General features: G+C 42.5%; 8 protein-coding genes across 11 annotated transcripts in view; 3 read left to right on the top strand and 5 right to left on the bottom strand.

Moving 5' to 3' along the window:
* LOC138197496 (lysophosphatidic acid receptor 6-like) overlaps nt 1-243 on the top strand; it is a 2,026-nt gene extending 1,783 nt beyond the window's left edge. Inside the window, exon 1 of the mRNA XM_069148372.1 lies at nt 1-243. This exon is cut by the window's left edge and continues 1,783 nt beyond it. The gene's annotated coding sequence lies outside the window, so the exon portion shown is untranslated.
* A 1,718-nt stretch (nt 244-1,961) lies between these two features.
* Nucleotides 1,962-7,466, bottom strand: itm2ca (integral membrane protein 2Ca). The gene is made up of 6 exons (XM_069147496.1): nt 7,222-7,466; nt 5,440-5,583; nt 5,094-5,282; nt 4,491-4,601; nt 3,349-3,499; nt 1,962-3,145 (listed from the first exon to the last, which is right to left on the bottom strand). The coding sequence occupies exons 1-6, from the start codon at nt 7,312-7,314 to the stop codon at nt 3,054-3,056; spliced, it is 780 nt and encodes a 259-aa protein (XP_069003597.1). The 5' UTR covers nt 7,315-7,466; the 3' UTR covers nt 1,962-3,053.
* A 1,384-nt stretch (nt 7,467-8,850) lies between these two features.
* On the bottom strand, nt 8,851-21,774 carry cab39 (calcium binding protein 39). Its single transcript, XM_069147495.1, has 9 exons — nt 21,520-21,774; nt 18,684-18,839; nt 18,338-18,502; nt 16,818-16,936; nt 14,906-15,074; nt 13,298-13,357; nt 12,549-12,614; nt 11,841-11,984; nt 8,851-11,098 (listed from the first exon to the last, which is right to left on the bottom strand). The coding sequence occupies exons 2-9, from the start codon at nt 18,795-18,797 to the stop codon at nt 10,910-10,912; spliced, it is 1,026 nt and encodes a 341-aa protein (XP_069003596.1). The 5' UTR covers nt 18,798-18,839; nt 21,520-21,774; the 3' UTR covers nt 8,851-10,909.
* A 9,645-nt stretch (nt 21,775-31,419) lies between these two features.
* her8.2 (hairy-related 8.2) lies at nt 31,420-33,168 on the top strand. The gene is made up of 4 exons (XM_069147273.1): nt 31,420-31,565; nt 31,701-31,796; nt 31,884-31,962; nt 32,436-33,168. The coding sequence occupies exons 1-4, from the start codon at nt 31,503-31,505 to the stop codon at nt 32,795-32,797; spliced, it is 600 nt and encodes a 199-aa protein (XP_069003374.1). The 5' UTR covers nt 31,420-31,502; the 3' UTR covers nt 32,798-33,168.
* A 3,527-nt stretch (nt 33,169-36,695) lies between these two features.
* On the top strand, nt 36,696-40,019 carry her13 (hairy-related 13). The gene is made up of 4 exons (XM_069147494.1): nt 36,696-37,020; nt 37,316-37,402; nt 37,520-37,601; nt 38,610-40,019. The coding sequence occupies exons 1-4, from the start codon at nt 36,934-36,936 to the stop codon at nt 39,074-39,076; spliced, it is 723 nt and encodes a 240-aa protein (XP_069003595.1). The 5' UTR covers nt 36,696-36,933; the 3' UTR covers nt 39,077-40,019.
* Nucleotides 40,020-44,165: 4,146 nt separating this feature from the next.
* On the bottom strand, nt 44,166-63,484 carry LOC138197030 (period circadian protein homolog 2-like). 3 transcript variants are annotated; one of them, XM_069147490.1, is made up of 22 exons: nt 63,300-63,484; nt 59,311-59,881; nt 58,234-58,326; nt 57,917-58,071; nt 57,627-57,748; nt 57,211-57,412; nt 55,622-55,673; nt 54,785-54,927; nt 53,989-54,067; nt 53,779-53,885; nt 53,445-53,598; nt 53,224-53,332; nt 52,854-53,139; nt 52,366-52,522; nt 52,147-52,268; nt 51,796-52,002; nt 51,420-51,665; nt 49,460-50,769; nt 49,083-49,278; nt 48,736-48,967; nt 48,434-48,584; nt 44,166-47,219 (listed from the first exon to the last, which is right to left on the bottom strand). In XM_069147490.1, the coding sequence occupies exons 2-22, from the start codon at nt 59,763-59,765 to the stop codon at nt 47,040-47,042; spliced, it is 4,758 nt and encodes a 1,585-aa protein (XP_069003591.1). In that variant the 5' UTR covers nt 59,766-59,881; nt 63,300-63,484; the 3' UTR covers nt 44,166-47,039. The 3 variants fall into 3 exon arrangements, with proteins under 3 accessions (XP_069003591.1, XP_069003592.1, XP_069003593.1); XM_069147491.1 differs by having other exon boundaries at nt 52,177-52,268; XM_069147492.1 differs by lacking the exon at nt 51,796-52,002 and having other exon boundaries at nt 52,177-52,268.
* A 4,110-nt stretch (nt 63,485-67,594) lies between these two features.
* pik3cb (phosphatidylinositol-4,5-bisphosphate 3-kinase, catalytic subunit beta) lies at nt 67,595-122,629 on the bottom strand. Of its 2 annotated transcripts, none has more exons than XM_069147488.1 (24): nt 122,343-122,629; nt 108,996-109,075; nt 95,002-95,197; nt 91,765-91,993; nt 89,581-89,810; nt 86,781-86,960; nt 84,247-84,414; nt 81,278-81,367; nt 80,806-81,060; nt 80,607-80,703; nt 80,337-80,467; nt 79,923-79,973; nt 78,838-79,026; nt 77,751-77,872; nt 77,386-77,529; nt 77,126-77,225; nt 75,768-75,964; nt 75,573-75,682; nt 75,339-75,417; nt 74,121-74,288; nt 73,904-74,027; nt 73,657-73,802; nt 71,502-71,634; nt 67,595-69,316 (listed from the first exon to the last, which is right to left on the bottom strand). In XM_069147488.1, the coding sequence occupies exons 3-24, from the start codon at nt 95,158-95,160 to the stop codon at nt 69,179-69,181; spliced, it is 3,240 nt and encodes a 1,079-aa protein (XP_069003589.1). In that variant the 5' UTR covers nt 95,161-95,197; nt 108,996-109,075; nt 122,343-122,629; the 3' UTR covers nt 67,595-69,178. The 2 variants fall into 2 exon arrangements, with proteins under 2 accessions (XP_069003589.1, XP_069003590.1); XM_069147489.1 differs by lacking the exon at nt 122,343-122,629 and adding an exon at nt 119,266-119,330.
* Nucleotides 122,630-131,615: 8,986 nt separating this feature from the next.
* On the bottom strand, nt 131,616-133,555 carry foxl2a (forkhead box L2a). Its single transcript, XM_069147487.1, has one exon. The coding sequence runs from the start codon at nt 133,352-133,354 to the stop codon at nt 132,434-132,436; it is 921 nt and encodes a 306-aa protein (XP_069003588.1). The 5' UTR covers nt 133,355-133,555; the 3' UTR covers nt 131,616-132,433.
* Between the last annotated feature and the right edge of the window lie 10,322 nt (nt 133,556-143,877).

The following is a 143,877-nucleotide window of genomic DNA, read 5'->3' as shown; positions in this document are numbered from 1 at the left end:
CCAAAACGCCCTGAAGCCCGAAAGATTTGTGTTTTCATGTCAAAAATGTTTTCCACAAAAATGTAAAGCATGCATTTAGATTATTTTGATAAAGAAATGCTTTTAGGTGAGGAAAAAAAGTAAATAACTCCTATTTCAATATATTCATTTTTACATCTTTTTCTAATAATATCCTTTGATTGCTTTACATAATAATACCAGTTGACTCTCCGGTGTATTCCTGTTATAAATCCTTTTATGTGACTCAGTCTTTTGTGTTATTTGTGAGAGAGGAAGCCAACAGCTCGAGTCCCAGGCCACCACCAGATGGACGGGCGTCCCTATAAACCTCCAGCAGACTGTGAGGATCTAGATTACCTCATCTGCAGATTTAAAAGGATCCAGAAGTAATCACTGCAAATGCAATTAGACATTAAGGGGAAGCAGAATTTATACTGGCCTTCATTTCTGGCTGTCTTAATATTAACTCACTATTCCACACACTACCTGTTCAGCTGCAGATGCTGATAGAACATGACACATTTTGTCATCGAATTTAACCATAGAAGCATGAAGAGAGTAAATCCAAAAATAACAGTTATTCTTGGTTTAGTAGAACAGATGGGTATGATGCAAGAGCTCGATACTGATAACATCATAGAAAACAAGTTCAAATTATACTTGATGCAATACTAAAGCGAGAAGCAAACAATTTCACAGCACAAATGATCAGAGGGAGACTGTTGTGTTGACGGACGAGACATATGAGAACAAGCTGTGAAATGAATTTATTAGTTTGTTCAGGTACCTCAAAACAATTAAAAACACTGAAGAAACCTTCTTTCAGAATAATCAAAACTGTGTAGAAGGCGACACAAACAGCTTGTTTCTGTGTGATAACAAATAATCTAAACTTAAAGGTCGATTTACTACTAAAAGTCTTATGTGATGACACCTAAACCAGCTCTTTTTGTTAATGATGATGATGACTGTAATATGTAGTTAAAAGCTCAGGAAAAAAGAAATCACGTGGACCTTGAACAATGATTATCTTTGTTGAATGCATGTTTGATCTTTATCTGCAGGCTCAAGAGGATCCGTTGTTGGCTTTTTTTTTTTTTTTTTTTTAAGTCATAGTACGTGGAGACTTAACAATGTCAGAAAGAAACGAGTTGCTCAAATGAAATGATGCCTTTGAACACAGAGAGAAAAATATAAAGCTGGGTGTGGAAAACTGTTGACCGAAACAATCTTCAACCCCCATCCTCAGTCAAGGTCCACTAATTAGTTTTTTGTGGAGCTCTCGACATGATCTAAAGGTATCTATTAGTTTCCTCAAATGTCATGTTGACTCTTCAGAGTCAGGAGGAGGCCAATTATATCTAACACCCTGCACCATTAATATTCTGCTTTCACATTGACAAAGCTTCATGCTTATGTTGTTCCATTTACTGACAAAGACTGTGAGATGTGGTTGAAAAAGCTATTACATGGCTCATGTGTTTGCCAAATTTGAATAGTTGTTACAATTCTTAAATTGATTATGTGAAACCTAATCCCAATAACCATCATAGCAAACTCAATTGTTATACTTGAATAGCTCATTTAAAAGATGTGGAGGACAAAAAATAAATCACATACTCATATGATTAATGCAGTAAAATGAACCACTTCATTCACTCCCAGCTTCAGCCTTCACTGTGATCACCAGGCTAAGTTGATGCTGGAAAACACAAAATCAAATCTGCTGATGTTACGATGTCCAGCTGGTGGCGCTGCAGGCTCTTATCATGTAGCTGCAAGCACATTTTTCATGGAAATATTTACAATAATCCAAACCTTAATCACATAATGTCATTTACAGCAACTTGTTTGTTGCTCCCAGGTCTAAACATTACATTATAAAAAAAGTTTAACTTCATCTATAAAACATGTCAGCTGCAGCATAATGATCCAGAAGTGAACCATCAACACATACCCGATTCATTTTTACTACTTTATTCAGACAGATTTCATTGGCAGACAAAATATACAGATCAAAGTTGGCCTTGTTTTGCTAACATATCATAGAATATGCTCCCTTTTATTTGTTTTGACTTTAGTCCCGTCTCTGACTGGACTAAGGCTTTAACGTTGTTTTACAAAACATTCTAAGAGTGCCTTTTTTCTCTTATAGATAAACACATGCAAGGAAAACAAAGATTATTGTAAAATGATTCAAAAAAGCAGTAAGGGAAAAAAACAAAACAGCACGTGAAAATAGAAATGATAAAACGAGAGCATCGAAAAGATATATGGATCTTCACATTTCAGTGGTGAAATATATATATATTTTTAAAAAAATACATATATATACACATATATATATGTATTTTTTTTTTTTTTTTTTTTTTAAATGTATGCCCAAAGCAGCCTCGTCTAAGTTCTACTGGTGCTTTGTAACCAGGTGAAAGGCAGAAAGGGGAGCAAGGAAGCGACAGGCAAGCAAGAGGATAAAGATGCAAGCAAGCAACTAGTCATCAGCAGTTACATGTTTACATTACAGAGAACATTAGAAAAAAAAAATAACTGAAATCTGTGGATAGTGTTCGCTCAGGAAAGCAAGACGTCATGCTTTGCACAGATGACTGTGAGGAGAACTAAGAGACACAAAGTTATCTTGAGGGCACCAGGGAAAAAAAAAAAAAAAAAAAAAAACACAAAGTGGAGTCACCTTGACAACACATGGGGAGACAGTTATCTCCCTGACAACAGCAACCATTATACAAATCCCCACAGTGAAAGAGGAGAGGTCTTGAAAGGATCATTTATTATTGGCTTAAGGACTTTGCTACATGGAAAATCCTGTGATAGAACCAACAGCTTCGTCTTGCATCACACATCAGGGTAAATATTACCTGTGGGAAATAGAAAACAGAAAAACAGCCAGGTAATGAAATACAAAATAAATCTTTTACAAAAGGACATGAAACCAAAATCACAAGTAAAGTGCAACTCAGACGTAATCGGATCCACAGGAGGGTGCTACAGTGTAAAGGAGATGTGCCTTTGAGCGGTCGGGACGGCGGTCGTGTTCACGCTTCATCGCAGATAACCGTGTCCACTACAAATGTATTCTCAAAGTGGCGGATGTGGTGGCAGTCCTTCGTCTCACGCTTGTTGATGCCTGTGAGGGAAACGGGGTGAGACACAGAGAAGAGGGGGGGGGGGGGGGATCGCTTTGTTTGGTGCGTGCTGAACTTGAAAACGACATCGCAGTTTAAACAATAAAGCTCCTTCTATCCCCGAAACAAAAAACGAACACGGTGCCACCACCCGTCAGCTCTGAGAGATGTTTCCGTCGACGCTTTAAATCAGCCGGCAACTTACGTCTGCGGGTGACGCGGCGGTTCAGGCGGTACGTGTCCTTCCCGTTGCACAGGCGGTAGATGAAAGGTCCCAGCTGACGCATGTTGTGCACTTTGCCAGTCACCACCATCTCTTCGTGGATGATGTAGGTCTGAGGCAAGTACGTTCCCTTCTGCGAGGTAGAAAGACACAAAAAAAAACAACGAGCTCACCGGGACGTGTTATTTTTCAGCGGGGATAGAAGAAGGGCTGCCGGTCACTCAGCATCTTCACACGCAAACACGTTGACGCGTGGTCACACCGGCGGTAAAGACGAGACACTGCTGCAAAATGAACTCTTCAATGGAAATGTTGCAAATCAGCGGATTTGTTCTGGCGAGTGTAAAGTAAATCTGTGCGTATTTTTTTTTTTTTCAATCGACTTCAACCTTGATGAAATTTGACACGATACGCCCCATCGACCAACGGCAGACCGTCGGGAATAAATGGGAAACGCAGCTTTGTTAGCACGTTAGCTTGGTCCCTTCTGGCGCCGCGGAGACGTACTTTAGACCCAGTTCTGAGGCTGAAGTCTGCGGTGTATACCCAAATCTTATGAATAAACCGAGGGATTGGGTTTTTTTTTTCTTCCCGTTAGTGACCAAGCTGTAGAGCAGCCAAGCGGCAACATCCGGGAGTGAAACATTAAACCAACACAGAAGTGCCAAAAACTGCGGTTCTTTAAATGGTCACTAATTTTTGGATTAGCCGGAGTAAGGCTGAGATAGGCTCGGACAAAATGGCACGGGCCAGAGCCACCTGACACTGAGCTTCAAAACGGTTTTTCAGGACATACATGGGTGACGTCACAGTGGCCATGTCCCTTTTTTTAATATACAGTCTATTGAAACGGCAAGCTACTGGGTTTCTCCCCCTAATTCAATAAATTGTACATGTTGCTGTGCTTCTTTCTGTTGTGACTCGGTCTTCATTCTTAAGACTAGTGCTCAGGTTTGTTTTGTTCCCCTCGTTATACTAACTGCATATATTAGCAAGTCAAACGCGAACATCTGAACCAGTTCACAGCATTTGGTAACAGCGAAAGTTTAAAGCAAAGTCGCTGCTTCAGGAGGGGTTCTTGAATAAATGGAGCCCGTGAAGACACTAGGTTGGAGCCGTGTTACCTTCACGTTGATGAGAAGCTCCCAGAGGTTGCGCGGCGGCATCACAATGGTGGTGTTGAGCTCAATGACGTAGCACTTGTCCAGAGCAATGTCATGGTAGGCGGTTAGTCCCTGGGAAATAAAGCAGCGAAATGTTTAACTCAAAGCGAGTGGTTAGTTGTTGTTGTTGTTGTTTTTTGAGTGTGTGCAAATGTTTCAATTGTCATTGTTTGCTATGAGTTGCAGCCAGCAGGGCTGTAAGAGATGGCCAGGTGGTCTGTGCACCATTTTGGTGTCGACCAACAGAACACGGTAGCATGCTCGCCGTTTGCAACGAGTATAGTTCAGACATTTTCAACACCAATAACTTGACTTTGATACCAGTACCTTTTTTTTTTCAATACCAATTTTATAAAAATACATTTTAAGAAAAATAAAATGACATCACACATCCTGCAGTTTAGAGGGGGGGAGAGTGTAACCCTTGTTTTTTGATTTGGTGCCATGTAGGCTGAATTTAAATTGGAGTTATTTGTTGTAAGGATTTAACCGTGTATTGCATTTTGTGTTCCGTCTTCAACCTGTACATGGAGAAGCTGCGCGTTTGTCTCCGCGTGTGCTCACCCTGTGGAAGTCGTGGATGATATCAGCGGGGTCGCTGCCTCCAAAGTGAGGTACGGGCACAGTGATCTTCTCATAGTTGTCGGCCAAGTAGATGCCAACATTTTCCTCCAGCTCCTGGCGCCCACGCAGCGGAGCGTACACCGAGTCTTCATAGAGCACCCTGCAGTGGAACAGGTTCTCCTCTGGGATCTGCACACACACATCAACACTCGGTTAAAAACACCAGTTCAGCAACAAGTCTGCAGCAAAAAAAACATCCTTTTGACGCAGCAATGATTGGAGTAGAACAAAGTAACGATGCGTCTTTAAAGCGGAGACACACTGTACAGTATAATAAAGGGCTTACATGAGGTATAAAGTAGTAGCGGTAGACGTAAATGGAGGCCAGGACCAGACCAGCCATGAAGACTACCAGGCCGAACGTCAGGCAGCAGAGGCCGTTGAGGGGAGACTTCTTGGGGCGCAGCGGCAGGACCAGCTCCTCCTCATCCTGGAAAACACGCACGCACGTATTAATTCAGAAAAAGGGAACAGAAAAGCATTTCCTGGCAGCTTCAATCCAGCTTACTCATCGTCCCGGTGACGAGCGGCTGAAAATGATCCGAATTCTGCTAAAATAGCAGCTCACATAAAAGGGCTACATTTCCCAGCAGGATTTAGCAGCGCCGAGTCTGGCTGGAGGAAGAGATGACGGACAAGCCTGGTAATGAAAACTTGACTGAGATGATGAGTAATCTTTCCAGACGCCTCCGGTCTCGCAGCCCATCTGTCGGCGTCACACGCGCAACCCGTGTTGGCAGGGTGGCACTACACATAGATAGTATCTGCTCAGCATGTGCTGCCATTTACAATAATAATGACCAGCGGAGAAGTGGCTCTGCGCGTTCTGTGGCTCGACCGCTGAGTGATTCCAGGCAGGTAAAAATGATCTCGTGAAAAGCCGGCTCTGTGAAAACAAACAACAAAAGGATGCAATCCATAGCTGTGAAAAATTTACATTTGTGTGCCGGGGAAATGGCTTTTAGGAGGAAACGTCAAGGAAAATTGATGACGACCCTGTGTGGACATGTCACAAAAAAAAAAAAACAACAACCTTGAAAGCAGGGCTTTTGTTTTATAATATTACCGGAGTGCTGAAAATCAGCAGTGTCTGTGCTATCTAAGCAGAACTTCATGTTTCATGCTGTTCTTTGTGGCAGCGTTCGGTGACAGAGGGCGCATAAGGACAAGGAGACGACCGTGTACGTACACACACACACACACACACACACACACACACACACACACACACACACACACACACACGAGCTCTTTGTGTTCTTCCATCCCACTGAGAGATAGAGGCTCTTTCACACCATCTGAGAGCATGACACCCCATGAGGCCTGTCCGTCTCCTGCTCAGTACATTGGGACGAACACACTTCAAAGTCACACACAAGCAACTGCAGCTTTGTGCAATATTCACTTCACACGGCAGCCTGGTGTCCCGTCTTTATTCCACCGTGGCTCGTCGTCATCGTGGCTCTGCCATGCATCTTCTATAAAAGGGCGACGTCGGGATGCTGCCACGGCAAAGTTCAGGACTTCACCGCTCTCGCCTCCTTTTAGAGCCGTGACAAATAATCTTGCATGCGCTGCCTGCAAACCACAGATGGGTATCTGCCATTTTGCCAGCCAAAGCTCTGCATTTCTTGCATTCTACCTTTATGAAAGCTGGAGGTTTCAAACTGGCACTGAAGGGAAAAAAATCAGCAGAGGCCATATCACTAATAACAACGACCTCAGATTGCTTCTCATTTTTAAAATGCATGGTTATCCACGGTGCAGTCCTGGACAAACAGAATGCTTTGGCACATTCTAGAAACTTGCATCAAGCCTGCAACGAGCGCACTGGCGCAGAGGAAACCATCACAGCAATGACATGTTTGGTTTCCAACCAAATGGCGAAGGGTGCTGTCAAAACCCCCCCACCCCCCCTGGTGTTCAAGAGCGCGCAGGTGCAGGCTGCCCGGCGGAGCGAGCCGGCTGGAGAGCCTGGACACAGCAGGCATCGCCTTACGTAAGTACCGTTTTCACACAACGGTGTTTGCAAAGCATGATAAATAAGAGGAAGCGACGCGTTACCCACCAGCGGATGAGGAATGAGAATTTCGGTCTTGTCGCCATCGCTCTCCTTTTCCACTTTCTGTCCCGTGACAGACTGGAAACTGATCTTCACCATGGTGCGCAGGTCGTCTGTCTGCTGCAGGTGTTTCACTCTTCGTCTGCCAGCGGAAGCCTTTCTCAAACAAATCCTCTCTACTCGTCGACGGGCCGCCCTGTTGTCTGCTCCCACCGCTGGGCTGCTGGGCTGTTTTTGTCTCTATCCACCGGAAGTGTGATGTTTTAGATTTTTTTTTTTTTTTTTTTTTTTTTTTTTGGTGTGTTGGCCCTTAAAGGACCAGTCCGCTGATTTCTGTCTAGTAGACCCTATTAAAACAAAACAAAAACAAAAACAAAATGATTGATATTCACCGTTTCTGCATGCTGGTCATTCAACCACTTAATTATTCTAATAAAGCTGCTTCTATCAGCTATACGAGAACCAAACTGTTTAAACTACTACTGTAGAAACATGGAAGAGGACCTGTCCGATGCAGATATGACAGAGCCATCAGCTGTCTAATTTTATCAGACAATATTGGTCTATTACAGATGTATCAGCGTATATGTTGGTCAATATGTCCTATGATTTTTTTGTTTTGTTTTTTAAATCCAGGAAATGCTTGGACTAAATTGGAAATTGTTTGTTTTTTTATATATAGTTGTTTATATTTACCAAATTCCCAGTGAAGTTTGCTGTTTTAGTGCACTGATGTCAGTGAGGACAATAAACTGTCAAATATCCTGCCTCCATTAGGCTACATATCTTTGTTTCAAGTCTTATATAAAAGCTTATCTATTAATTGAAGCTAAAAAAAAATAATTCAAACATATGAGTCCATTGCTCAAGCATTTATGGGAAACTCAATAGTGGAGTTACTACAGTATGAGTGTATGATGGATGTAAATGAAGAATGTAACGATGCTATTTCATGATCGAAAATCTTAATATGTCAATAATTACATGTAAAAGAAAAATCGAGTTATTTTTGTTTTGGCAGAGTTGAGCTTCCATACATTTAGCAATAACAGGCCTTTTACAATATCCTGAATGTTTTGCTTTGTTTTAACATGATCTTTCCATTGAAATGATTACAGCCGCTGTATTAAAATTAAAATAGGGCGAAGCAGTGTTGGAATATAAATCAGTGCATTTAGTGCTTTGCTTTGTATTCACATTATATTTAGTACTCCGCTACAAGGCTAAAGGGTTTATTGTACTTTACTCTAAAGTTACTTACTTTACAGATTCATATATTTCATACAAAACATAAACTGAGATTTTTGTAGAACAAAGGGATTTTCTAAAATGCTGGTTAGTTCCAGCTTGATAAGATAAAACATCAATTTGATCAAATTCTAAATATTAATTTATTATGTTGTTGTTGGTAAATAGCTATTCTACATGCTTTTCCAATTTTGACTGTTAAGTACCTATATTTTAGGTTATGAATGCATTGCTTTTCTTACAATAGTATTTTTACATTATGATATTGCTGTTTGCTGGAGTAGGCTCTACTTTATATACCAAGATGATGTACAAACGCCGTTGTTGACACACATCTGAGATGAGTTGTGATTTTGGTGCGCAGGAAGAAAATGACCGACAGCAGTGTTTTATTCCAAATGTTGTTTTTTTTCTTTATTTCGAATGTAGGGCCCAGGCCTTTGACACTTCTGAAAGCACCCACACGCTCTATGCTGGAACTGAAGTCAGCGTACAGCCAGGAGTTCAATTTGACATTTCAATGTTGTTAAGTACTCAGAAATAAGAAACAATTCCAGTACAACATCTTTAGTACAGCATCATGCACAGCCAGTGGAGCAACATGCTTGTTCAATGCGCATGGAGGAACGGTGGGCTCTTGAGTAGCGCTGTTGTCTGCACTGAACATCCGCCCGTTTGAATGTTTATGTCCCATTAATCTGCCGTTCACTGCAAATGAGGAGAATCTGTGGTTTCATCAGTTTTGGATGAGGCGATCCAACATGCCCAAAGTACTCTGCTACCCACAATGCTTTACACTCATCATTGTACTGGAATTATAAACCCTCTGAAGTGAAAGGCTCGAATGAGAGGACGAGTGGGGAAGTAAGAATGACAAAATGATGCGGCGAGCTGCTCGGGTCGTAACGAGGTCACCCCTGAAGCACTCACTGTGGGGCCACACAGCACTCCCAGGCCACACGCCAAATGGTGAGAAAAGAGGTGGGGAAAATAAAACAAGTTAATGAAGGATCGGGGGATATCCTCACCGCCCTCGACTCTGGTTGGGTAACGCTGATCGTCCTGCACCTCACCAAGTGCACAAACACGCAGGCTTTAATGTTTCAGTTAACGCTCCGCTGTTCCCTTCCCTCCCCTTCGGCACTGCTCACACCCCTGCGCGTTTGCAGCAGTCTGAGAGATACTCAAAATGTAAATGGAGAATTAAAAAGAGGATTAACAGATCCAGAGCTAATACCGTGACATTCCTCCGCTGTACAAATTGTTAATATCCTATAGGTTAGCTAAATGTGAGCTGGCCCTTTAAGTTATGTACAAAGAAACCCACCAGCAACCATTTCAGCAGTAAAATGAAATGCAAAAACAATGTCACTTAATTTGTTTTGTATTTTTGTGGTTTAGAAAGTAATTTGATTACAATTAACCAAAAACATCATGTTTAAGGTAATATATATATAATATATATTCATATGTCAAGGTTAAACAAAAATCTACAAAGCAAAAAAAAAGAAAAAAAGAAAAGGCATTATGTACACGTTCACCCTGTCCCAAAACACAAGAAAAAGACCCATTTCTCGGGCCTTACCGAATTCACACCTCGCATCGCTCCCTCCTTTCTCCATGTGCTTCGAGTGCCGTGTCGTAACAAAGCACACGGGAGGTAAATGGTTCTGTGTGATGGCATCTGAGAGCTCGTCCCTGGTAAAAACATGAACCACTGTTGCTTTTGTCGGATGAAGGCATAGATAGCGAACTGAAGCGGTTGCTCATGATGTGCATGAATCTTCCAAGTCTGCGGCACTGAACGGGTGCCTGGGCTGAGCTGAGCTGAGCTGAGCTGAGCTGAGCTGAGCCATCGCAGAGCCGGCGTCGGGTACAGCCGTGGATCTGTCACACTTTCAAGGCATGCAGCAAACACACCAATGTTCAACTTGCCTGTACCATTTCAGTCACAAGGTTTTTGCTGACATTCTTGCAGCATGTATGTACGCATGTTTGGGGTTTTTCTGATGTGATACATGTGTGTAAACGTGTCTACTTTTGATGCTTTTTGTGTGTGTGTGTGTGTGTGTGTGTGTGTGTGAGGATGTCTGCCTTACTTTAAATGCACAGACATTTTCCGTCACTATGTTTGATGGACTGTTGCGTCATTATAATATACCTTAAATGTCTCAATGTGCAAGAAAGCAGCAGCAACTATTATTTTCTCTTATTTCTTTTGAAGGAAAAAGACTGAAAAAAGAAAACAAAATATCAAATGTTCTGAGGAGCAGAGGAGCAGGCAACTTCCTGATGAGTTGATATGGTTACGTTTGCTTTTTGTTTCCTCAATTTTTTGTTCAGAAACCAGAACAGCTGCTGCCGATGGGTCCGTTAAGCAGACGTGGTCCGGATGTGGTCCAGACGTGGTCCTGGTGGCTCCTCCCTGCACCTCTGCCCTCTTTTCTCAGGCCTCTTGTGGGGCAGGCCTCTTCAGGTCCTTGATCTGTTTGATCAGGTAAGTCTTTTCGTCGTTGAACTGTTCGTCCTCTGTTCTGTCGTTCTGGAACTTGCTGAGAAACTCGATGAGTTTGGTCTGGTTCTTCAGCAGGATGTCCAGGATGGGCTGCGTCTTGTTGGGGTTGGCCACAAACACCTGGCAGGGAGAGGACAAGAATGTGTATATGTGCAGATGTTGACCACATCTTTGATACAACTACAAGAACATGTGTTCAACTCGGCTTTGGTTTTCTGTAGTTCAACAGTGGTTTTTTTTAACTGAAGCTGAATCCTATTTGAATCTTATTACTTTTCTTTTTAAATCTTTTAAAGCAGTTTGTTGGTTAAATTTGCAAACATTGCAAAAGATGCGTGTTTATATAGAATTATTATATCATCATCGGCCTTAAAAGCGAAGCATCAGTCTGGCTCTGATATGTAAACAAAATACTTGTCCTTCTCCGTCATGAGTGCCCTCCCACAGCATTTTAAAGTACTTTGAAGCAGTTAAGGTACTTCACATTGGGTTTTTTTCCTTTCTATTTCCCTTTACTGGTGCCTCTAATGTCCAAGAGGGAGGCTGGATAATTAGAAAAGAGTGAAAGAGTGAATGAGGGTAATAAACCCGCTTCTTTTACCAACTTGGGACTGGATCCAAAATGAAACCGGCTATCAGAACCTTGTTATTGACCAACATGGGAAAAAATAATAAAGTTGAAAGTCTAGTAAAGTAAATACAGGAGCATGAACTCAGCATTTCTTGTGGCTGTACTATGCTTATGCATGTGGATGTCTCAGCACCTCAGAGAGCAGTTGTCTTATCCTCCCTTTGACTTTCAGCACTTTCTTTTGTTAGAAACACCAAATGGACACAAACCTTCAAATATCTTTAACTTTACCTTAAAAACATGGAAAGCCTCAAACTGGATGTTGCGGCTCTTGTCCCGTAGCAGATTCATCATTAGTTTGAGATTCTCTGGCTTGCTGATGTATTTCGTCATTATGGTGAAATTGTGCCGGTCGAGAAGCAACTCCCCCAATAACTACACAGTTTCAGAGACAGAGAGGAATAAAGATTCATTTCAATAACATAGTTTGAGTCGACAGAGTGTCCCAGTTCATGATTTCCTTTAATGAATGTGATGCAGAATTAGACCCTAAAACTGAATTTGTGTTTCTTAAACGACTATAATTGAATAGATAGAAGTGTTTAACTGTTGAAGTGTTCAATGCAATAATACAAATATATGAAAATAATAATCATAAGGTCATTCAAATATCTGTGGCTCAACGGTGATATCAGGTAATAATTTGGATTACAGATTGTGGCTGCAGAAATAAATGACTTAATATTCATAGTGAAGTCAAATTAGGGTCTAAATGTAAAGTGAAATCATGAAGCATGTGAAGAAAACACGAGATATTAAGAGGTTTTAAAATACTTTTTTATGGTCCCACCACGAGATGGCAGTCTAGACACGGTGATGGGGACGGAGGGATTCAGAGAAACCCAACACTCGTGACTAGACCCCGTCTGTAAATAGCTCTCTGAACTGACTTGCACCACTAAATATGACCTGTTTACTGCCTCAGCCGGGAGTCCTTACCTTCAGGGACTGCCTTTTAGTCACGTAGTTTTCTGAGTGGAGCAGCTTCTCGTATTCAATAAAGAACTAGGGTGAGAGAGAAAGAGCGAGTGAGTGAGGTTGCGTGTGTGTGTGTGTGTGTGTGTGTGTGTGTGTGTGTGTGTGTGTGTGTGTGTGTGTGTGTGCGTGCGTGCGTGCGTGCGCGCGTGTGTTTCTACATGAGTCTAGTAGCGTTTTATTTCACAATCGCATTTGTGTCTTGTATGAAAACAGAGTGACAGGAAAATGGGAGATTTCCCCATCGGAGACTGACAACTGCTTTGTGTCCTCAGTCTGTAAATGATGTCCTAAATGGCTGGTGTGATGTTGGTAGGAAAGACACCGCCAATCTGGCTGTTCAGCATGTTGCCACTGAGAGCTTTAATTGGCATGTCAAAAGAAAATGTTTCTGTTCATCTCAAGTTGTGAGTTATAGAAATGTAAAACGTGTTGAATACTAATAAATTGCCTAAGGTGTACAAACACGGTATATACGGCAAATATTAGTATATATACACAGGAATTAATGAATTTGTTGTTCAATTCATTTACTTTACTATGAACTATAAATGAAAAAAAAGGTAAATGAATACATCTTTCAGCTGCCAATCAATGGTCAGTAGTAAAGAGACATGGCTGCATTTAACACGCATTATAAAGCTCGTCTGTCTCACTGTGGGTGAATCCACTCTCTATGAATTATGAGTGGGTTTGGTTGAGTGAGGACTTACTCTGTCATAATGTTGCTCCAGAAACTCTGCACTCAGTAGCTTGTGTCTCGTGAGGAGGTCCTGGAAACAGACAAAGCCCACGATGTCAATGGTTAATGCCCAGCCCGGTCCCGCTGGTCTCCTTTTACTCACTCTTTACTCGGCACAAGCACAAAGAGGCTAATCCTCAGGAATGGAATTCAACAGAACAAATACAAATCCTCAACCTAAAATTAGAAAGACAAATGTTTTTGGCAGCAGTGTGATTAGCGATAATCCTTTTCAAAGACATAAGACGTCGGGTTTATTGCTGCAACAGCAAAGTAATCTCTTTGTTGGACGGAGTAAAAACTGTAATGTCGTGAGAGAAATCTTCCCTTTAATGGCAAGACAAAAATCTGATTACTAGTATTTTAAAGAAGTGGTGTGAACATTTGTTTGCATGGCACAAGATTTACTTTTGTACAGATTCAAACACTGTAAATGGACTGCACAGTTAGTTCGACTTAAGCATTTTACAGATTTGCCCTTCTTTCATCCATGCATGGTGCCTTCCTGCCCATCAGGAGGAACACAGCTGCCCCGAAACACTGGTTCAACCCGGAGCTCCTCCGACGTCCGAGCAATCAGCACACTGCTGCTAGCGGTGTAAATGCTAACATTAAATATGAAACGTAGCATGACTTTGTGTAGCAAATATGACTTTCTGTTTTGAAAATTAAAGGCAGATTCATGAAGTTGTGCATTTAGGTCCCTAATTTACAACACAACTGTTCTTCTGTCTTTCCCGGCCGAATCTCCAAACCCGTCTTTGTTGACGTGTGCCGTCCTCCACCGGGAAAAACAACGCTACCGGTTTCATTTTGAAGTTAAGCAGTTAGCAACCGTAGAAATGACGACAGCGAGGCGTCTCATCATCAAATGACCTTCGATCTTTCCATAAAATGATGCTGATCTCTTAACGCTGCATTACGTGGTGGCGGCACATAATGTGTTCGTAACGGAAACGGTGCCAACGGAAATGAAATGAGGATCCTTTGTTGTAGAAGCAGTGACTATAAAAGGTTGATCAAATGTGAGCTTTTCCTTGTTTGCAGGAGGCCGCTGTTCACTTCCTGTTTCCAACCACAAGTCAGGGCAGGTTTTTAAGACGGTGTTTACCGTTGCCGTAACGAGGAAGGTTGCATAAAATGACAGGAAGTACTAACTTTAACGCAACATGTTTCAAGTGATCAATTTCAACCGAACCAACAGAGTATTGTTTTTGTACGTCAGCCTGACCAGGAGCAGAAGCATTAGGAAACACTCCTGTGGGTCGGATTTGTCATACGCGTAGGATGACTTGTTCAGGCCGGCACGTACTGGCTGTCTGAGCTGTTAACGTTGTTGTAATGTTATTATACAATGTAAGAAAGCCACCAACAAGCAGCAGCGAGTAGAAAATGAGGACACTCAAACGAGACGTCTTCCCAGCTCATCAGTTTGGTCATTCAGTTACTTCTGAAATGACACGTCGGGATTCCTCTGTAAAGGAGTCGCAGATGCTTCAAAGCATTACTCGCAACAATAATAAAAAATAAAATTTAAAAAAAAAAAAAAAAAAAAAGACGCCTCGAACTGACAACTCACTTTGAAAGTGGCAAATGCGTCCGAGGCGATGTCAAACGTAGACATCTCCACGTATCTGAAGAAGTCGTAGAACTGTTCCGACCACAGAGTGATTTTGGCCAGCGGTTCGTGTCTGATGCACTCCCTCAGCATGATACCGCAGTTCAGGGCGATCTCTGGAGACTCGTACCTGCACAAATACAAAGAGAAGCATTTAGCATTTTGTACACCCACACACACACACTACACACACTACACACACACACGCTACACACACTACACACACACACTACACACACTACACACACACACGCTACACACACTACACACACACACTACACACACACACACGCTCATCTCTTGACAGCAAACAGCATTTCAGAACGGATGGTTTCTTGACACAAGGATCAAGTTTACAGTATCACACACACATCAGTTGTGTTAGTCGGGTCATGAATAAAGGAAACAAACTAATTATTTAGTAAATACAGTATTTCCATAAAAACCCGTTTGTTTTTCATGACACATCTCGTGATGCTTCAAACACCCACGTCGTCTAAAGAGAAGAATCAAGTCAATAGGAGGATAACGATTTCTATCAGTGACACGAGCTGAGTGTGAGGTGCTGTGGTCGGTTATCACTCTGCCTAATCTAAATAAAACAATAGTGCTGTACCCGACTCAGCATTGTCTCAGCTGAATTTTAATGTTTAATAATAAGAGTTGACTATTCATTCTTCTTCTTTTTTTTTATATACACTCTGAGCCAATCAAAAACTCCTCCGCATGCTCTTTTGTCTCCGCATTGCAACAACTCAAACGGATGCAGGGTTCAGTGTGTGCGTGTCAATAAAAGCCCTGAACTTAAAAACAAACGAAAAAAACAACAACGCAATTGCTCAAGGGGTCTTCGGCCGATCACTCAACTCATTGAATTTTAGGGGGCAGCCCTATGACACCGTTTTATTTTTAACTTAACACCTCAATTAGCCGTAATGTAGTTAACACAGAGATTAAAAACAGACTTCAAATGTTTTTGGCTGTTGCGGGAAATCCACCAAAAATCCATCGTTGGATACTTCAGTCATCAGTCAAGAATCATGAGGAGTAGTGATCTGATGGTGTTTACAACAGTGACACAAAGGCAGTCTAGGCTCAAATACTGGTTTAACAAAAAAGGCCAAGACAAAGATCAAATCCTCTGTACCACGCACAGCAAGGGAAATCCCCATTAGTCCAATCACAACGGGACCATACGCACATTTGTAGGTTTTCTCAAAACACTTGTGTGTTACAGATTTTTAAATGCAATCTTTTAGGTTTTACTGAACAAACACAAAGAACGAGAAAAAAAAACCCACTGGTTGTGTAACGTTGTGTCTGTGTGTCATAGCCCAGATGTGGCAGTCTGAGGAGTACATGTGATAAAGTTGCTGCTAGTCTGGAGCATTAAAATGTGAGGACGTGACAGCGGTGCATCCCATCTTGATGCCCTCGTCTGTGATGACTGAGGCTCACCAATGTGCTTTGTTTTTCAGGAAACAGGCATGTGAAAGAGCAGTTGTTGAAAATGACGCTGGCGCAGCCTCATACATCCTCCTCAACACACCCCGGCAGTCTTAGTCACCACTGGCTGTTGTGTTTCAGCGTTTTCCTTCTAACTGAAATAGATACATGTGTGTTTACAATTGCCTTTCCTGTTTTTGTCCCTCTTTTAACAATAGTCATAATTAAACAATTAAATGATCATTGGGACCGTGTGTGTGTATGTGTGTGTATGTATGTGTGTGTATGTGTGTGCGTCTGTCTGTCTGTGTATGTGTGTCTGTGCGTGCGTGTGTGTGTGTGTGTGTGTGTGTGTGTGTGTGTGTGTGTGTGTGTCTGTGCGTGCGTGCGTGCGTGCGTGCGTGCGTGTGTGTGTGTGTGCTCTTACCCTTTAAGCAGCATGAAGAGGATATTCTGCTGGGTGCAGAGGTACTCTACCGTGGGGGTCCGAGTGCCAATCTGACGCCTCAAGATGTTGTTGAAGATCTGAGCCACATCTTTTTTGCCCTGGTGGCAAAAGAAAAAGAAAAACATATAAACAAACATATAGGTTTAATAAAGCAGAATTTCATGCCCACATTAGATCAGCTCTGATGTGGTGTTTTTACTAAAGTTGCCATCATCTCATGACAGATTTGTAAAAACCAGCCAATTAATGTCTTAAAACACTAATGTATGCTGCAACAATAAATTCATTTGAAGTGTTTCAACGTACAGAGAGGAAAGATAGATGTTCTTTTAAGATGCACAAAATAAAGTTTCAAAGAAAGATGTCATCATATACTGACCAAAATTCAGCAGCATGCACTGAATGTGCACAGAACAGTCTCAAACGTTGAATCGCTTACAGTTTTATTTTGCTCTCTTGTGATTTGCAGTTCTTAACCCTCTGAACTCCAAGTAGAAGGATTTTTATTGGTTTTTAAACTCCTGCCACATTTGAACTCAAAGCACCAGCAAGTCCTGCACCTCTATGGAAACAGCACAATCATGGGTAGAGTCGGGATGACGCAATAATGTCTTCTGTGCAATTTAACACGGTTATAATGTCATGAATCATAAAACAAGGAAAAAGATAAGTTTTGCAATTTTTTTTTTTTAAAAAGATCGAATATGTACACACACACACACACACACACGCACGCACACACACACACACACACACACACACACACACACACACACACACACACACACGCGCACACATGTTTTTTTACAGAATCTATATCATGTAAATGATTTATGGAAAAATTTTAAATGAGACGTGTAGAATAAAGTGAATTTAAAGACATCACTATTTTAAGGTTAGATTTGGTTATTTTTCCTGATGTTAGCGTTAGTTTGAAGAAAGATAGAACGATAACTTCTGTTTTCACATTTACTGGCTGTGATCAATTTTGGCATTTTTTTTTTTTTTTTTTTTTTTTAATTATTACTAAAGAAAACATGCCTTTCAAACCCTCTAGCAGGTTTTGGGGTTCAGAGGGTTAATTAGCCTTTTTTTCTTTCCTTTTTTTTTGGACAGGGAGGGAGGATGAGCGAAGGTAAAAGAAGGAGAGATATCACACAACACAATGAGTCATGCTGTGATAGGGTGAGTCAGAGAAGCCTGCAGCAGTAGTTAGCACACAGCACCAGTCTGACATATTGCAGGGACACACCAGTTTGCCCACGTATCAACACTGGCAGGTCTGTTACGAGCAGCTCAATGTTCTCACTTCCAAAGTGTACATTTTCTAAATATATGCAGAACTTTTTGACACCGGACAGATCCTTGCTGTGTATACACAGCTAAGATAAACTAAGAACACAGCGTGTCCTCTTAGTGTTAAATGTTTACCCTTCTATTTCCTCTTCTCTCAGTCTCATTCAGGCAACATTTTTCTACTCTAAGACGAGAAGTCTCACCTCAAAGTCGATGAGCTGCAGGTCTGCTACCAGGGTGCTCAGTAAGCCACTGTTGTAGAGCTCCTGGGCGAGCTGGGCCACCGCTTCTGTCTGGGGCTCTTTTTCGTTCGTCCCATACAGGATCTCCTTCATGGCCACCAGGCTCTTTGACACCTCCTCGGTAGCCTAAACACATGATTATATGTAAGCGCAACGCAGGCACACACGTACAACAAAGCACTCATCACAGTATTTCAAGCTTCAGAAAATGCCCTCAAACTCTTCTTTACCCCAGAAACAGAGCTTGTCATGGAGTAACCTCTGAGGGGAAACATCCCACAGAGAACAAGTGTGAGATTTCCCTCACCTTCTCTGCCTTCTTGTCAGAGATGTCATGCTTCTCGAGCACTGTCATGCTGTCCTTAAGGTTCTTGACGATGTCCGCCGGCGACTTGTGGGACTTGCCAAAGGGGAAAGGCATGGCGGAGCGTTACCACGGGCAACCAGGCAACGGACTGTCCACCTGAGGAAAGAAATGGAAAATAAATCCCATGTTTGTTGACCGGGTGCGACCGGTGTGGTCATCTGGGGGAGAGCTGGTTTGAGGACAGGTTCACTCCAAGTAATGAAAAGCCCCATAAGTTCATGCTGTAAAACAATCTGCAGCAGCAGGCAGTGGAGAAAAGTCACTAAGTACAGTTTATTTACTACAACTTTCAGCTACTTCAACTCTACTTGGGTATTACCATTTGATGTTACTTTACAATCCCACTCCACTACACTTCAGAGGGAAATATTGTTCTTTCTACTCCACTACATTTATTTGACGTCTTTAGTTTAGTTTTTAGTATAGTCGGGGTCACCTTTCAGATGTCTCGGAGTTGTTAACAGCTCCATAAAACAGAGAGTTTTCCCTCTAAACGTCAGCAGGGTAGCTGATCCTGATACCAACGTGTTTGTTAAGCCCCACTGTAGAGTCCATTGCTAGCAGTTAACAGTAATATAGTTACACCAGGCACTTGCAGAAAGGTAAAGTGTGTGTTTTTATATGGTTTGAGTGACGTGTCGGCATCAGAACTTTTTTGCTTCATTGAACAGCGGTACAATATGCTGGTCATTGTCAGTAAATGATTAACCATGCAATGTTTACTATGACATAGGCCTACTTGCACCATGACATCGCCTCAGACCTTTGTATGACCCACTCCCTGTACAGTGACTAACACATTAAACACATTTTTATCAAGTGACAAATTTGAGGTTAACAAACATCTCAAAGCCCAGATGAAGTGAACCGCACGACAAGTGTACGTGTGATGCACCATATCTCACTGCTGCTCTTATTGAACTGCTGGATAACTCTTCTTTAACAAAGACCCTTATCTGCACAACTCCCTGTCCCACCCAACCACCTTACATTCACTGCAGGGTAAAAAGCCAAAGTTTCCTAACCACTCAATAAATAACCATGAGTCCAAGAAAGAAAAAAACATACCAATAAAAACATGTCCGAGTGTCATAACAATAACAATAATTTTAAACAAATATCATCATTAAGCATGCTGTACTTCACTGGTTACAGTAGTCTGCAGATCAGCACGAGTCATTCGGTGACTTAGAGGTACAAATCAAGCACCGGTCTAACAGTATGACACCGACCTGTTGTCCAGCCGGGATCCTTGTAAACTGTGCACACAAGCCCTGGAGCAGTCACACACCTCTTCCTCTTATGTATTGGCAGGGAGTCCACATTTAGAAAGAAATGCTGCGGCCAGGAATATAAACCAGGCTGCAGCCACGTCGGAGGTGCAGTCGAGATATATATATACCTATATATATATATATATACCTATATATACACATATACATTTTGAGTCATGTTTGACTGAGCTGAAATGTAAAACGGGGTTTACAGGGGACCCCAGCACCTGACTTGTTCTTGCTTGCATGTTTATTCACCTATAGAAACACCTCAACTTCACCAGGTGGACAAATCCGCCTCTCCCCCGGTTAATGCTCGTTAAACGTCTCCAGCAGGCAGCAGAACCGGCTCCCCGGTCCTGACCGGCTTCAGCGTCGGTGACGCACGTAGGGAAGGCCAACACATATGTCCGGTTCAAACCCAGCAGGTCACCGCTAACCCCACGAAAACAAGCCGCTGATAATCAGGTCCCGTGTGTGAAGCAAATGTCGGGGCCGATCAATACACGTCAGAGCTGCTGCGGCCCTCACTCCTGCACAACAAAGCCTGCAATACGGAAAGAAAGCCCCAGATCGGTGCGGACTGTCCAGGAGGAGACCAGCCAGAGGGGAGAGACCCTCCAGAGGGGAGACCCTCCAGAGGGGAGAGACCCTCCAGAGAGGAGAGACCCTCCAGAAGAAGAAACAACCCGCGTCGAGGACCCTCAAACATCCAGAGAGTCAGCTGGAGCCGCGACGAGCCCGGTCAGCTAACTCATCCACCGAGTGTCACTCAGCTTGTTTTCTGCTGAACTTAAACGTCGCTGTCTAAAATACTAAAACACTAAACGTGGGAGACGAGCACGAGTTAAAAAAAAATAAAAATAAAAAAGACACCAAACCTACAAGCTCTCCTCCGACAGCGAGCACCGCCCGTCCGTAGCTCACCGTGCCCGGGTTGTGATGGTCTGAACGGATGCTAACGACATGTTTCACTTCCCGACAACAACCAAAGTCTGACAAACACAAGACACCGAAACGCGGAGCAGCGCGTTGCGACCGAGCCTCGTTCAGTCAGACGTGTTTATTTATTTATTATTCATTTATTCCTCATTTATCAGACAGCTGACTTGTTTGCGGGCCAACGTGGCCTGTCGTATTTAAATCACGGTGCCGACACACGGCGGGCCTCGGCCGGCCTCAGTGCTTACAAACCTCTCCCCCCCCGGCTGCTCAAACCTTCATTTTAAGTAGATAAAACTGGAGCAATTAGATTTACAACAAAAAAAAATAAAAATAAATCTCCTTTAATCCCGTGATGTTGGGAACGTTAGTTAGCTACCTTAGCTTAGCGTGATCCGGGCCTGGCAGCGGCTCCTCGCTACTGAAACATGCCCGACTTCATCAAACCTCCCGCAGGCTCGGTCCACCTGAGGAGAGCCGCCCGGATATATACATATATATATATATATACATGTTTGCACATAATTAATTCACAGCGTTAAAATAAAACAGAATAATACCTCGCAAACGGTTTTTCACTTGTTCCTCCCGATTTGTCAAGAAAACAACAACAACAACAACAAAAAAAAGGCAACTCAGGTGCTCCTTGGAACAAAAACTGCTTTGTTTTCGTTGCTCGTCGCCTCCCCGTGTTCGTGCTGTTGTTAATTGTGCCGGTTCCCTCTCTGGTTCCCTCCCTGGTTCCTCCTGGTTCCTCCTGGTTCTTTCTCTGAGCCCGACCGGGAACGTGAGCAGCGCCGCGCTTTGTGACCGCAGCAGCCGCGTCGACCGCCTCCTCTGGCCGTCTGATGTCATGGCAACGGCGGAGGAGGAGGAGGGGGGGGGGCGAAGTCTGCGAGGATGGCAGTTGGCCGCCAGAGGGCGCCCTCACCCCACGGACAGACCAGTGGCTGCGCGTGTTGGGTGTTGCTTGGAGTTGTCTTATCATCATGTACAAACGTACGGAGGCACGAAACCTCAGCGTCCTACTCAAATAAACTGCAAGTATTTGAATCGAGGTTAGGGTTGCGCTAGTTTGCCACATGTCCTGCATGCAGAAGGCTTACAGAAGGTGTGGGTTGCAGCCGTACTGGCTGCCAGAAGCTGCAGGTGACCTGCGGGGCTCCAGTTGACTGATGATAGCTGCAGAGGCCGGAGGGAGCAGGAGACAGCTGGGACTGAGGTCAGTTCATAAAGCCTCTGCCCGGATGCTGGTATTCAGGTCCCCAGAATACCAAAGATAAGCAAAAAATAAAATTAAGTAAAATTACATATTTGGGTTTTTGCTTTGAATTCACTGTGATTTTTTGGGACAATTTGAATTTTACCTTATAGGTAGTAGCTGCACGTAGAAGAGGAGGCTGGGTGGAAGGAACTGAGGAACTGCAGAATACGAGGGGTAGTTGAGGCTGCAGGCGATGGCTGGGGCACAGGCTAAACTTTACATTGGTAATAATTGAAGCTTCTTCAATGCTTAATGTTTACCTGTCTATGAAAAATCTAATGAAGTTGGGACCAGGGGTGGACCGAAACACTAATTTAGGCTGGACATTTTGGGAACACACAGCTTAAAGCTGGCCACTTGTAATTCGGTCTCGCCAGGAGTCATGTTGATGCAAAGTGGAAACAGCCTTTATGTTTAGAAAAAAAAAAAAAACATTTGGGCAGCTTTTTTTTTTTAATCAAATAAGAGAATTTCTACTGTAAATAACATGCAAATCCTTAAACAAATTTTCCAGTACAACAAATATAACTATTGATAAATATTCTAAAAATACAAAGGAGGACATCTTTTTATGTCCTTTTTGCAAGTTTTGGTTAATTTATTAACTTTTAATACATTCATGTTTGAGGAAGCAGCCACAGTCTGAGGATGGATCACCCACTGGGCATGTGCCCCACAGCCCGGACCATCAGGTGCCGGGCACAGCATTTGGTGACGACTTTGGTTAATAAAGAAATGAAGCGTGAGATTTCCTTTGAAAAACATACTCTTGTTTTGCTTTATCACGCAGCATCAACACAACCACCTGTTATACTTGTCTGTCATTTCTTAAAACATGACTACATTAGTCAAATTGCTTCAGAGCCACAAGTAAGCATTGTTTGCTCATATAACCTCTTCACACACTTTCACAGTAAAGTTCTGAATGAACCTGACTGAAGAATTACACTGACTATTTAGATATATTACACTGACACTTAATCCCGGCTGTCAACACACTGGAGTAAGAGAAGGATAAATTCCACTTTTTACAAGGTAAGACATCACCACTTTAACATGTCAAATATTATTTTAATGTCACATTTATGTTTCTCTGGTTATGATAATATTCACATTAAAGTTCATTGTAAATACATAATTTTTTGTCTTGTTTTATCACAAAACAAAAAGCTAACATATCCTTAAATCTTTGGTTCCGAAGACAATTAAACACGCTTTTTTCTGGCTTTCTAATCAGGTATTGTCTGCTTTTGTTGAGAAGCTGCTAACATTATATACCATGGAGGGGAACACAGTTATATTCATGGTCTTATTTGGTAAGTGTGAGGATTTTGTTGACTTGTTTTTTTGTTACTTCATAGGATTTTAACCAAAGATTTAATCTAGATTTACAATGTGCTACTTTAGCAGCTGTGGCCTGATTTATTTTTAGATTGTCAAGTGTGAATGTTTCACTTGTATGAATTAACCATTTCATGCATGAAAACTAATTTACATGTCTATGGCAGGGTTTGAAACATATGCATTTTTCTTTCCTTTTCCATATTGGCCCTGTAAATGTAGTTGGCACATTTTCCTATTTTTACTCTGCACGTCAACATGTTGGATTTGACATTTCGTAAACTGCTCATATGAACAGATTTGATCTGAATAGTTAAGAAGTTTGCCATGTAAACTCTATTGCAGTTACATCAACAATGGTGGTGGCACTGACTGCTGCAGCCCCTCCAGAGTGTTGGCAGGGTCAAACTGGTCCAACGTTTTGCAAACATATGAATACATATGAAAGAGGGGCAATGTATAAAAAGTGGAGGCATTGACTAAAAGCTAGAAAAATAAACAGAAGTCAAGGGAAATGAAGGTTTAAACTCCAAGTGAGGAATATTTATGACGAATACTTTTAAAGCGAAAAATAATTGTGGCAAAATGGGAGTAGATATACACAGTGAGTTGATGGCAGAGGGGTGTCAGGTGGGGCAGATTGGAGAACGGATGGGAACATGAGAAAGGTGTGGAGGCAGGCAGGAGACCAGGGACAGATAGAGAGAGACACATTTACATTTATGTGCAAAATAGTTTAAGAATTAGGAAACCTTAAACTTTAGAAGTACTATGATTTATATATTCACATTAACAAATGACTAGTTTATTGTAAAATGTACTAATGGCAAAGGGGTCGCTCACAGTGATGAATCCAAATATAATTACTGACTGTATTTAGCAGCTAATGAGCCAGACATATTTTTTGCAGCGGATGGAGACACAAAAAGAGCTGTGATCATGTAATTTTAAATGCTATGAACTCGAGTACAGAGCCAACACTAAAAAACAACATGTTGCTGTTCAATTTATAGACTGCACTATATCTGCTGATGTAGCTTTGACAAAGGCTACTCAAATAGAAATGGATAAATGTGAATAGAACAATACATATATGAACTGACAATGCTTCCTTTAACACATATGTTCAGATTACTAACTATTTCATGAAATTCAATATCACTTTCATGACCACAGGACTCTGCATCCTCCCCTCATGCTTTCAAGTTTACCACGTTGTGAAAGATGCCAAGACCTGGTCTGAAGCCCAGAGTTACTGCCGGGAGAAGTACACAGACCTGGTTACCATAGATAGCATGGAGGAAATGGTCAGGCTCAGTCACATATTGTGGGATGAAGATGATGATGATGAATTTTGGATCGGTCTGTATGGTGATTTCAACAACTGGAAGTGGTCTCTGGAAAGGGAGGGATTTTACGACGGAGGCCAGGCTGACTTCAGAATGTGGTACGGTTCTGAGCCCAATATCTACGATGGAACCTTTTCCTGTGCCGAAATAGATAGTACTGGGAGATGGTATGACTCTTGGTGCTACTTCGAACGCCCGTTTGTCTGCTACAATGGTAAGAGAAAAACAACAAGCCAAGCATGTATGATCATTACTGTCACCTTATTTTCATCAAATATACTGTAGTATGGAAACAAGCATCCAAAAGCAATTTCTTTGTTGGAGAGAAATCCGTTTTTTGCTATGTGAAATGTATAATACTGAAAAAAAAATTGGAAATGTCAGTGTGATAGCTTTCTGTCAAACCATAATTTATCTTCATACTGTCACCAGTTCTATTAACTATGTAGGCTCAAGTCTTTAAATGAACCACATATTTGTTCATGTTAACATATGCGTGCATGATTACTTCGTGAACATTTTCATGCACAAAGAACAATAGACCTAGTGTCCAGGTTGTGAAAAGTAAAGCCAAAGAGGAAGTGCAATAGCACTGGGGACCACTGGAGGCTGTCTCCAAAAAGATTCCGGCTCCAATAGGCCCCCAATTCGAGGATCACCGTCTTATCATGAAATACACAGTCACAACATTTTTTTAGTCATTATGGTGTCATTTGCTAAATTCCCTCCTTCTGATCAATGTTCTGGTGATCCTTCTGAAAATAACTCTATAAACAATTAGATATTAGCCCTCCAAGAGCGGTATGTTTGCAGGTGTGTTAAGTTTGATCGACATGCCGAGGGAGCAGTCAGATTTCCAGTATCTAAATCAATTCTGGCTCCATAAAAAACCGAGGTGGTGCCTGGCAAAATGCCATAATGGAGGCTTCGGAGCAGCATTTCACAACCAATGGGTGGATTGCCACCTGATCATGCACGTTCTCTTTTTCAGTACAGAAATTAGACAGCATAGGAGATATCACTGCTTTAATAAGTCACTGTCTACAGTCTGACTGTAAACCCGCTTGGTAGTAGTTAGATTACCTAACCCTTGTGTGAGACAGTTGTACCATAAAAATGACCTCATAAGTCAGGCCATGTTTCATGGTGACATCACCCACTAGTGGCCACAGTAGTAATGGAGAAAAGGAGACGATGAGGTGACATTTGTGGAGCCACAAAGACAACAGAGGAGGTTGGGGTGAAAGAAGAGAGCTGTTCATTTCCAAAACTTTTAAACCGAAAATTAACAGTTCCAAAACCTCAACCGCATCTTTATTATTGCATTATTGTAACCATTACAATAAATGTCTTCTGCTGACCCAAACCCTGATCTTTCCCTAAACTTTACCAAATTGTTTAGTGTAGACTAATTTGGTATACATTACACTCACTAAAAATTAGTACAACACTTTGAGTATACTAGTATGTTACTGTTTAGCTTTAGACACTATTGTTGGACATGTATGTGTGTAGTTTCTTCAGATGCACCATGACTTTTGTTTTAAAGAATTGCCACAGCCTGGATACATCTACGTGAGTACACTCATGAACTGGACCAACGCTCAGAGCTACTGCAGGGAGCGCTACATCGACCTTCCCAGTGTGAGGAACAACTATGAGAATGACGAAATCAGGAAGATAGTAGATAGCTATACATACATCGGCCTGTACAGAGCAGCATGGAAGTGGTCTGATGGCACGCTCATGCACATGACCTCCTTCAGCAACTGGAAATACCGTGAGCCAAAAGAAATCAGACATTCCTGTGTGACTACAACTCACAGTGAATGGAAAACACAACTTTGTAGCAACAAATATGCTTTTGTCTGCAGTGGTGAGTTATAATCTTAAATTCTAAAATATCAAAATACACAAACCCTGCTGATGGATACATAAACAGATCATCTTTATGAAATTACTATCACATTAGGTCCTGTGACGAAGCAAGTGGTGAAGGTGATGCTAACAAAATCAGACTCTTCTGTGGACCTGGAAGAGATGCAGGACGCCATCATTCAGAAGGTACTGCTGCAACTGTGTATCACATTGCTCCCACCAGTCCACCACATTACATTACATTACATTTAGCTGACGCTTTTGTCCAAAGCGACTTACAATAAGTGCATTTCAACCATGAGGGTACAAATTCAGGACATCAACAATCAAGAAAGTACAATTTTCTTCAAGAAAGCCAAACTACAAAGTGCTATCAGTAAGTGTCATTTTAAGCTACTAAAGTTCAACTATTCAATGTAAAGTCAGAAGAGGTGTGTTTTTAGTTTGCGGCGGAAGATGTACAGAGTTTCTTTTGGTACACAAGTACCAATGTTTTGAAACGGATGCAGGCGGCTACTGGTAACCAGTGAAAGGAGTGGAGGAGGAGGAGGAGGAGGAGGAGGAGAAGGAGAAGGAGGAGGAGGAGCGGAGTAGTGGGAGTGAATTTAGGAGGTTAAAGACCAGTCGAGCTGCTGCCTTCTGGATGAGCTGCAGAGGACGAATGGCGCTAACAGGTAGACCTGCCAGGAGGGAGTTACAGTAGTCCAGATGTGAGATGACCAGAACCTGGACCAGAACCTGGACCAGAACCTGGACCAGAACCTGGACCAGAACCTACGCTGCCTTCTGAGTGAGAAGAGGACGTATTCTCCTGATGTTGGTCAGCATGTATCTACAGGAACGCGTCGTTGCAGTGATGTTGGCAGTAAGGGAGAGTTGACTGTCGAGTGTCTCCGAGGTTCCTAGCAGTCAGGGTCGGGGATAACACAGAGTTGTCCAAGGTAGTAGTCAGGTCGAGGGTGGGAGAGTCTTTCCCTGGAAGGAAGAGCAGTTTGGTCTGGTCGAGGTTGATTTTCAGGTGGTGTGAGGACATCCACTGAGAGATGTCAGTCAGACAGGCAGAGATTCGTGCTGCTACCTGTTTAAAAAATTAATTAAATTTTTTTTTTTTTTTTTTAAAACCTGGGGCTGAGATTAGGCACCAAAACTACTTGGTTAGCATGAGGAAAGATTTCTTCAAAGAGATCAACGACACTTTTTACAGAAATGCCCTCCACACGTGTCTTCCTTCTTCAAGCCTAGATATACTGTAGATGCAGGTACAAAACATGACAGAACCATAGTATCCTCTAGTGAACTGACGGGTATAGTACATGCTTTATTTTACATTTTAGACATTCTCTTGCACCCATTGGTAAATGGCTGAATATATTTTTTTTCCCTGATTTGAAGGAAGTTAGCAGCATTGCTCGCTACCACAAAGTCTGTATTAGCAAGTCAAGCAACGTGGCTCCAGGGTTGGCAGTGACAGTCATGACAACTATCACTTAGATTGCCATGAAATTTGGTTTAGGCATTCATGTAAAATATTAGGTGAACATCGTAAAAACAACATCGTGCTCATTATTGTCATTGTGCATCATCTGTGCATAACAGACTCCCAGAACTGCTAGCAATGCTGGTCACTGATGTTGTTTCTGTTGGATGGTGCCACACTCCTACAGTTTCACATCCTACGCTTTATGTTTAAATGTGTCTACTTAGTTCAGCCAGAGACTGAAGGACCAAGGCCTTGGTGAACAAGTCAAACTGAGATGGATAAAGCAGCCTGATGGAAAGATCTTCCATCTGAAGGAAGCAAAGGACAAAGAATAGGCATGGAGGAAAAAAAAAAGCCAAATTCTTTAATAATTTGATTTTTTTTTCAATGTTTTTTTATCAGTTTTGATTAGGTTGTTCACTATTAAGAAAATATGTTTGCCTAAATGTCTCAGGGATCCCTAACCTGGTTTCTTTTGATGAGGGGCAGGGGGTAATGTTTTCTAATGGATTCAAGTGCATTGAATTTAGATTTTTGTTATGGTTTATTGCTGAAATAGTAGCAGGTAGTTATATTTGTGACTTTGAAAATGTTTTAATTTTAGATGTAAGCACATTTAACATTGTTTTACTTGATATTTGTCTTTATCTCCAATGTCACAAAGTTTCTGTTGTTGTTTTTCATATTTCACTGATTATATCTTTCCTTGTCTTATAATGACTGATATAAAGGCTAATTGTGTCTCAATTTTACTGGAATATCAACTCATACATTTTTAAAGATTAATTTGTTCTTTTCAAAAACATGTAATGTGATTTCGGGGAAGGCAAAAATTTTACTCGCAGCATTAATTAATTAATTAATTAATTATTCTGGTTACCTCCAACAGCATGTATCCAGCAACAACTAGTACAATTATATTCTTCTATAATGTATTATGTCACTGCATAACATCAATATAAGACATATTCCTTGCCTTAAATGATTACAAGTTGTTGGCTCTGAAGATGAGTTGAGTTTCCTAAACTCCGGTCAAATCCCGGGTGGGACACGAACAGTGCACCTTCCTGTTGTGAAGCGACAGTGCTAATTTCACATTCCACACTTCAAAAAATTACAACACATCACACCTATGGGCTACAGACCTGAATTTTTTTTCAGAACGTCCTCTGCATTGTGACAAAACTTTGGCCCACTGCAACCTATGGTCAATTCAGAAGTCCGTCACTGTATTTGTTCAAATATGCAAAATCCCTTAACATGTATAACTCCACAAATCTTTATTCAAATGCTACCAAAACTAACACAGACATTATTTGAAAAAGAGATATCATTTTTTAAAGTGGGTTCTGTTTAGCCAAAGGTGAACAACATTTTTATTTCTCCAAAAAGTTAAGCCTCAGGCAGGGCTTAATCCCTTAACCTTCTGGCTGGGAGGTAACGGTGGTAACCACTGCACCACCATGCCACCACCTTCATTACAATACACCTAACATCATCAGAATGATGTGATTTTTTTCACACATGTAATATTTTTCACTGGAGTGACAAGATGGTTGTGAAAGTGTATGACTCCCCGGTGGTGCAGTCTGTAAGTCATCTGCTTTGTAGACCTGAATATCCATGTTTCAAATCCACTGATGGACAACTTGTCAACAATATTGCAACGTGTGCAAGTGGTTTATTTTTGTGTGCTTCTTAGCTTCTATTGCTTGCCATTTGCTCGGACCCCGATTATTGTCGCTTACGGCTATATTGTTCTGAATTGTTTTTTGTTTCTTAACCCCAACCATTTTTGTAATTTCCATGCCTAAACAGTGCTAAGCGTAGCTATCTTACAGTTTGCTGTAGTGGATGGGCGTGTCTATTTCACGTTTTGCCATGATACTGGGTTGAAATTGGGTGACATCCTGCATGTCAGGAAAAAAAAACAATGACAATAAACTGTAACTCGTCAAGGAGTGTTTTCATAGCGTCTTTTCTCCAGCACGTCTTTGGGATCATTGTCAGTATTTTAATGCCAGTAAATCTGAAAGAACACATTTTCCTCATTTCATTTATATAATTTCTCTGTACAGTCATTGCAAAGAGCAGGTGGACATGAACACGATAAACAATGAGCCTTCAGAAGTATTAGTATTATCTGTCTGAGCTCATTTGACTCCAGGTATGTTGGATTTGGTTACACTTGGTTACACCTGGCCATTTGTTGGTCACCTGCTGACGCCTCTTCTTCCTCCTCCCCCTCTTCCTCCTCCCCCTATCCACCCTCTCTGAAGGTTATTACTCTCTTCATGCTGATTAGGTTCGGGTGAATAGCGGCCTTTGTTCGGCACCGTTTCCCACGACCCGGCATTCGCCTGGCAGTCGCGTGGCCCTCAAACATGCCCCCTCTCCTCCCCCCTGCGCGGCCCGCTTTAAGGGACCCAGAGGTGGGGGGAGCATCTGGTCAATCTGACATCTGCTTGCCAACAGTTAACAGCAGATGTCAGACATTTGAAAACACGGATAAATACACGGGGCACGTTTTTTATTTTGCTGAAGTGGACAGAGGTGTGCAGTGCTGTACATTAATACAGGTCCGTCCTGCTGCAGTTAGCTTTTATTAAACATTAAAATAAATAAAAAAAAATAGTGCGCGATATAGTAATCTTTGGGATTTAGGAATGTAAAGCAGTGGCCCAATAGCAGATCAAAATTTGATCCGCACATGGGCACATATATTCTCAGGTGATTTGTCAGTCTATTGTGTCTCCCTGTGAGCTTTGAGAAAATAGGTTTGGCCTTTTTGCAGGTAGTGTAATGTTGCTCTAGAAAAGAATGGGCGAGAGGCTCCCCGGAGTAACGCAATGCAATTGCACACCCTTGTTCATCTCTGGGAGAAGAAGAAACTGCAGTTTTTGTGTTGTTGGGTGGAGGGGTGGGTGGAGGGTAGTGCATGGTTTCAGGCTGGACATCTGTCGTTTGTGAGTTTTCTTTTTTTTTTCTTCTTCTTTTTTTCTAGGCCGGGTCTCTCGGTTATTGAATGGAGCCAGTGACCTGTCAGTCTTGACTGATGGGACCCCGTGTGTGGGAAAATCCCGCAGCCAAAGAGTTGGAGCATTCACATGCTAATTGCGCCCTATAAATAAGAGGGTCGCGCCGCGCCGAGGACCCTAGAGACGCGGAGATTCAGAGGAGAAGCGACAGGAGCGCTCGCACGCCCGAGGAAAACAAAAAAAAAACAACAACATGACTGCTTCATCCATGGCGCACAACGTGGAGAAACACCCCACTGCCAAGGAGGAGAGAAAGGTATTTTACGCTTGGAAATACTCTAGATCAACTTCTAATTTTAGAGTATAGTAAAGGCAGCACACACTTTGTCCTCTGCGCTCCGGCACGGTGACTCTCCGCCTTCAACCGAGCGCTATGTGGTTACTTTTACAGCTCAGAAAGCCGCTCATTGAGAGGAAACGACGGGAGAGGATAAACAATTGTTTGGATCAGCTGAAAGAAACAGTGATCGGAGCGTTCAGGCTAGATGTGAGTATGTGTCCTCCTTACGTGTCTCATCCTCACAAGCCAACAATGGAGGTTGAATAACTTTGAGGGCGCCTCGTCTCTCAACAGCAATCCAAACTGGAGAAGGCCGATATTCTGGAGATGACAGTGAAACATCTGCAGAACATCCAGAGCAGTAATCTCAACGGTAAGTAGCACGTGGGTACTGTGCACTTGTCTTTATGTCATTCATGTGAGGTTCAATGCAAGATGATTGCGGATTGTTGTTTGTTTATTGACCCGTGATACTGGCTCCTATCTGAATCTATTATAGAGTGGATCTTTGGTGGGAAACTGGACATTATAAACTGATAAATGCCTGAGCTTCTTACAGGAAGTAATTGACCTAGTTGGAATTAGACAGCAGGGGGCAGCATTAACACATACAATGTTACACTCCACCTCACAAGTGTCAGAATGTGCTGTAAATTGTCAGAGCAGTGTGTCATTTGGGTGTTAAATGGATTTTCTTAACTGCAGCCTTACTGAGCTGCAAATGCAAAATAATATCAGATGGAATTGGTCAGCTTTTGAATGCAGATTGTGCTGTCACCACCAGAGGCCGCTGTTGATACAGGTAACCTCATTCCTCCTCTCCTCCTGTCACCCCACCCTACTCAGACTCCACACTAGGCCTGGAGGCCCAACAGAAATACAGCACAGGGTACATCCAGTGCATGCACGAGGTCCACAACATGCTCCTCACCTGCGACTGGATGGACAAAACTCTGGGCTCCCGTCTGCTCAACCACCTCCTAAAGTCCCTGCCCAGGTCCACGGATGAGCACCCCCTCGCCCAGCCCACACCCAGACACGACGTCCCTCCTCCGCTCAGCCTTCCGGGCACACCCCTCAGAGGAGAGGCCCTGGCCCCGAGGCAGATCCAAAGAGAGGGGCCCGTCTCCCACGCGGCTGGACGTCAGGAGAGACCGGTCCTCCACAGCTTCCACCTGGGGATGCTGGAGATGTGGAGGCCCTGGTGAACCAGCAGACCAATGATCGTGGTTCTCCATCTTGTTGTGCCATCCTTTGTTATGTATCTTATAGATATGCTGCTCAGAAGACAAAAATGTGGGGCAGTTTTGTTCCAGTGATTATTGTAGGTGTGCTATGATGACTCTATACAGACCTTTTCTCCGTACTTCCCTTTAGAAGTTGACTTCTTGTAGCCTGCATTATAGAAGGCTCTTATTAATTTTTCATGTATTTATTGTATTAACAGCTCTATTTATTTGTTATTATAAGGCATGACTTTGCTTCTTAGACCACTTGCTTGGCCTTGCATAGATTTCTGTCTTCCTCCTTTGCTGTATTAACCTGAACATTAATAATAATAAAACCTATTGTACACTGATTTTATGAGCTTTATGAATGATCTCCTTTATGTTTAGTTGCCCATGTCATTTATGTTTAGCCATTTCTGCCATAGTACAAGGAAAGAAGCGCTCTTGTCATTAAACTGTTCATTTTTAGGGTACTTACTTTTACACTCTTAGTTCCGGGAATAGCAAATGAGGCTTTTTGGCATTTTAAAATGTGATATTATTGTGAAATATGTCAGTTTTTGTTGTTGTCTTGTTTTTACCAGGGCGATAGAGCAAAATGACATATTAGGTCGTTGGATAAACTTTTTAATGGTGAATCAACAGTTTTGAGGACAATCTATAGCTTAATTAAATATTTAATACCATTAAATATATGTTAAATCATATGACTAAAGTTATGTTATAAGTGAAGCAGGTAAAGTTGACAGCAAAACTAATTCTGCATCTTTTTTTAGCTTCTTAGCTTTTTTTTTTTTTATTGATTTAAACTGAAAATACTGAACAATTCAGTCTGGCCTCTAGTTTTCAGCAGCTGGCGGCAGTTTTCAGTGAATAAACTCACTATCTGCAGCGATGCAAGACAAAGTTTGAGCAAGTTGAAGTCCTTGGTACTAGCTAGACCCAGATATTTTATCTCTGTTTTGGTTTCTGTTTTACTGTAGGCCCTTTTGGCGGCAGACATTTTGACTTATAGCGGGTGTAAATAATAACATGAAGGATGACTCCATTCTGTTAAAGTGTCCCAATGAGCATTAGCAGTGTGACAGTGAGCCAGCATGCACAACATACTCTTTTTCACGGAATACATTTGTACTTGTCAAAGCAGGAAGTGACTGGGAGTCAGCATGTACAACACCAGGACGCTGGAACCAGCCCACCGAACAAAAAAACATCCCTGCTGTGAACAAGGACCACGCCAGGAAGTTGAAAGTGAATGGAATAAATGGGATTCAGCCACGATTAGTTTTGTTTTATATACCAGTTCTTTTGCTGCTGGTACCTGTCAAAATATCATCTATGACAATCATGTTGCTGTTTGGTGTCTGTTTGCCTGCTAACACTTATTAAATGATCAGATGTCAGGTGGTTAGCTGTGCCCACATAGTCTTGTGCTGCTTTAATTACAAAGTCACTTCACCCAAATCATTCATTCTTCCTGAACAGGGTCACTCACGGGGGAATGCCGCCTCTCCCAGCTGACATTGTGCGAAGGTGAAGTTTCTGTACCTCACCTTCCTGGTCCTTGATTTAGAATCCAATAAAGCATAAAACACTAAATAAAACCATAAAACACTTTCTGATTCACCTGGCTTGTAAAGCAGCTTCAGTTTTATGTGCTGATGTTGTTAAATAGAACCTGATCAAAGCTGAAGCCTTTTTAAAGGACTTTTCTGATGTCAGAAAGGGAAAAGCACAGGCGCAAATAACAAAATGAATCATGTTACAGCTTACTGAGAAATAGAAACATCATTAAAGTAATTTGCCATGTACATTTTCTTTCATATTTCCATATATATATTTCCAATTAAAACTGCTGACAGTGAAGTGCTTGGATCATCCTGAGGTACCAGGAGAAACATACTGCTTTCAGTTGTTTCAAACTTAATCTTTTGACACTTTCAGCATTACTATATAAATTCCAATCACATGTCATGTACTGGGGTGATGACAGAAAGAGGGAGAGCACCACAAAACCTTTGTCAATAAAGTGGAAGATAAATCAGAAAATGTTTTTTTTTCATGATTTGGGGAGACTAATCAGCTTCTTACCAACATAGTGCAGGAGATTTGAATCATAAACCAATAAATTGTAATTATAAAAATTTGTACTGTGTGTATGTGTTGTCTCAAGGACAATTTCAAAGTTAACCTAAATGAATAGTGAGTAAAAGGTGGCCGTATTGTGCAATTTTTAGGGTTGAGAGAATGACTTTAATTGTTTCATTTATCATCTAGTGACCATCATAATAACAATAAAAAAAAAAAAATTTTAAAAAAGAAGAAAAGTGCAGGGCTTTAAAAAGGGTGTTTGGGGCACTTAATGGTATGAAAGCCACTGTCGGAGTGACTGCCCTGGTACATTTACGTTATAATAAAGATGTTATTCATCACTGGGTTTTGAGAAGCAGAAACCTGCATATGGCCCATTCTTCTGCTATTATTGCCGTTATGATTGACCGCCACATGGAGCGAGGAGGCGGCTCTGAAGAGAGACAGAGAGGGGGACGCCTGGTCCCTCAGCGGAGCTCACCAACAAAAAAGCGAGCCGAGACAGCTGCTCCCTCCACAGTCCACACCATTAAAGCCCTTGCAGAAGGAATCTGGGGGTGGCGAGGTGCCAAAAAACAACAACTCCACTTCAAAGGTCTGCAGCGCTTCCTACAATTGGGAGTTTAGTGGTGCTTTTTTGCGGAAATACTGCGCGATTGCCCGTGCGTAAAAGAGCACCTGAAAATACATCAGTGCATTTACCTGAAAGGTTGCAAAGATGCATGCTGGTTCTTTTTCCAACACACAGAGCTGCACTATTGTGGGGTAATTTGCATGATAATAAGGTGTACAAAACACGTATAATAACGAGGACAGGGGCTCTTATTAGACAAAAACAAATAGACATTGTGCGCAAAGGGCGAAACTAGTGCATCCAAATGCAAGAAAAACTGATATCACAAGCATCTCTAAATTCAGACAGTCCAAATGTTGTCTGAATAATGACAGCATTACATTTAGCATGTTTACACAGACAAGTGGCATACACTGTTGCACAAATGCTGCAAAAATTTTCTAAAATTAAACAGATATTAGGCCTAACTGTCTCACAGCAGAGCACGCAACGTGAGAACGCAGTTGCACACAAATCAGAAGTCACCAAAACAACGGGGAGAACAAACGAGGCGCAGGGCCAACACCTGTCGCTTTCTTTGGAGAAGGGCCCTTAATTCCCCCGGCTGATTCAGTTTAGGCCGAGGGGCCGCCAGCAGCAGCTGCCAACTGAAGGCATCGCGTTACATCCGCCAAACAGCCGGGTAAATCTGCTGAGGCTCGGACATAAAAGCCAGCAGAAAGAAGAATGGGTAGGGCAGAAAACGGGAGAGATTCTGGTTATTGTCACACAGAGACGTAAAATTAGTCAAAAAAACCGGCACGACAAGAATTAAAACTACAAATACACAACACAATTTTTGAATTACGAGGTCACTTATTTAAATTTAGATTATTTCATGCCTTATTTTGAGTAAAAAATAAATGAAAACGTAATATCACGTTTCAAAAATTATAACTTTAATAGCCAAACATTAAATGAACATAAAATCCAGTTAAGGGTATTACTCTAACGACCTTTTCTGCGTCTGCATGCTAATGAAAGTTATCCTACAGCTGGGTGAAAGTGCACGTTGACACTAACAGGAGGGGAAAAACAGAGCGGTCGGCCCCCCTACCCAACAAATTGTCTGATGAGAGCCCGTCCAGCTCCTCGGGGCGCAGACCAGGGCTGACCGCAGACAAAGGGAGTGCGCGCTCATTGGCTCGGCCGTGTGCGCTCTGTTGTCCACCAGCGAGAGCAGCACAGCCCCTATTCACATGTTAATAAGCCCCTATAAATACTAACAACAGCCACTCAGCGCCAGCAGCACGTCTCAGTAGGATTGCACAATAAACGCAGGGCGCCTCGCTTCGCCTGCGAGTTAGTCGATTTATTTTTTTTCTGCCTGCAACCGGTTCCGTTCGCCAGCTGCCCCTCGCGAGGTAAGAGCAGCAGTGGGAGAAGCCCCAGAAGCGGCGATCCGACCAACATGGCCCCCTCGGCTCGGCCCCACAACACCGGACTCGGCATGGAAGAAGATGAGTCCTGCTACGGGATTAAGAAAGCGGACAGAAAGGTTCGCAGTGATTGTGGAACTTCGAGGCAACACTTGGCAATGACGCACTTGACGCGCCGCTTTAACGACGCTGCATCTGCACTGCTTCAGGACAAATGTTTAGCTCGAGAGGAAACCTGATTATTTCCAAGTTAATTACATCCTATATTTATATATATATATATAATCAGAAAGGGATACCTTGTATTTAGGCATTCACTATGCGCGTCCACAGATGGACGCATCTGTCTTTGAATAGTGACTTTTCACTCACTGAAGTGTGATTTGTTTTTTGTTTTTCTCTGTGCTCCTGCAGACCAGGAAACCTCTGGTGGAGAAGAAGAGGCGAGCTCGCATCAATGAGAGTTTGCAGGAGCTGCGGACTTTGCTAGCAGATACAGACGTGAGTATACACAGTGCCTCCGTTCAGCTGGCACTCTGACGTGACGTGGAGGCAGGTCGTGGACCTGGTGGAGCTCACCTGGTGGTTGTTTTTTTTTTGTTTGTTTTTTTCCCCCAGTTTCATTCCAAGATGGAGAACGCAGAGGTGCTGGAGGTGACGGTGAAGAAGGTGGAGGACATATTGAAGAACAGAACACAAGGTCTGTTCAGATTAATTCAGCCCTTACACATCAGAACCAAGATACACATGCAGGACCGTGGAGCAGGGAGTGATCCGTGTCATAAGGGGACCCACATGTTACAATATAGAAGTATAATTCAAGAACATCAGGCATTTATAGTCATTATCATTCTGATAAATTGACAGGTGCTCATTTTCTTGAGCTTGAAAATGAATGTATACTTTAACTGTGAAGCAGCCTTTAAGTAAAAGGCAACATCAAAGCCATACCATAATATTAAAATAACTAAAATCCCATGTGTTATCCAGTTTCATACTGTGAAACTGATATTATCAGAATGTGTTATCCTGCTCTAAATCTCAACTGAAGCGAGCTGACTGCTCCAAGTTTGAAATAAAGAGAAACATGTACTATTGAAAAGAATCGGGGAATAAATGATTCAATTCAAGCTGCAATTCAGAGAAAGATGAGCAGGTTCCAGTTCATTCTGTAACTTTTAAGTCAAAAGTTTTATGTATTCTAAAATACTCAAAAGTTGAAGTCTTCCATTCGAAATTTAACTTGGTAAAAGGACATTATCAATAAAACATATTGTAGTAAAAACACGTATTCTGAAAAACTGTCCATTCCACAGGTTTATATTATAGGTTCTATTTATTATTGGATTATTATTGTTGATGCGTGAACATGTAAGCAGCATTTTGATGTTGCATGTGTATCTGGAGCCATTTTGAATTACTTTGTTGCTTGGGACATCTTCATCTCTAACAATGCATCATATTTTATAAGATAATAATTCAGTTTGTAAGAAAACGTTCACAATTAACTGACTAAAAAGTATCAGTTTCAGCTGTTTAGTACTCCTGGTGAAGAAAAAGACAAATATTTTTGCTGTGAATATAGAGCAGAGGTTGATAGAATGTGAATCCTTGTTTTCTATTATTGTATTGGACCTGGAGCTGTGTGGAGCTCTGGCGCAGTAAGTGACTAAGGTTTAGTCATTTTCATTTGTCTCTCCTTCCACAGAAACAGACACACTGAACCAAGAAGCCAGCGAGAGGTTTGCAGCCGGCTACATCCAGTGCATGCACGAGGTCCACATGTTCGTGTCCAGCTGTCCCGGGATAGACGGCACGGTGGCAGCCGAGCTCCTCAACCATCTTCTGGAGTGCATGCCCCTGAACGAGGACCACCTCCAGGACGTGCTCATGGACCTGATCACGGACACTCCCGGCAGCAACGGCAGCACTTGGCACGGAGGTGACGACGCGCTCTGCACGACTTTGGCTTCTCCCGGAGGGAGGAGCCTGTGCAGCGGCTCGGCCTCGGCCCTCTCCCCGGCCCCCTCCACCACGTCCAGCGAGGACTTGTGCTCTGACCTGGACGAGACCGACAGCGAGCACAACCAGAGCTCGACAGAGGTCATGGAGAACAGGGAGGCCCTGAGCATGCCCACCATAACCTATCCGGAGTCTATGTGGAGACCTTGGTAGGGGACTTGGATGGGGAACAGTTGGGATATGTTGAAGCAGGGATTCCAGGATTTCTTTTATGTGACACGGAAGTCTCCAACTGAAAAAAAAACAAAACAAAAAAACAACTTCACCCAACACCATTTGTGTCTGGATCATTTTTGCACTCATATGACCCTCAAGAATACTCACCGCGAGCATGGATTTTCTTCTGGACCACTGAACGCCCGGCACTGATGTCCAATATTTAGATCTGTTCTATTAATGACAGAAGGAACAAGTTAGCCACCGACTCTTTACACGAGAACAGATCATCACTGTGGATTTTTTTCTTCACACATCTAAATCCAGAAAGTTTAAAGCCTTTCCTCGTTATCCTGGGAAATGTAGGAAATCAGTAAATGAAGCAGCAACTGACAATTCACATTGATGGAACAACATTTGCTAAAAAAAAAAATAAAATAAAAAAACACTCCCGAGGTGCTTTGGATATCACAAAAAAAATGCTCAATGTGTTGAAGGGAGAGTTTTCCTTCATCTCATCGGAGGTTCCCTCCAGCTCGGAGCCACCTTTCACTCTCAGTAGTGACACTCTGGCTTGGAGTCATCTCTTGTGAGTTTGTCTTTACACTTGGAGAAAGAAGCAGCCGTCCCCTTTCAGAACACTTAGAACCCAACAATGGACAGAAAAGGAACAGCTCAAGATGTTCACACTTGTTTTGTCTATAAATTTATAGACTTATAACTCTGTATATTTTGTACGAGGAGAAAAGCTCTTTTTAGAAACCGAGAAGTTTGACAATGCCTCCGATTAATATAAATATTTCTATTGTATTTCAGAAATTTCCGTAGTTTATTGGACATGTAGCCTACTTATGAATGACCACTTTATGAAGTAATGGTGTCTAGAAATGTTTTGCAAGTCTGATGTCTGAATTTGCTGAATAAAATACTGTCACTGGAATGCTTTTTGTCTGACGTGACTCAATGCCCAATAAAAAAACAACCATTGGTCAGTCGATACATTCCCCTTTTATTAGAATATTTCCATTATTATCCACTTTGCATTGTGGGGCGTCAAACTCTTTTCCAACTTATTGATATTTAAATGTACAATGTACAGGAAAACTAGAAGATGATGTACTCAACGTACTCTTTTCTTCTGACTAAAACAGCCTCCCTTCTCAGATCCGACCCGCAGTCCCTTCGCACCTCGAGGACGCGCGACGCGTGTGCGCACATGAAAGAGTCGCACCTCTCCAGCGGGAGTCTTCACACTCCCCACGGTCACAATGACCACGGTAACAGATGTCTGTTAGATCCTGTCTGGACCAGCCATCAGCTCAACCACGGAGACGCACCAGAGCAGCGCGGCCCCTCGTCACAAGTGTAAAAAACAAACAACAACAACAACAAAAAAACGGGAGTAAATAACCGCTTCCCACTCGTGTCCCGTCTTTCAGGACAGGTCAACTTCGACCTGCGTCTAATATTTGGGGCGAAAATCACACGTTGATCATGTCGCTCGTTGTCAGATGAAGCCGGGCTCTCGGCGGAATAAGCTCATTAAACAAAACCCAGGGAGGAGGTGGAGGTGGAGGTGGTGGAGGACCCGAGTGTGAACGTCGGAGGAAACGCATTGAAACGGGAGCAGGACGAGGGACACGGTGATCAAAGCTCATGGCCACCATTTGACGGAGGAGCGTAAAAAAAAAATAAAAAAATAAAAAAAAATCGGCGGAGTTGAAAAGACAGTAAAAGGGGATCCATGTCGGCGCACGTTCTTCAAAGGGACGGGCCGGCTCGCACGCGCACACGCACGCGCGCAGAGCACGGCGCTGTTCCTCGTGACTTTTGACTGACATCGAGACACCAAAAGACATCAGAAGATGGACGGAGCTTAGCTGGTTGAAATTTGGGCTGCATACACACAGTCCTTGAAGATGCATAATATTTGAGAAGTCCTATGTTCAATGGATGTTTTTTGACATTTTGGGAGATAACTTATTGGCTTTACAGGCAGATAAAGACAAACAGACAAAGTTGGCACATTATGGTGCGTTCATGAACCAGGAAGTGGTAAGTTTCGAGCTCCAACTGGGAAAATACACCTTAATGAACTGGAAACATCCAACCAGGGGATCTTATTTGATTGGCTCTGTTTGGTTCATTTAACTTAAAAAAAAAAAAAAAAAAAGTGTTTTCGGGGCCTCTGTTTTACACAAGTAACATGCAGGTGACCTCTGTCCTAAAACAGTCCAGTGGTACTCAGTGAAAAGAAACACTTCAGTGTGGACTTGTACTTTGTATTGTGTTCAACACCTGCAGCTTACTCGCCTCAATTTCAGCGACTTGAAAAATCGGTTGGTAGCCCCTCCCCTTCCGCTACGTCACCAAGATGGCGCCCAATGAGGATGAAAAATTATTCTCATTAATTCTTTTATGCACTCAAAATAGCAAGTTTAAGTACGCAAAAGTATGGGCTAATGAATTAGGTTGTTTAAAACATTTTTAGTTAAAATAAATAAATAAATAAGGAATTTACGATTAAAAGGTAATTTATTCAGACAATCACATTTGTTCCACTTGAATTAAGCAGAGCCTGCTAAGGCAGGCTAGTTATCCTTTAGCATCACTGATTTATCTGGTGTTACTTTTCTCTCTCTACTATAATCAGATTCAGCTTTGGCATTATTTTTGTAATTTCACAAATATTATGTGTGATATTGATTTCTAAAATACAAGAAACAGGAAATTTGCCGCAGGATGTCTAACCAGGAAGACTGCATGATATTTCACTGTCTAGTTTCTTTTGGCTTTGTATCTCCCAGACTACGCAACTTAGTGGCGTAAAAGTCAGTATTTTTCTCTTAACTAAGTAGAATCCAAGCATGAAGCAGAATCACATCTAGAAACTAAAATATTTGGAAATGTTGGCCTTTTAACGCTAAATTTGATTTTTTTTTTTTTTTCCTTTCTTTTCATTCCAGTCATTATAGACAACCTTTATTTCCTAATGTCAGTCAGGCCCTGTTTCAGACATAGTAATTAAATTACAACAATAGTGTATGCTTGCCCATAAACACATTCATCATGGTCATTTTGGAGTGCAGTGTACCTTCTATCCCTGTTGTGTGCATGTTTGAGAGAAAGCAGTTGTGTAAATGTGTGTGTGTGATGATTTTAGAGATGATCAGGTGAATGAAATCACACACCCCTTTCATCGAACACACACCTCAACTGAAATCTGAAATAAAACGTTCACCTACTCTTTTAAGAACAAAATGTCCGTGCTACGAGCTGTTAGTAATGTGAGAAATCAGGCGGCACTTTAACTCACTTCAAAAACATCGAATACGTACTGACCGTGTGTTTGCGTGTACAGAGCAGAGTAAATGTCAAACCGCCGCATGTCACCGCAATCTGCTCACTGAAAACGACAGATGACAGGCTGACCACGTTACCACATTCAGTTTTTAGCGGGGAAAATGTAAATCGCACGTCAGAGTGGACTTGTGAGACCAAACGCATCAGCTGTGGGTTTGTGACTGTGCATATGAATTCCCGGGTTAAAGGTCAATCCAGCGCAACAGTTGGCGTGAGGGGAGATTCAACGGCGGAGGCGAGCACATGGTGCTGAAACAGATCGCCGGGGGACCCCGGCATCCTCCACTGCTTCTCAACTGTCTTTGACTGTGAGAGAACAATCACCTCTTATCGAGCAGCAGCGTATATCATACGTGATGTTTCACTTTTAATTTGTTTCTCAAATTAAAATAAAACTTTGGAGGGACCTGAAATAATAGATTCATTATTTCATTTGCAAGACAATGCGTGTAATTTAACGGGAAAGTTAACCTACAATGTTATATCTGACTGTCAGATAAAAAAAAACAACTATCCTGATGGTGAACTTTGGTGCTGGAGTTTGTATGTTTTAGGACACGAGTCGCACCAGAGACAAAAAGAAAGTTTATCTCGGCAACTGCTGCTTCAACGGAACTATTTCATCCTTAAGTTTACATATGCAGTAAATTAATGGAGGATTTCTTTAACTGTTTTTAAAAAGTTTTTCCAATTTAAGCAGCTGTTCAAAAGACAGATGTGTGATGGCCTGTAGATTTGTCATTTGCCCGGTGATTTAATCCAGAGTAGAAAGAATAAATCAGACAAGTGAGCTTGTCACATGTCTTGTACACGTGTTTATTTCCACATAGTGTACATAGTACATGTGCCCTGTTGATGTTCGTGTGCAAAGAAGACAATTGTTGTATTTGATCCCGACATGATTCTGAATCGCCCGTCGGTGTGAATGCGAGCGTGCGTGGTCTTTGTTTCTGTGTATTTCTGTGTTGGCCTGGCAACCTGTCCAGGGTGGGTGGATGGGTGGATGGGTGGATGGATGGATGGATGGGTGGATGGATGGGTGGATGGGTGGATGGATGGATGGGTGGGTGGATGGATGGATGGATGGATGGATGGATGGATGGGTGGGTGGGTGGATGGATGGATGGATGGATTCTAACATTTTACATTCTAATTCTTTTCAAACTTTTGAAACGGTTTAAGTCCAAAGTTTGCCATGAATTAAAAATGCAGTGGTGGGCGTGTGTCCGTGGGTCTGTTACGATGTTTTAGATGGCTGCACAGACGTAGCAGTATGTATGGGATGAACATGCTACTAAAGCCTGAAGACAAACCGTGTTGACATGCACACACATGTGCAACTTAAGAGACAGATATGTCCATCTGCTATATGTGGGCAACAACAAACTTTAAAAAAAAAAAAAAAAAAAAGTATTTATAAATAATCAGGTACAAAAAGGTACAGAAGAAAATAAATTATTTAATGCTGTAATCATTAAATTCCCAGTGAAGTTTACAGTTTCAAAGTCACCGTCTCCAAGTATCCTGGGTCCATTACATCATAACCCTGTCATCATTTGTGACATAACTTTGTCACAAGTTTGTCAAAACTGTTTTATAACCAGATTGTCAGGATCCATATATACATATATATATATATATATCTATATATATATAAAGATATATATATAGATATATATGGATAGATAGATCTATCTATCTATATGTAGGTAGTAGACAGACAGAGAGAGAGTCATGTGTGAGGGAAGGTAACAACAGTCAGAACAAACAGACAAACAGACGGGTTATATTTCTCTGGTTTTATTACAATATTGTTTCCATGTCTCAAACAACACATCTTCCCACCTACAAAAATGCACAGAGCTGTGCTAGTTCAACATACCGCAGACTCATACGGTGGCAATGAGACAAATTTACATGACCATACATCAACATCATGTGCCTGTACCGTGTGAATGCATTTACAGATCAGGGTGCTTCCAGCAGCCCACCGGTGTGTCTTAAAAAAAAAAAAAAAAAAAGGATTCCCTGTTTGTGAGGCCTTCTGAGAAGAAGTAAGGCTTAAACATGACCCGCTCTCCGCTGCTTTGCACATCACTGCACAAGTGTAGAAATTACATTCTGGCTTTCTGGTCGGTTTCGACACCGGTGAGCGTTGAGGCCCCTTTACAGATTTTGCGCGGAAATAAATAAAAGACAAGACTGCCGTTGGTAAAGGTGAAGACAAGCACCTGCAATCTCTGAGCGTTCATTCATTCATAAAGACAGAAAGCAGAGGGAGTCCGTCAACCTCTGCCGGTCTGAGGCAGAGACCCGTCCCTCCCTGGAATAATCGAGTGTCTGACCGCTCCGTCCATTGCGCTTTGCCCTCGTGCACACACGTTCCATGTTCTGCTTACAGTAACATGACCTGGGATTTCTTAGAGGTAGGGTTCATCCCCAGTCACACTCAAAAACTCTTATCTTCGTCAGATAGATAAAACACACACAATAAGAGAAAAACAAATAGAAAAATAGAACAACAATAATAATACAAAAAAAAAAAAGTTCTGACAAGTTTGACAAGAAATTGAAATAAGTCGGTGAGATGCTCTCGGTCCAGTCTGTGTTACATTCACAAGCCCTTCCCCAACAGTTTCTCTGCTTTAGCACCACAGTTGTTCCCATTTCTCCTTCTGGTCGCCTTAACTACGCCGAGCCAGTGCGGGTCACAGTTTCCGAGAACACTTCATGTCAGACGACGAGGGGCCTGCACGGCCGCCGACCAACTCTCCGACCATTTCCTGCGCAACCCAGCCTCCGCGAGAAGGTTGCCGAGGAAACACGGAGGATCCCCCTTACTTTGCTACACTTGTAATGCTGTTTTCCCACCGCCGGCTGTACGTTTGCTGACCGACAGCTTTCACAGTTCTCATGGAGCCACGCTGCTGCTGCTGCTGCTGCTGCTGCTGCTGCTGCTGCTGCTGCTGCTGCTGCTGCTGCTGCTGCTCACACACACCGGCAGAGACTTCTCATCTCAGTTTTGTGGTGTCAGCCTTTTAAAGGCTGTTAGTTTCTATTTTTTTTTCAATCCAGAAAAATAGATTGTCATGAAAAGAGAAACAATTCTCTGAAAAGGATGAAAGTGCAGACCATGTGATTTCACACGATGTATAAATCCTTAAAATAGAACGCATTTGTTCTAAAAGTGATATTATGTTGTCGAGCTGCACCATATCAAGAGGAGAACATCACTCCGCGCTGTTTTGCAGTGTTCTGCAAAACATATGGATATAAATTTGTCTTCAAAAAAAAAAAGAAAACTTTATATTACTTACAAACACAAATTGAAGGCGTAAAAGAAATTCGAATCCGGAGGATCTTGAGTGTTTTAAACACATTTCTTCTTCAGTGATTTGCTGCCTCGAGTTTGAAGATTGACCTCGCTTTCTGTGCGTCACGGTTTCCCATGCTGACTGTTTTAGACTTAAGAAAATTGGGTTGGCAGTTTCTTCATCTGTGTCTGCGCCCCCGTCTCCGTAGCACCCGTGCTTGCTTTAAGGTCTGACAACACTTGGAGGTTTCATCGTGAAATGGACGAGCTCGCTTCAGTTTTGAAGTGACTTTAAATGTCCTGCAGAGTTAGAACTGTTTGTATATTGTCTTTCAGCTGAACTGATTTGGCTTTAGCGTTTAAAAAAAATAAATCTATTCTAGATACATTATCTACGAGGAAATAAATAAGATACTTTCATGAATAGCTTTTTGTTAAGTATCCGATTGTCACCGTTGAGGAAAGATAAAGTCAGCCTCCAAACACTCAGGTCCGAGGAGAGAAGTACTATAAAACAAATCCTGATACTAAAGTGGGAGGCCCCGCCCATCCCTTTGACCTGGTCTGCATCGTCCAATGAGCACCACCACACAGTTCCTGATGGGAAAACCACAGGGATTCTGGGGTTTGAAGGCGTCGAATAGGACCACGTGCCAAAACAAGAAAACACAAACATCATGTCGGCAGCAGCATATTGTAACAGCAATGCTGGGCTGCTTGTTGAACACAGTCTTAAATAGTTCCATGACAATTATATTGTCAACATAACATCTTTTGAAATCGAATATATTTATAAGGTGTCTGTTAGCCATTAACTTTCTTTTAGAATAAACACTCTGCCTCCGACGAAGAGGAGGGGATATATTTACATACAAAAACGGAATCAGGTCATTTCAGAGACAGAGTGTGTGTGTGTGTGTGTGTGTGTGTGTGTGTGTGTGTGTGTGTGTAACATGGGGTAATGCATGCAAAACCCCCATAAAGCACTGCTGCCCCCTGTGAGGGTGCATACAGAACTGCACTCCAGTGGCAGTCCTACATCCAACACACACACACACATGAACACACCAGCGACACACATCACAACTATCACGCTGGCTCCACAGACCTCTGCTTGTTGTGTGTGTGTGTACCTGTGTGTGTGTGTGTGTGTGTTTGTCAGGATGCTCAGGCACACAGCTGTTTGTCTCACATCCATAATGAGTGCATGTCTGTGAGTCTGCGTCTGCATCATGAGGGTCCATGGCTGGTCGAGTGTGTCCCGCCTGTTGGCCGTGTGTGTGTTCAGGAGCCTGAGTCCGGTTGAGGCTGGGACTCCTGTGATTGGCTCTGGGCGTTCTGGCCCTGCTGGCTCAGCTCCTCGCCCAGCTCACCCATGTCCATGTCTGGCAGGTCCTCCTGAAGGGGCGCCGCCGCCGCCGCCGCCGCCGCCGCCACCGCCACGTCCTCGCAGTACACACACTCCTGAACACATACACATGATGCTGTTAATGACCGTTCCTGCCACACTATGCTGAACGGGCTGTGACCAGTGCATTGATGCCAGGATGATGTCATAGTCAAACCAAAACCCACTATTAGGTACAGCGCCTTACTTTTGAAAGGAAAATCTTGGTAGCATTATTTCAAAATTACTTGATAAAAACGGACTCACAGTAACACAAAAACTCTCCTCTGGAATGAACCAGTCCAACAGTAAGAATGGTTAATAATATCTCCATTAAATCAGAGGTCGCTACATTCAGAAGTTAAAACCAGAACAATCTATAAATCAGTCCCAACATGCAGCCTAAATATTACAGTCAGCTAACACAGAATGATGATGTACAAATGTTTGTTATTTTTTTTGGCACCAAATTTGATTAAAGTGTTTGACCTAATTTTCCACCAATCATTTTGGGGGACGGTCACAACTCCTAAATGGATTGATACATGTAACGAGAGGTCAAAAGATTCACACATTGTAAGAAATAATGTGTGGAATCACAAGCACAGATCAAACACAACAAAACTCTGCCGGAACTGAATCGTCTGAGAGGGAGAGAAACACACCCTTAATGTCCACTACATGATTTTATAGCTGGGTATTATTCAAAAAGTAAAAAAACCAAAAACACAATACTTAATTTATCTGTTCAAGTTTGTTAAAATCTACTTCAAGAGAAAAATAATGACATTACACATGCAGGAGAGAAGGGCCAAGTGTATAGCAGGCTGTTCTCTGTCGCTATATTTAACAGAGGTTCCCTAAATGTCTCACCTGCAAGTTATTACTCAATGTCACAATTAACAGATGTTCCTTAAACGCCTCATGTTGTCAGTAGGTGCCCAAGTAGAGGCCATGTGTGGTAAACGCTGTGGTTCACTGACATTGATGAGATTCACTCCTGCGTAACTGTAGCAGAGGTTTTAAATCAAAAGCGTATTAGTGTGGATTCAGGTATTGAAATTTGGAACCGAATGAGTATCAAAACAATTCAGTCCGTGCCATAATAGTATTGCAATGGTGTGTAAGAGATGTTGAATTGAAAAGTGACAATATTTAGTCTACAATAATAAAGTGCAAAACTAACCCATGTACCTTTAAAGTATTAAGCCTCAAAAAGCATGAAGGAAAATAGAGAAAGTCTGTTGCTGATCTCTGAGATACGCTGTGCCCGTCTGTGTCCGTTCCTCACCTTGACGTTGATAGCGGCAGGTAGACCTCCCCTCCTCATCCAGGGGTGCTCCTCCACCAGCTCTCGTCGCTGGTCCGAGGAAAAGTGAGGCTGGCTCTTCTGCATCTGCCTCAGCCTCTCCTTGTCTTCTCGTAGAACCCTCTGAATGTCCCTGTTTGTCAGGAGACACACCGATTACAGTTTACCAACAAGACTAACACATAACTACACAACAGCTTTTTAACCATAAAATGTGTTCTGTAATGCAAAAAACAAATTCTAATAAATTCTTAAAGTAAATCTGAAGCCAGCTGGTGACTCACCTGGATGGCATCTGATATGTCATCATGACCTTGTCGTCAGCATTGGCCATCAGCAGCCAGAGGGGCTCCTGTCGAACATATTTGATGAAATGCTCTCCCTCCCCTTGAGTCGAGACTTTGGCCTGCGACTTGCCGCCTTCAGAACCTCCTTCGCTCCTCATCTTGGCTTTGGCCTTGGGGTCGTGTTCCAGAGAGTCAACACTGCCGAAGTACTTGCTGGTGTTGCTGCTCCCTATTCACCGTTTAAGAGGGACATGGAAACAGTCAAAACATGTACTCCTTATAGGAAACGCAAGGGTCAATGTGGGGAGAGACTCTTTACTCAAAGCCGGATGTTCCTCACTGACCTGTTCTGCTGCCAGACGCTCCACTAGCTGAGGTGCCACAGCCGTTGTAGCTGGAGCCCGATCGGGAGCCCATGGAGCCAGAGGTGGCTGATCCGGTCCCAGAGTGGGAGTCCTCCTGCTCCTGCAGCAGGACGTCCAGCAGATCGCAGGATGAGGAGTGACCGTCACTGTGAGCTCCATCTCCTGGAGAGTCCAACTGAAACACAAGGAGACGAACCATCAGAGCTGAATCCACACACTTCACTGACGTGTTGCGACACACTTTACGTAGATGTTTTTCTATGTTTGTGAGTGAGTGAGGCTTTTGCAAGACACAACATTGATGCTAAATCAAAGTTACGATGCCAGTTTAGCACTGGCTTTGTTGTGTCTCTCACCTGTCTGAGAATATCAGTCTTGACTGTGCCTCCATTCTTCTCCCCTGCTCCCGACATTGCTGCTGTGCTGCTGCCCGGGCCTCCAGCAGAGGGCGCTCTGCTGTCCTGACGCTCCACGGAGCGCTGCCCTTCCTCCATGCTCAGCAGATTGAGCTGCAGGGGCGAGCTGCAGCGGGACTCGAACAGCGGCGGTGATGTGGCGGGTTCCCGCGCCCCCGAGGCGGGGGTGGAGGATCGTGATGCTGCACCCTCTCGGGGCTCAATGGCGGTGGCTTTGGGAGGCTCGGTAGCGAGGCTGTAGGTGAAGGGTTGAGGTGGATAAGGGGCTTGAGCCACAAACTGAGTCTGCACTGGGAAAGAAGGCTGGGCAGCAAACGGCTGCTGAGTAGTGTAGGCAGTCTGCGGGGGCTGGAATGGCTGCGAGGTGGTGTAGGGGGTCTGAGCGGCCTGGAATGGCTGCGGGGTGGTGTAGGGGGTCTGAGCGGCCTGGAATGGCTGCGAGGTGGTGTAGGGGGTCTGAGCGGCCTGGAATGGCTGCGAGGTGGTGTAGGGGGTCTGAGCGGCCTGGAATGGCTGCGGGGTGGTGTAGGGGGTCTGAGCGGCCTGGAATGGCTGCGGGGTGGTGTAGGGGGTCTGAGCGGCCTGGAAAGGCTGCGGGGTGGTGTAGGGGGTCTGAGCGGCTTGGAATGGCTGCTGGGGGGTAAAGGCAGTCTGCACAGGGAATGGCTGCTGGCTGGTGAAGGGGGGTTGCGTTTGAGTGGTGTAGGCTGGCTGTGGGGGCTGAAAGGGCTGCTGGGTAGCGTATGCAGGTTGCGTCTGGGTCTGATCAGGGAAAAACGTTGGTGGAGGAGCAGCTCCCAGCTGCCCTATCTGACCTAACTGTCCTATTTGGGGGAAGAGGTAATTGGGCAGCACGAGAGCCACCACAGGTGTAACAATGGGTGCAGGAAATGGAGTCGCAGTAGGCGGGGCTTGAGTGCTCTGCCCTTCTCCAAAGCCTGTGGAGTGAGAGGGGTCGGGGTGGCGGGCCTGAACCGGAGCAGCAGGTGTTGGGGGGTAGAGCGGGTATGTAGGCACCATGGTGGGGTAGGAAACATTGAAAGCTGATTGGGAGGCTTCTGATGGGGACCACGAGGTCTGGTTGAGACCCTGGAGGGGGGGCCGGGGTTTGCGGTTAGACACACCACTGTCTGATGAATCAGGATGCTTCATCCGGGGCTTCTTGGACTTCCTGTTGCGGTTGCCCCTCTTAGCAGTCGTCTCTGGTCTGGTGGTGCCCTGTTTGGCAGCACCTCTTGGTCCCGATGACTCTGAGAGGACACATGCAGAAGTCAGGAAGTTGTTTTTGTTGATAGAAACGTATATACTGTTGCTGCGAGTGAACTAGAAACCGCTTTTCAAAAGAGCTCAGACCTGCCAATAATAATGTTAAATATATATTTTGTATACATCTTTTAAGAAATACAGAATGAAGTCTGGTGTGAGTCCTTTAATATAAAGACGAGTTTCAATCTAAAGGAAAACTTTATGTTCTCTGTGTTGGATTTAATTTTATAATTTCTTTTAGCCTCACGCTACACCTGTATACCACACTGTTTTCAGATAATGCAGAAAGACTGTGTTTTCTGTACTTTAAATCATTTCGATCGATACAATTCTGCTGCCTACTGTGGCTGCTCCATTAATATTGTCATTGATTCTAATTTGAGCTTTGAGAGCATGCAAAGATTGCATTTAAACATATTTATATTTTCACAAGACTCATAATTTGCACATTTAAGTCTAAGGTATTAAGAGTTTTATTTACAAGCTGAAGTTGGGTATTATGGCTTCATTGTTCATGTGCAATACAAATTATATCTAAAAGTCTAAAAGTTCATATTTATAGTTGAAAAACTAAAAGCAAATGAATTAAAAGCACTTTAGCATCATGTGGTAACTATCCATAAAACTCGTGTACCTTCAGCTTTGGCCGGACCTCTCTGCTTGTGGAGATATGTGGAATAGTCTTTCTGGAAGGTCCTGGTGTTGCGCAGCTCTCGGCAGCGGTTCAGGAAGGCCTGCTCTTCTTTCTGGGTGTGTGCTGCCAGCACCTGCTTGGTCAGTCCCAGCCTCTTGTAGGCCTCCTTCTCTTGGCTGGGTGGAGACACCGTGCTGATGGGCGGGGCGGGGGCCGCCGGACTCTCTGCAACATCCTCAATTATCTCTGTAGCACAAAGCAACGACATAAACATCAGTCAAACTAGATGAAAATAAACGTAATGCCATCCCAAGTAGGTTTCTCTTTGTGCTTTTCCATCTCTTTTTTTAAAAAGGATTGGACATAAGACACCCACCAGACTCTGGCTGAGGCTTCTTGTCTCCCACGTGGACAATGGTGCTGCTGTAGCTGCACTGTGAGGTGATGGACACCACGCTCTCTGCCTTACTGGGCAGAGTGAGGGGGGCCAGGGGGCCTCCCACCACAGCAGCTGCCCCAGATGGAGGCTTCTTAGGTGCTTTCATGTTTGACAGGCCTGGCTGGGCGTCTAGCATCAAGGGATCTAGATAAGGAGAGGGAGAGCTTCTCTGGTTAGCTTCAAGCCTGGATGATCAGAGTCTATATCAGCAGAACCTAAGAGCCTGAGAGAGATCTAATACCCTTGATGATGTCTGTGTGTGTGAATAGCTGCATGATGTCTACATGCCTGTGTTTATATCCTGAGGCACTTTCATACCGTCTTCTGAGCCCTTATTGTCATCATCGGAGTTGGAGGAGAACTGGTACTTCCTTTTCACTGTGATGGGGACATTACAACTCTCCAGATACCTGAGAGACAACAACAGGTAAAATCAGGGAGTGCACGTTGAGCAACAAGCGATCTTATATCCACCACCGTTCATGAACACAAAACACCGTTCCTCACCTGATGACACTGTCCAGACAGCTGATCTGCTGGTAGGAGCAGACAGACTGGTCTCTGCAGGTTAAATCCTCCATGCTGGCTGCAGTGCCGTCTCTGACCTGCAGATGGGGCGCCGAGTCCTTCAGACGCAACGCTGCGCTCCTCTGAGCTGCCGATGCTGGAGGGACAGCGGGAGGAGAAACACGTGAAGCAGGCAGGTGGGTGAGCACAGAGCATAACACATCTGCTCTCTTTTTGTTCGATTTTTAGTCACTGTTCATCATTTGTAACCACCACACCAAGAATCTTTTCTATCTTTCTTTTTTAGACATTTTGAATGGAGTTCTTTGGAAAAATTGGGCGCGAGTAACATTAACATTCTCCTATATGTGTCCAACCCTTGTGTTGTATTATAGCCCTATATAGCAGGTATACAAGGTAACCCTGCTCCCTGTGATGTAGTTTGACAGCAGAATATCACAGGTTTGGCCGCATGGAACTGAACTCACTGTCAGCGGTCTTCTTCTGCTCAGGTTTGGATGGCGACGGTGAGGGTGAGGGGGAGGAGGAGGAGGAGGACGGGCATGCCTGAGCGTCCTGGTTCTTCAGCATGTGGACTCCCTTACAGATCTCTTGGAAGGTCCTGGGGGGCTTGGTCTTGCCCGTCTCCTCGGCTGTGTTCCCTGCTGTAACGTTGCCGTTGCTGTCACTGGAGGAGCCAATGCTCACCAGTTGCTCATGGGAACCATTGCTGCCATGACTACCATAACCACTGGAGCCCATGTTGTGGACCGGCTGAAAAGAGAGAGGATGTTACAGGAACTGACGAATGCCTTATGCGTGTAAATAAACATCTCAAGTGTGTGTGTATATACATACTTGGAGGAGCAGCCGGTGGATGTGTTCGCTAATTTCCTGGATGTCTGAATCCATAATCTTCCCTCCGTGGAAAGCCGGAGCTGCAAAAACGTCTTCGTTCACAGGAGCCCTGCAACACGCCGACACACCGCTGTCATCTAGCGTGCCCTCAGTGGAACATATTCCAACATACTGATACTGATGCCCCCCCCCAAAAAAATCACCACATTGGGGAAACTCACGTGCGAACTTTGTGCCTGCCGATGACGAAGGAGACCTTGCGGCTCCAGGGATTGACGAAGCTGGACCAGCTGGTGTCGATGGTGACGTACTCCCCGTTTCTCGCACAGAATCGGATCGAGGACTGGTCGAACGGCTGACCGGCGTACTGCAGGACTGTTGGACACAGGAGGTGGAGTGTGTGAGTGAGAGAGACGCAGAGCCGAGCAACATAAACAATTTAATACACAACCCAGATGACCAAATTATTGTTCTGGAGGGAGGCATTTATTTCAACATCTGATAAAACATAACCAGCCTCATCTCTACTTCAGGAATGCAAGTAAGGCTTCTTACTCTTGCGATGTACAGCCAGCATTAAGGGTCGGTCACTTGGGTGCAGATTGAGCAGCACGGGGGTCCCGATCAGGTCCTGAGGGAGGTATCCCAGCAGAGGGACAGCCCTGGTGCAGAAACAACAACAACTGTTACAGACACAGAAGTTCACACACAACACGACAAAGACACTTCTGTCAGGTTTATTATTGGCGGGCTGAGAGACCTCACCTCTCATCCACATCCTGGAACACACAGTTAGGTGTGTGTGTGGTGGTGAAGATTTGCTTGTCAGAAGGGATTCTGGGAGCTGTGGAGAAGGAAGAAAAATACTTGAATTAAAAATGGTATATTTGGCACTTCAGATTAAAAGCATTATTAAACTCATGAGAAATAATGAATCTGTGATAGAATGCAACTAAAACCTAAAACCACCTAAGCTAGAAAAAAATACTAATGATGCCAAATTGCATCACGTTAAGTAATTGGTTCAGGGCTGTTTTTGTGCTGAAATAACAAGGCCCATTATCGCACCAAAATAGGAGCTCAATCTGGTTAAAAATGTGTCATGTAAGTACCTTAATCAGATTAAAGCAGACAAGTATAAAAGTAGTTTAAACCTTTTTGTTTAAAACGAGAAGGCTTACAAACAAGAGCGTTCATAAACCCGTCAAATTAAAAGTTCACCATGATAAAACTCTACTGCTGCTGCAAATGTTCCATAATTTGGACTCAAATATTTTTCTGGAAGGAAACGTTGTTGATGGTTTGAGAGTCTCACTTTCATCTTATTGTCTCTGAATAGTTGATATGAACTTATATTAAAGCTTACCATCTGTGCACCTCCTACAGAGGAAGTGTGTCTGAATAAAGCTGCTGAACAAGCTAATAATGACAGCGCCAAGCCACCGACGAACATCTGTCTTTTTTACTTTTGTTTTTTGCTATGGGGTGAATTATTTACTACTTCAATGACAGTGCAGTGAAACGAACCCTATAAAAAGTGTGTGATGCCGTGTGTGCATACCTTCATATCCGGAGTGCACCCTCTCAGCCAGCAGGAGGCAGCAGAACTGCTCCTCACCCAGCTCAGCGTCCTGGACCTTCATCAGGTAGGGAGTCATCCGGAAGGGATAGTACTGGAGATCCCCTTCACGCTCCTTCCCACCACTGCAACACAAACACACACCGTCTCAAAGAACTGCTTCCTTACTTACTAAAGGGTTTTCAAAATAAAATTCAGTTTGCCGAAATTTATACCATTCTTCCAATAAAATTGCCATCTTGCTTTTACTGTAGGTATAAACTAGTATATGTAATTTTTTTTTGTAATTTTTAATAGAGAAACTCCTCAGTAAACAGGGATAAAAAGGTAGATTGATACGTTCTGTTGTCCATGAGCTTTTTATGGGTTAAACAACAGCTCCTTAAAGCTGGATATCCGTTTTACTGTGGTAATGATGTAACAGAGGGTTTATCTAATCAGAAACACTAATTTTAACCCTTTTAGTTCATTTATTTTCACAATAAGCACCTAATTTTGATTGTCCAAATAAATAAGTAAAAGTGGATCTTGCATAACTTAAAACCACACTAATACGACTACTATAATGATGTGTTGCTAAATTTATGATATATCAGGCCAGTACAACCGCTTCTCATTCAAGCGATATATTATGTAAAGATATAAAATTATATTCCATTTCGAATGACCAATTAAAGTCATGTTTTGTAAATTGTATCTGTAATGCTCCGTCTGGCCACCAGGTGGACAAACAGTCCAAAAGCTCTCAGCTGCCCTGTGCTGACTGGCAGCTTGTTCCAGCAGTAAACTGTAGATCAGAGAGCGGCTGCTGTCACTCACCTGATGCGGCAGAAGAAGGACTTCTCCTGCATGCACTCTGTGGGAGACGACTCTGAATAAAAGACAGGGAGAAGGTGGGATGAATATAGCGCCAAGTGAATTAGCATGACGCCTTCCATCTTGTTTGTTTCTCATCCCACTATCCCAGCTATGCAGCAGAAGTGTGAAGATTCAGAGGAGTAAAAATACAATACAGCTGCTCATCATTTAAAGAGCTGGCATCACATGACTGATAACAGCTCCCAGAGGTCTCAAAATGGGTACTCTATAAACAAATCCTACAATTACTAGTCAAAGAGCCGAGGGATCATCATCACTGCAACACCCTAAAAAATATAGTTCACTAATTTGTAATGTCTCATTTCATTCTTAATGCATGCTTGATGTTAAAAATGATTTGTAAACCTGCACCCCCTCCAGATTCCTGGCCGGTGCTAGTAGTGGTAGTGCCCGTGGGGTGAGAGCATCTACTAGGGGGTTACTGGGTACTACATTTCAGACAGACAGCTTTTAGTCAGTCTGCTTTCTTAGTTTAAGTAGTGAGGAAGTGGAATTCCACATCAAAAAACATTAGAAACTCAGGAAGCTTCGTAGTGTTTAAAATCAGCGTTGAGTTTAGACTAAAGTCAGCACAGATGTGTCACCACCAATGAGTGCCTTGTGTTTCTGTATATATCATACAGATTTTGAATGGTCACAAACTGATTTGTATCAAAAATGTACCCAGGAGGCAAATAAACACCTTTCTGTCACAGTGTCAATAATAACTTTTAATAATAAGCTTCTCTTCTTAGGTAGTAATAACGGAAGGGCTCTTGCACTGGCTTGCATGAAAGCGTGACAGGCGTACCGAACAAACCACGTAGCTCGTCACTGTCCAGACATGTGATTATGTCGTCAGCAAATATGTGACAGGTGCAAGTGAGTGTGCGGGCATTCATTAATGTGTGATTAATCATGTTAATGAAATATGTGCTACATGTGTGTGAGCATGTGTGTGAGCATGTGTGTGCGTGGGTGGGTCATGTGAAGGAAATGGATGCTTATGGTCTGGCTCGTGTGTCACGTGGGTTCTCCATGTGAAGGTTATTTTTTTTTTATACACTTTATGATACACTTTATTAATCCCCAAGGGGAAATGTCTTCACTACAGCAGGGGGGCTCTCAGGGGGGAGCTGCTGCAGCAGGCTGCCACTAGCGCGGCGCCAGATAACCTGACCTGAGGTGCATGTTTTTGGATGATGGGAGGAAGCCGGAGAACCCGGAGAGAACCCACGCAAGCACAGGGAGAACATGCAAACTCCGCACAGAAAGGCCCAGGACCGGATTCGAACCCGGAACCTTTTTGCTGTGAGGTGACAGTGCTAACCACTGCATCACCGTGCCGCCCTAATACATGGCGATGGAGCTCTACCCTCCACGTTCACGGTGCCCCGCCCCGTGTTGGGCCCACTTACAAGAAATCCAACCGTTTTCACTTGTTTTTAACTCATTTTAAGTGAGAAGAAATACAAATTGTACTTAATACATGGGTATATCTTTTTTTTTGGTTTTTACACAGAGTTGATGTGCTCGTGAATGGCCCTTACCTGCTCCGGTGCACATGCTCCATGAGGGCAGGCGGTAGGGCGTGGTGAAGCTGTAGAACACGCTGACATCCTGAGGCGTCAGGAACTCCACAAACTTGGCGTTGTGGAACACTTCCTGGTTGCAGTTCAAGATGGACGACGCCTGCTCCGAGATGTAAACAATCTTCCCCGTGATGAGTGACACGGCGACGGCAAATATATCCTGCAGGTAAATGAAAAAGTACGAACAGGTCGTTTAGTACGTGTGTGGTGGGGCTTTTTACATTTTCCGAAACACTGACAAGATGTTTATGATGTGCATAAATGTGAAAGAAAGGCATTCTAGTTGAAAAAAGATTTCAAGTTTTGAGCAAAGGTTCCGTTGCAGGGATATCATTTAGATTCAGATGGTTTCGGCGCAGCGTGGGCGTACTTACAGTGTTTTTGAGCGTGTATTCCGACGTGATACTGTTGATTTCCTCGATGGTGTAAGATGATACGTCAAAGCCAGGTGGCTGACTGTCATTAGTCATCAGCATCTGGTAGTACTCCTCATTGGCTGCAAAACCGAAGCAGTACGGATCAATGCACACATCAGATCGATAGAAACGCCACCTAATCTTTAGTTGTATCAGTAAAAAGGTCTGTTTATCTCATAAATGTAACGTCGCTCGTACACAATATGAAACGTGTGCAGTAAAACGGTGGCAACAGAAGCGAGTCTTACCTTTCACCTGTTTGACGCATCGCAGAGCGTATTTGAGCGTGTTGACGGTGCTGGACTTGCCCTTGCTCCTCTTTTCCGACGGTAAGTTCATCTTCAGCTCCTTGATGGTCTTCAAGAGCTCTTTCTGGGTCTTAGCTTTGGCTGACTGTTCGCTGCTGCAGTGCGTAAATGAGACAGATACACGTGTGTCAAAATAAGGAGGTCCCACCAGCGCCGTGACACTCTGACAAGACAGATCTCCAACACGGGGAGCAGAGCAAAACATTTTAGTCTCAGTGGGACAGAGCTGCAGCGGGCAGCTTCAGAGGCGTACCAACCTGCAGCCGCTGGTTGAAGGGTTGTCCTGCTCCGAGCTCACCAGACTGAAGGCGTTGGAGCTGCTTGGTGGGGAAGGGCTGTGAGAGTTGGAGCTGCAAGAACAACATGTCGTGTTACTGAAGGTGCACAGAAAACCCAGAACACAGAGCACAACATACAGAAAGACTAAACTTGCAAAGTGAGTCAAGGACTTGGTGTCCAGAATACCACAAACAAACACCATCTGAATCCCCTTTGTAAAAAACTGCTACACACAGATAGAGAGTAGCCAATAAGGTCTCTAGTGACTCGAACATTTCTGTCCCTGGCTCAGGACAGGGAACAAGTTGTTACACTGCTAAATGGAAACAAACCATTATATCTGAACAGGCTTATTTATTTCATTTTCAATAATATTTTAAGAGAATCTCTTTCAGTCTAGCTGTTCCAGGAAGACGGTGTACATAATAATAATCTAATCAAAGTCAGCCTGTGTAAAAGAAGCCCAGAGGGAGTGAAAGAGCATTAATACAACTGTCAGCTAAACAAAGGCTTATCAAAGTGGTTCTTGATAATAATAACTGAAAGCAATATAGGAGAAAGCCAAATAATAACTCATACGTTTAGTTCCCACTTCCTCTCCTCAGGACTTTCTTGTTAAAGAGATGTTCATCTCGATGTTTCATCAATGTTTGATTTAATACAGATTAACTGAAAAGATGGTATTAATTAACGTCGCCCTGATTGACCTTAAGACACCAGCAGAAGAAATCATTTGTTAAAGAACAACACACTTCTTTGAATAATGTTCAGTTCAGTGTTTTTCTTATGTAAGCAATAAGTAGTCATCTTAAATCTTCCTCAAGAGGGATTGGTTTTTTTGGGGGTTACAATACACACTGTTTTCCTCCACCTTCAACAGTCACTACTGAATTGTAACAATGACTGAGGTCACCGTAACTCACGTAAGAGAAAATGGCCCTTTGACTTTAATGAAGTGTACTTCCGTGACCTAGATGGTCCGCTCCCCCATGGTGGTGGTGGGGGGGGAAAAAAACGTACTTTGCCATGATTCAGTTGATCTGATGCGCCCTCACCTCTTGTTGCTTCCGGAGGACTCCATAAGAGCGGAATCCTTTTCATTTCCATTTGAGCTGCCCACAGATTCGTTGCCGTGGGACTCATTGCCGTGCGACTCGTTACCATGAGATTCTGTCCCGCTCCCACTCGAGCCGCTGCCACCCATCTCAACATCCTCGTGTAAAGGTGGGCGTGGTCGCTTCCTGTCGTCACGCGGGGAGCACGGCGAGGCCGAGTGCTCGTGGCTGCTGTCGCTGCCCTCAGAGGCCAGTCCTAAGTCCGGTTCGAGTTCAACCCCATCCCGCCCGCCACAATCCTCGTTGTAACTGCTGGCCATGCAGTGAAGTTGGCTGATGGAGCCGCAGGGAGCGCACTGCTCTTCCTCCATCTGAAAGACGACCCTTTCCCAGTTACGTTCACGCCTGTCCAGGGTTGAGTACCGGTAGTGATTCGGATTGCTATCCTCAGACATGGGACGGTCCAACGGGCAAATTAAAGGAAATTAGGTTACCTTCCACATGACAATGTCATGAAAAGCATAGCACTGGAAAGCAAATGGAGTTGATGCCTCAGGAGTGGGGATGTCGTCTAAAAAAGGAAACGACAACAGGTAAATTACTCATTCGATACAGTGCACTTCAATGGATAGCAGATCAATAGTAAAGAAACCTGGTCCTAAATTAAGAAGTAGTCAGTATGGATTATGACAGACCATCTTATAAAACACAGTAGCCATCACTTTGATATGATCAGCCAGTGTCGCCTCCATCTCAGTGTTTTTAAAAGTCAACCACATAAAAAAAAGGGCAGAGCAGCACAGTTAAAGTGATCGCACATAAAAAAAAAACACATTCACACCAAGGCTGCTGCCATCCATCTTTCAAAAGGTCCACACGGTAAATAGGCCATCGTTTGCCCTTTCCAGGAGGACTGAAGCCCCAGATCAGTGCGATGCAGTTACATTTTTCAAAAGAGATTCCTCACATAAAAGGTGAGTCCACGGAGATGAAAACACGGCTTTGAAGACACAAACAGAAACCTTCACCTCTTCACATTCAGCACTGATACTGATGTTGGAAACACAAACTGCTCTAAAATAATGTTCACTATTTAAGTCTTCTCCTCTCCTCTGCAGACAACTGTTTGCTGGCCTTTCACAAATAAACGGATAAACAGGTCGGACACACAAGAACCAATCTCTGGGGGGGAAAAGGCTCATCATCACAAATAACAGCATTATCGTTAATGCCAAGGACAAAGAGTCACAAACACGTGATATGTGATGATACATTGTCCCAGATCACTTAAGTCTAAATCAAGTAAAGAAAGCCTCATGTAACCTTGTGCAGTGCCACCGAATCAATAAACAATATAAACAAATGTGTATAGTCCCTTAAGTTACACATGGTGCCTATTTCATAACATGATATTGAATAATCAGGCAAGTCATCTTAGATGACCCATGCCAGCTTATAGGTAGTCACAGTATGGTGGTAAGAAGAGCATCCACGCTGTAAATACAGGTGGATTTTCACTTGCTAGTGGAAAACCAATAAGACTGTTGAGAGGATGCAGAGGTTGTAAAAAAAACCCAACTTAATTGTTCTAAAAGAAACCAGATAAAAGTAAAAGAACAACAGTTTTCATTATATGTGCAGCCCCCCTCTCCTCCGACGGGCAGTAGTTGGAGCTATTTATATGTCCATTAAAGCCCAACAGGTTCTGAAGCCAAATCCAAACTATTTCACCGTTTTCCTGCTCTCCAGTATCAGGTTGCAGTTATTTATGTAAGTGAGCACATTCAGCAGCTTGTCTATTCTTAACTCTTTACATAAGCTATTTTACATAACTGATCAAAGTTTATTTCAAAGAAGGTTTTTCATGTTTTAATGTTCTACAAAAAAAAAAAAAAAAAAATCACCACAGCAGACTTTCTAACCACCCACACGTTCATTCACTGCCACTCTACAAGATGACCCACTGAGGCAGCGGCCAGTTCTGAGGGCACTTTCTATTGGCTGCTGCAAGGGACCAATCAGGAGAGAGCACAGAGTTACAACAGGTTAGAATTATGTCAGCCAATCAGAGGACACTCTGGACAGCCTGCAGGTAATAATCAAGTCAGCAGACATTCACACTTATTAGTACCTCATCTTTATATATAAAAAAGAAGCTCCAGCCCCCATGTGTTTCAACCACAACCATATATATCACGTAAAATTATTCACATTAGATTGTTAACGATGCATGAGCCACAAGCTTGTTATCATTCAGATGATTTACTGCATGCAGTACGGTATTAAGGACTTCAGGAGCCAATAATGAATCTGACAAAGTATTTAAAAGAGGAAACAAACATTAACTAAACAATAAACACATTGCTCTCCAAATCTTGTGTAAACAGCTGATAATTGCCTACTTGTGACTGTAATGCAAAACAAACCTGAAATTAAACTGCCAGAGGAAACTTTTGAACAATATCCTGTACCTTTAACTGTCCAACTGCTCTTTAAAGCTGCAAACATGCATGTACTACGTTTACCAGAGACCCCTTCATCCATTAACTTTACAAGAAACACCAGCAGTCAAGATATTCCAAGTGCTGAATTACACAATCCCTTTACCCATCAAAAGAAATCTTAAAACTCTCCGAGATACAGACGCACGCAGGCAAACATGTAACTGTGAAAACCGAGCAGAGGAATGAAGTAATGAAACTGAACTGGCTCTGCTTCCAGCTCAGCCCTGCCTCAACTGGAGCGCCGGTTCAGCCAACACACTAGCACAGATCTCAGGCATTATACAACCCTGCTCCAGTCACATGGATTTAGCCTTGTTTCGTAAAGCCACACGCTTTCACTTGTAGCCGGCTACTCTGAACTGCATTATTTAATAAAATCTGAGACAAAAGAAAAGATATTATTAGTCATACATTTTGACAGGGAAAAAAAAAATTACATTCGTCCAATATTTCTGGAGGAGAATAGAATAACTACAAAGACACTATATATGCCGAGATCATTCATATTTCCAGTCATGTTAAGACCTATTCCAGTGTTTCATTAAAATCACATAATCTGAGTTATAGCACAGTATCTACCACAATTACCACTCTATTTCCAGCAAAACTCCCGGTTACTTTCTGTGTACATGGATGCCACACATTTGTCATAATTAGAAGTCAAAAATCAACTCAAGGGTTCATACGTTTAATGTGATTATCCTGTCGACCTAATGTTCACAGGTGCACTGTGGCCAGGCCGAACACTTTTCTATACGTGTGGTCAGTAGGCCTCTAAGAGGACCTTTAATTGTCTTGAGGTGGAAATTCAACCTACTTGCTTACTATTTCTTACCAATCTTATCACTTATCATGTAGATGCAAATATGTACCGACATAAATCTACATAATATATAGAAATAAAACCTTTTACTCGGGTCACAATTGTAGTAATAACTGTGCTCAACTTGAAAACTTGATAACAGCTACTTTTATCAGTGAATTATAATATTTTATGTATATTACAATTCCCACATAGATACGCTTACATTAAATGAAGGAAATAACATTAAAAAAAAATAAAAAAAAACATTTCTGGGACAGGAACTAACAACCCTTCCCCCCCCTTTAACTCGCATTGACCTGCTATCCAAAATCCACACACACGTTGACCTGCAATCGTGCAGCTGGCTGCACGGTACACTGACACAGTTATGTAAAAGTAGACATATCGGTGGAAAAAACACACCAACAAAACAGCCGCCTCTCGCCCGCGGAGGACACATTTCAGTAACGCTGACATTTCTCCACCAACGTGAACGAAGTCAAAGACTAACCGGCGTTTTTTTTTTTTTGGTTATAAAAGTGCAATAAGTAGAGCAAGCAGGACTTTCACGCATGCGCACATCAATTTTCGTTACGCAATACAAAAAAAAAAAAAAAAAAAAATTCCGCTCGGTTTTTCATCTTTTCTACAACGAGGGAAAAAAATGAAGGCAAACCAACCTGTTACAGTAGATATATTAAAAAAAAAAACAGCCTCCGCGGTTGTCCTCGGCGACAAGCAAAAGAAAAACCGACAAGTGAGGAAAGCATTCAGTTACTGCCTCGACTATTACTCAATGGGAGCCGCCGTTCAGACAGGTTGACACGGTCACCGGGTCCTCCCGGTTTTCTCCGCCACTCGTCCACTACCGAATCGCAGGGCTCGGCGCGCGACCTCGATTCAGACTCCTCCTCTACCGTTTCCTAATTGGTTGGAAGTTACCGGTTTCTATGGAGAATATGACGGAATTGCAATAGCCGAAGCCCATTGGTCCAGAGCGCCGTCCGTCGTTTTATATAAACAAGTCCATCCGCCGCACGTGGATTCCCATGTTGTGCGTGCAGCGTGCGGTGCGGTACCCGGGCAGTTACGACTACCGCTGTGGAGTCCAAACAACTTATCAGGTGCTGAACTTACATAAATGCAAAAAAGCGTGAGGAAGAAACAACCAGGAAACGACGAGACAGACGAGATGTTACAGAATATAAGCATTGGCTCTCACGCTTGTTAGGCAGGCGGAGTAACAAGTACACGTTATTTCGCACATAGCAGCGGAATAATATTTCATAACCTTTGAAGCACACGTCGACATTAATTTTTTAAACTGTGTTAACCCGTCATCGACAGTATCGAAGCGAAGCGGCAGAGTCGATGGTGGTTCGGCTCGTTATATTGTTCAATAGGTACTTGCGTCACATCTGTTACTGCACTTCAGCGGTGCTGCCTGTCTTCCAGACAACATTATGGAGGACTCTTTGTTGCGGGGAAGACGAAATACACATGCAATATACTCCTTAGTAGGTCTTAATGTACAAATGAACTCAATCAAGACATGCAAGTGATGCAAAAAAGATAATTTAATCTCCCATCTATTGATTGCATCATCACCATTAGAAAAGGTGAGTTTGTTCTTATTCCAGACCTTTGTTCAGCGGGCTGCTATCATGAATGGAGCTCTGCATTTTGTGCCAAAGCTTATTCATCACAGATTGCCATGAGTGTCCTGATAGGAGAGCACGCGCCTATTATTTTTATATGCTGGCGTGTTAGCCACAACACCAGATTTCCTCTTCTCTTCTTGAGCCAAGAGCTTCTGTAGAAAAGCTGAGAGCAGAAATGTGGACTCCGAGTTCTGTTAAGTGCCAGTCTCAAGTGGCAGCCACCCCCACTGAGGTGGCACCCACACACCCTGCTGTCTGCCTTGTGAAGCTCAGCGTCCATACACCACAACATGTGAGGGGGGGGGGAAGTCTCTCAAATCCATCCCGTTTCCCAGCCTGCAGTGTAAATTACCTTGTATGTTATCACACTGGCTTGCCATTGCTTGGTATGCTGCATGGCCTTGAGCTTTCTAAGCCGCCCGTGGAAGAGGCGCAGCCCTCTCTCGCATTCATCTGTGGATATGAGCGTGGGTGGATTTGACAATGAAATGACACTGGTTCACGGATCCTTCCCTTCACCATCCTCTCTTTTAACAGCACACACTTCATTATCTGACAGACTCGGAGATCCCACAGGTGGATGGAATTCCCTAAACAGCGAGTCATGATGTGGGTGGCTTTGACTGGTGGCCATGATTATTAGGATTAACTAACCGGAAATCCTTTTACATTTAAATATCCCCACAGTGGGGCTACACATTACACATGAAACAGGTTTTCTTTTTCTGATGTTTGGAGCTCAGTAAACTGAAAAAGTCACACTGAGATTCAAGGGGAAGTCCCTGGATATAACTGGGTGTAATGCACTGGTTGATTATTATAAGAATGCCTATTGGAAGTTTGGGGACTTAAAGATGATACTATTTTGCAGGAAGGAGGTGATGGAGGGTGGAGGAAGGGGACGGGGTTGAATGAAATCGCTATCCAGTGGCATCATGGGAAATGTAGGATCCAGTGTGTCTGGCGTTTATTTCAGATGAGGGTCTAAATGTCTGCTGATTTTTGATCCACCTCTCATAAGCCTGAACAAGAAAGTACACAACAACATTTCTGGACTGTGAATAAGAATAAGAAAAATCCTAAAATGAAAAATTACTTGCTTGAGAACTGTCAAAATTACTTCCAATTTTTACATTGTTTTGAATGCAAGTCCCAAAATTAACTCTTTGAGCATGAATTCTTCTACTGAGGGATCTTATTAATTTCCATCATCCCTCTCCTCAGAGTAAAAATGTAGCTGACACTAACAATAGAAATCAATATTTCATGGGGAGAGTGTAGGTGTGGTCCTTTTCATATAAAAAGACCATTTTTATTTCAGACACAGCATGAAGCTTCAGAAAGGCCAGCATCCATTATGCATAAACCAAGATTGGGGAAGTGGAAGCTAGTGGGAGGGCTTCTTGAGTGCTCTCTCTTTGAGCCCTTGTTGGATGCAACCATCAGTTTAATACAGTGATGTCAGTGGACAAAGGATTAGTGCCGAGAGGGTAACAGATCAGGAAATCATCAGAGATGTAAATACAGAGTATTTAGATCCTTTCACTTTTTGCACACTTCAAATTCTAGTTTCTTCCCAGCAGTCTGCACTCAGTAATCTAGAATTATTTTTTAGCAAAATTATTATAAACCATTAACTGTCAACATTTCCCATTCACAAAAGTATTCCAAGCCTGTTGCACTGAGTTGTGTCTCAGATGTATCTTGTTTGCTTTAATAATAATCCTTTTGATGTGTCTAGAACTTAATTGTAATCCACCTGTGGCAAACTGAATTGACAGGACATGGTTTAGAAAGGCCCGTACTGATCCTCTATGTAGGATCCTGCATGTCAGAAAGCCATGAAGTCCAAAGATTTCCTCTGAAGACTCCCATTATACCTGTGGTGAGGCACTGATCAGGACAAAGGTCTGAAACACTCAGCACTGCTCATCATCCGCTAACACCATCCCTACAGTGAAGCACGGAGGTGGCAGCATCATGGTACAGGGTTCCTTTCAGTAGCAGAGAATGAGAGACTTGCCAGAACAGAGGGAAGGATGAATGCAGCAGCAGAGACAATGCTGAAGTGGCCTCATGACAAGTCTGACCGTCTTTGAGTGGCACAGCCAAAGCTTAGTCTTAAACTCTGAAGTGCATCTACCAGACGCTTCCCAGACAATCTGACGGAGTTTGACAGGATCTGCTAGCAAGAATGAGATACATTTCCCAAATCCTGGTGTGCCAAGCCTGTAGAGACGAACCCGAGAAGACTGCGGAAGAAGATCCTGAATACGTTTTTAATTGACTCTACATACCCATTGAATTATGTTGTCTTACTTTCAGATCATTTGTAGTTGGTATTTCATATCTTATAGATACACCCTGTAAACAGGGCATCTGCCACCGTGTCCTTGCTCCCTATGAACAAGCCTTCTACCAGGTTACTGTATTATGTAACTTCAGTGAAGAGCAACAGTCTTACAGTGAATGATTCACACTGAGCAATGTCTGTAGCTCTGACAGACAGAAATAAACATCAATAAAACACTTTTGTGCAATTCTGACGATAACAAGCCCACACACAAAGGAACTCCATGATGAGCAGGGTGGTATTTACAAAGATCTCCTTATCATCCTCTGATTGTAGTGTAGAGATGGGTCAAAAGATGCAATGCTGACACACATAAAAGACACAGCCAGCCAGCCAGCCAGCCCCCCCCCCCCCCCACACACTCTCTGGCGTTACACAAATTAACAATTTGCACACTACCATCTTCTGACCAAGTCTCCTCTGTTGTCCAGGACATCCTCACTGAACTACAGGCTAACTAACACCATGTGACCTGAAATAACTGACTAAATGGATGAAGCTCTTCTGACTTTAAATCAAAAGTAAAGTTACCTCAGGTCTTTTAAATTTGATCACATGTAATGTTGTGATCTGAGCCCAGGTATGAGTCATTTCCAACTCTTCTGCCTGTACAATCTGATCCTTAAAGGGGAAATCAAAAGGTTTGTGTTTCGCACAAATGGAGCGCACCACAGCAAAGCTGCATTTTGAGTAAAACAGAAAGATGTTGCGCGGAGCCACATCCGGCGTGTCTGTACTATACTATACTGTACGTACTGCTTTGACTTTCCATTTGCCAAAAAGCATTTTTTTTATTTTTTTTTTTCACATATTCTCTTGCAAATATAGCAGGTAGAAATAGGTCTGAGTATATTTGTTGTCTGGAAGTCAATAAAGTCGTCCCATGGTGGTGCCCTGAGTAGGTGCACAGTCGCACAATCCACATCCACAGCAGAACAAGAATACAGAGCAGAGGCGGAAATTCAGCGCGGTGGAAAATAACTTTAATAAAACTCCTATGAAAACAAAAACCAGCAAAACAATAAAAGCCTGTACATTTGACAATATCCAGTGTCTGAGACTTCTGAAGGCCAGTGGTGCGAAATACAGCTGCATCACACAAACCAGCAGACGAGACCGTTATAGGCTTAGGACTGGGCCTAAGGTTTTTACATGATAAGATATGGTTCATATACTCGGATATTGCACGAAAATCAAACACGGATGCAGATGCTGGTCGAGCACCGTATGTCGAAACGAGGAAGTAGCTTTACATCGCAGTGTAATGTCCCTACTGATAAATCCCACCCACTCGGCCCCCAGACTCCGCCCACACTTGCTTGTATACAAACAAATACACTTAAAAAGAGAGCGGCACATATTTGCACATTCAATTTGGGAACAGATCATTAAAAACACAGTACAAACAATAAAATTATTAAACTTTTGCTTTTTGTATTGGTCCTAACGTGTTAAAAGCATCAGTTATTTCTCGGTGAGTTTTTCTTTTGTTGTTGTCACGGTTGCGTTGAGTGGCGCTTTAAAAAAGGATGACAAGTGGGGTAGTGGTAACTCGGAGGCGATGACACTCTGTCCAGTAATGCTTTCGATTTGATAATGCTTAAAGAAACAATGCACATTGTCAACTCCAAATAAAAGAAACAAAAATAAAGAGTTTAGTTTATTAAAAGACGATTTAAGATTTCTCATGTGTCTCTCTAAAAACATTCCAGTGTTCAAGGGTCCAAATGAACTGAGATTCAAACAGTGGACCAAAAGGCTCAGAGCGTCGTCTTCTTCTCTTCTTTCAATGCTATTTCCCTCACAAGTTTTCTTTGTGGAAGTGAAGTAGTCTGGCACATCGACGTCTCTTGATAAATTCTTAAATTGCGAAAAAGAAAACCTCATGAACGATACAATCTTTGCAGCAGTTTTGAGGCACACTTTGAGACAGCGAGTGTTAAGATGCACTTCCTGTGGTGCATTGTTTTAAGACGTGGGGGTCAGATGACTTTCTTGTCTTTTCCGTTCTGCCGTCTCCACACCCCGTCTGTTATCTCCACCCTGCTTCAAACAGTTCATGGGCGTAGTCAAAGTATGCGCTCCCTTCAGAGTCCATTCCAGCCGTGTTTCAAGTGCGTCCCGCTCCGTACGGACAGTTCATCTCTGAGGACGTAGTGTGGGCAGAGTGGGGGCTTCACTTCCCTTCCTTTGGCTCTGTGCTCCATCAGCTGGTGGGCCAGTGCAAAACTTGCAACGACGGTGCCCACCACGATTCCACAGAAATGTCAAGACACCACGAGTTTGGATGTTCAGGAGGCACCGTGCCGGATCGATGCCAGGCGAGGGGGGAAACAGGAAGTAAAGGTGCCGCATAGGTTTACTCTGTATGTACAGTACTTGGAGGTGAATCTGCTTACGTGTCCGATATCTGCTAGATTCCCTTTTTTAAAATCAAGGCGGCTGGCGCCCCGTCTCCTTGGCACATCTCGCCCCTCTCACACACTCCCACATTCCCTCACTGTGACCCCTCGGCCCCCGAAGCCTCTGAGGGGTTGCAGCTGCTCTAGGAGCGGTTGTCTTTAGCCACATTGTGGGCCATCCAGTTGACTTTGGTCGTCCAGCTCTCTCTCAGGGCTTCGTCGAACTTCTGGCGGAACTGCTTCAGCGCTTCATCGTCTGTTTTACCCAGAGCCAGAGAGTCCTGAAGGGGGGAGGAGCGGGAGAGACGAGATGAGTGAGTTACGAGGGAGGAGAAGGAATGAGGAAGCTGATAACACGGACAGATATAAAACCTAAAATAACCACAAGACATTCTTAATGTGTCTCTACAGCATCTCTCGACCTTCATGCTGATACTCGGACATGTTCCACATGGTTGAAGAAAACTTCATTATATTTACACCGTTACAGACAATTTGTATTTGCATGTGCTGATTATTATGTCCACATCACTTCCAGACATTATTTAGTATATTGGTCGTGTGCGAGACAATTTTAGCGGCAGAATATGACATCTGCATCAACTCAAGTGTGTCACCGCTGAGTGATGAAAAGCTGGATCAACAAGGCTATTCAACCCACTAAATATCTATTTAGGGAATGTTAACAATAAGGTTTGTTGTTTAAAAAGAGAAATTTCACATCAGAATCTGACAAACAAGTCACCCACACATGACTTTACTTTGTGACGAATTAACAGATTGTCCAAACAAGGTACGGAGGTAGAGGAGTCATGGTTAGCTTTTGTTTGCACCCACAACCATCGCTGGATGCTAAAGAAACCTGGATTCTCAGGGAGGTTCTAAAAGGAAAAGAAACTTAGATTTTTCCAAGTGGATTTAGGATCGGCTGAGTTTGGTCCGTCATCGATTTACAGCCGTGGAGGACTTTGTTGGTACTCTTCCACAAAAAAGAACCCCACATTTTCTCTCCAATAACTCAAAACTTACAAACCATTATTGTCTGTTAAAAAAAAACAAAAAACAAAAAAAACCGGACTTTTGATTTTCAAATGAAAAGAAGATTTTAAATAAATAAAAATGGCATGCATCAATATGATGGGACCTTTCACCCAATATTGTGTTGCACAACCATCAGAGGCAACAGATGATATGACTTCTGTAGCTCTCAGTGAGACATAGTTTGATCGACTCCAGCTGCCTCAGGTTTGAAGGGTGCCTTCTTCACTCTGCATGTTTCAGCTCTTTCCATAAATCAGGACTTGTAAAAGGCCACTTCAGAATGATCCAAATGTTTTGTTCTTATCCATTGTGTGTTTTGGGTTCATTATCCTGTTGGAGGAGCCGTGACCAGCGACTGAGACGGAGCTTTCCAACACTGGGCAGCACCTTTCGCTCCAGATTGCCTTGACGATCTTGAGATTTCATTGTGCGCTGCACAGATTCAATGACAGATGCAGCAAAGCAGCCCTAAAACCGAACCGAACCTCCTCCGTGTTTCACAGCAGGTATACTGTTCTTTTGTTTGAAAATTCATCTTTTATTCTGTGAACACAGAGCTGATGTGACTCACCAAGAAGCTACAAATTTGTTTCATCTGTCGAAAGGAAGTTTTCCCAGAAGCATTATGGCTCGTTATTTTTTAGGAAATTCTGGTCCGTTTTCTTATTATTTAAAAAAAAAAAATTCATTTCAACAGTGGTATCATCTGCTGTGGAGCCCACTGTGCTCAGAATTGCAGCATGCGTCAATCAGACACCGATGCATCTTGACCTTGGAGTTCAGCTTGTATCAGAATTTTGTCTATTTACACCTTCTGTCCAATCTGGGGTCCATTTTCCTCCAGTGGACACAGTTCGACTACAGTCCCATGGACCTTAAACTAGTTGATTAAATTTGCAACTGTAGTCACAGGAACACAAAGCTGCTTGGAGATGGTTTTCTAGCCTTTACCTTTAACATGTTTGTCTATAATTATATTTCTGACCTTCAGCTCTGTGCTTTGCTTCCTCTGGTCCGTGTTCAGTGTTGTGCACTGAGCAGAAAAACGTGCTTGGTTGTTCTCTGTGTGACTTTTTAAATAATTAAAAAATATTGGCAGATTTATTGATGTGAGAATTTCTTTGGTCCCTAACATTGGTATCTGCAGCAGCCACAGAAATCCTCTTTTAAAACAAAGAAAAAAATGATGAGTAGCTAGATAAATATTATTTTAGTGAATCTGTAAAAAATCCTCCTGAGTGAACTCTCTGAAGAAGAAAGCTTTATCCATAAGTCTAGCTGTAGTCACATGAGGACTGACACAAGTTTGTGTATCTTTTTGAAGTGCAGCCCTGAACAACTATTACAACATATTATTACACTACACACACAATAGTAGAACTACACTTTTTGCTTCACCCTCCCAAATGTCTACGTTGGTATTACCTTTAAGTACTGGATGTCTTTGACGGAGGTGAGCTCAGGCAGTCCAGCAGTCAGCATGAGGGCGAACAGGGTGATGAAGAGGTTGCCATTCTTCCTCAAGATTAAATAGGCCTCCTCACAGTATTGACGGAAACTGCGAGAAAACCAAAGAGACACAAACGCAGTCGGTAATTATTGTCAGAAACACTAGTGTGTCAACAATGATTGTCATGACGTCCACTCGCAGTGCGTCCCTTCATGGAAAGTAAACAACATCCAACAAAAATAATGCCAGCATCTCCAGTATGTACAGTCTGTCCTCAGTGGGAGAGGAGCTTTGTATTGAATGGAAGAATTTCAATTTTCTGCCAAAGCTCATTAATGACTACCGACAGCTGAAAGAAAGATTTGACACATCCATTGGATTCAGGTGAGGAAGGTTACATCATCTTTTTTTTAATAAACAATACTACACAATAACGTTTAATGAAGTCGAGTCATTTCACTGTAGTTCCCACTTCATGATGAAGGCATAAAAAGTAGCGGTAGCTCAGTATGAACCCTTTGATAGCACCTTCGGGCTGCTCTTCACCGACACCCTGCCCTGAAGCTGAGCCGCTGATTATTCTAGCTACCTTGCATGTCCACATGAGGACACCGAGTATTACACAAGCAGGGGACAACTCGAAGATCAACAACCCAGACGTCTCTGCCATCTCGACTTCAGAGTGGCACGGCTTGGACAATAACAACAAAACCACTTCTTAACCACGCTTCATTTCCTGATCTATAGGAGCTTGTAGATGTTGTTTGTAGATGTTTTGTCTCCTTTGGTCCAGTCATGAATGTAGGACGTAACAGTTTACTGTACCACTCGGGTATTTCTACTGTCACTAAAGGATTAGTCTGCTTGTTCCATCACACATCTGTCCTGGGTAAACAACGGACGGATGGCAGCGGTGCTTCATGAAGCCTTTGCGTGCCACACCAGCGCATGCACCATCATCCATCTCAGTCCGGTGTCAACAACAGAGATCTGAAATTATATCTGAGCTTAGCCGTCTTTATCGGTGTATCATAATTTATGTTTGTAGAATAAAGTCAGTTGATCAGAATTATGTGTCATATTTTTGATTTCATTATGTATATTTTTCCCTTGAGGCAGCTCCAGCAGTGCACAGGGTTGTTCTCAAGGATCTACTTTGTTTAAAGTCACCGACAACCACCATTTAATTTATGGATAAACATAAATTAAACAGATTCAACAGCTCAGCACTTCACTGTTTCTAAACAACCTGTAAGACAATGTTATGTTTTACATTTTCTTTCTTAAATTCAGAGTTCAAACAACTGTGTCTGTGACAGTCACACATGCCCTTCTTCAGGTAAGCCATGTGTGATTTTACTTAAATACTCAGTTACTGTACTTCAGCTGAGAACAGTTCTCCGACATGTTCATCAGTGTTTCAGTCTCTACTGCCGCCTGCTGGTGGGAGACGGTACTGCACTGACAATCTTACACCAGCTGTTGTGTTTACGTGATCCTGCATGTCCATACACGTGCCTCTCGTTTCTGTTCAATTCCCTGACAGCCCAGCATCATTCCCTATTTATCCCCTTTTAGCCTTTAAGTCAAGTTGTGTTTATGTTCTGCAACAACAACAAAAAAACAACAACAACAAAAAATGGAAAAACCTTTTGCGTCTTGGACTGTCATTTTCTTTTCTATGACATGAATTAAAAAGTTCATTCAGGTCTTTTATGCTATATGACCAAGTTGAACAGTGAAAATAAAGCTCACCTTGTTTCTGTTTAGAAGGCAGTGCTAACTAATGCTCATCTCAATACCAGAGATGCTGGCGGACAGCGCTTTCTCATCATATTATCATTTTCTTATTCTGGTTTTCTGTTAAGTCGTCAACAGACCCCTTTATAGTCGTCTCACAGACACAAAGATAATGTAATCTTGGAATGCAGAAATTGATCGGTCTAATTGGACGACTCAATAGTAATTTGACTTACAGGTCCTCTAATAGAAACACAATCAACTGTGTAGAATCAACAAAACAGTTCTGACGGCCAGTAGAGGTCTTCATTTGGCTATACCTTAAAAAAAAAATCACGAGACTCCAGCAGGATATAGAGGCTGAGGATAAAAAAACAAAGTAAGACAGACCTGCCAAATTTTTCGGTGTATCCCGTCTTGCCCTGCTGTATGACGTGGATGAAGTCGTGTGTGAGGATAAACGGTACACGCTCCCTCTTGATGCCAAACTTGGACTTGAAGTTGCCCAGGATGTGACCGAAGTCTATGTGGAACAGCTAAGAGAAGAGAAAAAAAACAAAAACGAATCCGTGATCACCGCGCAAACAGAAAACCCAAACAGAGGCTGGAACATTTCTACATATAATGTTTGTCCGACCTGTCCAGTGCTGCGGACCATGATGTTGTCACTGTGCCGGTCTCCGATGCCGAGGACGTAAGTGGCTACACAGTAGCCTGCGCACGACAGAGTGAACTCCTCGATGGCCCGATCGAGGGCATCGCTGCAAACCCACAACACACACAAACAGGTTTTCACTGCACCGCGCCGTCACGTTGACGACGACGACTCATCGAACCACCGGGAGCCATCTTACCCAGAGTTCCTCTCTTTGAGCCAGTTGAGCAGAGCGTCCTTGTTGAACGCTGCCGCGGCTGCGACGTTGCTGCTGGTCAGCTGGATGTTCGCAATCGTGTCTGCCGACGAGACCACCTCAATCAGCCCTGCCCGGTCACCTGTTGCTAGGCAACCGTATGGTACAATTCTGCATGAGAAAGAAGATTTATTATTTTTTTTTTCTTCCAATTTCTAATATTGACATTTCCAAAGGAGAATTGACACTTTTAAAATCAGTAAGCGTGGAAATTATTCTTCACACCGACGGGATTAATACGATATTTCACACAGGCTGCTCTGTTAACACCAGAGCAGCCCGATTTTCAGATGGAAGGAACTCGGAGTGAGTAACACGAGGCGTTAAAGTGATGTCACGCAGACCAGACAGATGATGTCACGTTTTCCTCCTCATTCTTTCTTTCCACAAGATGGCAGCAGGTCTTTATTTTGAGGGATGCCGAGTAGTGTGACCTGAACAAATCCTCCTCCGTATACCTCGTTACAATGTAAGGTCGTGGTCTCACACATCTGACAGCCGTGACCCGGCGCTTAAAGCACACTCAGTTTTTAGCCTCCATTTGCAGCTTGACAGAACTTTAATGGAGACCAAATGCCTCGACGGCGCTTCTTACTCGACTTAAAGGGCGCCGAGTTTAAGTAACTGAGAAAAGCAGTCAGCTGATAAAGGTTACATGCAGTAAAATACACCATATCAGAGTGATTAGGTTACATTGTCCCGTCACTGTGTTCGAACTGTGAACCCATGTCGCTGTAATCTGAAGCACCGCCTGCAAGCTCAACTGTCAAAACAGCCCCCTCCGCTGCTCGGCTCCAGATGTGTCGGCACCGACGGTGGGAGAAAGAGGGTCTGTCAACGTGCGAAAAGTGTGGATTTGATTAAGTTGCAATGCAGATATTCTGTCTGTACGTACGCGAGTGTGTAGGGATAGACATCCAAAGGGTGTTTAAAAAAAATATATATATAAAAAGTGTGTGTGTGTGTGTTGGGGGGGTGGGGTGGGGGGCTTGGAGGTCAAACTTAGCACGGGGTAATTAACGTTTCTCCCCTCCTCTGCTGCACCCCACCGGAGCTTCCCCTTCCCCACAGGGAGCAGGAACAAACACGCCTGACATGTCTGTCAGTTTAACAAGCATCCACACTGGAGAACACACAGATGGGAGGCACAGAAATAGTCACCTGAGGTCGAGATTGGCCTCCTTCCACAGAAGATCCATTAACCTCAAGATCTGTAGGGTCAGCATGTCTTGCCTTAAGTCTAGGGAATGAAAGCGAAAGACGAGAACAAGAAAAGACGCGAGATGGAAATATTAATATAGTTAAAAGGAAAGAAAATTGCATTGCATTGTGAACTTAAACGTTTCTCAACCCCACCCTCCTCTTCCTTTCACATCCTCCCTCTCTGACTCCTACCGTCTCCATTCTTGAAGATGATCCCCAGCGTGTCTCCGCCCAGCAGCTTGTTGTTGTAAACGATCCAGAGTGGCTTCATCTTAGAGTCCATGTACCGACACTTCTCCACACTGACGGGAAAAGTGAGAGGGATGAAACTTGAAGCTATAAGCTTCCCGTCAGAAGATTCTCATATAAATAATCGTGTGGTCTTACTTGATGCCGGACAGCAGGACGTTGGGGTTGAGAGGAGAGTGCAGGTCGGACAGAGTCTCCGAGTAGCCGCTCTGTCTCAGACATGTCATCATGGCCTCCTTGGTCAACATGGCCTCCTTGGTTTTACTCCGAGCGTTCTTGATGGTTCCCAGTTTAATGAGCTCATTGACAGACTTCAGTTTACTCAGGGCTTCCACCTGGGAGAGAAAAAAAAAACAACACAACAATATTTTACTGTTTGTTTAAAAGAAACCAGCCAACAAGTGATGCATTCCTTTTACTGAACACTAAACTCATTCTGCTTAAACAGCAGCATTGTGATCCCATCCAGTGTGTACGTGCTTCAAAACAGGAAAGTGGCAAATAAATGATGAGGAAGTGGAAGGAAGTGTCCCAACGACTGACTGTCAAAACCAACTCCGCAGAGGTCAAAGGTCAGAGGGCAGGATGGGGGACACTGTTTTTGCTGCGAAGGGCCAAAAATACCATAAATCCAGTCGTGTCGGGTTTAACAATAGGCCAGCGCTCTTCTGCAAGGACGCTGCAACTTCCACTTAGGAAGATTCTTGTCATATATTTAACTATATTAAATAATTTTATCTTCACTATAAGTAAATATCAGTTTGTGTGACCTAGCCTCAGACAAATAGCAGAGAAATGATAGATGGAACCAAAATTAAAATGATTCATTTGATTAAATCTCATGAAAAGTTTTGCTAAAATATGGACTTACAGAATGTCACAACAATCTGACCACCTACAATCACACGCAGAAATATTTTCAACAAGCACTTCTGCCTACAGCAGCCAGGAGACATGTTTTTACACTCTAGGAATGACCTATTTTGACTTTAAAAAAAAAAAAATCTAAAGTCCCCCTCAACACAAAACTGTGTTTCTTTTTGTTCCTATAAAGTTTGAGCCTCACTGTGCAGAATGATGTATGTGCAGAATTTCAAACTGGAAGCCTGCTTTCACAATGATCTGCTGAGTTTCTCTGAGCTCGCTGAAAATCCAACCGTGAAAGACAAACCGACAAGCAGGATTTGTGACATCACAATTAGTTTGGAATCCAATCCTGGTGAAATTCAAAACAAGTGTGATGTGGAAACTTAAAAGCCTCCAGTACACGGACACCGAAAAGGGACTTTACAGTGAAGTCTGAGACGACTTGTGTTGTTGTATTGTCATAGTAGTGAATTTTATCTACAATACATCTTAAGACTTTCCAAGACCTTAACGTACCCAGTTGGGGATCTGCTGTAGGAACCTGCATTGATTTATTGTTTAATAATTTGCTTGTGAAATTACATGTGTGCAAAAGACAATAAATAAAACAGATGGGGTGTGTGGCTTACCTGTTTCTTTAGAACCTCAATATGAGGGATGCTGCCTCTGCAATAGGCTTCCAGGATGAGGGAAAACTGGACCGACACAGCTGGCATGTGGATCTCTGACCTGTAGAGGGCAGCAGAGAGGCAGCATGGACAGATTAGAAAGGTTTTCAAAGAAGTGTCAAATGTTACCATTTTCTAGCTTTCCCTTTGTTTTTGAATGTGTAGCTGTTCAGGTGTGCACATGTTCATGTGTATACCGAGACTTAAAGGGCCACACACACCGTAAGTGCCAGAAGAGGAAGTGTCCGATCTTGCGGTTCCCCTGAGCGCGCTCCAGCAGGAAGTGAGTGAGGGCGCAGTCATAGTAGGGCTCATAACGCAACACCTGCACCAACTGTAGCAGGTACTGTGACAGTTCCTCATTGCTGTTGAAGGGAGGAGGAGACAGGAACAGAGAGAGAAGAGTGAGACAATGTTTTCTATTTTCTGGCTAAAATGATCCATTTTCATAATGACATTTAAAATGTCCCGAGAGACAACAGACAGCACTACCAAATGTCAGGCACAGGGAACCGAAGGAAGCAGGAGCAATGGAACGTCATTGCATTTAATAAAACCATAAGTGTGGGTGGAAACACGCGTTTACCTCATATCGCGCAGACAGCGCACGGCGTACTCTCTGACGTACTGGTCGGGGTAGTTGAAGTCCAGAAGCTCCAGAGCGTCTCTGGGACTCAGTTTGGGCCAAATCTGCAGCATTGACTGGAGCTGAGGCACAAACACACACAATACATTTCATCAGTTACACGCGCATGCAGTCCTTGTGTAGCCTGGCAAATTAAATGTTCATTACAAAAGTTTGATTACCCACGGGACCACCCACACTAGAGCTGCAGATTAATCCTGCAGTAATAACAAATGATAGCTGTGGTCACGATTATATTTTCTGTGAATAAATTAAAGTCGATTGGGTGTAAAATATATTTATATTTATTCCACTTCTGTATGGCACTGAAGTGCTTCCAACAGCTCCCGAGTAAAAAGTCTGTCACAGGTCTTTGTTTCAGCTCTAACACAGTTCTGGCTTCTGCGTCTTATTTTGGTTGGATTAAACTTTAAGAAGAAAGTTAATTTCAGGAGAGGAAAGTACATTTTTTTGATCCAACGACATGTTTTTAAAGGCTGATTCTGTGAAATCTGTCGGTGACGGTGGAGTTCTGTCACTATATAATGTTTACTAGTCTGTTGTCAAAGATGCATGTTAAAGCCATTCTGCTAATACTGAACAAAATAACAGCGATCAACTTTTTTACCTAAAGTGCAACATTAACCAACACACAATTGGTAGAGCTGAAACTATACTGAGATAATATCACGTGGAATTTTATGTCCAGGCTATGGCTACAATGTGAATGCATGTAAATATTTATCTTACTTTTTTTTGCAGTTAAATGTTTCACAGTACAGTAAAAACATGGTTTTGGTATGAAGTAATAAAACTAGTGTGCAGTTAAAAAAAAGAAAAAGAAATCATTGAAATTACATAAAATTATCGACTTAAAGAGTCACTTTCTCCCACTAGATATATTTTTGATGAAAAGCTCAAAGACAAACCTGGAGATGCGGGTTTTAATTATAAAAACATAAAAGTACAGGTGTTACAAAGATAACATCACAGCCCCAGTACAACTTGTTTATTTTCAAAGCTTGTAAGAGTGGAGACGCTGGCTAACCTGGGCCATGTCTTCATGTTTGCTCCACTTGACGGAGAGCAGCAGCTTGGGCAGCGACTGGGGGAAATTCTCCAGACAGTCGTGGCGTAGTGTCCAGATCAGATCCTTCTCGTTTTCACACAGCTGAGAGAGCGGGTCGCGCTCCATGATCTCCTTCAGCTCGATGTGGAACTTCTTACCCCCCCGACCCTGAGAGGAATGACGAGGAAGGGAGAAATGGTCACTTGGGATGGGGAGAGGATGAAGAGAGATAAATTAAAAGATGAGGCAGGATATGACAGGAAATGCATGATGACGAGGAGCAGCACTGACGGTAAAGAACCACAAGAGGGCAGGAGTGTATCAAAGTTTCCTAGAATTTCTCACCAACTGCCTTGAACTCAAACCAAGGGCAATTATTGAATTATCTCTGCTAAAAACAAGTTGTGTGCTGTCTGATTCAACAGCGACAAGCAGGATTTAAAGGGCCACAAATGTAAATGTAAACTGGGTCCTGATATGCAAGCTTCTTTTTTTTTTTTATAGATAAATAACAAGCCGAGCTGTTAAGAGCTGGACACCAAGGTGATATACAGTACAAAATAAACACCAACTTTTCGTGATAATCTGTAGTTTCACACACACACATGCAGCTCATATCAAAGGGCTGCGTTTAGGCATGCCCTCGACATAACACAGGATTATGTAACTGGCTGTAACACACCCAGGAGTGTGTTTTTAGCTGAGGGGCACTGAGACAGGAACACGTACCACTAATCTGATTGGAGTCTTTTAGTTTTGCACTTTTGAAGGAGACTTAAACATTTTTGCTGCGACACCCTGCCAAAGTGATAACAATGGGTTTCCAAGGAAACTAGCAATGGGTGCCAGTTTGAGAGGTTATATTTGTGGTGTGTGTCTGTTAAAAGTGTGTGTCTGTGTGTGTGTGTGAAGTAGTAAAACAGTGAGAAATAACGCAGCATGCCAATGTGTTACAGGCCAACATGTGACAATTATGCCACTTTATTTTCAGCCGGTCTGCTCTTGGATGTACTTTGACTAAATGCGATCATTTAAGCGTGTTCTCCGGCTGCACGTGAACTCACGACGGGTACGGAGACACTGGCTCTGGCGATGTCGGCAGCTTTTTCCAATATCTGCAGAAAAAGAAAAAGAAAAAAAAAAAGAAGTGAACTTCCACTCCTACATTACTGCTAGACTGCATTAAGCACACAGAGCACGTTCTGATCCTCTCATGCTAACAGCCACCACTTCATCATAATCACTAGGAATCATTATGAAGAGCACTAAGCCACTGCGATGACAAATTAAACTGCAGTCAGTCTGGATGGGGCCACACTTGATCCATCCAGCTTTCTATGTTCAGATGAACAGTCTGCGTTGACGTGTTTGTACGCATGAGGGCTGACGTGAAGGGTTTCCTCTTGATCTAAGCTTATTGGCATTAAAAAGGCAAACAGGTATGTTTGTAAGAGGACAATGATAGACTGCTGTCTGACCTTGTCAAATGGGGGGAAGATGATGGGGTGCAATGAGTGCTCTGGAAAGTGGATGTGCAGCGCTGTGGCGTTCTCGGTGTACGGGTTGGTCTGAATGGTTCCTATGGGGTTCAGCATCTCTTCAAGTTCATCTGGGTAACACAGATACACACACGGATACACACTGGGTTGGCATGAATTCACTGTATGGTGGAAACCACTGGTGAAGCTCATTTAATCCTAGTTTATTTATTAAATACACATGAAGTATGAGAGTGTTTGTGCGTGTACCAGGAAAGGAAGACCAGCAGTGCAGGATGATGTCTCCAGTCTTGAGCTGCCCTTTGTAGTCAAACACCATGGTGTTGACCCAGGCTATGGGGTAGTGCTGGATCACACAATTCATTATTAGTCAACGTGTATCTGTTTGAAAACTGAAGGTTTTATGATTTTTGTATGACCCAGTCTAAACAGCACAGATCCCACTCACCACTTTCCCTGCCTTGCGGATGGTCTGGTACTTGTTTGTTGGAGCGTTTTTGGTGGACTTCTGCTTCTTGACTTTGTCCATGACGGCATAGATGGCAAAGCAGAGGCGGGTCATGCGTGGCAGGTCGCTGATGGAGATGTCAAACTCCAGCGTGCTGTCTTTCCACGTGTGGTCGGAGCGTCCACTGCTCTCACTGCTCACCGCCGGCTTGCACAGCAGCTCCGTGCCGTGAAAGAGCCCCGCCCTCACCTGGACCTGGGTGGGTGAGAGGGATTGATGGGTGGGTGTGAGTGTGTGTGTGAGAGTGTGTATACAGCATCATTTTTTGGAAACTCTTTTAATCACAGCCTTGTCAAATCTACATAAAAAAAACCCGACATGACATGATTGGTGGAGTTTGAAACCTGCGTGTGTGCAGTGACAAACCACCAGGAACATGAATGAGTGTTTTATAGACAAAGCAAGAGTTTACCTTGGCAGTCTCCTCTGCGTTCACCTTGCTGCCTTTCACAAGGACTATCTTAAATGGGATAGACACGTCCCACACAGACATCTGTACTTGCTGCACAGGAGAAGGGAGAGGAGAAAGAGAGAGATTTGCTGTGAGTGAGCAGTATACGCAGAATGTGCAGTGAAAAATATGTACCTCCGAAACCGCTGCTTCTTCACACCCACCAGTTCCCCGCATGCACACAAACAATATGGGAGGTGAGACAGGTCATTGTGATGTCAAGCCAAGTGGATTTGCGTGGGTCAGCACTCAGCAGTACAAACAGCATCACATGACACACAGAAACTATGAACATGACTAACCAGCACACTTCCTGATGTTTGCTGCCGCTCTCTGTGTGTGGATGTTTGTTTCAGTGTGTTTGAATGCCCATGTGAGTGCGACGGTCTTTGTAATTCATAGTCCCTTATCAGATAAGAGGCTAGATATTTGTCTGCAGGCAGAAACAAGAGCTCCGTGTACGGTACAGTGTCATCACAAAAGCATCCCATCCTTCAGTTCTCTTCTCCCGTTTTGTTTTCAACAATTATCAGCTGAGTGTCAATCCAATAGCAGCTTCCTTTCAGGAAAATAAATCTCACTTCCCTTCACAGATGTCCCACACTTCTACAGCAAGTTTATGACTGTCTGCTTCCTCCAGGCCACTGCTACTGATTTTTATTAGAGGTTATCTTATAGCACTGCTCAAAAATAGTTACAACTTTTTATCAAAGTTACAAAATAAAGCCAAATCAACAAATTAAATGTGATTTAAAAAGGAACAAGAGCACATCTGCATTGCCCTGGTTTCCTCAGGTTATTCATAATATCGCCTGCGGGATTCAATCCCAACACCAGTGGCTCATTCATCTTTGTGTCTAAACATAGATGTTGGAACAAAACCATCAGACGATCTGAGACACGCAGGGCAACAGAAAGTGGGATAAAGTATTCCAAAATGAATTGGTCGTTGTTAAAAGGGACAACACAACAAGGGAAACATGATAGGAATTCTTAATTCCACTTAAAAATCTGGGCAGGTTAATATTTACCACAAAACTCAAGGTGTCACAGAAGTCTAGACAGAAGCTGGCAGAGGTATGAAGAGGAGGTTCTTGGCGTGTTGTGGAAAGAAAAAGGTATGAAATATTTCTAAGTTGATCACAAGAATCACAGGAAAATTAAAATGACCCCATTTTTGATGACAAAAGTACTACGTTTGTGGTGTTATTGATATTTTTTGTTACAATTTTCGGACCATTTCATGACTCAAGAACAAATTGATTAATCAAGAAAAAAAATCAGCAGCTAATCAAGAATGACAGGAATGATTAGTTTCAGCCATCACCAACTATCTGGACTAAATTTGAATGTTTTTGGGGCATTGGAGGGTAACTAGGTGTTTTTTTAGATCTATATATCACTTGGAGAGGCATGCTATTTTAAAAGTATTCTAAATCTTTATTATCATCTTTTCTTGTAAACCTCAGCTCTACATGTTTCTGTCATTTTTACAGCAGGATTGAATTTATCATAAATCACGATACACAATAATTGTGACACTCCTTCCTTGGGCGATATAAAATAACATCACCATATTTTAGGGTACTTCTACAGTAACTATAATCCCGACGATATGACAAAATACTGAAAAGTAATCAAATACTTTTCTTAATTATGAAACCATGCAAATGCAATAAATGTTAAGTTTTATATTGCAGAATAAAAAGTTTACCTTCAAATAATGAGTAAAAACACAGCATCAGATCTCTTGTAACCGAACCTCTTCCACACTAATGAAGCTGCTCCTCTTTGTAGAACCAACTCCTCCACCGCGGAGCCACTTTCAGACGTTTGTTGTCGATATGTGCAAGTTACTCTGGTGTTAATGTTTTAATCACTGTTTTTAAATGTCCTTTTCTTTTGCTTCATGTTTTGATGCTTTTAATGGTTTAATGTGAAGCACTTTGAAGTTCCTTGTTGTTGAAATGTGCTATAAAAATAAACTTTCCTTGCCTTGTGAAACTTCCTCATGACTTCACAAAGTCAGAATATTGCCATTACCACTGTTTGAATTTTATTTTTAAACCATACAAACAATATCAATATTATTGTGATGTTATCATGGAAGCTACAGTCTGTAAAACAACAAAATATGAAGTAACAGAAAATGTTAAATCAACCCACGAAGAACAGTGAGAACAAATTATAAAATAATTGTACATGTGATTATGTTTCATGATGGCTCACACCTGTAATATTCATCAACTTTCCAAACCACCCGTCACCAGGGTATCAAAAGGCTGCATGGCATCAGCCTATTAAAACCGCAGGAGACACGCTAATGAAAGCCAATTAAATTCAACCTGACATTTAAAAAGTGGATGCACACATCGAGCAGTGATGTCCACGTGCACCTGGCAGCGGCGGCGGCAGCAGCGAGGAGCTGCCGATGTTTTCTGACAACATGGCAAATGCTGGCAGGGCACCGTGGGTTTGCTCCGACACACTCGCAACACCGCCTCGTAAAAATACAGGTGGCAGCTGCCAAGTACGCGTTTACTTGGTAAACCTCCACACCTGCTTCACTCCCCGCAGGTGAACCAATCAAACTGGAGCGTCGGCTATTTTGAGCGCCACTCGGTAAACACGGGCAGATATTAGGTAACATTTCCTCATGTGCACCAACGCTCTCAGTTTGGTCCTGGTCATGTCAAATAAGTCACCTTTCAAGTAGGTAAGCGTAACTTACATATATTATCAGTAATGGTATGCGAAACCAATTTCAACTTGAAGATCACTGAAGATCCAAAACAATCAGATGACATGAACTCGTAGCGGTTAGCAGAGCAGTGTTCCTTTGACAACAACATGTGGAATAAACAAAAGCTGCACAACACAGAAGTGACGGCGTGCATTCCTTCATCAGACGTACAGGTTCCTGGACTCACCGTGGGAACCCTTCTCTTGGGAGGTAGCGGTAGAGGTGGGTTGGAGGACTTGCGGCTAACCACAGCGCCGATGGCAGAGATTTCCTTGTCAAACATGGCCGTAACGATGCTGGTGTGGACCAGGGTGAGGTGCGGAGGCTCCTTGACCTGCAGGCATGTGCGGATGTACTGCGCACAAGACAGGAAACAAACAGGTTTTAAGCAATGGGCATATTCAAGCTGTTTATAGTGGAGAAAAAGTCTAAAATCAGCTAAACTAAGGGACTGGTTTAAAGACAGAGGGAAATAAATAAAGCCATAACAAGCCAAATGGATGTGTAATTTGTTAGCAGATTCCAAATTAACAAGCACACAAACTGTTTCATTGTTCATTTAAAGCCTCGTTTCAAAACCGCATCATATAGGTCACCAAACGTAGCCATACAAACTTCAGCTGCACACAGTTAGCTACTCTGGTCTACACACAATAGTGTTTTTGAAGCTGGACGGAAAGAACAATCGGGCTTATTGAATCCATATACTGATAAAATCACTAAATTTGCTATGTTTACATTATGCTGCCAAATATAAATTTTACAACTACAGTATCGCTCTTCTTATGACAACTACTTTTATTGTACGCTTTGAGTGTGTTGCCCATCTGTTTATCATGCGGTTATATATTTCTGAATGTTGAAACCTTCACGTTTTTTTAAGCTTCTCGGTGTGATAAATCTTGTTTATGGCAACTCATTCCAATTACTTCATGTACAACTGAAAACAAGCAAGATGACCAAAATCCTTCAAGTTTACCATTTTGATTGATGGTTCTGAAAAATGTAAAAAAATAATAAATATATATATATATATATATATATATATATAAAAAAAAATCCCTTTTAGAGCTTTAATGTCTGGAGGTTAAAGAGAATGATGTACACACTTTTCTGAGTCCATTTATAGAGTGTAAATATAAAGGACCAGCATCCAGACCGACCTGACCGAGCGACTTTGTGTCGACCTGACACACACATTGTTCTAATGCTGGTTAGTGTCTGAATCATGTGAGACAGCTGAAACAAGTTGATCATAAACATGCATAGTGTAAACATACAATCCACCGTCCACTCCTCGACCAAAAATATTACCGTTACTGTTTTAACTTTCCCTTGTTCCACCTGCCAACGTTGCTTCCTGGTATCATAAAACAGTCACACTAATAACGCACTAAGGGCCTGATTTACTAAAGGTTTGTGCGTGTAAAATCAGGTGTAAACTCCACACCACCCACAAAAAAAATGTCCAAGTAGATTTACTAACGACGTGCAATGAGGATTGTGTCTTTCAAATGTGCAATTATCACACACGTCCATATTGCGTGTTTGCCTGCGTGCATATGTAACATTGGGCTTGAAGGTGCAAAACACTGGGAGGGAACATGCAAATAGAACAATTTATCCCCCGCAATGACATTTACTAAACCTGAAAGCAGAAATAGGACAAGTGATTGTGTGTATTTTAGTACGACAAAGGAACATATTAGTCTGATGCGCAAATCTGGAGAGACGGCTGCTCTCATTGTGGTGAGAAGGAGACGCAGGAAACGAAAGAACACGTAGAGAACGTGGTTTTACACCCGTGGAAACATTTTTGAGATGTCAGAGGGAAATATTATTCAGACATGTCGTTTGTCCAGCGAAGACATGTCTGAGTTATTGAATGAACTGAAAGATGATTGACAGCCAATAACAAGGAGGAGCCATGAAATACCAGCAATTAAAAAACTTCTTTCGACTCAGCATTTTCCTGCCTCTGGGTCGTTCCAGCTGCCTGGATATCCCACCCAGTCCCGTTATTCAGGTGTGCTGTCACAGGTCCTGAATGTGTCCCGCAGAATTCACAGGGAGCTTCATCAGGTTCACGAGCACTCGCGAGACACTGAATGAAAAGTCACCTGCTCATCACAGAAAGATCTGGACCTGCTGATCGGTTGGAGGATCTCATCCACTGTCGCTCCTCTTTTATATGCCGACGTTTTATTATTAAGCCTTTTTTTTCCGCCTTTTTCTTTTTGCCACAGTATTGACTTTCTTGCAAATAATCTCCCATATCGTGTTTTGTTCTTGTTATATTTCAATGGGATCAGATTTCCTTTTTCCTTTTGTGGTCGTTCTGTGTTTTTCATGGCTGGAATCACTTCAACACACGCAAACCCCTCATTTAAATACAGCGATTTGCACCCGATTTCAATGACGCAATTTCTCTCAGTAAATCACCCGCGAAACGGGTGCAAAAAATGTGCAAACTTTTGGAAGGAACATGCAATTTATTTGAGATCTTAGTAAATCAGGCCCTAATAACGCTGTATAAATTTGTCAGACTGAAAACATTTATATAAAACAATAAAAAAAAGTAGATAATAAAAAAGCAGCTAAACTATAGATATATCTGTTGCTGGACATGATATTGACGCAAACAGTGACACATCTAACTCTGTATTGAAGTCTATCAGCCCCTGACAGACACCTAACCAAGTCTAATGTGTAGCCACAGACCTTGTACTGAATCAGAGGATGATCTCCACAGAGGAACTCCAGGCACTGGCTGACCCTCAGCGTATACTGACCCCTCCACACCTCCTCCTCAGGGCCGTGGGTGGTCAGCCACTTCCTCAGAGCCAGCTCCATCAACTCGGCGGGGGTGCATGATAATGACACCTTTAGACTGGCTGAGTCCTGCAACACAAGAAAGGAAAACAGGGACGGAGGTTGATTCAGGTGTTGAATAGGTGGAGGCCTCACTGCTCCATCACATGAGATAGTAAACAGCAAAACATGTTCTCCAGCACATTCTACGTACAATCATACACTATTATACGTTCAAAGAAGTTGAGAACATAAGCTGCGTGCAAGTACACCGAGAGCCATTACAAATTTCTTTGACATGTAAACATACTTGGCCCATAAAGACAACTCTGATTCTTTTGATGAGATTGATGGACGTAAACAGACGGGGCTCAACGCACCTCCAGCAGATCAAAAAGCCTCTGTGACTTTTCCTGCGTGCTAGCAACACACACACACAGTCACAGGGTTCATATAGAAGTGATCATTCATGGCTGAATGAGCTCAGGTTGTGCACTGAAATGGGTTTAAATACATGCGAGTCCTCCACCCATGAAGTAATATGCTCCGAGTGACATTCTGAGGCTCACTGCTTCACGCTATTTATAGCGCCGGGCTGACCTGATACCTGACAATGAATTATCATATCCTGGAGGTTTAATAAAAATGTCAGCTGTTTTATCAAAGAAAAATGGCCACAGCTACATTATGGTTGGGCTGCAGCGCTGACAGTACAAACAGTAGCTATCCACAAAGTACTTCACAACTTTTTTTTAAACTGTGGAAACCTTTTTTTTAATGTTGAAATTAGACACAATTTTGATGCTAATGCATTGACAGAGTAAGTGAACAAGACTGAGGTAATACCCCGAATATCTTAATGACTTCACTGACAGGAAGGTTCACATTAAACCTCGGTCATATTCACTTTTGAACAACAAACCACATCAGCACACTTCCCATCTATAATGTGGCTTATTGTGTAGAAGACTTCCTGCCAGTGTCCACCTGAGTGCCGTGCCACAGATGGCCTGCCTTTGTGTATGTGATTCTGTGATGTTGATCAAAGCTGATATACAGGAGTCTGGAGGGACGTGACCATCTGTTTTATTATTAAATAATATTATTTCGATGACAGAGGCACTGAGAAAAGACGCGGAGAGACAGAGACAGATGGAGGGACACAGTCAAGTGAGTTCAGAGGAGGAGAGGCAAAGCGAGGTCCATTTTAATCAGCGTTTTGGTCCCTTGAGCCGCCATGCTAATGTGTGTGTGTGTGTGTGTGTGTGTGTGTGTGTGTGTGTGTGTGTGTGTGTGTGTGTGTCTGGGAGGATGGCATAATTTCACTGATGGTTTTGACCCACTTAGTGTTTGTCACATGTCTTGCTAGTTGGGCTCAATCACGTGACTTTTGTGGAGCTGCCAACAGTGAGCAGAAACGGAGGCGGGCCACAGTCCATGTGCTGCGCTGGAGGAGTCACATGGCTACTTTTGCAAGTCAAACAAGGTGGTTTTGTCTTCTGCAGTGGTGCAGTAAGTCACACTGTTATTCTGAGCTCATTAGGCATGCAGCCATGTTGAACAAACAACACCTTATGGATTTGACGAATGGGTTTATTATTATATTGTTTTGTGTGTTAGACTTCCGCCAGGTAATTAATTAGGAAAATGACAAAATGAATGTAAACAGTGAATTAAGAAGCCATCAGTCTTTGTTATTGTTAGCTGTCGGCCAGGAATCACCCGTATCGCTCCCAGCATCATGTCATCGATCCAAGTGCCCCATTACGTCACATTAAACAAAACATCGTTAAACAACACAATTATGTGTAACTGAATTCATTTTAAGGGTTCATTGTGTGTGACTGATGCGTTTGCACGAGGCAAATAATAATAATAATCATCATAATAATAATAATCTCTGAGCCCTCAAAGATAATTCAAATTCGAATGATGTGAAACATTTTAGCCCTCAAGGTATATTAATGTTCTTTTCTATTTATTTCTGTCATATGCTATTAAAATGTTACTAATTCAAAACTATTCTTCCCGATATATTATATGCTTAATTATTTACAGGCACACACGCGGAGCTGCTGTCATGGTGGTGACTCTTCTCGGTGGGTACACGGAGGTGTTTCCGTGGACTCATTGACTTCCTGATTTGGTCAGTTTTTCCTTGATTTTTGTGCTTCTAGAGGGTAAACGTTGTTATATGGTTAGTTAGTTGTTGCCATTTTCTGACTTTGTGCTGTAATCTACAAAGACAATACAGTTTGCTGTGTTTCAGTTGGAAACATTTACCCTCATGATTATTTCATCATATTTCACATTAAGTGCCTGTTAGCCGGACGAAAACGCATTTCTCGTGCAACTTGCAACGAAGGGCGGTGAGACACTGATTTTGTGATGTGGTATACGATCGGGAGTCTGCACAGGGGTTTTTATTATGAAAATTGATCAGATTCTCTGTGCTGTTCCTGTGTCCGACTTCCTGCCTCGCTGATCGGCTCTATGCAGCACGACACGGCTTCGATCAAAAATAGACGAGGTTGCTTCTGAAATGCACCGCGGCACGACTGGTGGAAACACGAGCATCGTCTGGAGTGGCCGTGTCGGAGCCGGCGCATGACACAGCCGACCGATAAAACCTTTGGAGCACGTAGGTTCAACAGCTCCCAATTCACCACTTCCATCACCAAGAACTCTAGCAGTTCCAGCGGAGCCTCACCTGGGACTGGTCGAAGTGGATAATGACTTTCAGGTCCGCCGTCTGGTCGTTGACGCCGTCGGTGACGTCTGTTCCCACGGCGGGCTCCAGCTGCGGGGAGAAGCAGGCCTGCAGCCACTCTGTGCACGTCATCATCTGCACTCGCTGCATCTTCTCCTCACTGATACGAAACGTCTTGCTGCGGAAGTCCTTCACCTCCTGGTCGTTTATGGCATCGAGTTCATGGAGACCTGGATATGGTTAGTAAAAGGACAACAGGTATTTCATGATTTAAACAAAGTGGACAGTTTAGATTGCATAAACAGAAATGCTAATTAATAAGCAATTTTGTATGGAAACGTATGAAGTACGGGGAGCTGTCAAGGAGGAAGATTTGAAGGTAATATACATCAGTGCAGAGGCTTTAATACTGATGAAAAATGTACAACCACCCGTGGGACACTTGATGCCCGACACTTCCACCGAGTAGTAATGAATGTGTAAAAGGATGACAAATGATAGCCTCTCATGGGATTAAGGCAGAGCCACCTCATATTCCCACTGCTGCCAAATGCCAGAGGTATAATCTGCTGTTTTCCTGATCACACTTTGCCCTCAACTCTCTGCTGAGCTTTTGTCTGTTTTATTTTTTTATTTATTATTTTTTTTTTATTAAAAGGGCACTGCACAATACTCTCTTGGTAATGAAAACAACACGTTGACATTTACTGCCATTTTACATTCACATGACCCTCAGCATTCAAAGAAAATCTCTGGACCACATTAGCTGTGTGAATGTGGAGGCCCGTTTGTGTGACTGCATTTCTGGAGGGGAAAAAACATGGTTGGCCGTGTGAGCTTGTTAATGTTTGTTAATGCACGAGGTAGGTGTGTGTGTGTGTGTGTGTGTGCGTGTGTTTTTGTGTGTGTGTGTTTTTGTGTGTGCGTGCGTGCGTATGGCTATCCAGACATGCATGTGGGGTTCCTTTTGAAACACCACTTTACTCTGACAAAAGCATTTAAAAGATCATGTCAGAGCAAAGTGGAGCCAGGAGGGAAGAATATCAATATCGTCAGAGTCTCCTTCACTTAGACTCAAGAGAAACCGTCTCCCCCTCTTTGCATTTCTTTATATGAAGAGCTCTGCTGTGACAAAAAAAAACTTCCATGATCTGTGTGTGTGTGTGTGTGTTGTGTGTTGTGGGTGTGCGCATGTGTGTGTTTGCGTGTGTGTGTGTGTGTGTGTGTAATGGAGCGCAACAGAAAAGAGTTGGTTCTTTAGAATTATGTGTTTTATTTGCATGTTTATACAGTACAGGTGTGTTTGCATGCACCTATCACACTTTTTTCACATTAAACTGTAAATAGTTAAGTTTCATCACATGATTCTTCTCATTCACGACTGATCTTCAATTATTTATTTGACAAATCAAATGATAATTCTGTCTTTAAAAGGCTTGAAAATAGTAAAAAAAAAAAAAAAAAAAAAAAAAAGTCCAGTATTATTTCCTATAGCCTCAGGAGATGTGTTTGAATTACTAGTTTGATTTAAACAACAGTCCAAAACACAATGTTACTGTGTTTACTATCGTACATGAGGAAGAAAAGAAAAAATGTTGGAGGTTTTGCTTGATAAATGGCTGAAGCCATTTATCTGTTATCACAGATTCATTTTCAAGTATTCAATCAAGTATTGCTGTTACAGAGATAAATGATTAAGTTAAAGGAGACCAACTTTATCCGCTGTGTCAAATAAGAAAGTAGTTTTAGGTCTTCTGCATTAATAAACATTCTCCTCAGATGACTGGGCTTTTCAGCTCTATTGATATCCCGCCTGCTCCTCTGAAAAGCCTACTCCTCATCAGAGATAATACAAAGTGACATGTGATGGAAGACATGTCAGGAACACGTCTGGTTAATCGTCACACTTCTCTATCAGCCACTGATATCAGGCAGCTGCCCACCAGCCTGAGGTCCGACGGCCGGGGTGAACGTGCTGAGTGGAGGAGCTACCTAGCATCCTGGAGGAGGTTCTACAGGCTTGTTATGTGTTGGGAAAGATTTACTGCCCTACTTACCAACTACTAAGTGCTTCTTTTCATTGGCAATGTCAAACGGGGACAGTAAATGAATCAATCAGGAAGGGAGTAATGCACGCGAGAGCTTGCGTGATAATCTGCGACTTCGGAAGTGATGCGGTCTTACCCTTGCCAATGAGCACGCCGATTTTAGAGTCCAGCAGGCGCTCTGCTCGGCCGCAGTTGCGCGTCACCAGCTTGAGGACCGGCAGGAAAGGGCGGACGTCGCACAGCCGGCGGGTTTCGTCCTCCAGCTCCTCGTGTACGGCCGCCTGGTTGACACACTCGAACATGTGGCTCTCCATTTCGCCCAGGGCCGGAAATAGTGGGAAGGTCTGAGCCTGCTTCCATAAGAGCTGCCAGGGAGAGGAACAAATAAGTTACACTGATGTACTTTTGCTCATACTGGGAGCGTCTCTATTGCCTCCATTCGACCAAATGAAATAAACCCTTTGCCGAACATGTACGACTGGAATAAACGGCATCTTTGTGGTTTGGCTCGATGAAGTGTTTTAAACTCCAGTTTTTTCACGTATTCATACATTGATCATGTATTCACAGTCATTTTCAGAAACTAGATGCTTATGTATTTACATTTAAAGCTTAACCACTGTAATGTGACTCTTATCCCAGTCGAATATGTGCCTGACACAGTGTGTCTTAAGAACAATATGAGCTTTGTGTAAGAGGTCAAAGAGGGGCCACATGAAGAGGGTCCAAAAGCCTTGTAGGCCTTGTTGTTCAGTTCACCAGGTTGTTCTCTGTTGTCACTCAGCCACAAACATTAAAGCCACCGACAGGCGAAGTGAATAACGCTGATTATCTTGTTACTGTGGCACTTTGCAAGAGGTGAAATATATTACACAGCAAGTGAGGAGTGAGTTCTTGAAGCTTTAGGGTCTCACATGGACCCAGTTTCCCATAATCCTCCATTTATCAACAGGCTCATGAGCACACAAAGCTCACTGATGCGTGAAGGGAGCTGAGGCTGACCTGTGTGGTCTGATCCCACAGAAGAAAGAAGAGTCTTCATGCTGGATATGACAGAGTGCCCACGTTGACCCCTGTCCACTACTGAAGCGCCTACAGTGGGCCCGTGAGCATCAGAACTGGACCATGGAGGAATGGGAGAAGGTGTCCTGGTCCGATTAATCACGGTTTCTTTTACATCATGTGGCCAGCTGGGTGTGTGCGCATCGTTTATCAGGGGAAGAGATGGAAGCAGGATGCATTATGGGAAGAAGGAAAGCTGGCAGAGGCAGTGATGCTCTGGACACCGCAAACAATGCTCAGCAATGGTTTGAGGAACATGACAAGCAGTTTAAGGGGCTGACTCGGCCTGTAAAGTGCAAAGATCTCCAGACATTCGAGCATCTGTGGGATGTGCTGGAAGTCCGATTCATGGAGGTCTCACCGCGCAACTTCCAGAACTTAAAGGATCTGCTGCAAACATCTTGATGTCCGATAGCACAGGGCACCTTCAGAGTTCTTGTGGAGTCCATCCCTCGACAGGTCAGTTTTGGCAGCACAAGGCGGACCAACACTATTAGACGGGTGGTTTTAGTGTTGTGGCTGATCAGTGCATGTTCTTGTCTTATTGGTTTGAATTTATGAGATTATGGAACACTGACCAATGAAAGCATCTTTCTTTGTTCTCCATTTCACTATAAAAGTTGTGGACTTGTGTTTTTCCTTTGAGATAGGTGGAAGTTTCCAAATTGTACAAAATATATACATCAACAACCGGTGAGTGTTTCCTGTCATTAAAGTTCTAAGAGTTACAGGCAGTTTAGGCCCTTCAGGCAGGCATATATAAGACTATCTAGTTTGAGATGAGCTGGGTTTGATAAAAACAGCCATGAAGCATCTTCTAAGCTCATACAGGATCATCACTCTGCTGCTGAAGGAGCTGACACAAATAACTTGAGCAGGTCTTTTGGCTTTTGATTTTGAAATGATAAGACCAACAAATTCTGTCATTAGGATGCAACTGTATCATTATGACTCATGAAAACATGACTCAGCTTCAGGGTGAGGCAATCAGGATGTGAGTGTCCACCCACCAGCGCTGGCATGATTCAGGACCCTGTGCGCCCATAGTTTCATCACAGGGCCGGGTGTCAAGTTGTGTGTCTTTGTCTGTGTGTGCAGAGCTACACTGGAGCACGCTGGCAAAATACTCATTTGGTTCCGTCTCCCGACACACTTTTAATTTCTCCAACATTTGTCACACATTTACTTTCATCTCATCTCAACAAGTGACACATGGAAAGAGATTTCAAATTGTGAATTTGTTCCACAAAACTGGATCTCGTCTTAATCATGAATGAAATGCAGTCAGTCATCATCCTTCTCTTCTTGGCCGTTTGATCGCTGATAACGGGTCTGGTTTGAAGCCTGCAAAAGGTCAAAGGATTGTTCTACCCTTTGGCTAAATTAATATCCCTCCCGGTCTCCTCAGATAAAGTCCTTTTTTTCCATTTACAAGAAACGTATCAGAGGCGTCTCAGTCTCGCTGTCTGTCCTCAGTTTTCACTGCTTCTGTAGATATTAAATTCAGAGAATGAAGAGCTATCGTGTGTGTGCGTGCGTGTGTGTATTGCATGCAAACCCACGTGTACATTTAGACCAGTGGGCAGAGGCAGAGACTTCAGTTTCAGGCATGGCATGCCGTGAAAAATAAGTGAAACATTATTGCCAAAAGCAAATATCCGTGAATGTCAGACAAAATGAAATCTGCCCGTGTCTCCGGTCATGTTAGAGGGCGCATAACGTGTTTTTGTAGAAAATGGCACGCAGACATTTTATAACTTGTCATAACTTGTTCAGAAAACTCTCTTCAGGTTTTATTTTATTGTGTGCGCGCACACACACTCTCTCTCGCGCACGCACACGTGCACACATCTGGTCCGTTAGACATTATCCAATGCTTGTTTTGACAGAGGTGATTGTTGCGGCTGGCCGGGTGTTTTTTTGTTGGCGAGTGGCTATCTCACACATGACATCATGGGTGAGAAAGAGGTCAGAGGTCACAGACTTGATGGGATGAGATTTTTAGAATTTAAAATTAAGTACTTTCATTTTTAACAAAGTGTCACAGTGTTAAATGAATCTGAAGTTTTTTTTAAATGATTATTTTACTCTGTGTGAGTGTGTGCTGCAGGTTCTGCTTCTCCTCATTATACCAATAGGCTTAGAGGCATGTGCGAATAACAATCATTTAAACCCTTTACCCTTTAAAGTTAAAACTATATTTTAGAATGCATTGATTATCTGAGGTGTCGCAACAGCAGCTAAAACACGTGGCTTTAAGTAAAACTGTTAGAAGTCCTATTTTAGTCCACACCTCTGCTGCACCACTCACCAGTTTGATGTGTTGAATTGTAGCCTCGTGTGGAACGTCCATCTGGATGTAGATGCCGGTGGGCAGCAGGAAGTCCACAGTGATCTGATCCGGAGCGTGTCCGGCCAGGGGCGAGTGGGCCGCCCACATGTCCAGGAGGTCTGTCATGGCAGGAGGCATGGCACGGGGCACCTAACACCACCTCAACCATAAGGACCTGCAGGCATAAAGGAGTGGAAACATAAATGAAGTGTGAAACAAGATTCATGGTTTTAATCAGAGTACTAAATTGTACAAAGTTTAATGGAAGATAATTTGTTCCCCATGTCTTCAGATAGATTTCCACTTATTAAGTCCTTTTGATGATTGAAGGGTTTAATGGCTGGTTAAGTACGAACCAGCCCTTAAATACTTAATGATACGTAATGATAGCTTCGGGTTACAAAAGTGACAAAATAACAAGTTCAGAACCAATAGAAGAAAAATACCATCATGAGTCATCCATCTGTTTAACATACGATGAACTCAACCAACCTAAACGCAAACACATTATTGGAAATGTGTAATCAGGTGTCAAAGGAGACATTTTAAAGGCTTTTCAAGAATACATGATTTGCACGAGTAAACTGTGTCTGTACATGCTGTATGTTTGAGGGCATTTGCGGTGGTTCAAATCACCCAGCAACATAAAAAAAATAAAAATAAAAAAAGAACACTTTCGCTCGTTAATCGGCATTTCAGTCATATAAACCACCATTGTGCTGCTTGTTTTTACCCCTCATACATTCATTAACAAGAGTGATTCAGTGTCCTGTGAGGGCAGCACTGGGCTGAGTCTGGTGGGAGGCCACTGGCTTTAATTTGGACGAGGGCCAGTGCTCAGAGGAATGCCCACTAAGCAAACGGAACAAAAGTTCAGTCTGCCTTCCCCTCATCTGACAATCTGACACGCACACACAATGACAACACTTATAGATGGATACTCCATTTACGATATCAGTTCTGGTGTCAATACTTTGACTTCAATACCTGCTCCTGAACAGTGCTTTTTTTACATGATCCACATTAAGAAAATGAAAATTACACATTACAGTAGAAATGATACGGTATCATTTGATTTGTCATTTTTCAGTACTCGTGGAAGAATCAAAGTGTGGTATCGAGGCCTCGTGCTAAGCAACGTTGAAAACATGCAATTCAAAGACACAAAACAAACGCTCACCAGCGGACACATGTGCATGTTAACTGTGCTGAGTTCCACAGAGATGCAGTAAGTGGCTTCCCAGCTGCCGGCGTAAAAACAGCCCACAGCCTGGTTTCCATTTGGGCCCGTGCCTCGACCACAGCTGCACCGTCACACACCACTTCCACCTGTATTTCTCTCATTACCTCGTCCTTAAGTGGCCTGGTACATTAACTCTTCCTCTCGGCCACAGGTCCATCTCCATTTAGGCCCGATCCGCCCATTAAAAACGACAGCACTGATTGCCTCTAATGGTCTTTCCCCTCCAAGTTAAGTGCTCGAACAACCAGCGGATGAGCTGCCGTTTTGCCACGTGCCCGAGTGTGGTCCAATATCTGCGGTGCATTTGGAGCCACGATCTCAGCCACTTACCGTTATCAACCATGCAAATGGAAACAATCTTGTGTGTGTTTGTGTTTGTTCTTCAAACTATCTGAACATCCCTCTTAAAGCCACTTTGCAGCTATCACATGCGAAAACAGGTGACAGTCAAAATCCTTTAAACACATCAAACACAGCAACACGCATTAAACCACACAGGAATGTGTGCGTACACACACACACAGAGCATTTACTCCCTGAAACGGACATGCAGACTTTCAGGTGGCAAGGAGAGAATACACTACAACACAAGCAGCCATTCAAATTACCAGCCACAGGGCAGACAATGGCCGACTTGTTACGTCACCAAGGTGCACAGTTACAAACATGAGAAGCCACCTGACACCACGTCTGTCTGAAACACTGACAGCCCTGTGTTATCAGGGATGGATGGATGAGTACGTGTGAAGGCACGTTTATGCATACAAACACTTGTCTTAATAATTATGGGCTTCGACAGTGATGTTTTTTTTTTTTTTTGTAAACAGGAGACAGCTTGAATAGCGTCTCATCCTGCTGCCATGCCGACACACTTGGCGTCTGTCTTTCTCTCACACATAAGCACACGTACTGTACATATACAGGTGAGCCGGGTCACTGAGGATGTGGTGGCAGACAGCCAGAGGTCCGCTGCCAGGTCAGGTTTCAAAAAGGGGGTGGGGTGGGATCAGAGGAGAGCAAGAGGGTTTGCAAGATCAGGAAGAAAAAAAAAAAAAAGAAAAAGAGAGAGAGTTTCATGTGGCAACAAACAGAGGAGCCTGAAGGGATCCATTAGGGGAAGTAAACAATGTATCACTATGTAGCATCTATCCCAAAGCTCCCCAGGCACACTTTGATGACCGTTTTTGTTTGAAGGTGCAGAAATATGATCCCACTTGCATGCATTTTGTCTGCTCTGAGGTAAACTGAGGAGCATTTTTTTTTTTTTTTTTTTTTTAAATGAATTCAAAGCATAAAAAGCAGATTTCTTTTGTAAAACTTTCTTCATTCAGGAAAATTCATTTAAAGTCCTAAATGACTTCCCTGTCACAACCCAAAAAAATACTCTGCCGGGGATGAAGGGAGAACTGTTGTCTATTCACGTCTTTGAATCGTCACGTCCTCTGATCAGATGTCTGCAGATGCACTGGGAGAGGCGTGTGTCGGGAAATCAAAGGAGAGACGAGAGATCAGAGGGGAAATGAACCTGAGACACAAACTGGTTCGGTTGTGCGAGAATAATAAAACCTCTGACATTCAGCACACGACAGCCAAACCAGTCACTAAAATCATACCACAGATGATAAAGACAAAGTTCCTCTGAATCAGTGGCATGTTGTGATGGCTTTCATGCCCAGATGCATTTAACAGTAACACTGGTGTTACTCAGCACTCTCGGTCTAAAGCTCTCTGTCTGACAGCAAGGGGCCTGTGAGGCTCTCAACAATGGAGTGAGTGTGTCCACGCGTATCTGTGTTTGTGAGTGATTGAGGCAGAAAAAAAAAAAAGAGCTTAGATAAATGGTGTGTGTGTGTGTGTGTGTGTGTGTGTGTGTGTGTGTGTGTGTGTGTGTGTGTGTGTGTGAGAGAGAAAGGTTAGGCCTGGTGTTAGGCCTGGTGATTAAGGGTCCTGTGACACGTTCTTCCACGCTGTGCTAAAAATAACATTCACAAAGAGGATCTAAGACCTCTTCACCTCCACAATAACCACTGCACTCCCGTAAATGACTGTGGAGACATACATACAGGCAATACCGACACTGCCTGAGTCAGCGTTCCACTTCTGGGCAAGCAGAGTGTGTGTGTGTGTGTGTGTGTGTGTGTGTGTGTGTGTGTGTGTGTGTGTGTGTGTGTGTACCAAAAGATTACAAAAAAAGAGTCTCATGGCCTTGTCTTGCTCGTATTTCTATGTATAAACATGAACATGCAATTCAATGGACAAACTCAGTGTCTCAGAATCAAACAACTGCTTATATTTACGATCATGATGACATAATTAGTACATAAATTGATCTGTCAATGGACAGGAGTTATTTAAATAGCTAAAGAAGAATCCAAAGACTCTGGTCCCATCTTCTAAACGTGAGGATTTTCTACTTGTAACCTGAATGTTGTCGTGGTTTGGAGAGTTGGTCGGAACAAAAAAAATATATTTAAGGACATCACTTTATAAAATATCTGCAAACTAAATTTTCCAAATTAAACAAGAACCTGATTCATAGAACAAGAAATCATCAAAATAATAAACAATCGTGTTATTGCATAAAATGTATTTTCACAGTTGACACCCGCACCACATATCTTGTTTCAGTTTCAGCAGATAGATGGGACTGTACTTTACCCACACGATCTGGAGACAAAAACCTTTCATGACGAGAGGCAAGCACTCGCACTGGAAGTTAACCCCAGTCAAAGCAGACATTTACAAACAGGAATGCCTTTTATGTTTAATAAAAACCCGGGAAATGACTACCTCATGTAACGCACACAGAGTAATGTACCTGTCAAGAGTGGCTGCCATGAATGAACAGTGGTGATGTACATTGTTTGCTGTGTTCACATTTCGCTGTAAAAACTGTGTTTGTGGAGGTTAACTGAAAAGCTGTTAAGCTCAACGTTATGAGTTTGTCTGGCTGGTATGCAGATAAGCAGTCAGCCGGTGTGTGTGTGTGTGTGTGTGTGTGTGTGTGTGTGTGTGTGTGTGTGTGTGTGTGTGTGTGTGTGTGTGTGTGTGTGTGTGTGTGTGTGTGTGTGTGTGTGTGTGTGTGTGTGTGTGTGTGTGTGTGTGTGTGTGTGTGTCACAGGTCAAGCAGTGTTTACTGTATTTAGGAGTGGATGTAGGAGGTGGCTGTAAACTGCAAACACTCACTCAGGTGTAACGGCCGTTCTAACTCTGACAGTGTTCGAGTCAGCGACGAAACGTTGTTTGAGTCCGAGTTTGTACAATTTAGCTTTAGCCAGCGATCACCGTCACCTGATGTGCACACATTGTTTGGCTATCTGCTAATGTTTTCTTGTTTTTACATTTACTGTATTTTGTAATTTACGCTGTTTGTTCCTTTGATTTTTAGATATTCTTTAGCTTCAGTGCCTCAGTTCCTCCGCAGGGATCAGTTCCATGTGACGTTATAAAACCAAATCCTCACGTTAGTGCTGTTATGGAACACAGATGCATCATGATCGGAAACAGAAAATGTGGAAGTGCTTGGAAACCGAATACGCTGTAAAAATATTCTCTCAGTCGCGGCATAACAACATCCATACTGTATCTGAGAGGAATTGTGCATGTGTGTGTGTGTGTGTGTGTGTGAGTGAGTGAGTGTGTGTGTGAGTGAGTGAGTGAACCAACCACATCCGGGCAGCTAACAGTGCTCCATCCTACTAAGCACCGCCAGTGACACAGCGGTATACACCCACTTCTCTGGCAGGAAGCAATGACACCAGAGAGGAAGTGAGTGACTAGAGGAAAAAGTCCCGAGCAGTCATTCATAAAAAGTTAATGAATGTCGAATCAGAAGCTGGCCTGTTAGTCCTTAATGGCATTTGCTGTGTTGCAGTCAAATCAACGTAATCTTACTCACTGGACCACAAGAAGATAAAATGTCTTGGCATGCCTCGTATACACAATAATGTTTGTTCATGCACGCATACAGTAAAACAAAACGAAAACACAGACACAAATATATATGAAGAGTGTGTCTCTTGGGATAAAAGGGACATTATTTTGTTAAGGATGAACACGAGCACAAAAAAGCAAAGGGTGTGTTCAGACTGATGTTGAGGTGAATTGTACAGTCGGTGGGACTCCACACCAAGTCAATAAAAAGATGAACATTTGTTGTCAAATTTAAGACGCAGACAGTAGAGAAGAATCTATGACAACACAATCACACCTTCATCACAGACAGATCATCTTGTATAAAGGATTGTTATGACGTCTTCACTGAGGCACTTTCTGCTGAGCAAACACAAACTTCCTATTGCATTACAACGAAGATGCTAACTCTTCACTTGCTGTCAAAGTGAAAGTTGCTGCATCACCATTAATCCACCGTGACACTAATTATAATAAAGCTGTAGCGGCATTGTTACATCACAGGCAATACGACGCCACATATAATGAAAGCTACATCTTCTTTCAATAGCATCGTCTGACCATCTCCGGTGACAACTGTGCACTCGCACATCAAACTTCCTCCATCTGTGACATCATGAGGAGCCCCTCAGCCAGAAAGACTGTGACCGGGCAAGTCAGCATCGTGACTGTATCCAGTTTGAGTGACAGCTGGGGGTCTAATATGCGCTGCTTGCCTTCTCTTTGTGCATCAGGAGGACCCGGGCGTCAGCTGAGTGGAGGAGGGATGGAGCAGGACAGACATGCACACCACTGATTTATTTTACAGCAAACGCATAAAGCCTCCCGCAACGCTCACTAACGACACGCCGCATGACACACTGCAGCTGTAAACAGGATGCCCATGCATGTATACATGTTGTAACTGTGACTTCAGTTTGCGTGAATGAGCCGTGACGGTGACACGTAAGACAACAGGCATATTAACAGGCTGCAACTGGCCCATATGTGATACAACTACAGTTTTTCCCTCAAACGTTACTTTAACCATTCTGAATATTATTTGTTATATCGTTCAACACATAAACTGAGATATCATTGCTGCTGCAAAACTGCAATGTCCATAATTGTATTTCATTCATCATATTGACGCAAGTGAAGTAGAAGTGATAAGAGTTGATTTAACAGGAACTGAGATATCTATGGTCACCTTACTGCGATTTCTCTGACAACAATTGTTGATGTTTCATGAGAACTTTTTGGTCACGTCTGAAGTATTTAGTCGGTTCGTCCTACGGTCTGTGTAGTTATGTCACAACAGAGCTGAGCCTCTTACAACGGATGGAGAACACCTGGAGTGACATCACAGACATGTCATGTGAACATGTGTTCGCCCCTTCAGAAAACTGACATGCAAATTAATGAAACGCTGATTCACCACATTTGAAAAGACAACGAGGCAATGTTACATTTTTTTGTTATTATTTTTTTTTTAATTAGTTGCTCGGCGACAGCGCTCTCGAGTTAAACCACTTGAACTCCAAGGATATCATGTCTTAAACTCTCCATGGTGAAAACATGACCTCACAAGTGCAGTATGAGTTTGGACCTGCCTAGAACACACTGCCCACAGTTACCAGTGTGATGCATCAGTGAACTGTGTATTAAACTTCATTAACACCACTGGGATGTCTTGCAGGTTAAGGATGTTGAAGGGTTTTGATTGCAACTGTACATCTACACCTTACCAGTTACAGCAAGCTAAAAACCAATCCTAACCAACGAGTACAACAGCAGGAGTACACGTTACCATCATGTACAGCAGACATGCTCATGGCTGCTATTTTGAGTCAGCCCTTCTGGTCTGTCTAAATCGGCTCCTGCGCTCTTCACTGGTATGTGGTTGAAGTCACAGGTTAACCAAGGACACTGAACTAAAATGATATGTGGTACTTTGACAGAGACAATTGTATGATACACAACATACTGAACTGAACTATTCACCTCGCAAAAATGTATCCTCCTTTAATAATCTACTGGCTCAAGAAGTTTCGTGGATTTCATCCAGCAATGATGTCATTTTTAAGTCCCAGAAGGGTTAAAAATATCCAGCACACCAGAACCAGACCCATCATAAACCTCCTCTACTTCAAACAACAATGTTTTGAAATGTTCCCTGGTGGAAATCCACCCCGACTTCAAACTGCTGTCTGTACTTGCTGTTCAGTAAAAAACTTTTTGGTGTGCGGGCTCAAACTTCTTTAATCTGAATGTTCCTCACATTCGTGTGCGCGCACGCACAATGTTAGTGCTCCACACGCAACATTTAAACATGAGCCGTGAACTACCTGTCAGCAGGATATAATTATGCCTCAGTGTTGCAAGCGATCACTTTGTGACTGTGGTGAATCAGTGATGTAAGCATGTGTTTTTTACTAGAGGAATACAAAGTAAACAGAGAAGGCAAAGAATAAAGGGAGCACAGGGGGAGTCAATGGCAGTACGAGATAATAATCGCTATGGTATTAGTGACCATGGTAACAGGGTTTATTTATCATAAAGGGAATTTATTAGATTATATTTAGAGACATAAAAGTGTTGTCAAATATTGCAAAATGCAAAGTCCAAGTGCAATGATCAACATTGAGATTTCAGACTCACACTGCTGACAATTCAAAAGTAATTTGATACGATGAGCAGATTCGTTGTTTTGCAGATAGTTGGCATATTAAAGATGGATTATGAATTCATGATTTTTAGCCTCCATCTCAGTTAGTGTCAATGTGAGGAGGGGAGTCGGGGTGAGGGAGCAAATCAGATGTGATAGTGTGATGTTCCACAGAGACCGATTCTCTCCACAGACACAAGACAAGTGAGGAGAAGGACACAGGCGACACACACTTAATACAAGCAGCGCTAACATTGATCTCTCCGTAGTCTGAACTTTTCACACCTCTTTAGAGATGAGAATAAAAAAGAGGGGACGGGAGGACGATTCAAGAAGATGCGTGAAAAGATTTCAAGAAGTAAAGCAGATGAGAGACGGGATGAACTTACGGGTGAAGAAATGAATGTGAAGAACAAGCAGATCAATGTAAAGTAGAGTGGCGGGAAGTGATAGAGAGGACGGAAAACAAACCGAGACAGTTATCTGTGATAGACACAGAGAGACAGAGGGAGAAAGAGAGAGAGAGAGAGAGAGAGAGAGAGAGAGACAGAGACAGAGAGACAGAGAGACAGAGAGAGAGAGAAAAATAAGAGAAAAAGACATGGAAATGCAAAATGTGACACAATGTGTGACTGTAGTGGGTGGACGCAACAGGGCCGGGCGTCCACAATAAGCCTCTGTTTTTGGCAAGTGTGTGTGTGTGTGTGTGTGTGTGTGTGTGCCGGCGAGGACAGTCCCGTGCCCTGCACAAACACTGCCCTTGTGTTGCCCTTGCCCTGCCAGCTTGCCCTCACGGACCAACATGCGCACACGCACGCACGCACACACACGCGCGCGCAGACACACACACACACACGCAGAGGAGTTAAAAACAGAGCGTCTGGGTGGGGCGACACAGTCACATGATTGTGGTCCTGTTTTGCTGTGTGAGATCTGCAGCTTTAGGCGGCTTACTCACACCTCCAGCAGCTTCCACACCCCCCCGTTTCACAAGGGTCAGTGCCTCAGCATATGTAAATAAGATGCTATGTTCGGCTCATTAAACTCGATGCTACAGTAAATACGCAGCAGCTTCCCTAACAGACGCGCAGCCGAACATAGCTGATGTTTCCCCAGACCTTTACTGAAAAGCAAAAGACTATGCAAACTCTTTCTCACAACCATACAGGATTATGCAAAGCCAGCTCACACACACACACACACACACACACACACACAGGCATAAGGAAGTCCTGCAGGAAAAATAACTACATATGCAAAGTTTTCCTCACCAATCTGATTCTATGAAACAGGAAGTGAAGAAATTAAATGCAGACATGTCCACGCAGAGGTTTCTCATGACTTTGCCTTTGCTTTTGACAAGGAATTAAACACAGACAAGGCAATTTCCTGTTTCTTCCATAAATATAATTTACGTCATCCAAAGAACAAAAGGTCTATTTGGAATAGCACATTATGGGCTACTTCCTTTAAAAAAAAAAAAAAGGAGTATTTGAATAACTGGAGCAGTGAAGTCTGACCTCCCTCTGCATCCACAGACGACATACACACTGGCTGGAGGTGACAGGGATGGTGCTTCCTGTTTTCATGCCGAGTTTGCTTGTGTACCAACAGCTGTTTTATGAGGGTGACATCAGGATTAGTCTTTGTTCCACTTGACACTACAGCTTTTTTTTTTTTTAAGAACAGAGAAAACTTTCCCTGGAAACTCTGATGAAGAGGAAACAATGAACAGCTATGATTATAGATTGAACATGTGAACACCTTTTATTATTACTTGAGTCAATATTTTTCCACTGAAGACATTAACTGTTCTTATGACGTCTACTTACAGTAGTTACTGGAACTGACCTGTCATATGCACATGTTCATTTGGCTTCTTCTATTTGATCAACAGGCCCAAACACATTTACCTTGGAGCTGCAACTTCTTATATTTTTCCATGACTGATCAATCTACTGAATATTTTCGAGATGAATCACTTACTTTAACTCTATAAAAGTTCCCGGAGCCCAAAGTGAGATTGGAAAATTGCATGTTTTGTCTCACAAACAGTCCAAAACCCAAAAGTTTTCAGCTGGAATTAGATCTTTTTTTTTTGATAGTTCAACATGAAAAAAAAAAAATCCATTAATACAGATGGAATTGTTTCACCTTTATTTTTCTTTGTATACTTTGCATGGGATCATGCTTTATGTTTGGGAACTACACTTGCCATAATGTATAATGCTGTAATGGATTCAATGAGTTCCCTGTAACATAGGACATCAGATAATGACATCCAGGCAACGGAGCGCGACTGTAACAAAAACCTGGTTGTAAGTCAACCACGCAGTATTTTACAGTGTTACACAGGTGTATTAATGATGTCTGAGTTTCATTACGTGTCCCAGTAAGTCATGACGGTGAACTAAAATGCACAAAAGCAGGACCTCCCCTAAATGGAATTAAAATGCATATGCTCACCCTACGATTAAAAGTCTTGATGTCTGCCGTAAATCAGGTGTCTTACACACAGAGGGACATGTGGCAGTGCACAACCGGGCAAAATACTAGAAATACTACAATGTGAAAGATTAGCATTGTGTACATCAATCTGCACATGAGCAGATCTGTGTCCTGCAGAGAAGCAGTCTGTATGTTCAGATTTGACTCGGAGGAGTACGACGTTTGAGGCCCGAAAGGTTTTAAAGTTCTTTAAGTGTGTCTGAGCCACCGCTGCTGCAACTGCATGTGGTAATAAACGGGACAAATCAACAGGAAAGATGGGAATAACTAACCTCCTGCTGATTTTATATCACCTTACATGTGGCTCTCTCCACTGACACCCCCCCCCCCCCACACACACACACACCCCTCTGATTGTTTCAGCTCTATTTCTGTCAGGTGGAATGTTCATTTGTAAATGTTGGCATTATCTTATCCATGATTGTGTGTTTTGAGCAACCCTCTTCAGCACTGCTGCTATTCTGGAGATGGGCATTACCATAATTTACAACCACAACAGAGTCCAACAGAACAGGGAAAACAAGTTGGGCAGAAGAACAACAAAGCTGACGGGGAGGGTGTTTAGGGTCATTGTCAGAAGACACTGCAACAAGATTCTTCAAAAGTGGGACGTTTGAAAATAAATTGATTGGAAGAAAATCCCAGCCTGGCACACAGAGTCCTACAGCCTCCACAGGACCGCAGCCTCTGATTATATTGTGAAACAGTGGAAAGCCTGCACAGAAATGACAAAAATACCACTGAGCTGCTGTGGATGTCGCGGGGATGGCTCCCAGACACACTGCTGATTTTTCAGCTTTGGTCTCCCAGCATCTTGCCAAAGCACCATCTATCTCCCTCATAAACAAAGGGCCACACATTGTGCACTGAATGACACACACGCACACCACGCACACGCAAGCCTGGAAATAGGAAAAACGTTCTGGCTCCGGCCATCATTTTGCTATCGAGGTGACTGAGTTGCCGGGGAACACTTAGCTGCAGTAAATGACACGCTGATGTCCGCCTCTTCAGTTTGCATCCATCCGTCTGAGGCTGCTCGACTCTACTCACACACACACACACACACACACACACACACACACACACACACACACACAGACAGACTGCTCTGCCACCGCAACCCTTCTGTTTAACTACCAATATCGCACACAAGCTTATATTATCCACCAGACGTCAACTATACTGTATTATCTTCTTGCTGTGGAGGGAAAATATAACGTAGCATTCAAGCACACTGCCTTTCTTTACTCTCCATCTATAATTAGTTCACTGCAGCAATACAAGTTCTATTGTCGGGCTGAAAACACAGTCTAGTCTGGATACACACAGCCTCTGTAATACCTCGGTTGGCAAGGTCAGTGCCAGAAAGATAATGGCAACCAAACACGCCCTAAGAATGAGCCCGAGGGCAGGGCTTCCTCAGATTGTGTGGCTGGAAGACTTATTAGGGGACTGATTGATATACTAATACTAAAAGCAAGAAAGAGAAAGCCATTTCTGTGAGGAATAAAAAGTCAGCCCCGACTGACCCTCGTTTGGCTTTTCTGAGAAGCGACGTGATGGTCCTGCATTCTCCCCTCTGCTTGCTCTTTGGTGGGAAGCTCACCGGAGACAGAATGGAGCATGAATAATTGGATGGAGCTATTTTTCCACTTGTGAGTAGGAGTGCAGGACACATGGAGAAAAAACAAGAGCATAGGCGGGAGGCATCGGTATCCATTATTAGTGGTTATTGGCCACCGGTGCTGACTGACAGCCTGGACCGTGGTTATTATGCTGATAGATGTCTGAGCTGCACCTGTACTACCACATTTACTAAGTGCCACGTCTGAAAGGACGAGGAAGTTAACTCCGGTGTTTACTCTGCCAGCACCTGCAGCTGGCACACGTGTCATCAGGAGGAAGAACGCTGAGAAATCTGAGAAATAAAACCGTGCAATCTCTTTGTGCATAAGTCAGGATGCATATGAGGGCTGCAACTAACAATTGTTTTCATTACTGGTGAATCTGCTGATTAGTTCCATCAATCAATTGGCCTATAAAGTGTCATCACAATATTATCCAGCCAACATTTCAAAAATAGTTTAAGACTAAGATTGAAGTGGTTATTACATGTTTTTTTTTAAATCCCTTGAGCTCAGCATGCTTGTAAGGAGCATGAGAGCATGTGCTGAGTGAGGAACAGAGAAAAAGACTAAACAAGCTCTTCCTGCACAGACGAACACGCTGCACTTGGTGACAACCGGGGACGGACTGACAGACTGAGTCAGTGATGCTGAGAGTGCCACGCATCCGCGCTACAGCTGGTACAATTTCACATTACCATTCATCAAATCACCACCAATCAGTCCCTGCAGGAAATCTAAATCTTAAGATCACAGTAATTAATACAAATTCAAACAATCTCCACAATATTTGCGGCAGCACAATTCCTGTAATTTGTCCACATTAAAAGTTACTCAATGGAAGCTCTGCTGAAGCCATTATGATACAAAGTACGTCTCTCCAAACAAAACTTTCTTTATCAACTAAAATAACTCCCCCCCCCCCTCCCCCCATAATGGAAAATGTGGTCTCATCATGAGAATTTTCAAATTGTTGCACTTCTCTGCGTCAGTCCGGTCATACGGTAGTGTTAAATTAATAAATTCCATACAGTCGTAGGATTTTATACTTTGTTTTGTGCATACAGTATGTGCTGAACTCATATTATTTAAAAAGCAGTTAAAGCACTTATTTAACCAGAAGATGTAGCCGCTGTGTTCAATGTTACAGTCACAGAAGCTGCGTCACTTAAAGTAATCACGGTTTTTTTTTTTTTTTTACTTTTAGCCCACCATGGTTCGTCAAGTTAAGATATTTTAATGCTTATTATTACAGGAAGTAGATGTAACTCTTTTCTTTATTAGGTAGTATTTACAAATTATTATCGTTTTACCTCAACTTGCAATTTATGCTGATTTCTGTCATTTTTACCGAAAAAAAACCCCAAACAACAACAACAAAAAAGGCCAAATCAGCTGAAAATTCAAACCTTTTTGATCACAACAATCACGCAAAACTCCCAGAAATCCTGGAGGGTCTGACATGCGCTCCAAAAAAAAAAAGGGGCCTGTAATCAGCTCACTGGGCCATGACAACCTGCAGTAACATCACTGTTATATAAACAGTCTATAGTCCAGCTGAGGGTGGCACAAGGTTCAATGCGTGGCAAGGAAATGACTACCGAGAGCAACAAGAACTCTATTGATTTTACAATGTTGACCAGAGTCAGGAGACACACATCATTTTCACAAAGACACCTGTAGTGAGGCGAGAATAAATAAACACAACACGGGACTTGTTTTGCGTTGCTGTTCTAAGAGGTTCCACAGTGATTTGGCCAATACGGAGGATCTAATACATCATAAAGCCCTCAGCTAAAAGTGGGCTGTGGTGGTGTAACACTGATCTCTGACATAAAAGTGAAGCATGCTGGCTGACTTCCACACATTCCCCGCCTGTCAGGACGAGGCCTACTCTCCCAGATTCCAGCCAAGTCAGCGCTCCATTCCTGCTCTCCCACTTTGACAGAGGAGCACGCACACACTCGCATCGCAGGTAAAGTAGGTCAAGATAATTACAAGATAGAGCATGCTCACACACAGACAGAGGTTTTACCTGCTGTTTCCTGAAATCTCTTATTTCCTGTGCGTCTGGTCCTCGTTGGGGGCGTCAGGGTAACTTCTGAGACACTGCATCTGATGGACGACAGGACAAAACAAAGTGACTGTTAAGGGGAGGGGGCAGACCGCAACGTGTGGCCGATGACTGGCAGCTGCTTCTGCAGTCGTGTTCATACTGTATGGAAGAGGAGGTGGAGAAAGATCAGAGCGATATTAAGAGATTGTAGATACATGGAAAGTGATTTTATGTGATACAGAGAACAGAAAAAGAACAGGACAAGTTCTCAAGGTGAGAAACTCTACACTGAACACGAGTCTGTGGCCCAGCAGCTGCTCTGCTATTCGAGATAAGACGACAAAGTACAGAACGCTCGAAACAGAGTTTGACCCCTATTGACCCCTCTTCACTCTCCTCCGCCTCTTACAATCTCTTCTCTTTGACTGCTTTTTCCACCAGATGTAATCCTTCCTTCTGCTAAAGGTCCTGATAACTGATAATCACCGAGAAGGCATAGCTCCTGTGCCATAATAATGATCTGGGGGGTAGTTTGGTATTTTGGAGAGACCAAGACAATCAAATCCAACAACAACAACAACAAGCAGATGTGTCAGAGCAACAATATTTGAAAATGTTTCACCATCTTTTATTCTGGTTCTCAGTTTTAAAAAGCTAAATTGCTGCTGATATTGACTTCTTCACAGGAGCCCAATGTGCTTGGAAATAAAGTAAAGAATTTGTATGTCTGAGTGGAAGCCATGGACTATATACAAAAATTAAGGTAGGCGGGTCTGAAGAGTGAAACCAATAAAAAGGTTCGTTACCACAGTGCTCCAAAAATCCTCTGGCTCCAAGAGACTATCATTCAAAAAGCAGCAACTTGTCTCTTGAAATACAAAGTCAGAATTTTGTTTTTCACAAGTACCAAAGCTAGAAACACAACTTTTGATCAGAGTTCTGTTGGTCCTTCTGGAAATAATTCCATAATTAAATAGGATATTAGGCCTAAAAGAGAGCTATGTTTGCAGGCAGGTCAGGTTTGATTGACATGCCTGGGGTGCAGTCAGGTTTCCGGTATAAGTGGGCGGGGCATAGTGTCGTTATCGGTTCTCTGTGAGATCCACCACTCACTCCTTTTCAGCTCGTCCAAATATGGTCACTGGTGGCTCCCAAAAACCAAGATGGCGACAATTGGTGAGGTCATGGGAGGTTGCCAGTCGGTGGAAACATAAGGTTTCACGGTGAAGATGATAGTTAACAAGAATAAACATCAAGAAGACAGTCTGAGTAACATTCACAAGGTTTTGAATCCTTTTTGCGCTCAAAAGTCTTAGACGCACTCTTGAGTGGAAACAGGAATTCCCCACAACGAATGCTGCCGTCAAAAAGGTCCTTATCTGAGAAATCGAGCCAAACTGTAAAGAAAAGCCAGTATAAGTTAAAGTAAAATACAACGAGACAATAATTTCTGACTTCATACTCAAATAAGGGTCAATAATAGATCAACATCTTATCATCAGTGTTGTAGGTCCACTCATCAACATGACACCAGCATCAGCAGTGCGTGACATGACCTCTGTGTATGTAGTGTACAGACAGAGTGCCCGCGGCAATCCATAGGCCTCTCCATCTGTACAGTCTGATCCCAGTTCAAAGAGCTGCAACTGTGGAGACCGAGATGTGAACCGAGTGATACGGTAAACAAACATACTGTGGACAAAAAAAAACAACAACACACAGCGAAGGCCGTACACGTTGATGGCACACTCTCTGATTGAGGCCAGTACACTTCCTGTTTTTCCCCAGCGGTTAAGACTCTATCTTGTTTACCAGGGTGTAACACAGAAACAACTGTGGCGAGTGTGTGCGCGAGATGTTTTCTCTACAAGCACAAGGATTTTTCTAACAGGCGAGAAGATAAATTCATAGAAAGAGGCAAAATTCCGGTTCTCCCCAGAAACTGGGTTATGAAAATAATTTGAATACTCTCTCCACACACAGCTACGGTGAAACTAAACATGGTTTCACCAGTTGCAGGAAGTGTGCTATTTAACACACTGATAAAATCTCACACCAGAGACAGTCAATGTTTAACTCCTCGACTCAAAGTATCACATGATCCTCAGCAAGAGTGTGTGCGTTACAGTGATTTTAGGAGAAATTTCCAGAAGAAGGCCGACAGAGGGTTCACTATAGAGCGCTTCAGAGATGACGTTTTGGCTGCGGGGCAAACCCCAAACTTAGCTCAGCCACTGTTGTCTGGAAAGAACGTCTTTGTAACGTCAATGGCTTTTTGAGTTTGTTTTTAAAACGGAGCAGAAAACACTGTGTCCAAGCACAAAGTGTAAAAATCATCTGTGACATCCAACCACAGATATCTAAAAAGATTTCTCTAAACCTGAATTAATCTTTCCTTAAAGCCTTCATTTCCCACTGATGAACAATCAAAATTTGAAGAAAACACACACCAATGTAGTTAATACAACTGAGTTGCCACTGACTGCAGTATTAAGAGTTGTTTGTTGAATCTACTGACCTTCACAGAGGGGCATCGTCAGGGGTGTAGTGCTCTTTGTTTAAATACTGGACCACACTGACGCACATGCACGAGTGCACACATGGCTGCACGGTGAAGTTGTGGCTCCTTTCTAAGGTCGTACACCCACTGCCCCTTGGTCTATTCAACATACAGTGCAACAATATCTATTTGCTATTGCTTGGATTTAATAAAGTCAACAGTATAATGCTATTTTCAGCCATCTGAAGTGTTATTGTCCGATTTCAAACACAACATGTTCCTGTAAATGTTTCAGAATAAAAACCTTGAAGAAATTAAAGGTTTCTGTCGACTAAAATGCTAGAAGGCTTTTAATTTGAAAAGGATACGGCAGGTGTTAAGTTTGTAACAATAGGGCAACGTATTAACTTTAACAGAGCAAAAGTGAACTCACTTGGAGAAAAAAAAAGTAGCAGCGCATCGTTCTGGTACTCTCCGGCAGCACTAAACTTGTGGGCAGCTCAAATCATTTCTGCATCGGCTTCAACGTCAAACCTTGATGAATGAGTCCAACATATAATTATGTATTATTTCTGAGTGTCTTTACATAAAACTAATCATTTTAAAAAAGGTACATAAAACAACTACCCCTCATAGAAGTCAAAAAAGCTAATGCTGTGCTAAAGCATGGAAAATATAGATTTTCTTTTGTATACTTTAACAAGCTCACTTTAAAACAGCAGCAATGAAAATAAGAACGGCAATAAAACTGTAACTGCAAATGAAAAACAACTTAGTCGAGTCAATTCACATTTTGGCATTCACATCACAGTTCCTTTCAAAGCGGCATCATTGTACACAGTAGGGGTGTCATGAGAACTGACACTTGGCTACAAATCAATGCCAAACCCCCAAAACACGATGGTTATGTTTTTCTATGGTCTCATAAGTACTGAAGAAGCCTTTTGAAAACTGAAGCTACTGGACAATAACAACAATATGTGGAATGTCAGTGGCAAGTGAAAGTAAAGCAACACCTCCACTGTGACTTGAAGATAATAAAACACACCATCAGTGAATGGAGTAGTGAGTAAATACGGAGAATACAGGACATGGAGAGATTTTGTGTTCGGGCTGGCAGGATGACAGCATAAACTGAGTCAGGATACAAAAAATGAGCTACTGTAGCTACGAAACTAACTGATGCAGCGGGTGATAGAAAGAGAGGACAGAGGAGAGTACAAGGGCTTTAATATCATAAAGATCATCATCATACATTGTTCAAACATTGTTGAAATATGCACATTTTCAGGCCTCGTCCTAATCCGGGATAAATTATTATAGTCAAAATTTAAAAATATATTTTTTTCCTTATCAATTATAGAAAGAGTGAGTAAGTTACCTTTACTATAAGCAATACGTTTCCAGTAAGAGGTGACAGCTGGTTAAGTCGGCTTCATTTTCTGATTAACGTCTTGGCAGCTGATGATGTCAATTGCACCAGTTTGTTTAAGCGGCTAAACTGGAGTTATTTCAGTAGGATAATAGGCCAGGGAAAACAATTTCCAGCCCAATGCACAGAGTAGTGGTAAGTGAAGTTCGCCTCAAGTGTAACGGTATCTGGTGTGGTTTTCTTGCACAAAAGGAATTAGGCTCCTGTGCGCACACACACACACACACACACACACACACACACACACACACACACACACACACACACACACACACACACACACACACACACACACACACACACACACACACACACACACACACACACACACACACACGGTCCTGGAGGAGTAAACTAATCAAACACACACAAGATTTTCTCCTCTTCAGAGCCTCCCTGCAAATGGTTGTCACTCTTATCATTAGACAAATACCACAGTGAGAGTCTAACTTTGATAGGACTTTCTGTCTCCCCATATAACCACACACACACACACCCTTCCTCTCCTCCACCCATCCTCTGGTCGAGGAATGTGAGGAATGCACAATCCTAAAATGACTGGGGGCTTCATCAGCAGTCTCCCACCATCCCTCACCTTGAGGCACTGACATACATACATCACTCCCTCACACACACACACACACACTTATCTACCAATATGCTATTTTCTCACTGCATGGATCACGTGGGTCAGTCACTCAGGGAGCAGCATGTTTTCACCTTGGGCTATTCTCATAAATATCCTTAATTTCCTGACAACCTTAAGGTCATAAAAGGCCAGAGAGCGTTCCAGTTGTAAACAGGTAGGGTTTGTTTGGGGCCCTGAGGGTTGTGTAATACACAAAATGTCACCGAGGGCCCTCCCTGTCTGACACTACACCATTGTACCTTTTAATGACATAACCTCAGGGTATGTATATAAAATATAATTAAATAAATAAATAGCACATGATGTCAACAGGCTGCTACAAAGAAATGAGAAATATATTTACTGAGAAGGAAAATTGATCTCCGCTATGTTTTATTGTTTTTGTTTTTTACAATACTAGATTAAATGTAAAATAAAGTCGGCTTGAAAAGATACGAAATTAACTTAAAAACATTTTGCTTAGAAAATGATGGTCAGAAATCAAGTCAAGTCAAAAACAATTCAGTTCATGTGTGAAAACATGCAAGAGGAATGCACAAAACACACATTTCACGCACTCCCCAAACCAAGTGTGGTCCGAAGGGCCATTACATTTGACCATGCGTCACCACTGCCTCACCGTAAACAAAAGACCACTGTCTGTCCATTTCTAAAAAACAATACACACCCACTCATTAGCTCAGTGGGATGTTTACAAGCCTCCACCACAGGAAAAAAGACGAGAAACTCACAGACAGATGGGTTTTACAGTCATCAAAGTAAAGTTTTTAAGTATTTCATATGAAGTCTTTCGATCGATGCGTGTCTTTGAGGTGCCTGTGTCTACCCCTGGCCTTTACTCGCTTATTCCGGTGGCCCTTTATTTAGCTACTTGCTTCAATCTCTATTTATAAGCAGCTATTGTGAGGTTGCCCTTAGGTGGGTGGATTGCGAGTGTGTCTCTGCGAGTGTGTGCGTGATCTCAAAAGTTTCCCTGAAATGCTGTAAATCAGTTACCTTGTGAGCGCCAGACTGAGCAAAGGTCCTAGTCAGCTGGGGGGTCCAATCAGAAGAGAGACACACAGACAGACAGACACACACACACACAATGAGTACAATACCATCAGATACACGATGAACTCAGGCTGAGATCAGTCATGTAGTTTCAGAGGAGAAGTGAGAAAGAGATTGAGAGAGAGATAAACGGTCCACACTTGTGCAGTGACATCATGAATACATCAGGACTATGATTATCATCTTACATGCAAGTGTTAAATTCTGTCCGTACTGGATACAAACGGCAGTCAACAAGTTCGGAGACGGTCCCTGTTGAGCGTGAACGGAGCGCAGAGAAGACTTCTTTCTGTTCTCCAAACATTTCACACACAATCCGATGTGCACGTTCTGGTCAAGTTTCAGCTGCATGATGAAATTACAGACGCCACAGAAACGCGTGTAACCGTCCTCCTGCCACGCGTGAGGTCTCGGAAATGTTTGATTGCCCTTTTTATTGACCGAGTTAACCAGACACATTTGACACCTTCCTCAAAGTTTCTTGCAAAGCTGAAAGACATAATTCACCAACTCCCATCTCGTATGTTCACTCGCGCCTACTGTGCACCATCCCAGTCATCTTTCACGCCCCTAAACGGACGCTTATGCAACATGCTTACGATGCCGACGTGTGAGCGCACCTCGTTACGTCAGCGTTTTTCACCATGCGTGTTCACATCAAGACATCACAGTGCTCGACTCGTGCTCACAACAGTGCGTGTGGCAAACCGTGTACGCGTCATCGGCAGTTGCAGACAGGGTGCTGTGAAGAACTGTTGCCATAGAGATGTGAAGCTGTGGTTTCGCCTTCTCAAGTAACCCCCCCCCCCCCCTCCCACACACACACACACCCCTCAGCGTAATCCGGCACTATCTATGCATCAAGGGCCACCGCGGTTACAGTATCAAGCTGACGACGAACAACCACTGCAACCGCGGCTGATGTATCACAGAAGCCTGGTTGTTTATCTGACTGTTTATTAGAGGAGGCTTTAATTCATATCAATATGAAGGAAAATGCTAGATCTACAAGATGAATGGCTAATTCAAGCTTTTTTTGAGTTTATAAATTGGGCAGAAGTGTTCGGCCCAGTCAACAGAACAGCTGTGCGATCTGGTATCAGCATATATTTTGCGATACGCACCGATATGAAAACCTTTCTTAACAGAACATAATGCAGAAAAAGAGTAAATTCAAACTTGTTCAATTTGTAGTGTTTTTTCAACATTTTTGAACTTCCTGTGAAGTTTTCAGTGTACTGATGTCAGTGTGGACAATAAACTGTCGTCAAAGTAGCTCTCGGAGGGAATACCAAATTGGAGAACCCCGGTACTGGTAAAGGCACAGTGGTTTAAATCCCTTTAGCTGTGACAGAATTTTCAAATGTCGCAGCACTGAAGTAGTCTACGTCTGTTGCAACGTGGTTTTGCCACGAGTCCTGTGAATTATGGGACACCAGCTTTTTAAAAACAGACTTAAAAAGTAACAGAACTCTTTGTTCTAAAGTTGTTCAAATAAACGTAAACACAGATTATTTATTTTTTTGTCCATTTAGTCTCCGCTGTGACATCATGAAACATTTCACCTCAAACCAGGCAGCAAGTTCTAGTCAACTGTTTCAGCCATGTTTCTGTCCTGCGTAGCTCATTACAGCAACCGAAGAGTCTGAGAACGGACGATCGAAACCGTCACATCTCAAAGATGCAGAGCGAATGCATCAATTCCGTTGTTCAATTTCAAACAACTATTTTTGTCCCCCAAAATGCTTCATTATTTTCAACAGCTTGACACCAAAAACTGCATTCAGATTCTTTAATACCACGATCAAGATCCTAGACAATGTGCAGTCTGCTATCACAAAATCAATATTATACGAGTGTCCCAGCTATAGATAGCAATATGAAATGTGATATCAGAGACTTGAGTTTACTGTATTGATGCTCCACTCATTAGGAGGTGCTACTAATGCTGTGAGACCATGAAAGTAAACAGCCTGCGAATGCTGTTTGGAAAGAAGACGACCAGAGTCGCTGCGTTTTAATTCCACCTCTGCAGCCGTGTACATGTAACCTCTGAATTTAAATTTAGGTTAAAGAGAGTTCAGGCGTCCTCATGTTTTCATACGGGCAGTGTCCTGTCAGTGCTCGTCTCTGTGGCTAATTAACCAGACTGTAATCAGATGACATTTTTATTCCCCAGCCCGCGAGCGTGTTGTTTTCACTGAACATTTTAGCACGTGTCCAACATGCCTCTCTGACATCTGATCATCCGATTATCACCTCTCTTTGTCTCCTTTTCACTGCCTCACTATCAACCTTTTAAAATGCAAGAAGACACCAAATTCCCACTTTGTCAACATTTAGTTTATATTTCAGGTCTGGTTCTCCAAAGAAAAGCTGCCAGATGTCACGACTTCACACCGGCGTACGACTACGAGAGTCTGGGTCACAGAGCAGCTCATGTACAACTGATCCTCGATGTCATGGTGTTGTTTCAGTGGCAGCTACCGGTGGTTTTCTCTTCATTTCAACCACAACTGGTCTGACTTAAGACAGCAAGTGTAAGTTTGCTTGAAGGAAAACAAATGACTGGAAGGACGCTGTCAAGCCCCGAGTTATTTCATGCGATGTGGGATTGAATATGGCCACGTGTCTTTAACCACATATGAGTGACCACATGTGGTTTGTGTTCATGCAAATCTCTCTCTCTCTCTCTCTCCCGCTAACCCTCTCCCTCCCCTCCTCTCCCACAACCGCTGAGAGTTCTGGGAGAGGAGGTGGACATGGTGGAGGAGTACAAGTACCTGGGTGTGTCCATCGACAACAGACTGAACTGGAAGACCAACATCAACGCTGTCTACAAGAAGGGGATGAGTCGACTCTTTTTCTTGAGGAAACTTCGATCCTTCAATGTGTGCAGCGAGATGTTGGAGATGTTCTACCATCTGTTGTGGCCAGTGAACTGTACTTCGCTGGGGTCTGCTGGGGGAGCAGCATTGGAGCCGGAGACACCAACAGACTTAACAAACTGGTTAAGAAGGCCGGCTCCATCATCGGCTACAAACTGGACAGTCTGGAAAAGGTGGTGGAGAGGAGGACGCTGAACAAACTATTGTCCATATTGGATAATCCTGTCCACCCTCTCCACCACCTGCTGCAGGGACAGCGGAGCACTTTCTCCAAAAGATTCCTCCAGCTCCGCTGTCACAAGGACAGATACAGGAGATCATTCCTGATACAGGAGATCATTCCTGATACAGGAGATCATTCCTGATCCAGGAGATCATTCCTGATCCAGGAGATCATTCCTGATACAGGAGATCATTCCTGCCGACCGCAATAAGACTGTACAATAACTCACCTCTGGCAAAATCCATCACGTAACAATAACACTGTTGACTGTGTTTCTTGGTTTGTTTGTATATAATATATATAGATATATAATGTAATGTACTGTATATACTGTGCATTTTATATTTTATATTTTTACTGCTATTTTATTGCTTTCCTATTATTCTGTTCTATTTTATTCTATTATTATCTTATTGCTTCTGTATGCTGCTATAGCGGAAAAATTTCCCTCAGGGATTAATAAAGTAAGTAACTACCTACCTACCTACCTACCTCCCCCCTTAACCCTCTCCCTCCCTCCCCCCTAACCCTCTCCCTCCCTCTCACTCTCCCCCTCTCTCTCTAACCCTCTCCCCCTCTAACCCTCTCTCTCTCTCTCTCTCTCTCTCTCTCTCTCTCGCTAACCCTCTCCCTCCCTCTCCCTCTAACCCTCTCCCCCATGACATCTCCCTCTAACCCTCTCCCCCTCTCACCCTCTCTCTCTCTCCCTCTCCCTCTAACCCTCTCCCCCATGACATCTCCCTCTAACCCTCTCCTGCTGTCTTCCTTGCATTCCTCGGCAGGTCCCGGCCTGCTGTGCAGCAAAGTGAAGAATTCCAGCAGGCCGCTCTCACCTCACAGTCAGTCACATTTCTCGCTGTGGCAATTTCCATTTCTATGCACAGTCTTTTTCCCCAAATAAGCAGTAAGGCCCAGCTAGCTGAGCTGAACATTCTCTTTCCTTGATCAGCACAGTTAGAAGATGAAATGTGTAAGCATTATATAATGCAACTCTGGTCAGGAAAGCTAGCAGACAAACGGTAAAGAGCCACAGCGCACACACCTACTTAAACACACATGCAAATGAAAGAAAAGAAAAGACAAGACATTTACTGTCTCCTTTACATGCTGCTCTTGGGGAGGATGTTATGCAAGCCTTGCACTGTAACAGGAGTGCTCACATATAGTATAACAGCAGGAAGTGTGAATGAGTGAGAGAGGGTGAGAGGGACAGAGGGAGAGAAGGGAGATAATGGAGATGGCACATTTTCAACACACAGATATTTTACTCCACACAAAGACACCGACAATAGAACATACAATTCAGGTTGTCAAGGTGCATCTCTTAAAAGAAATATCCAGGTCTTTCATGAGTGTTCCTCCAACACATGCACTCCATTTGTATCTATTGTTCCTTCACTGCTCAGTTAGATAATGCCGTCTTTCAGACCTCTAGCTTATAAAGGATTCAAAGATAGCAGGCAAGCAGTGAGAAAGGAACTTCAAAGGTAGGGAACATACTCACCAGGCAAATATCAGCTGGTCAAGGACCATTAGCTCAATATACACAGAGCCTGTTGACACCAACCAAACACACTGCTCGCAATTATTCTCCAGATGAAGCCTTTTCTGATTTGTGATTCACCTCTTCTGAGTCTGAATATTCTGTCTTGCTATAAATCCTCAGATGAAAACAATCTGGTATTGAACAGAATGTCTGACACATACGTACTAGGGCACGTTGGATTTGAAATGAGAGCATGACAAAGAGAGTGAAATGTTGAGCTTTCCCACACTCTACACCCAGTATGGATGGTAACACCCCTTAAATTGAAAGGCAGCACCGTCTCACTTGAAATCCAACTTGGCAGATTCGAGCCAAAACAATGAAAAACAATCACTGTCTAAATACTTGGGAGACCTCAGTGTATCTTTAGTGGGACCATGCTGCTATACGCCTTTACACCCTGATGTTTTGATGTGCACTGATCTAAGCGCTGAAGAGCCACTGAGCACCCCGACAATGCTGTGATAAAATGTGTTATTGTTCTGATTCCCGACACCAAACACTCTGCTGTAATAGCGACCAGCATTCCTGCTTTAAACTCCACCTCCTAATTGCACCGGGCTATTTGTCACGGAGAACAGAAACATACATATTCTCCAGTTACAGCCCACATTTCTCCGTCCCCAAAACATCATCCATTATTCATCATCTACTAACCAGGTAGCTTGATCCTAAACCGCGTTACAAATCTAAAAATGACCTCAATTTACAGCACTAATCGGCTTCGTAAGGCCGATGATACACGACACATGTGTCACCGCAGTTAAAAAACTTTTTTCTTTTTGTGAAACACTTGTTTAGAATTCTGCTTTCATTTGTGCCCAGTTTCTGAGAGAGGCCTGCTCTGGGACTAAATCTGGCTTGGAGTAAATAGCTGCATTGTTGGCTGATGTCTGTAGAGTGACGTCAGATAGCCTTATCAGTGTTCTCTAACTTTACCTCAGAGGGGACCTGACAGCAGACCCGGCCCAGCACGGGGCAGCCACGGCCGCTGCCTGATCAAAACACCGTGAAATGCATCAACTGAGCAGCGATATTTCTCAAAGTGGTGCGCAAAGTAGCCACAAGTATTGACCAACTCTCTTGGGAAATTCCTCTTTCCTTTTGTAACACAGCCCGCCATCTTGCTCTAAGATTCTCCCTCTTATTCTTACTCTGCCTCGATTTGAGTGACCATCAGCTGCGAGCTATACGTCACACCGCAGCTGGAACCGATGCCCACCCGCAACATGTGGGCCTCAGGTGACGTTAGGGGTGAGCAGTTAAGAGAAGGGGGGGAAAAAAAAAAAAAAAAAAAAAAAAGGCCCTCTGTCGTGGTGCTGTAAGGCTACATCACGACAGTGGATAAACTGAAAAGAAAATCTCTGCACACCTGCAGAAATAAGGAAGCTGCAACTCACACACGCTGCCTTACTCCTGAAATATTTACCACAATGTTTTGGTCGTAATAAAAGGTGAAAACATTGTGATAAATGTTACAGCAGTAAGTGAGACTGTGTGTGTGGGACTTCTCCTTGTTTTGGGGAATTAAACATAAAAAATGTCTCAGGGCTAAAACGGATGGAATTTCTATTTTTGGTTGATCTGGAAAATTAAGTCGTATATTTGTAACAAGCAAGGAGCTCTGATTTATGACTTTGCCTGCAATGGTCAGAAATATTACATGGCTAGTGGCCTCAGGAGAAACATCTGTCAGCAGAGCTGCATTTGCTTCTGACATTATCAACACTGACTTGCTGATTACATCCACAGACACAGATTGAGCTCAAACTAAACTCTGATCCTCTCAATCTTTAGCTGTTGTATTGTCAAGCAGGAGGCCCCCCCCCCCCTTTTTTTTTTTTTTTAGGAAAACGGAGCCCTCGTGTATCGACTGGCACTTGCTGAGCACAGACATGCACACACACAATTTCCTTGTACAGATGCTAAGAAAAAGGATTATTGGTTTACTAGAAATGCTAAAACCTGAATTCCAGGAAATTCTGAAGTAGTACCTGAGCTGTGAAGTCACTCTTTATTTGTCAGACTCCATCAGTCAGGCATGTGTAGGCCCATTCCCAGCTCACCTCCAACACCTGAAGTTGATTTGACCAGCTGGGTCAAACATTCTGTCCAAACTAATTGATTAAGTTCTGCTGAGTCAACTCTACCAGTGTTGAACCTTTGGTGGAGTTCAGAATGAATTATAAAAAAATAAATAAAAAAGTTGACTACATTAATTACTGTCCGAAGTTTCACATCCTCTTTATTTGGCTCTGTCGTCTGTTCATTTCCCAACAATAAAATCTGATACTGTCGTCAGTGACGCAGCTCAGAGTCACAATGTACTACTTTTAGTGTTAGAGATCAGTGTGTACTAAAGTTGAGAGAGTGACCCAGGGGTCACTGAAAAAGAAGAAGAGCATCTCCAGCAAAATGACAAGAATTTTGATTTAAAAAAAAATAAATAAATAAAAAAAGTTTTCATTGCTAATTTTTGTCAAAAAAAGGACCATGAAACACATCCTGCAGGACAGATAACCGACAACACACAAGCACTGCGAGCAACAGATCTACCTTGGTCCCTCGTCCTCGTGGGCAGGGCGCACTGAACAAAACTCACTTCACTAATCCAATGAGTTTGACGCCGTCTTGCTCAGAGGCTGAAGTCATCCACCCTTCAAACTAATTGTGAACCTTTAACACATCGACAAGATCCGCTGGAAAGAAAACGCGATGGTAAAATCGCCACATAAAACTCCCTCGCCGTGCCGTCACGGCCCACCGACACGGCATGAGGCTCCACGGCAATAATCGATCACCTTCCTTTTACGTTAATTAGCGGTGAAGGTAATCGCGTACGAGTTAAACGTCCAACTGAAGCGTGGATGGACTCCCCGAAGTTGTGGTGAAGAGGGTTGTGACTTTAATGGTCAAACGAAGCAACAACAACAATTCGTTTGATAGACTGATGTTCGTGACGTCCTCGCCGCACGAGAGAAACGCGCCAGCCGAAAAAGAAGTGCGCTCAACAGAAGGAGCAGGGACTCACTCACCTTTAGGTCCCGGAGGACGACGATCCGGCCGCACGAACCGGCTGAAAGTTAATACCGCTGCTGTGTCGTCTTTCCCCCAGCGGAGTAGTTTCACGTCCAAAGAGCCCGTGTTGGCGGACGACCCTCCGCTCGACAGTCGCTCCACGGTGGACGCAGATCTCGCAGGTGGACGCGGGCGCGCGCTGTGCTTCCTGTTTGTTTCAGAAGGTGAACACCAGCAGCAGCAGCAGCAGCACCACCAGCAGCAGCAGCACCACCAGCACCACCACCAGCGCTGCGTTTCCCTCCGCCAGCTCTCCCTGCGCTCCCCCTCCCGTCAACCGCGATCAAGTCTGAGGGAGGGAGAGAAGAACAGGACATCCGTTTAGAAAGTTCTGGAATAAAAGCCTCATTATAGCAGAGGACCGTTTGCTGCAACTTTTTTTTTTTTTTTTATTAATATGAAAACACCCTGAAGCGACTTTTACATTCGAATTTGGACAACGAAGTTAGTGTCTATGGGGGCGTTTGATGTAAATCATACAGATTTGAACTGATAATGTCATCAGATAAAAAATAAAAAAAAGTTTAGGGTAGGTATAACTGTGGGAATAAATTTCGTAGGCTGTTATTTAGACTGGGAGCTTCGGTTTGATTTAATTCAAAATATATTAAAATCACCCCAAGAAAATACTTTTTAAAAAGTCACGGTGGACGCAGTTTTTCACTCACAGTCATCCAAAAACTGAACCATATAAATAAAAAAAATTGCTTTCAATACATCTGTGGTAGGAAATGATAGTTTGCCACTGCTCATATAGGTCTACACAGCAGAGTACTTTTTTTTTTTTATCATACAAATCTAAACTGATTTATATTTGTAATCAGTGTTGTATTTGTTGTACCTGTTTTGTATTAAACATAATACAAGTTGGAGGACTGCTTATCCTCAGGACAACATGATCTAAAAAGACAGTCACTGCATATATGTTTTATCACTGTTTGTGTGTGCAGTGTTTTCCCTGCATACAACGTGTTATGTTGCCTTTTGCAACATAACATACAAACTGAAGGGAATTCTCAATGAAATAATACAGCTTGCATTTAGCACTGTTTTTAGAAAATCCAAAACACTCGAATGAAATCATAACAAAGTGACTCCATGGGGCTTTTATTTTGAAGGCCACATCTTCTCTCTTGTTGATTTGTTCTGTCTGAAGCTGATTTGACGCAGTTTTTCGAGTTGAGGCTTGAAGGACAGCCGGCTTTCCTCCATCAGCTGCATACAACCAATACAATGATCCTACTCGGAAATACAATTTATTTCAACCTCCTCTGTACGAAAGACTGAATGTAGGCATATAAGACAAGCTCAGAATTATAATGATTGAAGGCTCATACAAGAACTGGTTAATATGGTCTACGTCTCCTTATTTTATGGAGCTCCTAATATAAGTCATGAAACATCCTTATTCAGTATTGGCACTTTGATTGCCACAAATGTTTACCTTTATGAAACGTACAGCTCCACCTCTACAACTGCGGTTTGGTAGTAAATTATTAGCTTTGCTGCCATCTGGTGATCAAACTGGTTATTACTAATTTATCACAAACTACAGTGAAATTATAGGCTACTGTAGGCTATATGGAATAATAGCCTTGCCTTTGTTGTCATTAAAATTGTTATGGGTTTGACAAAAGCATCAGTCAAAAAATATGCTGAAATCGCGTTTCAATTATATAAATACTTAAGTACACCTGCTCCCACTCACTGAATCACACGAACCTCAGTCTGATGTGTCCCACAGAGATGCTCCATCAAAGCAGATGACTGTTAAGAGTCTTTCTGAAGGGCACCCAAGCAAGCAGGAGATTACCTTTCATATTTGACAACTTGCTTTATAAACATTGCTTTGACTCAAGAAAAAAAAAAGCTAAAGTTTTGTGCAAAATTATGTTTTGTTTGCATAATAATAATAAAAAAGTATCTTACCCTCAAAACATTTAAATGCAGTTATTGTCATTTAGTCCTTGAAAGAAGATGTAGTGTGTGTGTGTTTGTTCCTTTTTACCTTGATGTGAAATAAAGCCTCATCATCTTTAAGCATATTTTGTACATCTATCTAACTATATTCAAAATGATATTTATTTCACACACACACAACAATGTTTTTAAAATGGAAATTTTAAATTGTCTATGATTGCAAGGATTACATACTGTACTTAGAGCTAATTTAAATAAGGACGTGAGCCACATTACATTATAACAGCTTTTCATCATGCCACAAGGGGGCAGCAAAGACTCACACATCTCACTTTTCTATCCAGCGAGAGTCCGTTTAAAGGAGGAACCAAGGACGAACTTTTCAGAGAAAACACATTTGGGTTACTTCTGTAAAAAGAAACAATTTGTTCGTAATTTTACTGCTTTAAATGAAAGGTTATTTATGTGCCATTACTGCACGTGGATACTTCCCCGGTTATACCACCATGTATACGTACAGCTGGCCTAAAAGCAGTCTTGTCAGGATATTCACACATAAACAACCTTCTGTATGTTTGGTGGCCCTCATCAGAAATGACGCATATGTGCCATGTGTTTGACGCGGTGGGCAGGGGTTAAAGGCTCTCCCTCCAGTTCCCCTCATAATGTTCTCATTGTCTGAAATTTGACAAACGTAAGTTGGGCTCAAAGGGAGCAGCCTGTGCAGCGTAGCTTCGGGTCCAGCATGCTTCCATTACAGCTCCTCTTATTCGATTAAATGTACCCTAACTCCGTCCAAACCCACACAGTGCATAATCTCATCACAGATGATAAGCATGTAATAAAAAGCACATTTAACATGAAAGGGTACCTTATGCGAATGCGTATAATTATGGATATCAAAATATAATCATTTGTTTAATTGGGAGGCCTTGCCAAGAGGTATGTAATTGCTTGAAAGAAATATGGCTGGAATTAGTTTGCCTGGGATCTGACCTGGGCCTGGCATGTACATAAATACGCGATCAGGGTCAGACCTGAGGCCAATTTCCTGTTTTGCGTGTGTATATTTTAGCCAATAGGGAGAAACTTATTTCACAAATCTTATCGGCTATTTAAAAGATATTCAGTGTTAGAATATGGCATTGTAATAGCCCAATAACTGACTGAATCATCTATTTAACTGGATGGGTCATTAGGTTTTAATTAAACGTCAGTGCATCCTAATAGGACTACATGGCACTGTTATGAAACTGAAGGAAATGCTGGGAGTATTAATTCAAGGTCATTTTGGAGTTGTTTTGGTTTTAATAAACTCAGTGTTTGGCATTCATATCGGAATGAGGTTGTGTTTCTATTACAGATAGTGGGGCTGATGTAAAGTGATTATATGTCTCACACCATCCCCAGAGGTTGGCCCAAGACTGAAGTTGTGCTGGTTTATTATACAGCCTACAGTATCAGAAGAACAGGTGCTGACCCTTAATGATCCCAGTGGGAATTTGGTTTCATCTTTGATTAATTGGAATGTTAACAGGAGAACAGTTATCCTAATAGCTTCTTGTTGCCAGCCCATGCGGAAGTTTTTAGAGGGGTGAGAAAGGAAAAGGGGGCTTTAAAAATAGACCCCATCAGTGCGCGATGGGAAAAGACCTGCCATTTAAATCCCGACAAAGCAATTTGCAGCTCATAATCAAGGGAGCGGAAACATTTGATCGCATTTCCCTTTACAGTATAAGCTGGCCAGTTCCGCCGCGGCAGAAAGCAACATCAGTCAGACGTTGCGAAAAATGTTGACTGGTGCGTTTGTTTCATTAAACTGTCGGCGCATAACCAGTTGTTGCTTGGAGTTGATATCACTGTTAGTTTGGTGAATACAGTCTATCTCGACGACCCAGAGAATTTATAACTGTGATTTTTTTTTTTGTAATAGTGACATCATTTTCTTCAGCCTAATGCAGTCGTATTGGCAGCTCCTCTTCATCATTATCTCAGCACCTCTCCTCTGAAGGTCAGTGAGACTGTTAAACACGGAGGGTATGTGACATTTGAGTGGCCAGAAGCAGGCTGGAGGGTAATGAGAGGTCAGTGCGTTATGATTTAACTCTGAATGGATGACAGTCCATCTTTCCCTTGAATAGATGACCCTGTATTTATAGACCTGGTATTTCTAGACATTTGATGACCCTTTGTTGACCGGAGTCCAGTTAACAAACGCACGGTTCCTATTTAGAAACTGTGGCGATGTATCAACACACAACACTGCAATTTTTTTTGGCTTATTAAATAATTATTCAGTGTAATCTATTGTTTCGCAGGGCTGTCATTACGATAGGAATCAGCAGTCGCTGAAAACATCACGTAGATCAGCCGTGGCAGGTTGGAGATTCACCAGAGGACGCGCTCAGAAAATAAACAGCTCTAAATTAGGTAATGCCATAGAAATAGCACAGACATGCAGCAAACAGAATGAGACTTCTAGTATTTCTGCTCCAACAAGAGAAAACGAACCAAAAAAAACAAAAAAAAAACGCATGCTGATTTGAACAATTGCCGGATTTTCTGCGAATCAAATCTCTACATATTTTCCTGTTTGGAGCAGATGTATACCAAACAGTGGTGACCCCCACTCTCCTTTCAATGGCTTCGGGGTGATGTGCGCCGCTTCTCAGTGGAAACTGTTGCTCTTCAATCTCAAACATTAACGAGAATGCCAGGAATTCAATTGTGTGCAGGCATTGGGAAACCTGCAACCTGCGTGTGACTTGACCGGCCGGGTCGCATCGCCGCTGCTGTGTCGAGCGTGCAAACCGTCAGGATCCGAGCGAGTCCAGGTACACGCTCCCTGCGCGCGCGCTTGCGTGTATGAGTGGGGTTTGTGACAAAGAAGGAGAAGAAGAAGTGAAGGTCAAATGCGTTGCTTCTACAATGAGTTGACCTCATTCGTCTTGTTGATTATAATCTGTCATCTCTGAGAGCACAACAAAGGATACAATCATGGTTATTCAGAATGCGCTCTGCGGAAAAGACGCATGAAAACACACCGCACGTTGCGCTAACCCTTTTCACCTCGTGCAGAAATAATTGTGGATTGATGGAAACATCTATTCGTCACCTATGGACGTGCGCTTTAATCAACATTGCACGGCAGCGACGTGACTCGCACGCATTTTGATCATTTTAATACCGCAGTTACTGTTGTTATTGCGGCATAAAAACGCCACTTAATATTAAGTTGAAATAAATCAGGATATTATTTGTCTCTATGGTTAAGTCTTTGTTTTTCTTGGACTATAACTCAATCATCGATAATCACATGATAAAATCCATGATACGTGTTCCCGCCATGACAATGCAAAAGCAGCTTTTTCTATATTAAATTAGTCGTTCACAATCTAACTCAAAGGTTCCGTTGGCTCTCAACGGAACCTTTGAGTTAGATTGTGAACGACTAATTTAACGACCTAATATTTAATTTATTTAATAATAGTGAATTTAATCAGTAGTAAACAATCTAAATATCTGCTGAGTATACCCATTTTTTTTTTTTAAATAAAGGAAATAATTTCCATAACCAGGCTGAGGCAGCCGTGGATCAGTCTGAAAGAGGACAGACGCGGGCCTGTGTCCCTCGGCTGGCCTTATCTGTCTCAGCCCCCGAGACATCCTGTATGCAGGCCCATTGTTCCCGGCCGCCTGGTTGAGCTGACAACCTCTCTGCGCAAATGCACACCTGCTGCACCCGAGTCAACGCAGACATTAGATATTAATGGGAGGATTTTGCAGAGGAGATTTTAGGACACTAAGTTTGCAAAAAAATAAAAAGTTACCTGCGTGTGTTATTATGTGTTCTAATTGCCTCCAAGCATTCGTGCTGCACAGGATGTTATTGCGGCTATAACGGGTGGGCTTCTCAGGGTCAACTTTCCACGACCCACACAGGACAAAAGCCACTTAAAATATAGTGTAAATTCACCATCACAAGTTTGATATGTAGTCATATAAGCTCTTGCGATATCATAAGCCTCCCCTCATAATAAAACGCTTTTTTTTTAAAATTTTTTTTTTTTTTTTTTTTTTTTTACATGATATCAATAAACAACGTTAAACAAATGTACCTTTGGTAAATAAAAAAAATTATAAATAAAATAAAAGCTGCTATATGGACTGGTATATTTAAATTCACAGCGTTGAATCCAGAAGAAGAAAAAAAAAATCATTAAATGTGTCTCTGCCTGTATAGTTTATGTAAAGGTTGGTTACACTCGTCGAAACATTATTTCTTGTAAAACACTTATATTTATTATTTTTGGAAGTGTGTTTGGAATACACTTGCCTTTCAAACGTGCCCTTATCTCCTTATTGTTTACAAAACATTAATGTGAGGAAGCTGAGAATGTACACAGCTACATTTCAGGCTTGCCTCGGCGCTCCCTGCACGCAGGAGGATGGAGAGGGCAGTTACTCCGACTGGGACCGCGGCTGTTTAAATAGCTCCGGGGCTCATGGCAGTTTTAATTTGGCGTTTCTATTACTGCAGTTTCACAAGATTTACGCAAACGATGTGAAGAGTTTGTCTGAGCTCACTGACGGATGGTTGCTGTCGTCTTCTTACTCGACTTGTTTGTCGACTAAGTTTACTTCCAATTTCTTTTGCTGCATGCTTCATGCAGAATGTGGCTTCATGTAATGATCTGAGCATGTTCTTACTTTTCTGGTCTACATGTTGTCTTGATGCATTTTATGTTTTATTTAAAGCTTTTTGAATTGCCTTGTTGTTGAAATGTGCTATACAAATACATTTGCCTTGCCTTCAAATTTAAAATGATTAATAAACGCACTGACGGAGGCGCATTAATCAACAAACGATGAATATGCCTCATTTGCATGTCCGCAAATGCACTTCATCAACAATCATTAACCTGAAAAGAATACAGGTTAATCAATTTCATATGAAAAGGAACGAACCATTACGGTATGAGTTGGTAGCATTTTATTTATTTATTTTTTGGTAAAAGTTACGACTATGCGAATTTTTTTGCAGATGGAAATTAGCTAGTAGTTAAATCTGGTACAAAGCATCTCCTCTCTTTTGGAGATTAGGTATTCTGAACACAGTTCCTGTAACCTGAAACTTAAACTTAAAAAACCTTATTAAACGTCGGAAATTAAACGTGGAACGTAACATTTTAATTTGCTTAAATATAAGTGAGTCAACAAAACTTCAGGTTTTGTGTACACACACACACACACACACACACACACACACACACACACACACACACACACACACACACACACACACACACACACGTACAATTAATTTACTAGTTTTAATAAACTGTTCCTTATGATATATTTTATATTAGCCCATACGTTTAAGTTATTTTCCATGTTGCTTTCAGTTTGAAGAGTCTAAAACATAATCCGGGTTATGTCACAACTAAAAAAAAAGAGTCACACAAACATCTTTTTGCTAAATTGAATATCACTGCACTGTTATGGATAAACTCACAGTCATATCCTGTACTATGATGGTAAGCAATACCTCAACATGCCATTAGCATGGCTATAAATGTGGCTTTATTTCGTGACCACTGATGTTCCTTGCAGCACAAAACACATGCAAGTATATATGTGTGTGTGTGTGTGTGTGTGTGTGTGTGTGTGTGTTTTGGCTTGTGCTCTTGCATGATGAGCCTGTGTTTGACAGTCGCTGTGGAGAAGGGAGGGTGGAGAGAGGTGAATGCGTGGATACACCTAATGACGCACTACAGTCATGCTGAGAGACTCTGGATTACACTGGACGTGTGTTCTTCGAAAGGGGATCCCAGAACTTGATTTATAGTCTGCTTTTGGAAAGTACGATATTTTGCAACCGATCAGCTTTTTAAATAATAATTCAATGTGCACAACAATAGCTGTGATCTGTTGTCAAAACAGTCACTTGTATGTGGTGATACACGCCTTAAATGTAAAAGCCAGATTGCAGCGATATACCGACGCGTTGTGATAATGTAATATTGATAAAAGGAGGGACGAGACTGGGATTAATCGGTGTATTAAAGCGCTTTACTTGTCAACATTTTATCAAGAGGCCACATCTGACCCTCAGTTGGGCGGGATGGTCGTTTCAAGTTCACAAAAAAGTGTTTCAGTTCAAGTCTCACACTAAAACAAAAGTAAGACGGACGAGCTGTCTGGCTGAATCTGATCTTAATTCTCCACAGAATATTCTCATAGTAGTAAACTATTAGCGATGAATGAATTCTTCTTCATGTGGGATTTGTACTACCTCAGAATTATGACCGCATGTAAAGATTTAGCATTGAATTATTTATTTTTTTCATTACACCTCTCTTTGTTGACTTTACTTCCTGAATGAATATGTATTATTTAAACACCTTCATGATTGTCTTTCTTGTTGGCAACCCTCACATCTGCTTTTCAATTAAAAACACTACTCCATCATGATATCAAACCCCATTATAATAATAATAAATATTATTTTGACTACTACTACTAGTAGTAGTAGTAGTAGTAGTAGTAGTAGGATAGTAGTAGTGGTGGCAGTATTGTTGTTGTTGTTATTTAGAGGACTCTAAAAGTAGGAACAAATTATTTAAGTTTCTAATATAAATTTGCGTTCATGTAGAAAACTCTGTATATTGTGTTTTTTGCTTCCTTTGTTGTGCTTGTAATTAAGTAGTGAAAACATGACCGTCATATCCTCCAGGTATCGTATTTTACACGGGATTTATGAAATATTACAAAAGGGAAAAAAATAGAAATCACGTAGTGACTTTAGGAACATTAAGAATGATGCATAATGCATGTTGTTGTTGTTGGTGGTGGGTTTTTCTTTGTAGCGCAAATAATACCTATGATACCATAAGTCGCTGTGGGACAAGTTTTCAATAAGGATCTAAATGCTTCCTATTATTACAACTATTGAGAAATTCTATTTTTTTTTTATGTCTGTTCACAATAAAATTAAAAAAAAAAAAATCTCTTACAGAACGTGCATAAATTTGGAACGAATAATGAGCAACTGATTGAATACGTATATTAACTTTCCAAGAGACATTGTGTCTGCATGTTATTTTACACGGTGAACAGTTAATTAAGTGCAAACTACACCCAACCCTGAATTACGGTTTATAATTATTTTCTTTTTTGTAAGAAGTATACTGGGTCATAACAATATGGTACTATTATACTGCGTAACCTTCCCAGAGTTGTTTATTGTTGATTGCTTATAGTCCCAACAGTGGTTGCAGCCTATAAAACAGATTACTTCATAGCCACTGTTTATTTTAAGAAATACAAGTTTATTAAGAAATTCACAAACCTAGAAAAGAGGGGAAAGTGCTAATTAAAATTCAACATGGCCCCAACATGAACATAGCTAATTACATTTATAAAAAAACAAACAAATAATTAGAAAGATTAACAAAAACCTGGCACTGGCTGTGCCATTTTGGAATTTACATCATACATGTAATCAAGAAAAATGAACAGCCCTGAATTGTGTTATTTTTTGGCAGTCTGGTGGATCTCTACTGTGTGATCTCACCGTTTCAACCGAACAAAGTTCCCAACCATGACAGGAGGTGTAGTTTCACCGTGCAGGCCTCGCATGTTACTAAGAAATCCAAAATAAGCTCTGATCTAATTACAAATTAAAGTACTGACTTAATTAGGGCATCCCATGTCCACATCTTCACTCGGTAATGCTTTGGATAAGCCGTGCGTAAAATTGAGAGAAATAATTACGCATACCAAAAACACAGCTGGAGCGATGTCAGTAATGTCTATCCTCTTGAAAATGAAAGTTTTTGTTTTCTTCACAATTATGACTACAATACCGAGTTATGGCCATCAGTCCAAGTGTAATACGGACGCACGAAATGGCTCCCAGAGGTTGTGCGTCCTGTGTACTTCTTTACCTCCCGTTTCCATTTTGTCAAACTTTCTCAGCATCAGCTCCCGCATATCTCCCCATCAGCTGGACCCGAACAGCTCGTCAGAATGGTCTCTTTAAAATACTGCGGGTTCTGTTTTGAAATCACAGGAATTAACTCTCACTCTCTGAGTCTTCATTTTTACACAGACCATTTGGTAAACTTCAAATATCAATCCTCGTATGTAACGCCGAGTGTTTGGTCTCGTGTTCCCAGTAAGAGCAGTGCATCATGGAGAGCTCCGCGGGCTGGCGGGAGCAAGCGAACTGAAGACCAGCTCCGTTACTGGCGGACACCGGAGGCGGTGCCGCTGTGGCCGGGCTCAGCTGCTGGGCATGGTGGGGGTGCGCCGGGTGATGGTGGTGACTCATGCCGTTGTAAGAGTTTACCATGCTGGGGAGCGCCATGCTCTGCACCCGGGAGTAGGGGTTATACGATGAGGGGGCTGACAGCCCCTTCATGTTCACGGGACTCACGTTGCCGCTGGCCATCTGACAGGACGTGTATGACATCGGAGTGGGCGGCTGGCCTAATGACCAAGAGTTGTTCATGAAGCTAGACTGCAGGTACTTGGGTGGAGAGAGGTAGCCATAGCCGTCTCCGCCGAACAAGGACTTCCCCGGCTGGAAGTGAGTTGGTGGAGGTCTGAAAGGCCGCTTCATCCTGCGGCGTCTCCTATAGTTCCCCTTCTCAAACATGTCCTCGCAGGCTGGGTCGAGTGTCCAGTAATTCCCTTTTCTCTCCCCGCCGCCCTCCCGGGGAACCTTGATGAAGCACTCATTGAGACTCAGGTTATGTCTGATACTATTTTGCCAGCCTTTCTTATTTTTCTCGTAGAAGGGGAACTTGCTGATTATGTACTGGTAGATACCAGACAGCGTGAGGCGCTTCTCTGAGCTCTCCCGGATAGCCATGGCAATGAGAGCGACATAGGAGTACGGCGGTTTCTGGGACGGGTCCGGCTTCTCCGGCACTTTGTCCTGGACCGGCTCCTCTTTCGGTCGCTCCTTCTCCTTGGTCGTGTTGGTGTCATGGATCATTAAGGCCATTGCGTCATCCTCCGGACTTTGGTAAGTGGCCATCATCGCGCGCACAAAAAAAAAAAACCCCAAGTCCAGTCCAAACGTTGAAAAACAAAACTGTTTGGGGTGCTTGTATCTCGATCAGCGGACTGAGGTGTTGCAGATCCCCAAGATGCACCTCGAGTTGAAAGCTGTTTTCCAAACAGCGCTGGGAGAAATCTTAATTTTGCGTTTCGGTAGGTGAAATGCACCCGAACTCCTTCTCTCTTCGACACTGATTTTTCTTAAACTGGTTTCTGATGGAGGCACAAACTAAGTTGTGGTTAGTGCGTCAGTAAGCCCAGCCCTTCTCTTTTTTTCATGGCCACTGACAGGCTGCTTTCGCTCCAATGTTCTCCCCGTAGCGACGTATTGCCTTGTGATTTGTGCGTATTCGAGTTCCGCCTCCGGTGACTACAGTCAATGAAAAAAATATCATCACTTCTTTACATGTTTAAATTTATGTTTATCAGACCCGGGTCAAAATAACAAAATATGTTCATTACATACCCGTTTGCATTCACAGAGGAGACAAATAAATAAATCCAGTTTTGGAAAATACGAATGCATGTATTGTTAAAATAATATAAAAGATATACTTACAGAGATGAAATGTAGTTTTATTAAAGGCTGTTGACGTATTTTTGCTCTGATGTTTGGGTTAGAAAGCAAGCAAGATTATATATACATATATATATATATATATATATATATATATATAAAAATGAAGATAGAAACGGCTTGGGGTATTTTCATGCGCACTGCACAACATTACAAATATTTAGAACAAAACTAGTTTTCTTTTTAAAGTCATAGCTTTTTCATTTTAAATCTGTTTTTAAAACAACCCTATTTGAAATAGTGAAGATGGATACAGCCTGGGCGAAATGTTCAAACCAAATTCGTTCCAAACAACTTCAGTCAAACTACAGCATGGCAAAAATATATGTGACTACGCTCTGCCAAATGGGGACTCTCACATCCTCACCAAAAGACGTGCACATTTGCACACGGCTGCGTGTTCGCAGCTCCAAGAGAATCTGGACAGCCAGTGGTGCTTAATGAGCTCACATTGGAGAGGGAAGTGCACGGAGAGGTATACATTTCTCTGGCCACCCATGAGGGTCCCTCGGCTTTCCCTGGGAGTGTATTTCCGTGCTCTGGGAGTCTGTGCAGGTGGAACAGCATTGGCATGTGTGTCATCACCCTGCACCCCAGTCTGCAGCCCGGCTGCAGCAGCTGAACCGCGGTGAGAGCCAACCAATCTCTCAACGTGCAATTACCACAGCCTCACGGTTTCGAGTGTTACGACGCGATGTTATTTCATGTCCCGATGTCTTTTTCACATGTTTAAGACGGGGAGCGTTTACCGGTAATCTCAACACCAAGATTCTTTGCTGGGTTAAAACATGACATCATTCAATGCATTAATTATCACATCTATCAAATAACACCGAGCTATCGTGGACCAGGGTGCTTATCAATCTGCTGATCAATAAAATGTTAATTACTTTTGCACCAAAAATAGTAACATCCAACCTGTGTCCTGGATATTATCTTTGAAGACAGGGTTGGATAACTATTTAAAAAAAAAAAAAAAAAAAAAAAAGGATAGTTGGTTGCTTAGTCCTGCTAGTGTCTGAGGATCAATTCTGTAGGGAAAGACAGTTTAAACGTAGTCTTTCTTTTTACTCATTTACCATTTACCTAAAACACTTGAGAAAGAAATATGTCGAGTGGTTTGTAAGTTTGTCAAAAAATAAAATAAAGTAGAAACCACAAAACAGCCCGCTTTGTGTTGGTTTACCTCGGGATTTCAGTTGTTTAGTCTTCTTACATTGTTCCAGAGAAAGTCTGTGGTTTTCTCGTCTTCGCTGGTTCTGCACTCAAAGAAAAATAAAATAAAAGAAGAGGGCAGACCTTTTATCTTACCTTTTATTTTTCACGACGAATTTAGCATTTGCACGAGACCAATAGGCCTAAGATTCTTTTAAATCGATTTACTGATTTGTAATACTTTATTGTTGTAACTTTTAGTCCTGTACTTTTGTTTCATACTTCTATTCGAGTGTATTGTTTTAATGGGAAACACTTTGGGCTGCATCTTTATATGAAAGGTGCAGTGCATTTAGTCATCATGTGATATTGGAACCGCTGTACACGAAGCCAGTTATTTTCCTCGTAAATTATAAGACAATAAAAAAAAGGTGCTATTTATCTTTATACAAAGACTCCCCCGACCCCATCAAAGACTCCCCGGTCATCCCCCTTGCATCAACCCCAATACACTGTCAGTGTACCCTAAAATATTACCCTAAAATGCTGAATACTAAGCAACAGGCTCATGCTGAAGTTCTATAGGTTACCTACATTTAGCCATGAATTTATATCTCAGAACAAGTACAAACTAATGGAAATATAGGCTGTGAGTGAGGATGTTGGACATGATGGGCCTTCCGTCGATAGTTCCGACGTAGGCCGAGTTACTCTACAGATTTTCTCTCGGTGGCAAACAGGCTTAGCCTACTTGACAATTGACGTCGTCTTTCCATGTTCACGCCGTTGGTCTGACGGTGTATTGTTGTTGTTGTTATTATTATTCCCCCCCTCCCCCTTCATTACCTGTAACCCTTCCGGGTTTGAGCTGCCGCACGCACGCGCGTCATGTCACAACAAAGCTGTAAAGTCGCATGTCCAAAATCCGAAAACAAAACAAGGACCCTGAAACTTGAACTGGTTGTGTCGGCTTCGGTGAGGCGCTGGGGAATGTTCATTCGATAGTGAAAACCTGTTTTCTAAGGCAGCTTTGATAGACAGTGAGAAAAACAAATAGGCCCAAATTAAAAAAAACAAAACCTAAAATAGATAACAACAACGCCTGATGATAGATATGTTCATTTGCTCAGTGTGATTTAGCCTCAGATGGAAGTTTATTTTCGACAAGGTGTCTTATATTTCTGGCAATTTCAATTTATTTCCCACCAAATCTGCTTCCTTGTAATTTCCACAAAAAAAAAAAAAAAAAGGGCTCACAACCATAAAGAAAATAGCAATGTGAGCGAAACTGAATGAACTTTTTTGTTGTTTGACTTGATTTAAAAAAAAAAAAGAAGAAAAAAAACAACAACACACGACTGTGAACGAATATTAAATCATTTTTCTGGCATTTTCTGACTTGCAGATGTGTGAGACACGAGGCAGACACTCCAGCGACTCAGAAGGCTATCACAGACAGAGACGAGTCCGTGTTTTCTTCTTAGATAAATACACATCCTCTAAAAAGTCTTCTCAAGTTATCGCTCGATCCCAAACACTTCTTGAATAAACGTCCCAATAAAAAAAAAAAAGAGCCAACTCGTCGCCCCCCCCCCCCCCCCCCCCACACACACACACAACGAGAAAGACACACACAGACACGCACAACCACTGAAACATGAATTTAAATGTATGTCAAATTTAGCATATGTTTATATAGCCTACAGGCATACATTATCATAGGCCTAGATGTGATAGGCTATATATTGCAGTGTCAAGACTGGCATTTAAACTTCAATGTGCAGCTGTGATCAGGGAGAAAAATGACGTTAAATCGTACAATTAAATAAGCGAGTCTGTTTATCGTTTTAAACAATTCGTTTTGAGTGAGCTCGCAGATACAAGCGTTTCATTTACGACACCGCGTCATTTGTCTCGTATTTTATATTCCATGTGACACAGACACACTGCTCTCTCCTTTGTGCGGGCTGTGCGTGCGGTATTGGCCCACAAACTCAAGATCCATCACTGTAACGGGCCGTAATGTAATTTGAAAGAGTGGAATTCCTGTTCTCGCGCACTTCCTGCCCTCGTGGGTCTGGGACTAGGATGTTTATGATTGCGCGTGCGGGTGGAATGCGGCGAACGGAACCACCGGGTCAGGTCGGGACCGGAGAACAACCACCCGGACTGGAGAGGCTTCAGTCAGCCTCTGACAACAGGTAAGACCAAGAAAACGAGTAAAACACTTGTATTTTTATTATTATTATTATTATTATTATTATTATTATTATCATTTTTATTCTTAAGGTAATGATATTGATATTGCATTCATAAATAATGTAATTCATAATAATTTGCATACATATTAGTGATAATTAGGCTACGTTAGAAAATATCTGCAGCTAATGTCAAAATTGTCATTGTATAATTATTATTATTACCGTAAAAATGTTTTTCAACAATTAGCTTTATTAGCCTATTGGTAAGATAACTGTGTTTTCAAATTCTCCTCTTTTCTGCTGTCTATCATGACAGTTTAAATTCATTTTAGCACCTTTTAAAAATTTTTTTTTTTTTTTTTTAAAGGGAACCTCTGTTTTGTACCTAAAGATAATATCACAACTATAAACTTCCAGACCCTTCCTAACCGACTGTTTCAAGCATTGGCAAAACAAATTGACCTTAATTCTCTGTTCGATAAAGTTGTAACCTTAACCTATAATTAACTGAGTATTTTCTCTTCAGCAGGAGTATTTAATATAGGCCAACTGAAATAAGAGTATTGGCCAAAAGTTATTGCAGATCATTAAGTGGGCTTAATAGCAAAACTATAAATTATTTCCATCAACAGCAGAGTTAAGAAAGCTGTAATTTTTGAAGATGCTCTTCACAATACATATTTATTTTAGAGGTAGCTCTACATAATGGTGCGGAGAAAAAAAAAAGGTAAAATATAGTTGATTATATCTCAAAGATTCACTGTCCTATCTTAAATCAGAGGCCTCTGTGGTCCATAATCAGTGGTACATCTGCTCTGGACCGGCTGCGGGGAGACACATCTCATACTGCTTGTCCCAGTTTGATCTCACTGGGTTGGTTTCTGGTTCATTTGCGTCTGGCTGGCCTGCACGATTAAACATCAACAACCCATTGCCGCTCTTCAATGGAATCCTTATGAGGTGCAGGAAAGAGATGGGAGTCGGGAGGGGTGAGGGGTGTAGAGATGGAGGGTGGAGGTGAAGAGGAAGGAGAAGGATGTACCCTCAGCCCTCATGCAGCGTCTCCAACATGGCTCTTGTTCCTCTCAGAAAGAAGACAGTGAGATAGAACAAATAAACACTGACCATCGGTTCTCCTTTACATCCCCGCCCGTATGGATTAAGGTTTGGGGAGGGATGTAAAAAGGATGTGTGCACTTCGCATATGCACATTTCTTTGAGGTGTTGTGTGTACATGACCCCATACGAAAAAAAAAGTCCTATTAAGGGGAACGCTCTGCCGGTGGTATGTGAAGGACACTTCCTTACTTTGTACAGTCCATCCTCTCTCCTTCTTCAAACGTTCAGATCATTGTGAGAAAGCACACCCCATCCCATCCCCACCTATCTCCTTCCATTGCAATTCATTAGCTCCACTGCAGTCTTTTTTAGGGGCCTGTTTACGTTTCTTATCGGCCGCAGGAAGCCAATGGGAAGCTCTATGGCCTTCTTCAGTATGTCCTGTGACATGGACATAATCCATCAAAATGTAAACAAGCCCTAAATTTTGATTTTAAGCAATATTTTTAAATAATCATTTCTTATGTGGAGAACATCACAGATAAAACATATTTCTGTCTTGGAGAATTTTAAACATGCAGCTGAAAAACATTTTTATTTCCATATTTCACTTTGTTGACAGGTTTTAATCACTCAGTTTAATTAAGATAAAAAGTATATTGCTTGATATTGGACAGCATTTCCTGTATACTTTTTTAACATAAAGTAAATTTGGTCTGGGGTCCATACGCCATTTAAGAGGTCAACTCGGCCATGTATGAGGGTATATTTTCAAATATAATAAATAAATGATGGAAAATGATTGATCTTTCAAATAACCCAAAAGAAGTATATAAACATTGATAGATGAGATGAAGGTGGAAAAAAAAAACATGATTTCAATGAATAAGTTAAAGTGTAGTGGGACCTGAGGAGAGGTGAAAATAGAGGACCAAGCCAAGGAAAGCCTCATTGTGTTCCTGCTAACCTTCCTCGAGAGGTGAAGTGCTGCAGCCTCCTGCCAACAAGATTCTCTTTGAGGTTTTCTTGAACTGGTGCCAGGGCTTAAATGATTCACAGGAGCTGAAGTGTGCATGTACTGTATGTGTTTTTGAGCTGGGGGAGAACGTTTGAGTTAACATGAAAGTTTGTGGATTTACTCTACAGCATATTTCTGAGACAGGTAACCGGAGCAAGATAAGGCGAGATAACAGAGAAAAATAAGGAGAGCTGGGCAGTCAGAATGATAATGAAAGCTCTAGGTAGATGTGACTACAACAGTAACAAGCCCACAAACTTCTTTAAAAGTCACTGTTCGAACCTCTTCACTCCTGAAAGAGCTCAACCAGCCACAGCCAAACGCCCACTTCAAAATCCTCAAGTAACCTCAAACCTATTTCCACATCTTCATCCCGGCAGGGGATTAGATTTCAGGCCAAATCAAAACAAGTCACTTCGTTAAAGGTAATTACACAGGTAGCCTACGTCGCTGGGCAAACAAACATGGCTGCCAGCTGACACCCCGAAGACAGATCAAAGCCCGGGCCTGACAAGGAATGAGATGAGAGCATTCAAACACGGGCTTGTTAGCCTCTCACTGACTCTCATTTTCTCTACCATGTGCATGAATAGCTGTATGAATGTGTTTGTGTGAGTCTTTTTCACCCTCTCCCTTTTTATAGACAGGGGATTCTGCAGTTGATAGATAGAGTGTAAACCAGAGGTGAACAGAATGACCTTTACAGTTGAGCTGCGTGTGAGAACAGTGAGTGTTAATGGTGCAGAACAGCAGAGATGTACTGTGCTGGTGGTACTCTGCTTTGGTGGTCTGTGTGGAAGCTTGGTGAGGAATGATATTGGACATGGTACTCTTTTGTAATGACAAGTCTATGATATGAGCCACTTTTATGGCCTGTTCCACTTGCTCCTTGCTTTATGTGATCTTTGCCTTTTTTTTAAATTTTAGGAATCCTTTAAAGTACCCCACTGGGTATCAAGGATGAGCATGTAATACAGCCATCAGTCCATGAGAGAAGACCGTGTAGGTGTCACGTTTTGTCTTGCGAAGGCGTGAAAAATAGACCCATGTATGACCAAGGTTGAAGAAGGAAGTCATGTGACAGAGGTCATGTGACAAAGGACAAAGAGTGATAAAGTCCAAGTAGGGAAGACGTCAGGTAACGTAAGTAAGTATTTAACAGATGTTTTGTACATTTAGTAATGTAACATTTCTTGTTTTAACCATAGACTGCATATAAAAGTGGACATAGCTTCAAGGTCTGAAAAGCAAGGCTATGACAAAGTGCCCTAAGGTACAATACCAGCGAGAGCGGCTAGGGGTCGACTCCACAAAGGCTCTGGCTAAAAAGACTCCCATTCAACTTCTCTTATGAAATAAATCAACACAGTTTTTCCAAAAGTCATAACAATGTCATTAGCTAAAGGTATTCCTAGCGCTCTATCTGAAAATGATTCCATTGCTAATAAAAGATGTGAAACCTCAAAAAATGGTACGTTTGGGGGCCTGTCTGTTTGATTGACAGGACTGACAGGTGCATTACATACTTTGGTGAGATACCAGATTTAATCAAAACAACAAATTTATTCTTTTAAACTGTTGATCTTGACCAAAAATTTGACATTTCTTTCATAAACTCAACAGAAACGCTAATGATATTTTCTAAAGGACCAATTCAAATCTATTCTTGAACATGATTTTTGCCAAAACACAAATACTTTGTAAACACACCATTTGTGTTCATTGCTCTTTCTGTTTCTCCTTCATAACTTGCAGCCTCCATTTGAACCACAGTGTTGTCAGGACAACCAGGCAAGGTTATTCTTCCTTTCCTCAACATGCCAGCCTACCTGTATACAATAGAGCAGAGTCTATGTGGGTTGCAGTGAATAAGGTAAGAGATGTTATCTAATCCCCACATGGAAAGAGAGCAATGGGAAGCCAGACTGTCTCCACTGAACAGCTGTTTCTCTCTCTCATCACCGTTTTGTATTGTTCTTGTGTTGCTTCTTTATCTCTGCATCTCTTGATTATTAATTAATTGGAGATATAGCTTGGGGTTCCATGCCATGCTACTTTGCTAATGACAATTTTCCCGATTGGTGGAACGGACAGTGCTGTGTGATATGGCTCCCATGCATTACTGTTTGATGTGCTTCAGCATGTACACATGTTAATCTAGGGAGGAAAAGGCAACACAAAACACCACAATCATGTGATGTAAAATGTATTTTTGGATCCATAATTTCAGAATATCCATATGGCTTTTACTTAATGATTTAGTGATGAAAAAGCAAAAATCACACAAGGAAAAACAGACCAAAAATTTTGGATTTGGCCGTTATTTTTCTTTCAGCATATGATATTTTGAATGCCGAGAGATGATCTTCGAGGCCATCGCAGCAAACTTCAGACGGAAAAAGTAAATAGAGTTTGAAGATGAGATCTCGAAACCACACACACCGCTAAAAACACACTGCGCTCGGCCAACAGAGTGTCACTCTCTGCAGGATCTGCTTGCACACAGCACACCACAGAAACCTCTGCAATTCCATCTCTCCTGCCTCTGTTCCCACCACAATAACAAACAGGAAAACCAAGCAATGAGACACACACGCATGAAGAGACAGTCGGTCACATTTAAAAACACATGTGCACGCACGCTCACACGCACAACCAGGGGATACTGTGGCTGTGGTAACCTTGACGATGGTTAAAGAGAGGGCTCGCCCAGAGCAGACGGTGAGATGAAGGTTTGATTACTGTTTTCAACTGGAACAAAACAGAATCTTTGGCTCCCATTCGACCAATTATAATCACCCAATTAAAGCATTAAAACAAACTCAAAGGACTATTGATTTATAACCAGTGACTTTTTAACACCCAAACCATGAAACACCGTATCCTTAAGGTTTTGGTTGTGTTCTCTGTGGCTTGCTCTGCTTTTACAACCACAGATTGTTTTTGGACAATTATTAAATCGATATATATACATATTTTCCAAGTATTCGCAGTCCATGAAAGTTTAAAAGAAAATGTGAAGTCCACACAAATGCAGTGAGAAAAAAAAACAATACTACTCTTTTTGCAAGAAGAGGTAAACTTGTTTAATTTAAAATTTTGGGAAACTAAAACTGAAAATCAAAACGAAAACTTAACAGACAGTTTGTTACCTCTGCCAAAGAGATTATGTTTTTTGTGCAGTTTATTTATTTGTCTGCAGGATGACGGTAAAACAACGAGCCCAATTATCACTCACTTGGTGAAAATGTGCAGAATGGGAGAATCCATAAAAATTTGGCACAGCTTGTAATTACAGGGTGGATCCATGAAGTATTATTATTCACTAAATTTGTGAGACAGGGCATTTACGCCTATACTAAATGCCATACACCTTAAAATCTAGATGGTGGTAGAGTTCAATAGTTAAAAAAACATAGGCCATTCTAAAAATACAATGACTCCATATTGCAATCCACATTTATGGGTACCACCAATCCTCTGGGATACACAAGTACTTCCTCAAACTTCATACAGCAAGCAGTGTTGGATTTAAAAAAATAAAAAAATAAAAAAATAAATAAATAAATCTGTATTTGTTATATTTATGTGTGATTTTGCCAGAAAATGTTTTTGTTTTCAACAGAAATATTACTGACATGTGATAAAGACAGTCATGTTATACTTAATAGAAACTATTGATGTGAAGTAATGTGTTTGTGTAAAAAGTGCTACATTGCTGAAATAAATTTTAAAGTCACCAATAGTGGCTTTGCATTATGAAGTGTAAAGAATTCCAACAGAAAATAGGACCACAGCGAAGAATTACATCTACTTTGTGGGAAACAGGTGGTTGTCAGAATTTCGGCTTGTGCAAGGTGACATCCATCACTCTTTGATTCAGAGTGGCGGAGGAAAAGAGGAGTCTTAGAAAAGAAGGGCATGTCCCAGAGAGAGCAGAGCAGAGCAAGGGCAAAATAGGGGGGATAAAAGGAGGGAGCGAGCGCTTCCTTTGGTGCTTTTTCCCCCGAGGGCAGAGAGGAGGAGCGGGGCTGCTCCCCTGACAGATCTGAAGATGTCCTGTTTTGGTTTTCCCTGCTCTCCCTCTTCCTGCAGGAAGCAACATCATGCTGGGCACCAAAGCCTTGGCAAGTTTCGGCCATTAAGACCTGGCACTGATGTGTGCTGTCTACAGATGTAATGGAACAATAATAGAAAGACATACAGATGTGAAAAAAGTCAAATGTAATTGATGTGAGACACTGAGGCTGGACTGTAAGTGGATGAGCCACTGTATAGTTAAATTATGTAATGTCATCCTGCAGCTACTACTGAAACACTCAGTTATATAGACATAAAATATCACAGTATAATGTACATGTTTTGTGATCAGGTCACAATACTCTTGTACATTTTTAATTTTGGCAACGAGGGAGGAAAAGGTTTGAGTTGAGAAAAAAAAAAAAAAAAAAAAAAAAAAAAATCCAGTTTCATTTTCTTGTACTGTTGTGCTG

Source organism: Embiotoca jacksoni, unplaced genomic scaffold, assembly GCF_022577435.1.
Source record: "Embiotoca jacksoni isolate LCO1_2020_lvr unplaced genomic scaffold, fEmbJac1.0.p SCAF_14, whole genome shotgun sequence".
NCBI lineage: Eukaryota > Metazoa > Chordata > Actinopteri > Embiotocidae > Embiotoca > Embiotoca jacksoni.
The sequence above is the reverse complement of the archived record's forward strand: the minus strand, read 5'-3'. Positions and strand labels throughout refer to the sequence as shown.

Bases quoted from the DNA above. Each gene is read 5' to 3' on its own strand.
- LOC138197030 (XM_069147490.1), bottom strand. From the start codon at position 59,765: ATGTCTGAGGATAGCAATCCGAATCACTACCGGTACTCAACCCTGGAC. The intron at 58,327-59,310 runs GTGAGGGCGCAT...TTGTTCTTGCAG, and splicing joins TCCTCCGGAAGCAACAAGAG to CTCCAACTCTCACAGCCCTT. The intron at 53,886-53,988 runs GTGAGGTCTCTC...TTTCTGCACCAG, and splicing joins TTCCAGGATGTGGATGAGAG to GGCTGTCCCTCTGCTGGGAT.
- itm2ca (XM_069147496.1), bottom strand. From the start codon at position 7,314: ATGGTGAAGATCAGTTTCCAGTCTGTCACGGGACAGAAAGTGGAAAAG. The intron at 5,584-7,221 runs GTGGGTAACGCG...CGTGTTTTCCAG, and splicing joins TTCTCATTCCTCATCCGCTG to GATGAGGAGGAGCTGGTCCT. The intron at 3,500-4,490 runs GTAACACGGCTC...TCTACCTCGCAG, and splicing joins AGCTTCTCATCAACGTGAAG to AAGGGAACGTACTTGCCTCA.
- pik3cb (XM_069147488.1), bottom strand. From the start codon at position 95,160: ATGCCTCCTGCCATGACAGACCTCCTGGACATGTGGGCGGCCCACTCG. The intron at 80,468-80,606 runs GTACACGCACAA...TGTGTTACCCAG, and splicing joins CTGCTGGTCTTCCTTTCCTG to ATGAACTTGAAGAGATGCTG. The intron at 74,289-75,338 runs GTGACTATTTCT...TTTCTCATGCAG, and splicing joins GAGGCCAATCTCGACCTCAG to AATTGTACCATACGGTTGCC.
- foxl2a (XM_069147487.1), bottom strand. From the start codon at position 133,354: ATGATGGCCACTTACCAAAGTCCGGAGGATGACGCAATGGCCTTAATG.
- cab39 (XM_069147495.1), bottom strand. From the start codon at position 18,797: ATGCCTTTCCCCTTTGGCAAGTCCCACAAGTCGCCGGCGGACATCGTC. The intron at 15,075-16,817 runs GTAAGAGCACAC...GTATTTGTGCAG, and splicing joins CTCTTCATGCTGCTTAAAGG to GTACGAGTCTCCAGAGATCG. The intron at 11,099-11,840 runs GTAAAGTTAAAG...TCTCCCTGCCAG, and splicing joins AGGCTTTCCATGTTTTTAAG to GTGTTTGTGGCCAACCCCAA.
- her13 (XM_069147494.1), top strand. From the start codon at position 36,934: ATGGCCCCCTCGGCTCGGCCCCACAACACCGGACTCGGCATGGAAGAA. The intron at 37,021-37,315 runs GTTCGCAGTGAT...GTGCTCCTGCAG, and splicing joins TTAAGAAAGCGGACAGAAAG to ACCAGGAAACCTCTGGTGGA. The intron at 37,602-38,609 runs GTCTGTTCAGAT...CTCCTTCCACAG, and splicing joins ATTGAAGAACAGAACACAAG to AAACAGACACACTGAACCAA.
- her8.2 (XM_069147273.1), top strand. From the start codon at position 31,503: ATGACTGCTTCATCCATGGCGCACAACGTGGAGAAACACCCCACTGCC. The intron at 31,797-31,883 runs GTGAGTATGTGT...GTCTCTCAACAG, and splicing joins TCGGAGCGTTCAGGCTAGAT to CAATCCAAACTGGAGAAGGC. The intron at 31,963-32,435 runs GTAAGTAGCACG...CACCCTACTCAG, and splicing joins CCAGAGCAGTAATCTCAACG to ACTCCACACTAGGCCTGGAG.